Source organism: Pelecanus crispus, chromosome 3 (genome assembly GCF_030463565.1).
Source record: "Pelecanus crispus isolate bPelCri1 chromosome 3, bPelCri1.pri, whole genome shotgun sequence".
NCBI classification, from domain to species: domain Eukaryota; kingdom Metazoa; phylum Chordata; class Aves; order Pelecaniformes; family Pelecanidae; genus Pelecanus; species Pelecanus crispus.
In genome coordinates, this window is record NC_134645.1 from 78908925 (window position 1) to 79053103 (window position 144179).

At 40.5% G+C, this 144179-nt stretch overlaps 3 protein-coding genes across 3 annotated transcripts in view; 2 read left to right on the top strand and 1 right to left on the bottom strand.

Annotated features, from left to right (window-relative positions):
• Positions 1-14930: 14930 nt before the first annotated feature.
• LAMA4 (laminin subunit alpha 4) lies at positions 14931-117467 on the top strand. Its single transcript, XM_075707123.1, has 38 exons — positions 14931-15131; positions 36722-36823; positions 49024-49148; positions 53181-53261; positions 58360-58574; positions 62649-62744; positions 64070-64221; positions 64363-64473; positions 67915-68026; positions 71295-71462; positions 72239-72432; positions 74343-74459; positions 76457-76605; positions 78657-78798; positions 79882-79978; positions 80762-80881; positions 81918-82103; positions 87068-87207; positions 88435-88608; positions 89696-89838; positions 90173-90335; positions 92510-92643; positions 93791-93962; positions 95788-95919; positions 97018-97160; positions 100599-100734; positions 101883-102020; positions 103552-103685; positions 105005-105169; positions 105857-106010; positions 106737-106930; positions 108921-109110; positions 109976-110131; positions 110969-111128; positions 112157-112287; positions 114679-114772; positions 115755-115874; positions 117322-117467. The coding sequence occupies exons 1-38, from the start codon at positions 14931-14933 to the stop codon at positions 117465-117467; spliced, it is 5487 nt and encodes a 1828-aa protein (XP_075563238.1).
• Positions 117468-124490: 7023 nt separating this feature from the next.
• Positions 124491-137550, top strand: TUBE1 (tubulin epsilon 1). The gene is made up of 12 exons (XM_075708035.1): positions 124491-124515; positions 124595-124668; positions 125929-125981; positions 127768-127825; positions 128418-128533; positions 129554-129675; positions 130994-131181; positions 132001-132176; positions 132933-133073; positions 134599-134739; positions 135629-135803; positions 137392-137550. The coding sequence occupies exons 1-12, from the start codon at positions 124491-124493 to the stop codon at positions 137548-137550; spliced, it is 1428 nt and encodes a 475-aa protein (XP_075564150.1).
• A 1397-nt stretch (positions 137551-138947) lies between these two features.
• Positions 138948-144179, bottom strand: part of CCN6 (cellular communication network factor 6) — an 8346-nt gene continuing 3114 nt past the window's right edge. The window contains exons 2-5 of the mRNA XM_009486427.2: positions 143667-143943; positions 142998-143240; positions 139624-139817; positions 138948-139229 (exon numbers count right to left, since the gene is read on the bottom strand). Of these exons, the coding sequence (XP_009484702.2) occupies positions 138948-139229; positions 139624-139817; positions 142998-143240; positions 143667-143943 (996 nt within the window). The remainder of the gene's footprint in view (positions 139230-139623; positions 139818-142997; positions 143241-143666; positions 143944-144179) is intronic.

The following is a 144179-nucleotide window of genomic DNA, read 5'->3' on the forward strand; positions in this document are numbered from 1 at the left end:
CAGGTGGAGGGAGAGAAAGATGTAATCCCAGATCTCCATGATTCTGTGCATGGAGCCTACCGTATAAGAAAAACAGCTGCCAAACCCTAAGCCTTTTAAAACTGCAGTGTTATGTACTGGCACGGTCTCTGGAGCAGATTAATATAGGGTGGAGACCAACAATACATTCTGCTAAGTACAGCCAGTATTAAACACCGTCTTTCTCTTTTCTTTCTGTTTTTTTTTTTTTTTTTTAATAGAATCACATGTATGCTGAGGCTGAGTTGTGCTCTGGCTTTCAGCCTTGACTGCCAAACCTCTCGTAGCTTCCTCTTTTATTTCAAGTTATAGCTTTGACCTTTGGGAGATTTTCCCAGATTAAGTGTTGAGAAATATGACTCATATTCAAATTGACATAGTTATGCTGAAAAGGTTGTTTTCCCTCTGCCCAAACAATCAATGTTATGTCAGAATAATAGCCTGACCTTGACAATGTCCCATCTGAGAAAGGGATCAGCCACAATACCTGTGCTGTTGTGTTGTAAACTGCTTACACATCTTTGAATCTTTCAGTGATTTTTATGAACAAATAAATGTAAGAATACAGGAACACAGCTTCTGGGCCTTCTCACCTGTATTGTATTATACCCCAGCAAATCACCTGGTGATGTCTCTCACTGAAACAGACAATTGATTTATCAGGGAAAGAGTAACACTGGATGTTTCAAGGTGTCACAACTGCAGATATCCCACTACAGCATATGGTATCAAGGCACTACACTGAAAAATTAAGATTTATTAAACTAAATTTATTAATATTTATTAAGATTAATTAAATCCTTGTTAAAGCATTCCTTTCCTCCTAAACATTGTTTTCTTGTACTTTATATTGCAATGATAAATATATATGGATAGTCAATAGTTTCTGATTTGATTCTAGAGGTTTATGCCCTCTTTTTGTGTTTTAAATTCACATTGCGTTTCTGCATCTGTGAGCTCCCTTTTATACAAACAGATATATTTACATATTCAAACATGTGGCCACTGTAGATGCAGAGAGAGTAAATTCTGATTTTCTGCTTTCTGCTGTAAGAGAAAAATCTTTGTGGTCAAATCCTGGTTCAAGTAAATCAAAAAAATCCTATGCATTCCAGAGGGGTCAAGACTTCACCTTATCTGCTTTTTGGCAGAACTACACGATGACGTAAATGACCTGGTTAACAAATTGCAATCTTGTTACATTTTGAAATATTCTACTTACATTTTCTTACTGGCATGTGGATAACTCCTAGATCCATTAAGTCAGTTCAGTTACTTGTTTTGCATTTTATTTCATCAAGGTGTGTCCTAATGAGTCACAACAAATTCTGTATTTGGGAAATAGAAAAGCAAGTTACCCTAGTAAGGAAGCTGATGAATCCTGAATTATGTTAGCAAACTCCATTCAGAAGCTAGGGATCAGGTAAGATTTAGGATACACAACTCCTGAAGTATAGCTTTTTTCCTAGAGTATTCATTAAACTTGCACTAGCACTGGTGCTTGCTGATCTCTTAGCAATCAAGTTCAGGGAGCCAAACCGACTGAAAACAATTTGCTTTGTTTTGTAAGGTTAGTTTTCTTCCTCTTCAGCTCCCTGAACTGACTCACCACAGGATCAGAAAAATGCCAGTGCTAGCACATAGACTTAGATCAGTGTAAATTGTCAGGGAGTTGGAAAATAAGGCTTAAAAGCAGTTAGGTAGAAGAGTGAGAGCAGCACAGTAAGAGTCTGACTAAATTCACATTTGATGACTGCATTCAATGTTTCCTACTTATCACATTCATCATTTTGGACAGCACTACTGGAGTAAAACAGCATGAAATTGCCAATAGGCCTACGTAAATACGTAGTAGGTTTGTCCAGAAATTACTCATTAAAAGACCAGCCAGAGCAATTTCCCTTTCTTTTTAGCAGTTTTGGGGACTTTTACTATCCCATATAATTCTATAAATTAGGTACAGTTCTATACGTCATTCTTTAAGAGGTTCTAAAGAAGCTTATGGAAAGATTTTTTTTTTCTTTCATGACACCATTTTCCATTCCTGATGGCACCATTAAAACTACATGGCAAATTTGCAGTGAAACTTAAAAAGCTTGTTGGTTTGACTTTGCTTGCTTTTTTTTCTGCTGGCTAGAGTAATAACTTCAGGCTGTCACAACCAAACCCAGGATAGCCTAAATTTAGCATCAACAAACAGGTGGGCAACAAGGACGACGTTCCAGAGCTGAGATTCCACTGCTAACCCACAAGTCCAAAACCTGCAAAATCTAGCCTAAACATCTAGCCTAAAAATCTAGCCTAAAAAATTGGACAGTTCATATCAGATATGACAGTCCCAACTCCATGAGCTTAAAATCTTAAAATATTTAAACTCTGGTTTTGCTGCATCAGAGAAAGAGAGCTAAGGGAGCATCTTAGCACAGAATAATATCCTCAGATCAAAGCAGTCACATGCTGATATGTGAGGAGGTGAGAGGTCAGGTACCACTGGCATCACAAGAAGGCAAAAGAATCAGAAATTAAAGGATATCTTGTATGATGAACAACATTAAAATCATCTGCTCTAAGAGAGGAGTCAGGCTGGAGTGTGTCAGCCCTGGAATCTGGCAAACAAAAGATTTTTAGATACCTTGATTTGATCCACAGGAAAAACCTGTTCTGGCCCAGCAAGCACCAAGGACTCACAGTATGAGGCCCACAGCAGTTATTTTTTGTCTTTCTGAGAATGCAAACAAAAAGGGACATTTTATTTGTTTAATTTGATGGTCTGTATGAACAATCGAGCCTTTCATGCAAACCCAGGGTTCATCAGGCACTGTTTCCAAAGCAGTCCGGTGTGATGTTCACTTCTATGGATACAATAAGTGCAGTCACTGCAGCAGCCATGAATTCTCCCATCACACAAATAAAATTTAAGAGACCACTGTGTCATCTGATTCAAGCATTTGCACACCCCAATAGGGTCTGGAGCTAGGGAAAGAATATCACGATTGTCACAACAGAAAGCAATCTAAACCTCTACCTGTTCTCCTCAACTAAGGAAAACAAAGAATGGAAAATAGGAGCTGAAAGACAGGTTTTGCAGCTGCAAGTAAGAATAAAACCTAAATGGGAAGCGAAGAAAACTTTCTGGCAACTAGCAGTAATTTCTCAGCTATGGAAACTAGTGATAGTCACTAAAGAAAGTGGTTGGTTTTCTTGGAAACCACAATGGGAATGGTGTCAAAGTGTTAGTGGGTTTACTGTTGTATCCGTACCAGGAATTTTGACGGGGTGTATTTTTTAGCATTAGATTAGTGGTAAGCAAAAATATATAAAGTGCTTTGTATCCTGCAGCTTTGGGAGGAGTTATCAGAATTATACTGGCTACACAAGCCTCATTTGGACTTCCCATCAATTACCAGGGTAATGGGTGATGCAATGGAGACACAGTATGTGTGCTGGAATGATATAGCAGGCTCTGAGTCAGGAGGACTGGGATATGTCCACTGGCATTGTTTTTACAATAAATATAGGTCCTGAAAAGTCTGAGTATACCTCACTGTGTAGAATTAAATGACTGGTAAAGGGACTGGTTTGTTACTTACTTGCCTCTGTATGGGTGAGTCAACTGGTCCTGACTGCATCTACACTGCAGATGGTAGCTTAACTGGATTGCTCCATTCAGACAGCACACAGCAAAGAGCTCTGTGGGAACAGAAGGGGAGCACTGAAACTGGAGTCCACATGGCATCCATCCATGCTCATCATAGGTTACAAGGCTGTTATCCCAGCCAGCCAGGTAGCCTGCAGTTACAGATCCACGTGAATGAATCCGCTTATTAGGGTTGTTAAATGCTTTCAGCTCAGAAAGCAAGTCTTGCTACATCCTTCACCTTAATTATGAAGAGCAGTTTCTCAAAAAAAGTATCCAAGGAAACATTTCCAAAGGTATCTAAACAGTCCACTCTTTCTCCAAATGTCAAGTATCTAGCAGTGAGATCTTCCCAGGAGGCCTGAACTTCCAACGCACAATTGAGGAGGCATCACAGGGACAGTTTTCCCCCAAAGCAATAGCTTGTACCATCAACACAACCTTCAGCAATGTGCAGCAGATCTGCCTTTAAAACTCACATCATGTTTGTGATCATCCCTGTTGAAGTTAATAACTTTCTACTACTTAGAAAAAGCCACCAAGTAAAGCTTCTGGTTCTTGCTAAAGGCAGATGCTTTCCTGTTTCAGATAAAGTCTGCCTAAGATACCAGAGAAGAAACAGCTGCCTCTGGTCATCCACACAGCATGTGTACCTAAGGGTAGTTGCCTTGTAGCACTGATCTATTTGGAGTTTTACACAATGCCTGTCCACATGCATACACATTCAGATCTCCAATAGCTTAATAAAAGTGGACAAAGCAACATGGACTTCCTCACAGCTATGAAAGCAAGCGTCTAAAATTGAAGGGACTGGCTTAATCTGGAGCTGCCTGGCTGCATAGCTAACAGCGTGGCAATTAGGGAGCTACCAGGATTCATTTGTACGTGTGGGCAGGCAACTAAATCAGCCAATTTTCAACATGCATGCACACTGCCGTCTGTTGGCTCTGTCGTGGCTGGCTGCTGTCGTAGCAAAACACTTCATGCCAGCTGAAAGATGGTGGTGTCTCCTAAACTCTTTTTCATTCAGCTTTACCTGAAAACACGGCATGGTTGATGTGTGTTACCACACTAGGGAAAGTCACTGTGGACAGAGCACGACCCACACATTTGTAATGAAACTTTCTGTGGTGCAGAGTCCTCTCAAAGCAGCTGACATCCCAAAGCTGCTGTTCTTTTTCCTCAGATCTGGACAAATCTGGGTAGCACTTACGCAATTCATTAGCCATCAAGACTCGCTACAGAGTCGGTTAGCAGCTGAAATGGTGTAGCTGTTGCTGTCAGCGTTTCCTGGCAGTGGGACAGGGGCCAGCTGCTCAGCCAGCCCTGTTGCTAACAGACAAGCCGGGTTATCTGGTATTGTGCCTCCTGTCAAGGGGAATTGCTTTGTTATTCTATTGAATCCATCAGTTAGCCAGGGAGAAAATCACAAAAAAATACAAAAAAGGAAACAAAAAAATCTGAGAACCAGTGGTTACTGTATGTGAAAGTGACTTTTAAACACCTTTGCTGTTAAGACAGGACATGAAAATCCTGCAAAACTGTGTGAGAACTTATTTTTTCACCTTTTTACAGGTCTTAGTTTCATACAAATACTTTCAGCTTATTATGCAAATTAAAACTCTTTTTGATTGACGTGAAATCAACAGTACAGTTATGATCATTTGTGGTTGAGACTTAAATGTCAAGGATAAATGGGAAGTATAATAAACACAACAATTTTTTTTAAAAAAAAGTCTAATTAACTGTCTTAGTTCACTGCTTTTCTCATTTAGAGAGCTTCTATTATTCCGATGCCTTTGATTAAGCTCTTTCAGAAAAACCGAGAGAGCTCCAGCTGTCCATCATAATCGATGAGCTCAGCTAATTGCATCATACTAGCCAGTGCCCTTCATCAGATAGTCAAGACTTTCGTGAGCATTCGTTTAGTGCCTGCTGACTTGACATTAACAAATTAAGCTGTCAGGAATACAGGTGGCATAGTGCAATCAAAATTTATTCCTCTTCCTTGCTTACTGGGCCATTCAGGAGAAGTAATTTTAGTATCCAAAACCAATAAGCTAACACAGAGCAAATTCACAGCTCCCTCCACTTAAACAAATGCAAATCAGTACTAGAGAAACCAAGGATTTGAAAAATTCCCCATCAGATCATACAACAATAGGTATGGTACAAAAAATTTAGATTTATAAATATTCTGCATCTGCCTCACTGAACTGTCTATCTTACAGGGCAACATATCTCTCATCACAGTGGAGAAGCTTTTGACTGCATTTTAGGCTTGCTTTGCAAGACAGCTAAGGCTGTTTTCAAGCACTGCTGGCACAGAGCAATTTTAAAACTGGTGCAATGCTTAAAAAGGGAATGACTGAGCAGACAGAGCTGGCTGGTGCTGGGATGCCCTCTTAAGGGACATGCAGGGTTGGAAAAGATTGCTCTTGCAAGTCCAAATTGCTCTCTCTCTGCTACATCTAGCACAAGGGGCCATGTCAGGGTAAGTTCAGAGCTCAGTGGAGGCTACAAAACCCACCCAACTTGCTGGAAAACAAGCTGCACTGAGTGCTTTGCTGCCCTGGTTGGACTGCTAGTGTTTTCAGTGTTACTTCAGTGAGCTCTGTTAGATTACATTTTTGCTGTTAACTGTAGGTGACATACTCCTTTCTGGCCATCAGCACACCTTTGGAGTGCATAGGATAAACTTGAAGGGATCTGAGACAATTTCTTCTTAGTGCTGACTGCACAGAATCCAGGGGAAGCGTTTTGGCAGTGTGATGGACTATCTATTTCTGTGTGACTATATCCAAGGCTAAGTTAAGCACAGTTGGGTTTGAGAGCTGTTAGCCAGTTTTCCAAGGTCTGGGTTTGGGGGATCGGGGGCGTGGGTGTCAGTTTTGGAAAACTGTTTTATGGGGACTTCTAGAGGGGATGTAAAGTTCAGTGTGGATTTTTCTGCAACTCGTTTTCTTTAGCCAATGTTCCGTTATTATGATCGAACTGATGAGGAAGGGTGGGGAAGCTTCCCTGGAGAGAGGCTGGGGAGTTAAATAAAATAGAGATATGTAACTTGAATTAGACAAACAAGTTAGGAGAGAAAGGGAAATGTCTGAAGATTCCAGACGGAGAGGAAAGCGGTCAGCGTAGGTCAAAGCATAATGCAACAGGAAATGCTGCACTGTGTAGGAATGCAATAGCTAAACATGCCAGTTTATCAGGGTGTGAGTACCAAAAACAGACTGAGGATGAGTGATTAGAAATAAAGCAATCATGCTTTTTTTGCTTTAATCTACTTTGTTGTTGTTGTTGTTAGAGTAAAATCTTCCTGACTTGACCAGGAAGAGCAGTTAGTGCATTGTGCCCAGCGTTTCAGTGAAGGACCCAAGCTAAAGTCAAGGAGAGGAATCATTAGACTTAGGAGGGCAGCCTCACAAAGGAATTGTAGCTTTGAGGACTCTCTAATAAAGGAATTTTCAGAGGCAGTAAGGACACCAGCGAAATCATGAAGGATTAACAAATTTAAAAGTATCTTTCTGGAGATTTGGAGAAGATCTACAAGGAGAATAGCAAAAGGAAAAAAAATTAAGGAAATCTGAGTTTGGGACAGGCCTCCACTTTAAGAGAAGGATTTATCTGAACTGGATCATTATTCACCTATCATTAGCCTGAACATGGTTAAAATGTGCAAAACTATTTCTCTTTCCCTTGTGTAACCTTTTTCAGAAGTAAATAAGTACAAAATTCACAGTAGAAAATGTCTGCCATCCACATCCTAGACTTGCTGCATTATGCTGGAGTGCCCAGTGACGATTTCTGTCTTCACTAATACCCAGTGCAACTTTGCTAATTATAACAAGATATCGGTTTCCCTATAAGGTCAAAATATGTGTCTGTCTAACAATTAATCTCTACCCTATGAATCTGACTTTGAAGCCTATTCCTACTGATTTCAAAAGAAACTGTTGACACTTTGTTAGTCAGGGCCATCCATTCTCTTCTGTATTACGTGTTGCTGTTATCAGTAAGATCTATTAATAACCCCAATAAACACATACTTGCTATGCTACAATGCCATGTCTTTCTCCATCAGTGCATCTACTGTTATTAAGCATTGTCATCATCTATGAGCAAAATATAGTTGTCCTATTCCCTCTTAATCATACTCCCTCCAGACTCACACAAATCTACAAATATATTCAATAAAATTAGGGACATTTCCATTGTAGAATTTTTTTTTTTTTTTTAATTTCTCACTTAATATTTTATTTTGCTCTAGCAGAAGGTATCACTTTCCTGGCTATAACAGACTGAATTGATTTGTCTTGGCTTATTTTATCTTAAAAGATAAGCAGACATGCCCAGACTTACATGGTAGACCATCTGGAAATATCAGGTGCTGGATGTGCAAGCCAAAGTGTCGGAGCCAATCACTGGGTCACAAGAAACTGAATGATTGGAATATTACGTTGGTCCTCTTGCCACAGCTGAGATGGCATGAGAATCATAACAGGAAATTAAAAGATTCAACTGTTCATCTCTGCAAATGTCTCTTCATCCTCATCTCTCCAGCCCCACCTCCTCTAGTTCACTCTAATTCATTTTTTAAGACCACTGAGACTGCTATTTATGCAACACTAAGTGTGATGGTGGTGTTTGGTTTTTTTTTCTCATGCACCCTTCTACAATGGGAGTTGGACTAACACCTCTTACCCTCCTCTCAGTAATTTGCGTAGAGAAGCTCTCTCAGAAGCAGACAGAACCTTAGGATCCATAAGGAATGACATAGATAGTACCATTAATGGTAGTATAGCACCTCTATAGTTCAGGCCATTCAACAGGAATACTGATATATCAAGAGTACCAGGGGGTTCAGATGTGGGTGACAAAAATGCCCAGAAGTACTGAAAGACTTTCATGTTAAAAAGGTACGAAAATGTTACTGCTTATCCGTTACCATTGGGGAGAGGATACTGGATTGGGAAAACCACTATTCTAAATCTGACTGACTTTTAGCAGCCAGTGTAGGTTGGATTTTTCAAGTACATTATACAGTATTACATGATGCTGTGGTTCATTTCTAGTCTTATGAGGTCTATACAGTTCCCAAGGACAATTCTTTTAGCAGGACAGGCAGCTGTTTCCCTGTTGCACTCTGGAGGTGAAAACGTTGAGAAATCTTTCTCAGTAAATAAGCTTACCTTTAATACTGTAGTACTAAAGAATAATGGCATTTTCATCAGACTTGCAAGATTTTGGCATGCTTAATTGCAGACTTTTACAGAGGAAAAAATTAGGCAGTAACAAGTATCAAGGCAGAAAAGAAACATTACAAGGTTAGCTGAAAGCAGTTTGGAATCAGCCATCCCAGTGTTGCCAGTAACTAATAACACAAGGATGAGCGTTGTTGGTTTTAAAGCATTGTCATGTGGGAAATTCAGTAGATGATGCCCTTAACTAATACAGCAAAGAAGAACATGCTTGTGCTTCCTCACACCAGATCTACACCTTGAAGGCTTTGAAGGTCTGCTCTCCTTGAACCCTACAGCATAAATTCTGTCTTCTACCTGCAAATTTAGACTTTTCCTAGTATGACATAATCCAAAACACATGAAGTAAGTTAACAAAAGTGCCGTTTTTCTTCCATAACTGAGATTTTATTAGCATCTCTCTCTAGCACAAACTATGACAAGCAAATTATTGCTGTTGCCCCTCAATTGACATAGGTTTCTAGTGCAGATTGTAGATTGCTAATTCATTTGATGATACATAGATTACTGCCAATGTCTTCTAACCTTTACAAAGGTACTTTGAACCCTGGTTTCAAAACATTGTGCATTGCCAACATCAGTCATCTGTCATCATTTCCATTGGACCACCATGCAACATTATCAAATGTTTAACTGGTAACACTTGGCACTAGAGCTTGACAGACTGCTTGCAGATCTCCCACTGGGACCTGACAAACCACCAGTGGCCTACACACAACAGCTTGAGATTGGTTAATTTGGAATATGTTATTTGTAATAAGCCTTCCACTGGATTCTTCCTTTTGTCTTTCACTAATCCTACTGTCTATCACAGTGAATCAAAACCAAATGTTAAAGAGGGGGAAAAGAACTCGTAAAAAGAACAGAAGATGATACTGTGAAAACAGAAGGAGAAACTCCTGTTTCTGTACCCTGCCATATTGAAGAAGTCCCGTTCCAAATCTGAGACTGCTCATGTAATACACCCACATTGTCTCCACCAAGGATAAAGAAACTGGAAGTTCATCACAGCATAAATTTACACTGAGAGGCTCATGTTTTTGTATGCACCATTTTCATTTTTCTGAATTTCTACACAAATCTGCAGTTTTTGAAAAGAAGTACAATCTTTTAAAAGATTTAAAATTAAATGCAGGAAACAACTTTTGTAAGCAGTTGTTTTCCACTGATGCAAAGTATAGCAATATTTAAGGATATTAATATATATAATATTTTCTGCTCAAAACATTTTGGTTACAGTTTTTTCTGGTATGAGACTAATGTGTATTTCTGGAGCGATTTAGATCTTGTGAGCTGTGATGAACTGTGTCTTTCTTGATTTCTTGTATTTCATAAGAATAAATTACTTCTTGTTTAATAATGCTACCATTTGAAGTTATCTGTATTGCTTTCCCTATATAGATTAATAACCTGAGATTTTCCAGATTTTTAATGCCTTGGGCCAGTCTGAGATTTTTTAAAGGATCTAATTTTCCAAAGATGTTAAGCAGACATCTTCCTCCTTTTAAGACTTTGATCTTGAGAATAATTACAATCTTATCTCTCTCAAAGAGTTGTAAATGAGCATTGTGGACTCTTTTACAAGGGATATGAATGTCTTTATTCTGATTTTACATAAAAAGATGTGATGGGTAACAATGTTGTTTTCACTTGGTAAATTTTACCCCTTTGAACAATGGTATTTTCTGCTTTCTGTAAATGTGTCTTAGGATCTTTGCATTATTAATAACCTAATAACCTACTAGGTGGGATGCCTTCATCATACACTGAGGTTCATTCCATTACCTGCTACACATGTGCAATAAAAATCAGGCTTCACTTGAAGAACTTGTAATCTAAGCATCTATCATGATATTTCTAGCAGTATTTCTTGCTCTGGTAAAGCAGATTTGAAGAAGAAAGTCCCTCAATGGAATGCACAAGGGTGCAGATTGTCAGACTGCTGCACTGCGCAAGGTTCATGAGGCTCATAGTTGCTCTGGTTGAATATATCTCATTCAGCTCCTCATTCACAAGAGTTTCATATTCACCACTGCACAGGCAAAACTGTCTTGATTCAGGGCATTTCACATAATTTAATTTATTGGAAATAAATAAACGGAAATGTTTAATCACTCATTTAAATATTGAGAACAGAGCAAGAAAACAGATTATTAAATTAACACTGAGAGACATACCTTCCTTCCCTCTCCCCAGGCTCAACTTCTGTCCAGGACCTTCCTAGCCCCTTCCTAATCTATGCACTCAGGGGTGTCCCTGACCAGCATGGGTCACACACAGGCTGCACTCCCTCAGGGTGTCCCTGCCCTGTTGTGGTCACCCTCAGATGGGCACCCTATCCAGCAACAAGTGTGTCCTTCCAAGACTGTATCACCAACCATCTCCCCAGCAATGTCCCCTACAACATCTCCTCCATTTCCTTTCTCCAAATGCATCTCTTCACATTTCTCCTCATGAGTCCCCTTTTTTGCATCGTCATATCTGTCCTTTTGTGTGTCCTCACACCTCCTCACATCTCGCTTCCAGTATCTCCTGCCCCAGCAGCTACTGCTCTTTTTAGCATCTGTTTGAGTAGAGGAGCCATGTTTTGGGGCACTGCAGGCTGTTTCCACCTGTTGCTGAGCCAGCTGGACCAGCCCAGGGCGCCCTGCAGCTGCTGCCCTCCAAACCCTGCTATTTGTTTCCAATAAAACTGCTTAGTTAAGCCCAATTGTGCAAACACATAAACCCTGAACTCTTCAAAGCCATTATATGACTTATATACATGATTTCAGGAGCTTGACCTAAATTAAGTATGCATGAATACACTGTTCAACTTCCTTTCATCATCCTTGCAATAAAAAGACTTTTTAAAAAAATCAATTAAATTGTCAGGGTTTAATCATTTAATTGATTTACATCCTTGAATTAATTAATTTGTCAAAACTACGAATCACTCAACATGATGACTAGCACCTACCACTGGTCTCCAATACTTCTTACATACTGACACTCCTTGTGACATACTCCCAGCCCTAAATTGTACCCAAACCACATCACTAGGCAGATGAAAAGACACAAAGAAATCTTATACACTCTCCAAATTGCTTTTTTAAAATGAGCTCTTTTAAAAAGTTTTCTATTCTGAAATTTTATTTACTGAAATTCTCCCAAAATGTTCTGGAAGGAACCTTTTCCTTCATTGTTGCAATGCAATCCAGAAAAAAAAAAAAAAAGAAGGCACAATCAATTGTAGAAAAACAGTGCTACACCTTATTTTTGTTCCACTATAATTAGAAGTCTTGTTCTCCAGAGCCAAAACCATAACAGCTAATGAATTCCTAGGAAAACTAAAGCTCACAGAGCTAGAAAAAACCTCAAGAAGCCATTTAACACAGTCCTCCATGTTAAACAATTTCACTTCTCAGATTTATCCTTTGATAACTTTCTCCCTTTGACGGATATTGAATCAAGGATCTCCCAAATCTTCCTCTCACACCGACTGTCTTTAAAATCACACCTCATTTTCTGCCTTTACCTGTCAGCTTTCGTCTCGATATGTTCTTCCTGTGCTCAGATGTAGTCTCTGTTTTCACTTCCCATATGTTTCTTTCTCGAGCTTCAGGTTCAGAAAGAGCTCACCATTTGGCCAAATTTTCTTGTCTTTCCTGCCTTTCTGGTTCATGTCATTTCTTTACAGACCACCTACTTTCTTCAATTCCTTTTTCTACTGGGCAAGAGAACTTTCCTCCCAAGTCTGAATTTGTTGAAGACTAACTGCCAGAAATACATAGACTTAATTTTCCAGTTCTTCCCATCCAAAGGCTTACAAACTGTAAGTAACTGTTCCCCAAGTTATCTTTCTCTGTCATTTTCTCAACAGTTCCATCCTAATGCCTGGCAGCAGATGTAGAAGATTCTCTGGTGGCTGCTTTTTCCAAAAAAGTATCCAAAACACTGTCTCACACATATTCCAGTAATTTGCTGCACAGTTCACTGGTAGTTAAAAATCTCCACTGCCACCACAGGAGTGGTGATTCTGTTGCTTACTGTCAAGATGTTTTATTCTCTTTCTTGCCCCTGCTTTAGTGTTGTGTTTACACCTCAAGCTTGTCCCTATAGCAGGAAGCCTAATGGGAACCTCATGGGGTCCCTGCCTGGGTCTTCCCTGGTCTTCTGCTCCCTGAGCCTTCAGACCTACTCTGGGCCATTCCCAGGACTACCATTAGCAGAAAGGGATGGAAAAGTCCTGGCAATCCTCAGTAACGTCTCACCCTCAGGCTCCTGGGAAGCAGCATGCTTGCCACCATATCAGATCCAGATGACAGTAAGATGTTTCCATTGCTCACAGGACAGAATTACCTGCAACCGCCATTGCCATCTTTTATTTCCTCCTACAAACCTTGGTCCTGAACCTCACAGCCTTGGGTCACACAACCTTTTCTTCTCTGCTCTGATGTAATACTTTGTCCCACAAGCTTGAGTGGCCTTGCCTGCTTAGCTACACCATTTCTGAATCAAGCAGAGTTTCTTGGTGGTTAACTTCTTTATAGTCCCTATATGACATCTGTACAGCATTTATGGGCCCAAATCTGTGCCTATAGGCATGTGGAAGTTAACAGACAGCCAAAGCACTTTATTTTACCCTTAATTCTCTATTGACTTCTTCCTTGGTTCATAATACCTTCAATCAGATATAAAAGGGGGGAGGGAGAGAGAAAGAAGGAATCCACTTAGGGACATGGACTTAGCAGTGCTGGGTTAATGGTTGGACTTGATGATCTTAAAGGTCTTTTCCAATCTAAATGATTCTATGATTCTATGATTAATGAAGCCCAATAAGCCAATTTCTGTTGAGATTTAAGAATGAAGCCTGACAGGCCAATGGTGCTACAAACCCCTGCACACAGGACAGCTGAGGGATGGGGCGCTGACCCCTTGGCTGGAACGGTGCACGTCAGTATAATTACACCCTGTCTTTGTCCCAAAACCTTGCAAGGGTTACTGCGTTGTCTTTTTGAGATTGTAGTCATAAAATTAAGTCAGCTGTGGGCAATATATTCAGCTCGCTTTCATACACACACTGCAAGCCTTGTTACCAGGGCCTCACAAAGCATCTCTTGAAAAAGGAATACAAGATGCTCTTTGTAAATAAAAGTTCATGAGCCTGAGGAATGAAGTCATTTTCCAAAATCGCAGTGAACGATATTCTTTTTCACGAGCTGACGAGAAGGCGAGAGGTGGGCTTGAGGAAAAGGATCTGAATGAAGCATGTTAGAGAAACCACTTAGCCCTATTAGCCCATGGTACAGCCAGGCTGTCTCCCACCTCCTCCTCCTCCTCCCTCCCACAGCCTCCCCTCCCCCATGCCAAAAGGAAAGGTTGGTCTAGTGTTTTTTTTAATAAATTTGGCACCTTTCTGCCTTCCACTGAATATACTGGACATGTTAAAAAACAAACAGTCACAAGAGTCAATGCTTCACATGGAGCGGTTGGATTCAGTTGGGGGGGGTGGCGTGGAGGGAGGAAAGGGTGACCTCACTTTCTGAACGGCAAAGTTTGAGTGGGAGGGTCTCAACACGAAAGGTAAAAAAGGGAATGATGTGAACATGTGAAGGAAGCCAGAGCACCGAGCAGAGCGTCAGTCTGTATCCTGACAGGGGGAGATAAGGTGGCTGGGGAGCCAGCGGTGCTTTCCTGGAATACAATCTCTGTTTGACACTCTCTGCTTAAGCACTGCCCATCTGTATGTTATTGAGCTGGAGCCTCTGGGGAAAAAGAGGAGCCACAGGCACAGAGAGTGAACGAGGGAGGCAGCAAAAGCGTTTTTCTTCCCTTCTTTTCCTTTTTTTTTTTTCCCCCCTCTTTTAAATAAGGATCTGGTTAGACTGCCTTGAAGTGCCACATCTGGAAACTGAACGCTGAAAGAAAGTTAAAATAACTGAGGCACCACTAAGCCAAGGGGGGCTGATTGCAGAAGAGGGTAAACAATTACTGAGACGCTAGAAGACCACTGCTGGATGTAAGGGGAGGAAATGGCTTTGATCTCCGCCTGGCCCCTCGTTTCTCCTGTATTATTCTTTTTGAGATGCTTCTCCTCCAGCACAGCCTCGAGTGAGGGAGGCGTTTTTCAGTTTGACATTGAAGGTAGCTCAGCGGTCAGCACGCAAGAAGCCACTGTTATCAGAGGGCAACAGCAGGCAGTAGCTACTGGAAGTTGGGTGCCTTTTGCTGAGGTACAGTAACTCCCTTCTCTCTCTAGTGTCTGCGCTTTTCTGCTTTCATCTGTCTGTCTTGAAGCTCCCATCTGGTTAACGTTAGCTTAATCATTCGATCCTTAAAGCGATAGCAGAGATCTTTTGCGGGGGGTCTGAGACGTTGCATTTCGGGACTGCAGAGATACAGTTCAGACTTCAAAATGTACACATGCCCTGCCTGCTGTGAGCAGACAGCTGCTGTACTTTGCAGTGAGGCTGGCTTAGCACGTCTCTGACTTTCCTGCCAACATAACTAAACAGGCCTGTCCAAACAGAGCTATTTTACAAGGGTTAATTGTCACAACACTTTTCTGCTTGCCTTGTTGTAGTTCCTGGAATTGTAATTCACTTAAACTTCCAGAAAGAGTCTGTCTTTTGATGGCAAACACTGTACTGTAGAAGTCTGTGCTTTTGTCTCTTAATGCCATCCGCCTCCAAAATCTGAAGTTCTTTTTCACGGTACAGAGCGGGATAATAAATCAAACGCGTGTAGGAAACTGCCTGCAGAGAAAACACCTGCAGAGATTTTAAGACTTCCAAAAGGTATGAGGTTGGGATTAGTGACAAATGAAATTAGAGAGATCTGAGAGGCAATTTGATGATGAAAAATTTTCCTGCAACCGCTGTGTTTTGGGATTGGTTGATACTCCTCATTCTGGCAAGGTTGAGTCAGGAGTGGACTACTCAAAAATACAGCTTGAGAAACCAATAAATTACTCCCACATACACTGGGAGGGGGGTAAAGTAATGTCTCATGCGTGGGAGATGCAAAGTAGGAGGCAAACTGAGTTACATAAGGTCATGGGAAGGGAAAGAGTAGTTCTTCTAGCATAACATCCAAAAATGAGGTGTGTCTCTGTGACAATATCAAGATCACAATCTCCGATATCACACGGCTAATTTTCCCCCTACACTCCAATTGCCAGAACTAACAGCCATGGAAATAAGTGCACAAGCCGTTCAGACAGCCAGGGTTACCATGGGGCTGGGCAGAGCTTGTGCCCCCAGCTGCAGCGGCTCCAAGCAGCTGGGCAGCCTCAGGAAATGCCTGCCCACCCTGCAAGGGACTCGGCGTGAAACGTGACCTGTGTGAGAAAACTGGAGGCTAAACCCTGCTCAGCTCAGCATAGGGACTCTCGGGAGCCATCCCAGGCTTGGACGGGCTCCATGATGTGGGATGTACAGCTCTTCTCCTCTGGCCTGGGATCAGCCCTAGGAAGCTGCATTGCCACCTGTTGCTTACTAACATGGATAGTCCCTCAATGAAATACCTGATTTAAGAGCTGAATGGGTTTTGTAGTTGCTTTTCACAGGATAATGAGCATAAGTGATTATTAGCCTTTCTCGATATGATTGTGTAGTATGGTTTTCCCAAAGACACAGTTCACATTGCTTCACTTTAATATATTAGACTTTACCTTGGGAAAGTGCTGTGACATATATTGGACACTGCAGGGGAATGACACTTTAGTCTCATTCACCCATTTCAATTGTCCCTAAAGTTTCATTTGTATACTCCAATCTAATAGACTCACTAACTGGTATTTGTTCTGGCAGTTTACTTCAGCCCTCGCAATAGCAGCATTTAAACTCTGGATCCCATATTACGAATGAATGATGCTACCTACTATCATCATGCCAAGGCCCACGGATGCAGGATGTTATGGTTTCATGAGGAAGGAGGCAGGATTTCAGACCCCTTTGCTAGCTGCAGGTTCACCTTACTATTGCATTTCAGGGCCCACCTCCATGGCAATTTCCAAGGAAGCCCAGTAGGATGCTCTTTTGGGATAGGGCTGATGGCTCTGTAACAGTGAGAACCTGCTCACCCATTGATCCATGCATGTAGTTAGTAACAGGAGCTGGGAAAACAGCTCTAAGCCTGGAGGTTGATGTACGGGCCAGAGAGTGATGGGTCTAGTAGTCTCTCAGCTGAGGAAGGAACATTTCCTTTGGTCCTCAGAGAGCTTCCTCCTCCCACAGCCCTCCTCCCCTCCCTCAGCCCCGGGAACAGGGTTTATCCCAGCAGGTTTGAATTAGTCTCTGTCGAAGCCCGAGTTCTTAACCCACAGCTCATGGTGAACCACAGAGTAAACTCCTTTACACAGTGTGGTTTGATTCAGCTCCTTTGTCTAAATATTGACTCAGGCCTATAGCTCTCCCGAGCAGACAGAGGCTGTTAGTCACGTTGAATAGTGCCAAATTATACAAAGGGGGCAGATTTACAAGGCAGAGTAATACAGCCATGGATGGTGCTTCATGGTGGACTGTGGTGCCAGTCAACCATGACGTGAAACACACTGCTGTAAAGCCTGAGCACAGAGTGGGGCAGACAGAAATCACAGTGTTTCAGCGTGTGAGGAAGGTGTTGGTCAGCATTTGCCCCACATATGATTCTGCTCTACACATCTTCAGAAATTTGCAAGGTCTGAAACAGTGCTGGTGAGAGTTTCCAAGCTGTAACTGGTGGGATGCTCTTAAATCTTGGTAAGAGTTCGATATTATGAACCTATAGAAGAACAGGAGACACCAATTACTGTAAATACATATTAGTGAATATTTCTCAGTTTTCCACTCCTCTCCCTTTCCCATGTTTGGCAACCCTAAACTCAGAGAAACTGGGAGAAGTGGTTTAAAAATTCAGAATTAATGTTAATGTGGAGTGTTCTGTGTCTTGGATTTGAATGAAAGCCTCTTGATGGCAGAGGGAACTAACTACATTTCAATGCTATGCTAATATGCTGTACCCACTCAAAGAGCAGACCATGGGTTTGAACTGGACCTCAGCAGCATCTAGTAGCTTGGTGCCCTGGTTGTTAATCAATATGTGATCCAATACACTTAAATTAGGCACATAAACTGTGCCTAAACTTTTTCAATCCAAATCAGGCACTGTCTTCAAGTATAAACCCAAATTCCCCATACAGTAATGGAGATACCAGGTTTGTTAAACCTCTAATTCCTAGCTGTCTTCCCTGAAGACCCTCAAAGGAACCTCTTCCTCTGTAAGGACTTCGTTGGCTACTCACTTCAGGACAAATTTATTAATCAGCTAAAGGCTGGGGCACAAAACGAAGATGTTTAAATTAACTGGACTAGATTCCACCCAATGAAATGTCATGTTACCTGCATAACAAGCACCAGTAGTGACCATCATGGAATAATGTATCTAGCTCTCTGCTTCTGTTTCAAGAAGAATGCTTATAAATTGATGAAAATGATTCAGAAAAGTATCATGAGAAGTATTACAGCATTAGGAATTGGAAGATAGCTCAGAGACTCTACAATCCAATCTGCTTAGCTCAGAGGGAGGTTAAGGAATAACTTGGAACTTAATTTGTAAGCACATACTCAGGCAAAAAAAGAATTAATAGTAGGCTCACTAGTCTAACAAAAGGAGGTCACATCATATACAACAACTGGAAACTGAAGGTGACCCAGTTCAGACTACAGGTTAGTTACAAATGTTCATTTCAAAGGTAATTAAGCAGTGGAGACTTTATCTGCTTGTGCTGGATTGTCTATCAAGAGGCAGATCAATATGAAAAGCACTCTCAAGTAGTCAGCTGCTTGTGTGCTCTTTAGGATGATAAAGTTCCTTGGCTCACAAAGACCATAAGGGGACACCAGGGAGATGTTATGTGCCGAATCCTGATGTGTATGGGGAGACAGTGCGAAACAGAAAGAGAATGAGCACAAAGCACTGGATCCAGCTCATCGCAGCTGGCAGCATTAAGCCAGAGATTGATTTTTCCAAATAAGGATAGATTAAGATATTTTACAAGGAAGATTCATCAGAGTTTGAAGCACAGGATTTAAAAACAACAGCCAGATATCAAATGAAAGCAAACAAGCAAGCGGCAAACATCAGAAATCTTTGGTTTGGGGTTCCATGCGTTAGCTGGGACATGGCAGAAGGAAAGGAGGTGATGACACACTTCCAGTTTTGGTGAGGCACGGAGTCAAAACTTGAAAACCAGAAGTAACTTCTGAGAACAGTTATACCCACTGTCAAACACATGCCTTTAAAATAAGAGGCAGGTCATACATTACCTTTTGGGTCTGTAGCCTGGCACTGTCAACATTCGTGTTTGTAGATTCCACTGATTTTAATCATATAGATGTAGATTTTGTTCCCCAGTAGGAAGAAAGTTCCTTGCAAACAGCAGAAGAGTGCAGTCTAAGCTGAGCATGAACAATGGAACAAGACATCAAACACTAGAGAATATGGCAAATGATTCCCTGTGATTCACGTTGTGCAGTCACTGACTTTAATGCAGAATGAATGTAAGGTGATATCCAGAAGAAGATTCATTTAATTCTGATGTAAATGACTGATTAGTGGAAGAAAGGGAAGACAGACATTTTGTGGAGACATTTGCCAAGCAAGAAAAGAAGATTTCAAATGTCTTCTATGGAAAGAAGTGGTGAAGCAAATAGTGGGAAAAGAAACAAGCTAAAGCAGGAAGAAGACAAAGGAGAGGAAAAAAATTAGAGCAAGAATGAGATAATCAAAAGCCTTAAGGGTAAAGAAAAAAATGAAGTAGTTGGGACAGGGCAGGAAGCCAATTCCCAGAATGAAGGAAGGCATGATATTGTTGGACGGATAGAAGAGGAAAACTGTTTCCAGCATCAGTGGTTTTGGCTCAGGGGAAAGGCAGAGAGGCAAAAGAAGTCCTTTAAAGGAAACAATTATCATAGTCAAGGCAAAAATAGCCCTTTACTATAAGAGACCATAAGAGGCAGAAGTTATCTGATGGAGCTTGCATGTTAAAATGACATGTTTGACAATCATTTTTGCCCACCTGACTTCTACCAGCAGCTGCTGTTCTAAATTTTCAAAAGCAAGAAGCAGTATTTGAGGTGCTTTCTTTCTGGTTCTCTAAAGCAATAAGCAATAATTAGCACAGGACCTGTGACAAACTCACCTCTTTAAAATGGCTTACATAAAATATATAAAAGAGAGCAATCAAAAGTCCCAGCCACTTGTTAACCAAGACTCAAACTATCACCACCTCCACCCCTTCCCACATAAAGGTTGGAACAGAAAGTCTTGCAGACTGTTTAGAGAAACCACAATTTGATCCTTACTTGTGGCATTAATCTGTTGAAAACAAACTAGCACTAAAAGAAGCAGCAGAAGACCTAATCCTGAGGTGTGAGCCAAAAAGGATTTTAGCTTGACAGAAACCTTTATATTCTTTTAAGCTAATGGGAACTGCATCTACCTTTAAAAAAGCAGATATTTAAACACATTCATTTCACACCCTTGAGGTTATGTTAGGTTAACTCCCATAATGGGCAATTTGGATTTCTAGCTGCTGTTTTTTTCTGGTACAACAAGGTTATGTTCTGAGAAATGTCTATTAGTGGGGAGGAAGTTTTACTGCAGATGTTTGTGATTCCAGCTTAAGTTTCTCATCAAAGCTTTAATGAAAATCAGCTGCTTGGAATAGAGCCACCAGACCCCAAACTTTTTAAATCATAGGAAGCAGAAGCAAATGGAAGCACAGGACAGAGCAGTTGGATAGTGGGAAATGTTCTCCATTTCAAGAAGGTGCATAAAGCACCCACCAGAACAATGTAATTTAAACTCCACTGCAGCGAGTTCCCACCAAGTTTTGGGCAAGTACCAGCAAAGTGCCCCAAAGCTTATTCAGGGCTGTGAAAACCAATAAAAGGCATTTCATGCCCACTCTTATTCATGACATGGGAAGCAAGGAAGGAATTAAAAGCCCAGTTTTTCCAGGGGGCATGAGAAGCAGTAAAAGAATTGGTTTCTGAAGGAGAACTTGTCCTGATTTAAACTGATAACAATTACAGCTCCTGGTGTTCAAGAGCTGTGGAAAATAGGTCTAGTTTCTGAGTAATATATAACCAGCCACTGATAAATTACAATTTGCTTCTGGACTCAGATTTCAAACACCAAAATATGGAGACCCTTGTTTTTTATATTTTAATTGGTCCTTTTGAACATTTGGATCTGATCCCAGTTCATTTTCAGACACCACCATGAGCTGGGGATGTTTGGGTTATGCATCTTAATGCAAGATTCAACAATTGCTGTATACAAAGCTGTTAGAGCTCCACAGTTTTTGAAATCTAATTCTTTGCCATTAAATGATCTCAAAGAGATTTTCCTAACTATCAGTCAAGATACATACAATGTGTATTTGGCAATGCAAACAGAGATTGACTAAAATGCAGTAAATATGATCTGTCTTTGTCATTCCTGTTTAGCTGTACTGTTCAATTCTTTAGATGGTTATTTTCTTAAAATAAATACTTCAGAAATACTAGAAGTCTTTATTTTCTTTTAAGAGAAGCCAGCAAGAAACAGTGCTAAACCCCCAGCATTCAAGAGTTACTGAGATACCTAATACGAGCCAAAGAAAAATAAAGGGTTGTGAAAAATATTTTAGAAATTACTATTCCAAGTTCGCAAGACAGTAAGAAGAACTAAAATGTTATTTTTTAAGTTGTGACATATGGAAGCCAGGGAGCATAGGAAGAACTAGCACACTTGAATGTTAATTTGAAACTTAATTTAATAATTACTGAATAAAAAGACTCTACCTGCATGAACAACTTCCAATATGATCTGTAAAAATAGCCATATTAGCTAGAACTGTACAGCTCTGAACCATTGTTTGACATCGTCTTCCCAACAAAAAAGAATAAAAATTAACTCATTCAACCTTTCACCATTGGCGTCAGGTGGAAGAAAAAGCACACGCAACCTGCAACTAAACCAGATCATTTCTGGGCTGCTTTGCACCCTGTTACCACCCTACAATGCATCCTCTTACTGCTGTATGAAAGGCCTTCTGAGCAGCAAGAGATGAGCAGACTTCTTTTCTACCAAGGCTAATGTAAGGCCAATATATGTCCTAGGGCTTCCCACTGTGGTTTCCCACCTCTGAGCCTGGATAATAGCCCATGGAAAGCCACAGAGAGCCTGCCGTTCATGACTCCCTTACGCTGTGCTCCCCACTCCTGGCTCCAGGGACCCTTCCTCGAAAGCACTCTGTGGAAGAAAGCATTTGTCCAGAGAAAGACTGCTCCAGCATCCAAAAAAGAAAAAAAGAAAAAAAAAAAAAGAGCTGGCAGGGCAAAATGCGGCACAGCCATCCCTACCCCAGCTATTAAAATCCTGCATACTAAGATGCCCCAGAAAAGCTAACACAGCCTGGCCCGCTGAGGATTGGCAAGGCTTCCAGAGCACCAGTACCTGGCACAGATCCATCCAGGGGGGAGGTGGGCTGGTGTTGAAAGTCTAGACATGGTGTAAGAGGGGATTTGTGTGTCTTACTCAGCTTTTTGCAGGTTTGTGGTTCTGTGGGTCTCTACTTCCTGTCAATGGTGCGGATTGTCTGCAGAGGTGCAACAGTCTCTAAGGCACCAGCTAATTACTGTTAAGACAGCTGGAAACAGGGGGTTGGGCAAAGGATTTTTGTGAGGGATGAGGAAAGAGGGTTGGGTTGGGTTTTTTTTTCTCTTGACGCATCTATTCTTCCCACTTTTTGAGCCAACAAGAAACTAATTTCTTCATTATCAGACCATGCAAGTAATGAAACAAGCCATGGACCAAGAGGTGGTGAGACATTGGGACAGGTTGTCCCTTCTCCCAAGCCCTGGCCTTTCCTCTCTCCTTTCAGGGCACAGCCTCTGCCCACCTCCATGCTGGATCTAAGGCTTGTAGCACACATTTAACTATGCCTTGCTGTCTCCCTTCCTTCCCTCACATTTGCAAAGCACTGGCACCATCAAGGGGGAAACTGTTCTGTGAGAATAGCCCAGAAACATGGCACCTTCCATCAGCCATCCCCAGCAGCTGCCTGTTTTGTCCACAGTTAGGCCACCCTTGGGAGGGAGAGATGGATGAAATCTCTTTCTTTTGATCTTTCAAGTTCTGCACACTGTGGCTTGTGTTTCGTGCTAACAGGCTTTCAAATTGGTGCCTTGGCTATTGGTCAAGCAGACCACTATATGTCCCTACTGCGATTCCAACATTTCTAAGAGCTGCAAAATCAAACCAGGAAATACTAGAAATCTGGAGTGGGGGAAATTGCTGCAAAAGGGAAATCAAAGGAAGCTTCAGATTTACCCTCTCAGTTTTAACAGTGTCCCACGAGCACTGTCACACCTGCTTTAAAGGCCACTTTTCTTTTTAATCCCTTGAAAATTTTTGTCTCTATCTGGAAATCTCTCAGGGAGTGCTGTAGCTTGTCAACTGATTATGCCTCACTTATCTGGGGGGACTCAAGGGGAGAAAGTATGACTCAAACGTACTTTTCATGTGAGTGTTTTGTGGGGACTGGGTGGAGGGTGGTTAATGAGGAAACAACGCAGAATTTTTTATCCCTTTTCCTGTAAATTGTTCTCCTTGAATAAACTTGGCATTTTGTTTGAAAGAGGAAAATCAAATAGCTACCTTTCCAACTGCAGTTTTTCTGTTTCCAACAGTGAGCATCTGTAAGAGTAAGGTTTTTACTTGGTGGCTGTAGTAATAAGTACATTAGAGCAGAGGCTGGTATTAATCCCTAATCCTTAGCCAGCTTGCAGACAGCTAAAACATTTTAGCCCTCCCTCTTTTTGGAGGAGAATGCCTTTTAAGCAGAGGCTTTGTCTTTCCCACTGTATATGGAAAAAATGACTATGCACTTCTATGGAGAATGCCTAGCTGAGAAATGTTTATGTTGGATCCAACCCCACCTCTGTTGCTGAATGGCATTTTGTTTTCCACTCGCACCGGGGAAGGGGTAACAGTCTGGAAACATTTTCAACACAGGAATTTTTTTAAAAATTAAATACAATTACTTAGTCAAGGTAATAGGTAATGTTGTTGCTGTGCATAAAGCCATCTGGTTTTCAGCAGCCATTGCTTGGTTTTGCAGTAGTCACTGTTACTCTGTCGCTATTACAAGGAAGGCATGCACAAGCCCACTCAAGGAACAGGAATATGGAGTGACAGGGGAGCGGGTTCCTTGTCATTTTTCTCTGCTGCACATGCTTTGCTTTGCTTATCAGTTTGGAGATTACCCATGTGCAATTAGCTATATTCACTCGCTCTTCCCAACTGCTAGCTCTACTTTGCAACAGGGAGAAATACAGGTAACTTTTGTTCTGTATCTCCCCTGCCAGCAAGATTTTACCTAGAATTGGAGCAGCTAGTTTCAGTCTTGCTAGTTTTAGTTTTAGCAATCTCTAAGCTCTTTGTCTCAAACTTCGGGAAGAGGGTTCCCATCAGCACCATAATCTGTTCTTTATTATTATCAAAAATAAACTCCTGTTTTGGAAGCTGATGAGTTGATAACTCCTTAGGTGATACATAAATATTCCCAATTGTCAGGGATAAGTCAGCAAGTGAAGTCTTCAGATCAGGCTGTTATTAAGTTAGGGCCTTGTCCTGTCTCCCTTAAGGCAACCACAATTTTTTTCAGTAAATTCTGAGGACAGCTCAACCCTTCTGTATGTATAGATGATGGAGATCTTATAGTGTTAAGCTGTTGCTTAAGTCAGCAACAGTTGGACAAATGGACTAAATTAGGGCATCAGATATATTCTTTAGCAGCTGCTGACTGGCCAGACACTGCATGCGTGGCTCCCCACCAGCCATAGCCCTGTGCTCTCAGGTGGGGGCGTCACTGGGGATGCAGACAAAAAGGGACAATGCTGAGGTCCACGCAAAGGGGATGACAGAAAGGACACTAGTAACAGAACATAAGGTTTCATTTGTTTCATCACTCATTGAACAGTTCGTTTACTGAAAAAGATTACAGATTCAAAACCAGTGTCACGGCTTGCTTTATTTTTTCTTATGTTTGAAGATTCAAATTACTGAGCTTCACAAAAACACACCACTGCAGCTTTAATGAGCATTTTACTTACCTAGAAAACCCCATTATTATATTAATTTGCCCAGATCTATGGCAAATTCACCCAGTCAGGCTTTAATTTTAATTGAACCTATCTCATCTTGGAATTTAATTTAAAAAATAAGAATATGCAACAATATTGGGGGTTTTCACTGAATGACTATTTCAGCAAGAAAGAATTTGCTTTTACATTTGCAAGCTAAATAACAATACAAAGCTTGTTATTATGTGATTCACATAGTTGCTTTAGTTTGTAATTTCATTAAATGCAATTAGAACTGAGGTACCTGTCAAGGTGAGTGGATAAAAAAAGATTACCAGCATTGTACCCAAAATTCTTCACCAACTTCTGATTAATTTCTAAGTTACAACATCAGTGGAGCACTGGAAGCAATAAATATTTCACAGTTAACAACGTCAGAAATTTAAGAGAACAATACAGGAATTTAATGTACTACACCAGGGTACTTATTATAAAACTATGATGAATATTGATTTGGAGACTAAGCTAAAAAATCTGTTCCTCTCAGAAATGTTTACAAATTTCAAAAATAAATTTGAATTTGCAAACAACTAATTTTCATGAGGTTTCTGTCCTTGAAATGGTAAACACTGTAGAGTGGCTTTTTGCATTCAGACAGTTCTCTAACAGCTGTAGTGTCCTCTTAAATGGGTAATTAACTGCCTAGCTATGATGTCAGACACTGAATTAATTTCTACAGTAATAATAGTTAGAATGTGACCTTTCTAGTTCAGAAGAATTTGATACTGTAGACCAGAGGTAATGAAGGCTTACAGAAATTATAAATAGAGTTTGGAGGCCTAACAGGAAGCTAGTGAGCAAGTTTGTTTGTTTTTAATTCTCTAGGTTTGTGAGGCTTCAAAGCTCAGATAAATTTAGCAAAAATCAACGGAGAAGAAATAAAATTGCAGAGGAGATGTCTGCTTTTGTCTGCATGTTGTGGAGTACCTCACAGTGTAGAGCAGGACTTCTATCTCTTTTTATGATGACTTTGATGATAGAGCATGTTTGGCCAACCGGTCAGTTACTAACTTCTGAGCGCCTCATTCTGCAGAGAAAGGCAAAGATCCTCCTGAAATGTCACTTCATAGGGATTTATAGGTTCAACAACAAAGAGTCATTTGAATTTGCTATTACTCAAGGCCTGGGAATTTGAAATCCATTTATTTCAAATGATAACTTAAGCTGAAGTGAAGCATGACGGCTCTTAGAAAGGGCATCACCAGGGCATCTTATTTTAAAAATTATTTATAGTTTATCTCAGTGGATGGAAGAACTCACAGCAACTTCTTCCATAGCCAAGACGTGGTCTAGGAAGATGTATGTAGCAAATGAAGAGAAATTAACAGGGCAGGTTAAAAGGGGAAATTATCAGCAGAACTAATGTTATTTGTACCTTCAGTAAGAGCTCCAGCTCTCCATTTGTTTTTTCAAGAGGAAAATGTTTTAATTATTGTGTCTAACAAAAACAAATGCCCTGAAAGATATTTTAACAAAAACAACTTCTATATCAAATAATTTTTCCATATTCACGTTTCCTTCCTCTTATGAATTGAAGAGAACAGATTTTTCCTTAAATAACTTAAAAAGCTCTCCTACAAAGTTATTTTCAACTTTTCATGTGAAATTTTAACACCAAAATGTAATTCTTTTTCTTTCTCCCTACCCTCTTTGACTAGTCCTTTTCGTATATCTTGTATGCTTTGGCAGTAAATCCTCACAGGTCACATAAATTTGCCCTCAAATACCAGAGTGTGGTCTATCCCTTCGAAAGGATGGAGAAAAAAAATGGGAAAGACGGCACAATGCCAAGCAGTGCTATGTAAATACCCAAATGGATTTAAAGTATGGCTGTTTAGCTGGAAGCCAAAAAAGTTCTTTCAACACTGGATTAAAAAGACTGGAACTCTTGGGTCAAGCAACAGCTTTATATTCACTGCAGGCATCTGAAACAAACAAATCATGACTACCAGAAATTTCTGCCCGTGTGAAGATATTCATTATTCCTAGTGGTTCTGACTAGTTCTCTTAAAAGACATGAAGTTGTTGACTTCTGTCACTGCTGTGGATTACATTTAGTACATCTGGGACACTGTAATCTGGGATTACATTGAGTACACTGCTGGGGATTATATTGGGTACATCTGGACATGGTTCCAAGCAACCAGCTCTAGCTGACCCTGCCTGAGCAGGGGCGTTAGACCAGGTGACCTCCAGAGGTCCTTCCAATCTCAACCATTCTGTGATTCTGAGATTCTGTGATTCTGTGTGACTATGGTCATTATTCCATTTTACAGATAGAGAAACTGAGAGAAAAAGTAATGTTCATGGTCACACAAGAGATGAGCAGGTGAATGTCTTCTTGAGTCCCCATATCCTTATGAACGTAGTTAGGGACAGAGGAGCTCATGCACAGAAACCAGGTGATGAGTTTCTCATCTGTTCAGGGAGAATGAATATTTTTCCTTACGTTAATTTCAAACAACACAATGGAATTATTGCTATGAAGATGTTAGTAGACTGGAGGTGAAGGGTATGTCATGAAGTGCGTGAGTGACTAGAACCAGGTGCAGGGAAAGGCAAAGTGGAAAAAAGGAGTAGGAAGACAAATGGAAAGAAAGACAGGGAGGACACGAGCATGAGCAGAGAACAAGGCAGTAGCAGAAGGGCCGTGGGACCCAATGGGGGGCAGGTGGAGATCCACACCCCATAAGCGTAATGTTCACATGCTCCATTAATAGAAACAGCCCAAGAGAAATACAGAGGCCTCCCCCAAGAAGGACCAATGAATAACCATCTCATGTGGTTGGCATTTACTGTAAGAGTGTTTAAATGACATTCAAGCCTCGTTGCCAACAAGAGAGACATATAATATAGACACAACTAAAAGGTAACCTATAAATAAAAACTAGAGTGAATGTGTGCTATAAATATAAACTGAGGAGCCATGGATTTAATCAATGCCTCACTATATATAAACGGACCTATTGGAACATGCTGTCTGCAGCAAACCCCTCATTGCTACAAGTACTTACTACTCTTTTGAGGAAATTTTAACTACAAAAATCTCTGTACATATTATTCCTTCTCCTTTGGCAAAGTCAAATCCATCCAAATCTGGGGGACATGAGAGCTTGAATAAACTGATAAACAAATTATTTGCAACTATATAGTTATGATTGTAAAAAAGCAGTAGGTATATGAATGACTGTTAGGACAATACCAGAGCTGTCTTCAAATACTTGTTTATAAAGAGACCAAGGACAACTTCCAGAAATATTTTTCTCTCTCCTGCCTCAAAAAATCAGAACAAAACAAAGAAGAGAGAATTTAATTAGACAAATTTTACCCCAAGTCATACAATTCACATAGGATCCATCAGATCATTTCTTCACATGGCCTACCGTAGTTAGAGCAAATGTAGTTGTAGAGATGGATAATTTGGCAGGTTGGAGGAGTAACAAAAATCAAAGTGTTTAAATACAGCCATCTGTTATCTCAACCATTTCAGCTGTTAAGAGACAGACAGCACCCTCTCAAGCTTCTCCCATAGTAGGTATTATGGGGAAAAATGCAGAGATTTGCTCTGCATTTCTTGGTTACAGATTGCTGGCGATCTTGTGAACAGTCTAATGATCGTGTGTGGAACAGCTGAGGATGAAAACTGTGAGGAAGAGTAGCAACTCCAAATAATATTCAAAGCAGCAAATAATATTAAAAGCACTGTTTTAAGGCAGTTATCACTGCCTGTCCTACCCTTTTGGAAAAATGAATCAGGATTCTGATCATACAGAGGCATTTGGCAGCATCCGGTGCTGGGTTCAGTGATTTGTTATCTCCTAGGTACGAAGTGTAGCAAGACAGCCTTTTGTGGTTAGCTAAGCTAAATAGGAAAGGTAGACTACCTGCTGATGTACACTTCTCAGATATCTTACATGAGCTACTGTACCTGTAAAATACATACTTTTTCCTGGGGACAGACAAAACCAGCATAGTTCTAACCTTTATCAGTCATATTCATCCCAAGACTTACTTAACAGTGTTTCTCAGCTGTAGTCAATATTTGGTACAAAAGTGTTTCCAGCCAGAGCTGATGAGCTAGCACCAGTGAGTTCCTCACCCACAAAAGTGGAAAAGTCTGGGTGTGAAGTATACCAGAGCATCACACACCACCTGGATGGGAAGAGCATTGGCTGGATAAGACAAGAATTCATCCCCTGCCAGAAATAAGGCTTCATCTCCGTAACTTAAAGGCATGTCCATGCCATGTAGACCATTCAAACCAGAGCATTAGTTAATAAACACCCTATTAGTATGGTAAATGCAATCTCTGATGGGCCCAGTGCAGCTGCCTATGCATTCAGAAAAGAGGGAAATGCATGCAGGCTTTCCTATCTGCTGACTCCACATAGCAAGTGCAATTCATAGGTTTTCTACTGAACATGCGAGTCCACCCAATTCCCTGGGACCAAGGCAGCAACCAGCATGGCTGAGTCACCAGCAGGATCCTGCAGAGCAAATATAGCTATGTCCTTTCACCCCACTTAACCCTCATCATCACCTTTGAGACCCCCTGGAGTCACAATATACTCCTAAATACTACACATGCTGAATCCTTGAGCCAAAATGTCACCTCCAGCAGTTAAGCACCTTTTCTGTAGTCAGTAAAGTGCATGGTGGCTGTGTAAGGGAGCAACGACCCCAGGGCTCCTGAATGCACTGCTCAGCAGAAGCATGTGCCAGCACCGAGCTGCAGTTGCACACAGTGCGTACTGTAGATCTGCTGGATTTTGTGTTTTGGCAACAAATGGAGAGGGGTTTCTCCTGTAGGTCACCAAAGGCAGGAAGGTCAGGACAGTGGGGTGCAGTGTTATTGCCACTCTTTTTGTTTGCATAAAGTTTCCCAGCAGACTGAAGAACTACTGCTGTGGTTTGGGCTTCCTACACACGCAGCCCCGCCACCCAGCTGTGGAGGCTGCTGGCCAGGATGCCCCCGCACTAGCATGGCCACAGCTGTGTTAGCACAGCACTGGACCTGGGGCATGGAGGTCCTCTGGGGTTCAAGCCCGGGACTGTTTTCATGGCTGACATAGACATGTCAGGTGGTACCTGCTGAATGCTGAAAATTTGGCGTGCTTTCTGTTAGCACTTGGCTGCGGACTGAGTATTTCTGAACATGAAGACGTTATTGTAGGTGAGAAAGACCAGGAATCTATTCAGAAAAGAGACCTACCTATTCTAAGGAGACCAGAGAAATTGGAATAGCATCAGACATACAGTAGAGGACTGCTTTCTCAGACTTGTTTCTGTAATGTTCTTATTTCTAATAAATAATTCCATAAATTAAAGTACTGGGAGATATTCAAGCAGGAAAACTTCTTTATTTTTAGGAAGGGCAGTAGGCTATTTATTTCAAGTTGGCCTAAGCAAACAATCTTCAAAAAGGCCTCAGAACTATGGCTGCCAATTCCAAATACTGCTCATAGGAAAAATAAACAAAAGCAAGCATGTTTGGGTTGGGTTTGGAAACGTCCCAAGAGGGGACAAAGACAAACTGCCCCCCAGAGGGCAGTTTGTTTTCATGGCAATGCCATGCACTTCCAGCAGACTGGTCTCTCTTAGATCCATGGATTTTAAAATGGGTGGAGGATATTTAGAATATTCATTCACCCCTGTATAGCAAAAGATGGAAAGTTTCAGGGAGATAGTATTATGTTGAGTCCTAAACTTCTGTTTGGCTAAACCATTCCTTCCAGAAAAACATTGAACCTTGATGGGAAACCATCAAGAAGCAAAGAATCCATTGATCCACTCAATTTGTCTGATTGTTTTCATCAATGCATTAAAAGCTTGGGCTTTATTTACTCATGTGTCCTACTTTGACAGGTATCTTTGGCTGATATGATGCCTGTTATATCAGACAGAGGAGCATCATTTTTCTATTTTCTTTTCCCTGGGCTCTGAGGCAAAGCTTGATAATGTTCAAGTAGAGTTTGTTTTCTTTTCTTCTTTTCTTTCACTCCATAAACAACAGTGAGGACTTTTGAGGGTTCCATAGTTCTGAAACTGTTGATCAAGCGATGTCAAGTGATAAATATTATTATGTAAATAATTCACAATATGTGTCACAATTATCTATAGGTGGTTCTATTGAGAGATAGCCTATCACACCAGACTTCACAGTTCTCAGACTAGGACACTCTTAAGTATATGTGTTCTGACAATATTTTTACCACCTTTACAGAACAGGTCAGACTGCAGAAAAATGGAAACTCAAATGCACAAAAATCTTTTCAGAATTAAACTATATGTCCAATGAAATCTGTATGTCCACCATCAAGATAAAGCACGTGAACAAGCTGTGGTATGTCCACTTAGCCATAGGTAACTATCTATGTATGTTCTTGACCATCATCAGACAACAGATAATGAGAATTAATTTAATTCTCTTCCACTGAAGGCTAAAAGAGCAAGATCAGGAACAGTTACTATGACCTGGGTAGCATATCATAAAATATGCTACAGTTGTTTGTCTATCCTCTTGGCATATGAAGAAGTAATGTGTGGGGCCTGCCAGAAACTAAAAAACTGTGCGCTTTTGCCTCTTGGCATCACAAATCACCCTTCTACACAATATACAGGTGTTTATGACACAGGGTAGAATGTTTTTGTATTTTTGTAGGTAGGTTTGGGATATTAGGTTAATTAAGTTAATTTTCATTTCGTCACAAGCCCATGAGTTTATAGGATTCAATTGTGTCCAGGCTGCACTCACTTTTACTATCCTGAATAGACCTTTGAAGAGAGAGTCTACTAAGTAATACCATCATGTTTGATCTTTGCCCTCATTCTGAACAACCATGCAGCCCACTAAGGATCCTTCTCAGACCTGGAAGGAAGCACACCTTTTGAGTCTGTCTCTAGCAGCAAAAAGCGTAACACTGCTGGCCAGCTACAACCAAGTCTCAGCTGACACTAAACTTAGTAGTGATTTGGTAGCCGATGTGCCATGACTGCTACTTTGAGTGCTGTTCTTCAGCTTCAGTTCCCCAAGTGCACCAGCTGTCTCCTCTTTTTCAATGGTCCTGGAGGCAAGCACATCTTTTCTTCTGGGTTTTTTTTGGATCAAATGTACTGAGATTCCTGGCTCAAGACTGGTAGGCATGAGTATAATGAATATAACAAAAGCTGAAACGTCTTAATGTAGACCATTTAACCCTGAATCACATCACTTCATGTACCCCAGCACTCAAGAGAAAACTCTGGAAATAACAAACACTGGTGTGGATCCAAAGGAGCCTTTTATTGTGGAAGAAAGAGACAATTTGTGCTTTTACCTATTCACAGGAAAGTCACAAGTTCCAGTGTTAGTACACTGTAATGTGTAGTAAAGAAAGTGGTAGTAAAGAAACATGCCATGTTTTCTTACAATTAGATGAGAGAGTCAATGGCTACATCTGAATTACCAAATAAAGCAGTGTGGGGATCTCTTAGTCAAGTAGCATAACAGCCCATGTCCACATGCTGAAGCTCGCTGCATGTTTGCCCAGAAAAGAACAGTCCCATACAGACTGCCTTGTGGGAACACGTCCTAACAGATGCCATGCTCTGACCTGTGCCTGGACATTGTTGGGAAAATCACAATCTGTCAAAGAGCAAAATCAAGGCAGAAAACGAACCCTCAGTCAGTATGGATGATCATAAGCCAGTGCCTGAAACCATGCCTTGCCCTTCTTTGGTTGGCTGATGCAATTGTAACCACAGAGAACACTCTCTCCATGTTACCAGCACAGCATTCTTCTTTTGGGAAAAGCAAGCCAGAAGAGGCGGGGTCACAGCAAACATACCTACCCCGGCACAGCTGCACCACAACTGCTAGCTGGCAGCAGGGAAGGAACAGGGACCTGATTCTGCCCTCAGTTATACAGGCACAGATCAGGAGCAGCTGCAATGAAATCGGTGGAGCTGCTTGAATATAACATGGGAGTAAACTCATACCCTGTATATGTGGATTGTCTTCTATCTTCAGTACCATCTTGCACCCATACCAGCAGAAGGGCCTGAAGAAACAGAATATGAATACAGGCTCTGCAGCGCTTTCACAGCACTGCAGCTGGTTCTTGTTTTTAAGAAACATAATCATTAAATCCAGATGCAAGGGGGAAAAATAAATGCACCATGGGTGTAAAAGGTTTTCAAGAGCTCACCAAGATCCACATTACATTGGACTTTTCAGCTGGAACTTGAACAAACATTGTCCCTTGGGCAAAAAAAATCTAATAATTGTGAAGACATAATTGCTAATGCAGACCTAGCATTTTTGGCCTACTAATTGTCTTCACCATTCAGAAACAGACAGTGGACAGAAATGTTCCTCACTCAATTGCCTATGTAACGATTTTTCAAGGAGGGTACTTCCATTTTGTGCCAGACCTGTTTGTGCTTTGTGTGCAATTATTTTGTGCTCCCAGAACATTCGGCCATTTGAATCCCTCAATTAGCTCAACACTCTGACACTTCTTTTTATAAACATGATGTTGGCTCACGCCCTGGAAGAACTAACCAATCACTCCATTATCACTAGTAGGGCAAGGAGCAACAAAAATATATCAGAATAATTGAGAATGCCTGAGAAAACTTCTGAAACCAAAAGAAACAATCTGGATCCCATTTTCCCCTCATTCCCACTTCCCTCATAGCATTGATTGTCAATGCCTCATTTCTGGTTTAAATTGATGCAACCCATCATTTAAAATATGGTATTAAAACACTGAGCATCAGCACCTTCCAAGTTTTTGTGATGAATTGAATAATGCGGGGAAAAAATGTTGCCAAAAAATACCCAGGTGACTTAGGACCCTGCATCTGATTTTCCAGAGGGACTGTGACAGCGAGAATAGCAAAGGCACCCAAAACTGAGGCAGATATCTTGAGGATCTGAGAAGTGTGTCTGCTCAGAATAGGGGGTAGACTGGCTCCCAGTGGACTTCAGCAAAGACTGTGCAACCCTGCCCGTACAGCTGGAACAAGTGACGTTGCACTGAACTGCACCTAAGTCATTACTGCTGGGTGAGTGGACTAGATGAAAGCTCACTCATGGCTGCAATGCAGGCATACCCATAGTTGAAGTATAAAGGAGATCATCTTTATGGCTGACTGAAGGATTTGCACAGGCACCTTTACACACAGGCATACATTTCTGCTGTCCATATTCACCATTGTAAACAAAAAATTATTCTGCTTAGACCTGAAAAACCAAGAAAGCTTTTGGGCAGACACTAATGGACCAGCTAGGACCACCCACCAGTTGAGGGGCATCAGAGAATATAACATGCCTTAGATCTGTATGGGTGGAGAGAAATACTGCCAAGACAGACACTGGGATAAGAATCTGTTTTCAGTTTAGAAACTAACTGTGTCCCTTCCACAGTGTGTGGCGTAATCATTCAGCTGAAATCCTTAGTCTGGTGGGAGCCAGTCCTACAGCTCTGTGTTAAGACTAAAGAACTGAAAGAAGCAAGGAGTACAAATAGACAGTATTTCTGTTGTCCCAAAGTGGCTATGGTATGAAGGCTTTTCCTCCTAGGAGCTACTATCTAAGAAAGTGTTTCCAAAGCAAACCAGATAAAACATTGTGTATAAGAATGGTAAAGGCAGCTGAGTTTGCCATTTATGTTCATCTCAGCTTCTCAGTGCTCTCTGGAATAAGATTGGATTAATGATTCATTTGTAAACCTCACTTTTAAAGCTTGTTGTTAGTCATCTTGTAAGATAAATTATTTTCTAAACAAGCAGCTTATCTGGCTGGATAGAAGTATCTACTGGCCCTTGAGAATGGAAGCTAGCATGCAGATGAATCTTGGGATTGCTGGCTTTTGCTACCCAGTGCTCCACAGCTGTATCTACAGCACTGTGCAGACGTACAGGTTCAGGTCCCAGAAACAATACGGCCATAGCACTGTGCCAGGGTTAATCAGCCACAGCCACCAGCAGGATTAGTTAGCAATACTACTCACAGGCTAGTTTTTGCAGCTAGTGGAGGTATCACTGCACAGTGCTGCCTTCAATACTGTAGACCTGCCGTTCACATCATAGCTTACAGTGGGCATGAGAAGCAATGGTCAGGCCAGTGCAGAAAAGAAACCATCCTTTTATTTCAGGGCAACCATGGAAAATGAGGAAGAGGGAGATACAAAGCAAATCTAATCCTAATTAGGTCAGTGCAATATAATAAGAAGCCTCATACCTCATACAAATGCAAGCTATGTAAGATCATACCCTTCTGATTTGCTTAAACCTCTCACTTTTCCCACTTTTTGCAAGAGTAAGTGACCTCAGGAGCCACAGAATACACAAAGTGCTGTAGAGACGGCCACAAAAAATATTCCAGGAGAGCCTCAGGCTCTGACAGCCACCTGAGGGACAGCGTTTGTAAATGCTAGCAGAAACAGGGTGTGGTAAATAATTTCTGGAGATCCAAATGGCATGCTAGGGCCTTCACATCAGCTCTGCAACAACATTGCAAGAGTTAGGCAAGGGTAAGAGATTAGGGATCACAAAAGTCATAAGTCTGCATGGATCTAACATAATAATAGGTGTAACACAGGGAGACTGCACAGGGTGAGCAGGTGCTGCCTGAGTAGCAGAGGTTGCTCCTGAGGTCAACCTGTGCGTGTCTCACCAGCATTGCATAATGAGTTAGGATTTCCTCAGTGGAGAACAAGAATTTACACTGAAGATATCAAATGAAAGCTATCCTCTTTCATTTTCTTTCTATTTTCCGGTCTTAGAGGGGCATCTTAATAGTTTTGTTTGTGTTTCTGATTCCTTATATTATTGCTCTAATTAGTATTTAAAAGAAGGTGATTTAGATATTTACAATCTTCTGTTTAATTCTGGTAAGCTTTGGTAAGTTATGAAAAGTACTAAATTACATACACCAGGCACAGCCACACATTTAAGAAATAGCAAGAGGATTTTACCTTTCATGTAACCTGCCCCCATTTATTTATTATGTCACATGAAGAATGATTGAAGAACTGTTGTATCTCCCAGGGACTGATTACTTCCTGGAATGACGACAGGTTATCGCTGGCACATCTCACCAGCCTCACAGCCAGCCAGCCAGCCCTGTTTTGGTAGCCTCTCACAGCAGCCAGCCAGCTTTCATTTGGAAGGGCACTGATCTTTGTAGATACGTTTCTGTCTCCTCTAGGCTCATCATCCAAAGCTCGTCAAGGCTTTGATGTAAAGTAAACTTTCTAAAGCTTTTCTTTTTCAAGTAAAAGCTATTCCTTTCCTATAAATACACCTTCTTTACTGAATAAGGATCATCATTTCTAGTTAACTCATCCTCTAGTACAAAATGCAGTAAGAATCTGCCAGCTCCTCACCCGCAGGCAGGCAGCCACTGCTGGCCAGGGGCAGGACACAGGCAGGAATGCTGGCAGTTTAAATACTGTAAGGCAAAAGAGCAAGCACCAGGGCAGGGAGTGAAGGAACAGACTCGAGCTCAGCAACGTGTGTGTGGTCTGCTGTGATGGGGTTGTGCAGTGTGCTCTGGGGAGACCTGACAGTTGTAATTCTTGTTTTCCCCTGTCTCTTGGCCAAACCTAACTCTCCGAATACATATGCGTAGGAAATGTTTTATTTTTATTTTTTCATTGCAGGGATGCCAAGAAGGATTTTACCGTACCAGCTCAGGAAAATGCTCTCCTTGCAACTGTAATGGTAATGCAAACAGATGCCTTGATGGATCTGGAATCTGTGTGGTAAGGAATTCCTGACTTTGCTGGTCCCTCGCTGAATAACAGTACCTTTTTTTTTTTTTTTAATGATAACATGAACCCTTTCACCTTCTTGCACTCTTGCATGCGGCTTCACATGAAGGCAACATTTCCCAGGCAAACCCAAGAAACCATGATCTGACTCTTTGATTAACACCAATGCTCAATTTCAATAAGCTGCAAAAGCAGCATCTGTACCACAGGAGCTTTTTGCTGAAGGGCAATCATAAGTAGGGCTAAGATCAATACATTGATAAGATTATCCTGGCCAAATTTTGTTCTCACTTACTTAAATTATCTCCAAAGATTCAAAATACTTCATGTGTGCAGTATTTGTGAGTCAGTATGCTGGGGAAAATTTTTAGTCCATCCTAAATATGGAAAGAGTTTTCTATACCCCTAGAGAAAAAATGTATAAATTCAACCATGATTCATTCTCCCCTTTACGAATACAGTGCTATATATCATATAAACAATTTACAATGGTGAGTGACCCTGTGAATGTATATACATGTGTTATCCATAGTAATTCTGCTGCATGGCAGCCTCCTGCTGTGAAGGAACAACATGAGGAGGTTGAAATAATACACGAAGGGAGGAGCATGTTGAACTCCGAGGTAGTATTACAATTTCCCATATGTTCGGTCTCACTCAGTATCAACTCATACAGAAAGCTGTGAGTTAGTATTAGTGGTTGATCACTTGTAGCTCCAGAGAAAAAATCAGTTTAGTAGAACTTACCCCAATTACTAGTGGGCAATCAGAGCAGTAATACACCAAAAACAAAGGATGGAAGTTAATAGTGTAATGTATCTAAACCACATAGCAAGAGCTATGCACTAGCGTACTCTTTACAGGCTTGTAAAGCAGGAGTAGAGCCCAGAGCTCCTTGCTCTGCCATGTGTTACTTTTAACAAGTCATAAACCTTTGCCCTCAGTTTGTCTCTTCATAAAATGACCTGATAATGTTCACATACTTTGCATCGTTGCAGCCTCTATCAAGTTTTCAGTTATACAAATACATAGAGCCATGCTCCGTGGCATATTTCCTACCATTTTTATTCCCATGGGAGGAAGACAGTGTAGCTGACAGTTATTATGGCTTGGCCACTATAGTATGCTTAGGATTGGCTGGTTTCTGTAGAACACATATTGGCTTAGTGTTTTAATATTAAATTTTTAAAAGCTGTTTTACTCTGCCAGGCATTCCCAGCTATTCTCTTTCACATGCATATGGCTTTTGCTCATGGGATGATTGTCCCCTTAGTGTCACGTGCCAGTGATGACAAGAGGAAACTTCTGATGGAAGACTTGAGAACAAGAGAGGGCAATGTCTGCTTCTGATGACTCTGGTGACCAGAGAGTTTCTGGAGTAGAATATATGAGGTAGGGAAGTGATTAGATCATCAGTTTACAAACACAACAGAAGACTTGTTTCCTGTCTGGTACAAAAATAAGGCCAATGTCAAGGGTTGGGGAAAAAAAACCAAACAAAAAGTTACTGTATCAGCAGGAAATAATCCAAAAGTGTATGTGTATTCGTGACTGGCATTTCTCTGGGACACTAAACTCTCAAAACCGATCAGGCAGTAAAGAACAAAACTAAGAGCTAAACTCCAGTTTACAGCTTGAGTTCAAATAAACTATTTGATGGCTTATCTGAATGATTTAATAAGCCATTAAGCTTAGGCCATTTACTTCTGAATAAAGAGGAACAGTAAAAGGCTGAAGTGAAACAAGAGTGAAAGGGGAAAGGAAAGAGCATGGTGCAAGGAAAGAGCAGAACGAAAAGGGGGTTGGACATTTGATAGCATAAAACAGAACCAGAGATGCCTACGGGGGCTGCAATAACAGGACTTTCCTGAGGATTTGGAAAGTTCCAGGGAAGATTGGAAGACTGATGAAATTGATAAACTGCAAAACGTGACAGAGAAAGCCTGGGAGAAGAAAAGCTTAGAGAAAGAGAGATGTAACTTGAATTACAGCAGGAAGAAGCATGTTAGATGAATGAATGCAAGTAGTTTGGGAGAAGGAGACTTGGTGGTTGATAATGTGATTTGTATGAGAATCAGTAGCCTTCCCTAACGACCATTCTGGAGAAGCACAGGAATAGATCTGGCCAAAGCCTGCTGGGGGCTGAGGCTGGGGCAGAAAGGACTAGGTACCTATATCGCTGGGAGGTTCTGTGAAGAGGTAGGACCACATGGTATTGAGAGCTCACTATTTTCTCCATCCTCAAATTTTTAGTCAAATTACTCCAATAATTCTTGCAGTGGTAACCACCACACCTGATAGTAAGATGTAAGACTTTCTGCATTGAGCTAGTTTTTAATAGGCTGCTAAAAAAAAAAAAAAAGAGAGATTCTGTATTTATCCCATATTATTATAATTGTCATCCTCCGTTTATATTAGTATAAACCTGCTATATTCCTGCTTCTGAGACACAACAGTGTTCTAAAATTTTGTCACTTATGGACTCTCCACTGGCACCACACGTTACCCTAACCATGAGTCATAGATATTATTGAATGTCTTTAGCAGAAGATCTTTAGAAGAACTGATGTTCCCCAAAGTTAAAAGTTTCTTTGTTTATTCACACAATGGAATGATTTAAACATGAAAAAAAAATCATTTTTTAAAGTTAACTCTGCTAACAATGATGGAAGACAACATGAAAGTAATAACAACACTGTGATCGGTTGGTAGATAATTATTTTTTGTAGTTTAAGTAATAACTAAGCTATAAGAGCTGAATAAATGAACAAGGCAGTATGAAAATGAAAAAGTACTCTACTTCAAAAGGGATGAAATATAAGGGCCAGACTCCATACAATGCCCTAAGACCATCATATTATGCAAATCCTCCAAATCAATTTGGCGAATGTAGTTCCCACAGCATGCAAATTAATGAAATTTTCATTGGCCTCTGCCCTGAATTTCAAATCAAATAAAATTAAACCCCTATTAATGATGCCTTAGGGTAAAGTACTCACATCTTTAATTTCTGCTGACATAAGCATCTATCTTAGGGTTCTGTTTCAAAACTTCTCTCAGCTTATTCATAGAGTGTAAATCGAATCCATGAGTCTTTAAAAGCTTACTGAATGACAAAATCAATGAATCAACAATCCATTAGATAACCAGACAGAAGAAATTATTGCAGACAGAGCCTTTCTTGCATAGATGTCCACATAAAACTAGCACAGAAATCAATCACATTGTCCTGTGATTAAAACTGAAGAGCCACTCAGCCCATTTTTTTACTATAGAAGATCACCCAAGTGTTAGAAGAAGAGCAGCCAGGACAGTGTAATCTCCATTTATGATATAATATAATATGGATGTCAAATAATGCTTCATTTCAAAGACATTATCTGGTGACACATGTAAGGCTAGTAGCAGAAGAAACACCAAATATTTGTACTGATTTTAGACTTTGGACTTTTAATGTAACCTTCTCAATCCTAGCTAAGAGAAGAAGAGGAAGTCACTTGTAGTACCCTCTAGCTTTTTATTTTGGAAACCTGCATATATGTGATGTTAACTGGGTGAAACTGTAACAGCTGCAAGTGGCAGTCTGCAGACAGTGATGTGCATTTCTCTTGCATAAAGCCCAAGAAATCAGGTTTTGCTGCTCATAAGATATGAAGAGATGAAGAGAATGTTTTGCCTCCTTCACTGTCCCCAGACCTTACCCCACCAGCAACCCAAAGCTGAGCTATATCTTTAGAGTGCCTCCATTGAAGGTTCAACATTTGAAAATTCAGACACAGGAGTGAGCTTCAAATGACTTCACAGCTGAGCAGAACATCACAGTGGCCATGATGGTCAACTCCAAAATGAGTGGCATATGGAGGTGAAACAGCTTGTCTAAAGTGGTGAGATCTCATACCATATGCAAGTAGCATAATGGGCAGGGCTCTACCATACTAAAAAATTTGATTGCATACACAAGGGAAGGAAGTCGCTTGAGGTGACTGCAATGTACTATGGCGATGACTCCAGAAGAACACAGTAAAATGGATTGGAAGGTTGAAAGGATTTAAAAATCACAAAGCTGGGTATCTAGACAAAATTTTTGTTGGACTGAGTTATCAGTGTCCTTTCTGAGGTTTCTACTATTAATGGAGGTTAGATCTTCATAAATGCATGAAAATGCATAGAGCAGAGAAACAAGTCTGGAGAGAGCACTATAGCAGAAGGTAAAGGGTAAATTTGTTGGTGTCTACCTAAAAATCTCTAAAAGTGCTTTGTTATCATCTCAATCCCATACATTTGATCAGTATGTATATAAGGCATCCAAAGATTACTCAAAAATAAATAAATAAATAAATAAATAAATATTACTTTTTTGGAACAAGAGGTACCAAAAGATCATAACAATGGAAAGAATAAATTCACTGGTATCCTTTCCAGCCTTTTATGGATTTTTTCACAATAGAACATATTGTCACGTAAGTGATTTGTGTTTAAGCGTTTGGGTTTGCAGCTGAGTGGAAAGGTTGGAACAGACTTGGCAGTTCTGCCCGAGAGGATAATATGTTCCACATGATTGCCAAGGCAGGTCTGGAGAATCGCCAGTGGATCTACAACCATCCATCAAGCACGAGGAAAAAGCAGCAGGGAGCTAGGAAAACTCTCCAGCTTATTAGGTACTTCTGGCTTCACAAAGAGCCTTGTAGCTTACAGCTCACTGTTTCTTTCTGTAAAGATGGACTACATCTATAGTGACCTTGGTGATACATGTTTGGAAAGCCAACCAGAACTACAACAATCTGGTGCTGAAATGCAGCCCTTCTCTTCTCCAGAGTGTTTTGTATGCAGTAGTTGTCAAAAGCACTAGTGTTAGTGCCTCAGATGTAGATATTTCCCTCCCTTTTAGCTATGTTTTAACTAGTAGTTGTTGTCCTAGCTGTTCTACTATCAAAAACTTGCAACAGTGACCCAACATGCACCCACTTTGTTTCCATTCCCTGTGCAGCCTCTTGTACAAGAGGCACTTAGGAAGTCAGGGCAAAACTGCGAGGAAAGGCTGCTGTTGCTGCCACACCTGCTCAGCCACATTTCCCACAGTAAGGTAAGACAAGTGATGAACTGAGAAAGTAGAGGGCCAGGTGGCTTTGGCAAGACATCATCTCCCACTTCACTCATTAATACAGGACAAGTTCTACAAACCACAACTTTGACATAGAGGGGGTATGTTGACTCAAACTGGATCAGGAACTGAATTTTATTGCTATTCTCATTATTTTAGTTTGACAGTTGTCTTTACTAAAAGTTGCACAATACTTAGTGGGGTTTTTTAGTGCCTCATCTCCTTCATCCATAAGAAATTCTGAAAACTAATATTGCATCTCATCCATAGTGGCTGGAGAGAGAACGCTTGAAATCATAAACTTCAAAGAAAATAAAAGTTAAAACATTGAAATCTCCTGGCTTTCAAGTCATTATGCTGAAGAACTTTTTTTACTACTATTATATGGGGACAGCAGTAAGTTATGGCATACTGACATGGGCAATGTTATGCACGTCTGTAACCTCAGATATGAGGGCATGTCCCAGATTTGAGGAAGTCTAAATCTACATCCCGATATTATACCTCAGACCAATCTCTACTGGTCCAGCAATAAATACAGACAGACTGCACAGCAATGTAAACTGCTTGCATCTCTTTACCTGTATAATTTATTTATTCTTGTGCAATCTTTCTGCATTAAAAATTGTTACAAGACTATCTCTCAGAAGAACAAGAAACAAGGAGTGTGTGGGGGGGAACCAGTTCCTGCTATGTTGTAAGAAAGACTGGTTTCAGTTGCAAAGTAGTATTCAGAATTCCTAACAAGGGTCTGAGGACAATTCCAGATTTCACAGACAATATTTCAGACCCTAGGATTTTTTTTCTTTTGTTTTTTTGTTGTACTAACTTCACTAGAAGCAGGGTTCGGTATTAATTTTTTTGCCCTGGAGAATTCCCATACCATCCAGCATTAGGTGCCTAGCACAGGTGCTCTGCACCACTCTGTGACATGTCGTGTCTTTCTCCTTTAACTCCAGAGGGTAGACAGAAAACCGGTCTGCTATCTTAGTTTCCTAAGGAGGAGGTCCAGCCGGCCTAAATCGCACTAAGCATTAGCCATCTAATTAAGTAATCTCCCTAAAATAACTGCCTAAATGGCACATTTAATGAAGCTGGTGCCTTTGAAGACCAATAGAAGGAGCTCTTCTCTCTTAAGTTCAGGTTCCTGAATTAAGGTGGGGCAGATTCCCACCTCTTAGATTTTCAGTTATATTCATTTACAGAAAAATATGTTTGGTTTTTTTGCTGGCAAACATGTCCTAGTACCATTGCCTGAAGCAAATCAACAAACTTTTCATTGTTATTTGTGCACACACATATTTACTGAGCAGAACTGCATCACACAAACTGCTCTATGGTCTCAGAGCAGCAGGTCCAGCTTTGCTTTCCAAGCAGATGAGTGCAGGATGTCCATGCTGACAACCATTCCCAAGTATCCCCCCACAGCACCTTTTCATGTACTGTTCATGTGTGTAAAGTATAGATAGCTACAGTAAGAGCCAGGTAGAAATGCTCACCCTGATTGATGGTACTGAGTGAGAGCAGAGTAGTAGGACCAGCTAAGGCTAACATAGGAGAGTACACTCCAGCCACCCTGTCATCTGATAAGCTGCTGCTAGTGTACCTATGGACGAATGATTATATGCTGTATCCTCATATAGAAGCTTTTAGAAGCCAGGCTGCTATTACATTGGATTACTTCCTCTGAAGCTGAAGTGTCCATGAAGAAGGGACACCTCTGCCCTGACTTTTGCTTTATGAAAATATAGGTTGCATTAACGTGGGCATGTGGAAATAATTGAGCTTAGAATTTTCATTTAGTGTAATTTAAAACACAGTTTACCAAAAGTAGACCATTATAACACCCAGTTGCAATACTTTTAACTGCATAGTTGTATCTGTTTTCATGACCTTTCCCATGTCTCACTGTTCTGTAGAAAGACAGGCAGCAATTTTCCGATAGCTTCAGTGTTTGACGTCCTAACATACATATCACTGCATATTTTCTAGAGATTTTTACTTCAGTCTTCCTTGTTTTGCAAAGAAAACCAAAACAAAAACTATATACTGAGTTTCTTCATTTGAAAAAGTAGACAGCAATATCAGTAAACATATTCCTACAATTTTGTGAGTACATTTGAATGAACCACTGAGACAGGGAAGGCCAACGCATAGTCCGATTCATAACATCAACCATAAATGATGCCTTTCATTCTAAAGCATGTATGAATACCAGGACCAAGAGTCGCCATTGCAACTCTTACAGCAAAGCACTTCTTTAAAATCCAGTTTCACAAAAATCACAATAAGTGGAATTCCATTTTTTTCCTTATCATCATTTCTCTGTCAAAAGTGTTCCTTTTAGAAGCAAAACACTTTTCTCAAACTAACAAGCCAGTGCCACCCAGTGCTGAGAATCACCCATGAGCTGCAGGGAGGGTGTCCTCCCTGCCTTCAGAGGTGTCTCACCGGCTTCTTGCAGTCAGCAGTTTTGTTGGAGATGCAAGCTAATGGAATATAAAATATAAGGACCCTTTTTTAATCACTGTAAAAATATGATTCTAAATACCCACAGGCGTTCCGAGTTGTTAAATAAGATAAAGCCGCTTTTACATAATCACTAACCAGAGAAAAACTACAGAAGTGCCTCAAGCACTCAGCTAACAGGGTCTTTGGGGTAAAAGGTCCTTTTAGCACTTCCCTTTGGTTTAGAAGATGAAAAACACTGCAGATTTAAGGAGCAACATCAGCTCCCGTGCTGCCCTGCTCTGTTCATCACAATAGTGTCTGAGCTTTGGAAACCAATAACGGATTTATTCTGATAATACCCGCGTGTTGTTTGGAGAACTGAGGACAAAAGAGGTGAAGTGAATTGCTCAGAGCAAAAATGAAGAGCATGATGAAGGCTACAGCTTAATGAAACCAACCCACCCAAGGCCTCCACCAGTGCTTCAGATACAGGATTGCTCTTTCTCTTCGAGCGCTCAGTGCCCACACTCTCTTCTCTATCTTGTGGTACATTAGAATCACCTTCTCATTGAATAATGACAAATGCAAACTATTTTTAAAACTGTATTAGCCTTCCACTGCCTTCTGGCTCACACTGTGTGCCTCATGGTTAGTGCACTCTCGCAAGGGAGGAGTGCGAGATCAGGACATCTCCTGCCTGCCACTCTGCCCTCATTTGCTCTCATCTTCTCCACTCTCACCAAGTCTCTTTCCTCCTCCTCTTCCTCGTAGTCAAGCTTTCTGCATTTTAGAGCTTTTTAGTTACAACAATCTCCTGGTTTTCTGTATGCTAAATACTCCCCTCTTTACAGCAAATATTACTACGAAAAACTGCCTTTAGCTCTACAACCATTGTTGTTTAATCTATTTAAAGATCCATGGAAAAAGAAATTGACTTTTTTCCTTTCCTTACCATATTCTACCTGCTGTAGAGTTCTTTGACCAAATCACAGCTTTGTAGAAATAAATAATTGCTGTGCAATAGGTTCTGTATGACTATAAAAAATGCAGCAACATAAGCAAAGTCTTCTAGAATCAAAAAGGATCTGAACTAAATTAATGAGTCCTAACTGGGGGCTTTAATGGGGTTCAAATGAAGAATATTGGCTAAAAAAAACATCAGACACTCACAAGGGTGAGTGTCCTTTACTGAAATTACACTTTTCAGCACAGATTGATGATATCTGGACACAGACTTAGGAAAAAAAAAAAAAACAAACCCAAAACATCAGTTTTGCCAGGAGAACATTTGGCCACTGAATCAAAGTTACAATACTCTGATACAAAACTCATTTAGCAATGCCTATGCAAGTGAAACTTGACTATTCATTTTCATTAAACATCTTCCCTAATCACATTCCTCTCTTCTCATACTCTTTTCTTCAAAGAACACACCATGGTTGGAGTAGAAAGTGAGTTTCAAATCTGTAGGGACTGTCTCAAATGAAAAATTGGTAAGCCAAGCTCACCCACCCCCAGGCTGGTGCTGCTGAAGAAGCTCAGACCTCAGAGAGGCCAAGGTGCCCCTTGCCCCGTGCTGGGGAGCTCACTCCCACTGCGAGCACTCCTGAAATCCCGCACCCAGCTTCCCTGTTATTCCAGGGACTGCCAGCTGCTGACAGCACAGTGACTTCTGTGATGGGATCAAGTGACTACTGGAGAATAAACCAGGGCACCACAGCCATTTGCTAGCACCTGAGCCAACTCTGAATGTAGCACAAGAGGTCCCCTGCAGGGCTCAGCTGAAGGTCTCTGCAGCCCATATTGGGTTTCCAGCAGCGGCAATAGGAGATGATGTTTGGGGAGGGCACCTAGCCTGGCCCGCTTCTGAAGTCTCCGCTTCGTACTCCAGCAGCATCCATCTCCTGAATCCTATTTGAATCCATTTATGAATCTGTGGCCCATTAATCTCTCTAGGAAACCCCTTTTTGCCCCTGAAAATATTGTTGCCTCCTGGCAGTAGGTTACAGAAGTTTCTTACCTTCTGTGTAGAGAAGTACCTTTTCAAGTCAGTGCCCCTCAGTTCTTGTATTGCAGGATTTGGGTGAACTATTGTCCTGCATTCAGCTTATTTACCAACTGTGATTTTCCATAACCCAAACACACCCTCCTGTCAGCCTTTCTCCCCCAGCTGAGCAGCCCTAGCATTTTTGGTCTCTGTTTCTAAGACACTGGTGAATACTGAACTAAACTTGTCTCACTGCCGAGGCCTAGGTGATCCAAATAGTGACTCTTCCCCGCTCTGAAAAGTGACTTACATCCTACTCGTTGCTTCCTAGCCTTTATCAGCTTTCAGTTTGTAAATCAAACTTTCTTCAAGTCCCCTGACAACGTAGTGGGCTTTTTTGAAAGTCCAAATATGTTACATCCTCTGGTTGCCCTTCATACACTTGCTTATTTGCACCATTATACAGCAGGTTAGTGAAGCAGGAGTTCCTGATTCGGATGATACTTAGCCATGTGCTCAGAGATATTCTTCCTTATTACAGATACTGTCATTTTACCACGGATGGAAATCATATCCATCAGTCTGCAGTTTCCATGATGTCATGGTTTAACCCCAGTCAGCAACTGAGCACCACACTCGGCTCACTCAGTCCCCCCGTCCCCAGTGGGATGGGGGAGCAAATTGGAAGAATAAAAGTGAGAAAACTCATGGGCTGAGATAAAGACAGTCTAATAGGTAAAGCAAAAGCCACGCACACAAGCAAAGCAAAACAAGGAATTCATTCACTCCTTCCCATCGGCAGGCAGGTGTTCAGCCATCTCCAAGAAAGCAGGACTCCATCACACGTAACGGTTACTTGGGAAGACAAAAGGCCGTAACTCCAAATGTCCCCCTCTTCCTTCTTCTTCCCCCAGCTTTATATGCTCAGTATGACGTTATATGATGTGGAATATCCCTTTGGTCAGTTGGGGTCAGCTGTCCCAGCTGTGTCCCCTCCCAACTTCTTGTGCACCCCCAACCTGCTCACTGGTGGGATGTTGTGAGAAGCAGAAAAGGCCTTGACTCTGTGTAAGCACTGCTCAGCAATAACTAAAACATCCCTAAATTATCAACACTCCAGCACAAATCCAAAACGTAGCCCCACACTAGGAACTATGAAGAAAATTAAATCTACCCCAGCCAAAACCAGCGCACACATGATACACTGTTTGTACGTCAGAAGAAGAAAGAATCAAGCACACTAACCTAAAACCACAGCAAATATGCACTGACAGAGTAGCTCTCCACATATTTCTGCCATGGAGCTGACTCCTTGCTGCCTCAAACCTTGCATAGCTGTTTGCATCTGTACTGTATCGGTACAAAGTGGTGTAATTGGACAGTTCTGATTCAGGGATGTTGCAAAATTAATTGCACACTTGCAAGAAAGGAAAGCACTTCTGCATCCTTCCTACTCTTTTAAAGTAATTCATGGAGACAGTTAGATTTCGGAGGGTTGTGGGTTTTGGATGGCACCTTCTAGGTATTTTGCTGAAGTGGAAAGGGGGACAGGAGACTGCAGGAGTCCTGCAGCATGCAGGAGCACTGTTCATGCACTCTGCACCAGTCACCCAGCTCCCTGCCATGTGCCTAGGGGAAATCCCACATAACCGGTGTCATCTGTGTCCATTTGTAAACCAAAAGATAAAACAATGCTTACTTAAGATTGCAGGACTTACAAATTCTATTTAGAATTATTTGCAGCAAACCTTGACATTTTTTTGTGATTGAATATATTATGAGAGGCATAATTTTGTACCTAGCATCATGAAATATTTTGGAACAAACATTCTGTATGAGTTACCACAGCTTGATTTACTTCCATGGAGCCCCAACAATATCATCTGGTGGTCAATTTGCCTCTGCATGAGGAAGCATATTTCCTCACAAACATCAAACCATGGAGACGAAACTTGCTTATAAAGTGAGTGACATTTTGCACAGTTGCTCTGTATTTTATAGAAGGCCACTTATAGAAGACTCCTGCTTCTTCCCTCCATTAAGTGGACTTCCTTTAAGGCTGAGAACAAGGTGTAGTGACAACACATCCCTTCATGCTGTAACACTTTTCTTCTCAGGAGAAAAACATCAGAGCCACTGGTGTATTAGCCACCATTTGCAGGCAGATTTCCCTGATGCTCTTTTCCAGTCATCAAGTGCAAGAAGCAGCCTCACTGAAACCTGTATCTAGACTGAAATCTGTCAATAGGATTTAGCAGCAGATATTTTTCATTTTGTTTTGGTGTCAGTAAAGGAGATTTTTTTCCTACTGGAACATGCAACTCAAAACAGGGCTGCTGGCTACACCTGAGTACCCCTGACACCTCTGACGACAGGCAGTGCTGCTTCTGTTCCAGCACCTGGCAGGCACATACGTCTGTTTTGTCCTGTACCACACCTTGCCAGCACTTGCTGGCTGGCCAGTGTAATCATTTATAGCATTTTTATTTGTAGCAATGCTAGCTGGTTTGGCTTCATCTGTCAATGCCTTGAAGGGTTGGGGTCTGGCATCAGCCCCTATGCTGCTTGGCCGGATCTTCCGCTAAATGATTTCTTTCTGAATTAGGCAGCACCTCTGTTTAACTTTCACCACTCTCTCTCTTTCCACTGAAGGACTGCCAGAGAAACACAACAGGACAGCACTGTGAGCAATGTCCGGACGGCTTCATTGGTGATGTTGTTAGAGGAGTGCCCACGTTCTGCCAGCCCTGCCCCTGCCCCCTGCCAGCACTTGCCAAGTATGTAAAGAGTCTCTGCTTCTCTTTGATTTGGGCTGGCTTTGGCCTTTTCCAAGGTGGGGTCAGCATCTCTTCCTGCATGCAGGAGACAAAGGCTGCTGCTCTTGCCAACCAAGGGAAAATACAAGGACTTCCAGCTGCTCACATTTATAACCACAGGAAACAGCATTTCATTTAGAAGGTGTAAAATATCCTGAAGTGCTCATATCCATTCTTACCAAGAGGGAGGAAAAAATATTTGAGCAAACTCAAGTTCTCCCTCCTTTATGTAGGAGACATTATTCAGCTGTCTGGTTACTTCTAAGAATCCCTCAAAGACAAATTCCCTAGGAAGGTGATATCCGGGATGTATGTGGCTGAGACAGACAGAAAGATCAATTCATGACCTCTGGATGGTAAAACTGTCCATGAAAAAGCATAGCCAGGCACACTCCTGAGCAAACTGGCTAGGTCTAGTTAGTACAGGAACAGTTAAAAGGAAAGAGCTGGAGGACCCTGTGACAGGTACAGTGCCCTTCAGCCGATGCCCAGCTACCTTTGGCAGCTGAAGCCTGACAGAAAACCAAGACCAAGACAAAGAGCTCCAGCCATTAGCTACTTTGTGCCTTCAGAAGAAACAAATAACTACAAACCATGACCAGCTATTAGAAACCTTTAGTGGTACATCAGTAATGCAGGTGAAAGAAATTATCAGCTTGAGGTCCTCTGGCTTGAGGTCCGTGCTCTGAGAGAAGCATCTATGCAAATCCCACTATAGTGCACACAGGAGATGCTAGTAAATACTTGCCAATGTGTTAAAGCTATTTTTTAGTGAGATACCTACTCCCCTTGTGCTGTTTCCCATTTTGCTTTCAGCAGGGCTGCTCAGCAAAGGGGAATTTCCTCCCTGTATTTGTTTGCAGTTGCTATAGGATTACTCATGCAGCCTCAAGGTGGGATGAGCCACATTTTGCTCAGCTGCTCAGTGGGACAGGCTCAAAATGGCAGTGGAGCAAAATCGCTCCTGCCAAACTCCCTCAGATCTCCTCTTGGCTTTTGCAGCGAGCTGCAGACATGTGCGGAGAGCCATGGGGTGGAGAGCAGCTATTGTTGAAAAACTGCAGCTTTGCCTGGATTAGAGAGAAAACCCTCCAGAGGCAGAGAAAGAACCTGGCTTTGCTCACATTTCAAAAGGCTTAGGAGTGAGTGAGCTCACAGACAAAGCAGACCACTTCCTCCAGTTTTAGTAGTAGCTGTAATGCCAGAAATAGTAGAAATACAACAGTCGGAAGCAGTGCTTTTTCCTTAGCAAAGGAAAGTGATTTTTTTTTTAACCTGTTGGGCACAGAGCAGCCACTTTGGTGTAAGGAACAGCTTGCTCAACCACAACCTGGACTGCACATGCTTGAGGCACTACTGCATGATGTGACCCAGTCTCTACCGAGCACAGCCATTCAAGCAGATGTCTAGACTGTCCTCCCTACGGTGCGATTTGGCAGAGCATGGCCGGGCCTGCATTCACCGAGTCCTGCAGCCCACCGGGCTCTGCAGCAGTGCCCCGCAATTGCAGGGAGCCAGACAGCCCACCAGCCCAGCAGGGCTTGGTGCAGTGGGACCAGCAGGTACCTGAGCTACAGGCTGACTCTGCCAGTGCTGTGGCAGATGGGCGCAGAGGCCAAGGAGCATTCCCTGCTTCAACATGCTCCTTAGCCCTTCTGCTAGGGACATATGCCTCTCCTATTCCAGACCACTAGAGAGAAAGAAGCCTTGAACCCAAAAGGACAGCAGCGTGAGATTGGGAAAGGAGAACAAAAGTTGCAAGGAGCCTGAATGCAGATGCTTCAACATTAGCAGCATATAGGAGTTAGACTTGATGATCCTCATGGGCCCCTTCCATCTCAGGATATTCTATGTTCTATGATATGTCACCCCTTTAAAATTACCTCAGTAAAAATCCACTTCAATTTTTCAGGGTTTTCCCTCGGAAAAGTCCTGAAGGCTATTCCTGAAAGTTAAAGGAATATCTGATCCCTGTTTGCTTCATACCCCTATTTAAATAACACGCAGAAATTGCCTGTTCAGCTTCTTGCATGAGAGAGATCTGACCACAGCAATAGCCTTCAGCTGGGGCTGGAACAGGCAAATAATAATGATTGAGCAACATTCAGCCTTGCATAAGCAAATTCAAAGAATAAACGTTCTTCCTCTTTTTTTTTTTTATTTTTCCACCATTAATCCTACTCCATTTATATTAAGGCAAAACAGTAACTACCAGAAAGCAGAGAAGCATTAAATGCCTTAAATAAAGAACATCCAAAGGATGATGTTTGGTACTCTGTTTTACTTTGGAAATAGCCAGTGAATTCATAATAGACGAAGTGACCAAATCTGCAAACTGACAGACTCAGATATGTATTTTTTTCTTGGAATTCATCTGTGTGTCTCTAGATTATTCTGGCCAGACTGTCTTCATATCTGCTATCCTGGGAACTTTTGGAATAACTTTTGGACATTACACATGAAGTCTAATGTCATCTCTTTGGAATAAAAAAGAGGGAGTTTGCTTCACAGCCCAGATGTTACTTCTTTTCAAACCTGAGGGAATTTTACGAATTTTTTTCCCCCTAAAAGATCACAAAAAATATAAAACCTCAGGAAGGCTTCGGTCTTATTTCATAACTTAAATCCACAATGTGGTTTTTTTCAACTACATGAAGGAATTAGCCTCTGTAAAAGAAGAGGAAGGCTGCCAAACTGTTATGACTTTCTCAATATGTTCTCAAAAAAGCTTTACTGAAGTTAATTTGTGAATTCCGTGAGAAGAATCTCAGTTTATGTTCTCTCTGATTATATGAAATGTTTTGAGACAGCACAGATCCAGACACAGATTTATTTGATCCTGGTTGTCCCACCAGCTGAGAAATGTTGGTGGGAACCAAAATTATGCAGGAATTCTTGTCACCTTTCAACGCTGTTCATTCCTGGAACAAGCAGTGCGTGAATCGTGCTCTTTCCCATTGCTCCGAGTCTTTTGTCCTTCTGTGCGAAAGGGATGCAATCTGGCCAGAGCTGCCCAGCACTGTACAACTCGCGACCTGCGTTTCAGCAACCATGGGCCTGCAGCTGGCAATTGGTGCCACTCACTACTCTGGTCGCACTCCAGTGCTGGCAGGCATTTACTCACACATATTGCAAACTAACTGGAAACATCTTTAGGACTGTATGTCTTTTTTTCTGCAAATGTTTTTAAGCCATGTCCATCACTGTGTTTGAAGCATATACAATTTGTACTTTCCACATCTGGCTGCTGCTGTTCCTTGGGTCTCATATTTAGTTAGGCATTTGTTAAATCCTGAAAACATAAGAAAGCAAAGGAATCCATGATTTAGAATGATCTCAGTGAAAATTACAGCGCAAGCCATTACTGCAATCAGTATCACTACTTGGCATGTTGGTCTCAGAAGAGGCCCCAGACTCCTTCCAGCTTACTCAGAGAGACAGTAGAGCAGCCTTGGTCACTGTAAATAAGGATAGCATCACTGAATTCAGTTTTCACCACTCGCTACTTCCAGACTGGATTTGAGGAAAACTGCAGGATTTGCATAGGAAACTGCTGCACCCATTCCAGAGACTACATTCCTGAAGTGCTTACTGTGGTGTCTTTCATAAGCAATATTTCACCCCTTAGAATAAAAGACAGGAGCAATTAGGTTCACATGGCATACACATTTATCCTAAGTCCTTTATCTAAAATGTGTGTATCAAAACCTGCAGGTGTGTCTGATCTACACGGCAAGACAGGAAATTATATGTATCTGCATTTACATAGCTCCATAGTGCTATACACTAATCAGTGCTTTCTCCACTAATTAAAAAGACTAAACAAGGGGTATAATGTGAATGACATACAGAACTTAAGAATGCCTATTCAGCAACGAGTAACCAAGAGCCAGACCTCACACTGACAGCAAATGTCCACAGTGCAGTTAAGAAATACTCCCAGGTGTTTGCCATTGCCTGCTATTCTAACTGTTCATTGTAATGAAATTCCAGCTTTGCAGTCTCCTGTTACAGAAAAGGTGGAAGTGTACGCTGTGTCTGTAAGGAAAACTATGCAGGACCCAACTGTGAAAGGTAAGAAACTAATGGGATGACTTACTGGTCAACAATACTGATGTCCAGAAGTCTTCAAGGGAATCTTCCCACACTGGGGAGAAATCTTGTGCATGTGTTTTCACCAGGTTGAATCATGTCTGTTAAAGGATCTCATTCAGTTCTAAAAAACATAAGAACTTGCTGTGGGTAAGACAGGGTAAGACAGACTTTTACATGTGATGTATTTTGATCAAGTTCTTGCACTTTGCCTACCTTCATGTGGTGATCTTGCTAAAAGGAATACAATTTAAAAATCAAACTAAAAAATACAAGTCAGAACCAGCAGCTGAAGTGAAAAATAACCACCACATAGATGCCTCTTGCAATTCACCACTCTAAAACATACGGCAGGCTTCTACCAAATGAATTTTTCAAAAACAAAGGAGAAAATGCATTATCTAGTCAAATTCTTAATGAGCAGATGCAGCTTTTTTTAGTCAAATTTTAAATGTACTTCACAGACATAATTCAATAAAGTCAAGCAAACAACCATAGGCTAGTGCTGCCTTTCAACTTTCCCTTATGCCCATAAACAATTCCCAGTAAATATCTTCTAAATAACAAAGCACACAAATAAATGGAGCTATACAACAGAAATATAACTTACCCTCCTACATCATAAAGGGCCATCTTACTCGCTATGAACAGACATGGATGATGTTTCAATGAATGTCAGAGGCCTGATGATAATTCAGAAATTCTCCTTGAAGAGCCAATAAATTAAAACAGCTCTAAGACAAAGACTGAGGGGTATAGGATGGCTCAGACACTGGCTTTCTGAACACCTCATTTTGTTTTTCCTTAAAGCCCCTGAAGTATTTAAGACTTCAGTCCACTGTCATTAATGGGCAAGTCTTGAATTCAAATGATACTTAACATAACTATCACAGAAGGGAGAAAGGGGATGCTTAAGATGCAAGGAGAAATCAATATGAAAAAGGTAAGATGAAAACAAGAGTGAAGGCTTTTGCCCTTACAGATGATGCAGAAACATCAGCATATTACCTATTACCTCTGCATCGTTAACATGGTGACAGCAATAGTGAAAGTCCTTTAGACAGATGGCACAAAAATAAAAAACCCACCCTTGTTTCCAGGCCTATGGCTGTATTCTTTTGTTCTTCCAAAATGTCAGATTTACACACAAAGGATAATGCAGATAATTAAAAGGTCAGTGAGGCTTCTTAATGGTTATTAAAATGTCAACCTAGACTACAAGCAAATCAAATCCTATGAAATGAGTAGCAGATGCATAGTAACAGTAGAAAATAGCATCAGCTTTGTTTTCTAATAGCCACTACCCAGCTTGCCACAGTGCATCTGTCTCAGGGAAGGCAAAGCTGCATAGATGGGTTAGAAAACGCCACAGAAATAAATCAGCCTGTCCCAGTCACCGTGTTAAGCCCTTGACTAACTGCTGGGGCAAGCGGCAAGCAGTGGCAAACAGGACTTTCCTTCTGGTAGGTTCCTGGTCCTACTCCTATTTGTGTCAGAAACAACGAAAAGCATTTTGAGACTACTGAGAAATGCATTGTTCGCCTCTGTCCACTTGCTAAAGACCGAGTCCCTGCCTCGCATACGCCGCTGCTGGGCACTGCCACCTGCCCCTGCTCCCACTGACAGCTATCGTGCCGTCAGCACGCTGGCAGGAGGGCTGGGGGATCCTGAGCGAGAAGGGGCATTGCCCCCGTCCCTCCCTACAGCCCAAATAGCAGCTCGTGCCCCCAGGAGGAGGAGGGCTCCGTCCTGCTCACCGCCCTCCCTCCCAGTTCTCCGCGGTGGTCGGTGGCAGGCACCACGGAGCTGCAGGACACCCCTCCACTGGCGGGGCGTGGGGCCTCCAGAGCGGCACAGCGGCAGGCAATCTGCTCCCTTTCCTCTGGCATTCCCGTAGGAGGCCTTCTGGTGCTGCTCCAGGGGCTTGGCACAAACCTATCCAGTTTATGGTTGCCAGCAAATGGTGTTGCGAAATCACAGAGGCCTTTGCTAGGAACTGGGAAAAACAGCTTCCCAATTTGAAATTTAGGAATGAATCATTTTGCTCCTGGACTCCAGCAATAAGGCATTAAGGTGGTAGCAGATGAAATCCAGTTTTTATACTTTTGTTAAATCATACTTTAATGTCCAAAGCGAATAGAGGAAAAAGGTTCTTTTGGCATTGCCAGGGAAGAGGAAGTTAGTTTCTTACTTACCAATAATTACAGGAAGCAAACATGGCTTTAAAACAAAACAAAGATAACTTAGCAGCTTTCTTATGGGAGAGGAAATATTCTTTGCTAGCAACAAAGAGCCACTTATTGATACAGTGGAGGAAAAGACACGTACCACAGGCCTCTACTTTTTCAGACCGCAAAGTGCAGAGACGGAGTAATATGTTTTCGTCCAGCAGCCTCTGCTCTTCCCACATGCTACCGATTCAAAAAAGGCCAAGTGCAGTCCAGCCCTATGAGATGCACTGAGTGGCAAAGGGAAGGCAAAAGTGAAGGTGGAATATTTATTTTCAGCTCTAAAAGTTTCTATTTGTTTTAGACAGCTACTCCAGATAAGGAGATAGAGCTCATAAAAGTGAGTCAGATGGTCATAAAAAGCAGCACTTACAAAATACATCTGTGAGGATGTGAGGAACTGTCCACTACGTTTCTGACAAATGAACTGAATAGTATATTTCAGAAAAGAAAAAAAAAATATCAGCTTGTCCTGATGAAAGGGCAGATGTTGTGGGCCTGATGGGAACAGTATGCAGTCTTCGGTAGATGCTGGCTGAAAGCCAGAGCTGGATAGTGGAAAGAAAAACACTGGTCTGGCCCCAGCCCTGCTCCGTCGTTTCTGTGATTTGGTGGCCACATTAGACAGACAACCATTCGGAAAATACCTAACTACAGAAAATTTAAAAGAAATTCTGTAAGATTTTGAGAGTTCAGAATAAAGGAAATTATTTATAAAAAAAAAAAAAATAGAGGAGGGCAGTTCTTGTTCAAACTTCATAAACATACCGAAATTTTGAAATTTGGGAAAATGCTACAACCTTACTACAAATATTAGAAAATTATAGCAAGACTTTTGGCATGACTAAATAGTAGCATTACCCATCACTGTCCGTTCTAGCTCCCATGGGAAGAGGGAGTGACTCCACCAAAGTCAGCTAAATCACACTCATGATCCGTGTCACATTCACAGTTCTTCGACGGGTGCACAGAACTCCAGGTCACAATTTTATTCGTTACATCTGGGTCACCCAAGTGATAAGATCTGCACCAAAGATTCTGGCAGTGCTGCAAAGAGACAGAGTCTTTGCCATTGGCAAAAGCAGTATTTGAGGCAGCCAAGTGGTTTATATTAAGATGCTTAAACTTTTATGTGTTCTTACTGTGGGGGTTCAGGACTGGAAAATGAACAAAGCAGCGCTGAGAAAATTACTTTCTTTATTAAAAAAATCAGCAAATGTAGGAACAGATCAAAACTGGAAGCTCTTATCAGATCTCTCACATTTTGATCGTTCAGACATAGCAGAACCTGGATTTGACTATGTTCAGATTTTAGGAGACAACAGACCTCGGCTCAGGTACCCAGCCAGAAACCTGGGAAAATTAAACTAAACTTCCTGAGAGCTCACCCTCCCTGCCCACCAACAGCAGAACAAACAGCATCTTAAAACAGGATGTTAGGGATGGGAGAAAACACGAGGACAACAGGGTGACAAAATAGGATGAAATACAAATAACTACTCTTTACCTAAATCACTGCAACAACTATTCAGTCCTCAGATTTCTTCAGTAAGCAATTGCAATACCAGCTAGTTATCCCCCTCCCTGCAGTAATTCTTCATTCCCAGTTTGGGGATACAAGTCCCTGATCTATGTGCCCCAGGCTGCTGGGTCACAGACCCTCCTGCTACCCTGCAGTGACACCATGAATGGCGTGGGCTGCTCCCTCTCCTTCCAGCTGGCCCCTCCAGTCCATAAGCAGCTGCTCTGTGCTGCTCCAGCCACCAGCTCCTGCTGGATTTTCTCCTGCGAGCTGCTCCATGCCCACTCCAGTGCCAGCTCTGTTCGCCTCGCTGGTTGTTTTGCAAAGGTTCCTCCAGCTTGTAGGATTAAGCACACTCCCTGATATCAGCAGAAACTCCTTTAACTGAAACCCTCTCCTTTCTTTCCAAATGATGACGCCAAATCTATTATCTCTTGTCATAGCCTAGGGTTACTGGTCACACAGGAACGTTAGGTATCGCATGCTTGTCTAGCCTTTCAAAAACCAGTACAGTTTCAACATCTCTTTCATTTTAAGATGTAGCAAGTTTTCCACAGAAATGCTTCTCAAATGTGACGCGACACGACAAGCAATTTGGGCCCATTTCAGGCCTCCCCTGGAGTGCTTGTTACCCACGTCCCTCTCACCCTCTGCAAACCAACAGAGGAATCCTCCCCTCCTGGGCTGGTGGCTGCTCTCAGCCTTTTGCCTTTGGCCGGCAGGCTATCGCCAAACACATCTGAAAAATGGAGCTGGTTCAGCGCCTGTTTTGTTTTGCAAAAATCAGACACTGTCCCCATGCCTCACCACAGAAGTATTTATATAAACCTTTACTGGTCAGTATTTTGTTGTATGCATTATAATGAAAATAAGGTCTGAACTTCCTCTGAGTTTCAGCATCATGAAATGCAGTCTCTTACCCCAGTTTCCTATATAACACAATATAGTTGGTGAGATCCAAAGCTGAAAGAGACCAAAATAAACACTAGGGCTGCCTCTCTGCCAAGGTCATTCTGTCATAGATTTTAAAACAATGGGGAACAAATCATTTTGCTGCTAAAGACACACACACAAAAAAATAACAGACTGGTGTGATTGAGATACCAGGAGTGTTCAAGAAGGGAAAAATATATAACTGTACAGGTTGAGATTAGAGCACAAAACAGCCTCTGCAGGAATACAGCTCCTAATTTGCCTTCTGTCCTCTAGTAGCTACAGACCATCACCAATTCATGGTGGCACAAATAAGGTCAGAGAAAAAACGGTACCACAGATGGCAATGTCATTGCTTGTCATTGCTTGTCATTGCTGGGCTTGCTCTTCCTTTCAGGTGTGCTCCCGGTTACTATGGGAACCCTTTGCTAATTGGAAGCACTTGTAAAAAATGTGACTGCAGCGGCAACTCAGACCCAAACCTGATTTTTGAAGACTGTGATGAAGTGACCGGCCAGTGCCGCAACTGCCTGCGCAACACCACCGGGTTCAAGTGTGAACGATGCGCTCCGGGTTACTATGGTGATGCCAGATTCGCTAAAAACTGTACAGGTATTGTCTATAGTTTAGTAGAGCAGAGAAAGATGCAGCACAGCATGGTCTATTGATGACCTCCCAGAGATGCCTGAATCAGTCATCAGACACCTGTGGCCCTGGGAGGCAGGGGGTGCTCCTGGCTGTCTACCTGGCGGAATAATTTAGACGCCTATTTGGCTGAATCATCGCAGGCACTAGCCATCTTTCCATTGCCCATGAGGAAGTCTCAAACCCCAGACCCCAACATCTCAGACACCTGGGCAGGATGAATGCAGGCCCTGTTGTGTCCTGCATCTTGTTTTAAATAAGGGTCTCTAAGCTTTCCTTGGGCAGAGGCTTCACCTTTGATTTGGTCACATCACACGCTGCCCAGCATGACCACTCAGACTGATGGCACTTAAAGACTTGAAAGTAGTTTTGATGGCAACAGCATCATCCCGCCTGTCCTGACCCAATCCCTGCTCATTTTCTGCTAGTTTTCATACTGATAATGTATTCTGCATTTCCCATGTGTCTGTGTAATCTTGCTGGTTACTGTATTTCCACACCGGGGATTACTGTACTTCCAGGGTCTGGTAAAGCACTACCCAGAGGATCTTACCAAAACATGCCTACACAGAGGGGTCACAGAGGTTTATGTCCTCTAATTATTCTTCTAATTTACATAGAGTCAGATCCAAAGAGGACTTTGGGCTCATGCCCTTTGTCCTTGCTTTGGCTCTGGAAGGAGAGAGTACATCCTCTTTCAAAGCACCAAGGAATAGCCACAGCAAAAGACAAAACACAGTGGCTCAGAGCAAGGACCTTGGGGCTCCTTCCCAACCCCTTTGCCAGGGTCCTTCCCTCAAGAACCAGAATGCAAATGGGGTAGATGGATCGCTCCTAGCTCTTAGCTGACTTGAAGGTAAAACACAGCCAAACCATACACCCAACCTGGACCTTTTAAGTGCTTCTGGGTCTCCAGGTACAGGTCTACAGGTCTCAGGACCTTAGCAATGTCTAAGGATCAACCTACGTCCTTCTTGCAACTCACTGTACACTTGGACTTGCTTTTTACTAGCTTACTGTAAAGTGCTAAGGTGTGTTTTAAGACCTGCAGGATGGAGGTTGTGAGGATGCTCTGTAGTCAAGTGCCCTTTGTGCTGCTGTCTTCATTTGTAGACCACGTATAATGCCACTAGTGGTCCCTTCTGGTTTTATGTTCTGGTGACAGCTAGAAGTTGAATGTCCATCTCCAGGATGTAATTCACATCACTAAGACGTGCTTAAATTCCATTTACGCTGAATGGGGAGAGATGGTGCCCACACACAGTAATCCCAAAAGCCAGTCCCAGGTACCCAAATCAGTCAAAAAGACAGAGGCTGTAGGGAACAGCGTGCCTCAACACTCACCTCCTGCCTGGATTTGGGCACCCAAGACATGCCTGAAATTCAACAACTCCACAATTTTGAGGTCATAAAAGCAAATCTTGTTTATGCTCTTCACTGCCTAATTCAGTTCACCAGATATGATTTAATTGCAGTTCTTCCATAAAGAATGACAGGATCTGGTTTGTGGGCCCTGAATGCCGTGAGGCAGGAGAAACACATCCAGCACTTTAAGTCAGCAAACCGCAGCAATCATGCCCTGGCCATGTGCAAAAGCAGAGCTTCAAACAGCTAAGAGTAGCTTTGCCAGAAGTCTGAGGGTTATAGGGCATTCCAAGTGTCTAAGTAGATTATGCAAGACATAATTTTGGAAGGCATCTCTGAACGCAGAGTTTCTAAACTGTAGTTAAGTCACGCTTTCATCACCTCAGTATAGGTTTGGTTTGCACCCTTAAGGAGTTCCAGGACTTAGAGACAGAATGCCTTGGTATTATTTATGTTTCTGAGGTACAGTTTAAGTGGGATTTCATGGTGCACAGGACTTCTCTATACAGCTTTTTTATGCAGACTATAAATCAGCTTGGTAATTCTCTTCATTAGCAGATTTTCTTGTAGTGTTTGATCTTTGCTAAAAATAAAAAGTGCCTTGGCACTTGAGTATGTTATGAGAGGTACAGCATTTCTCTATTTAGGAGTTAATTTAATCTTGTAGTTGACTCTAGCAAATCCTGATTTTGAAGTATTATGTTTCAGACAATTACATGCTTCTCATTTCATCTTCATTTCTGCTAAACACCACAACATGCCGTACTTGACAGTACTGCATAGATTGCCTCCGCCAATCAATACATCCATGATATCCAAACTATCCAGGTAGTTTACAAGGCAAGCTTATACTTTGTTTGGCATTTTGGAGCAATTAGGAACTCTTATTTAGAAAAATATAGATTCTGAAATAAGACGAATACCTACTTTAAAATACAAAAATACATGACAGAAACTAGTGTAAGAAACAAGAGTCTGCATACATGGTTTCCACACAGCACCTCAAAGGGTATATACAACAAAAAAATGCAAGACCACTAAATGAGCAAACAGCTTTACCCAGCTAAGATCACCTTTTTTTCTTTTGGAAAAAGACAAACTCTGTGTAGATGTAGATAGTAGTTTTCAGCTTCTTTTCAATAAATTTTTTAACCATGAGTCCTTCAGACACGCTTTAAAGCATTCCACAAATGTCCCTCAGAAATAAAGGCAATTTTTGAAGATTTCTCCACCAGTAAGCCACAGTAGCATTGAAAGTCTTAATTCCCTACTAAAAATGTGGTACCTCCTAAACAAGTAGATGAAAAATTGTCAGGACTGCTTTTGAAATTAATTTACAATAAGCATTTGTATAGCAAATTAAGAGTTATCCCTTTAAATAAGAAGACACCATTTGTTTTTCTTGAGCACCAATGTCATCCAAATTTTCATCTTGTAACTGAAATCTTGCCACCTATTTTGGGGATAGCCTAGATCCTGTGATATTGGTAAAGAGAAATCTCTGCTTTCAACTGAGACTTTTCTTTTGCTTCTTAACAAAAGAAATAACAAATTAAAAAATTGCGGATTCAAGAGCTGGGAGACACCCAGTTTATACAGATTGTGCTGAGGTCAAAATATCAATTGCCCCACAAAATTCATAACCAAATTCTGTTCTCACAATGGTACAAAAACTGAGTAGTTCCACTAACACTGGTTCAGTTACACAGAATTATTCCAATGTTAGCGCATCATGCTGACTTTGAAGCTGTATTACACATTTTCCCCAATAATTCCTCAAATGTACAATGTGGAATGTAAATACAAGGGTAATTCACAGAGAACAATGAATGGGCTGCAATAAAATGGCAGTAAACAATTTTGTTATATGAGATTCTGCTGGAACCATGAATCACAAGAGCAAAATGAATTCCAGATAAGTCGTTGCTGTTCTTATGTTCTGCTTGAGTTTTTGTTATTCTATCAATGTGTTCCAAGAATGTTTTAATCTTTAAAATAATATATTTTAAATGGCCAATTAAACCTTGAAAGAGACACTTTAGATTAAATATTATACTTTTTAAAAAGCCACTTGTGCTGGCAGTAAATATGTAGCTTACTCAAGTTTAAAAAAATGTAAAGCCTCATTTATTCTTCATTGCAAGTGGTAGGAGATATTTACTTTTTGATATGCTTAGGCTGATGATGGAATTGGAGTCCACTATCAATCCCTGATAGCTGGAAAGCTTATTTTGTGGCAGCCTGACACAGCGTTGATAAATTCTACAGGTCTGTGGAGAGATTTGTAACTCTGAATTAACTTTAGTTGTACTGCTTTCCTTAGCCCATCTCCTCAGCATCACCCTCTCTAGACAGTGATGCACAATGGCCCAGCTGGGCAACTCTGGCCTCACTGCCTCTGCTTGTGACCAGCTGGGAAGCCTTGAACAAGTCACTTCAGCACAGACTTTCTGGTTCTGTTTCCTGTCTCACATTTTGTCTGGTCCAATTCAACCGCAGTGCAAAGAACACCTTTTTCTACATACTGAAGGAAAAATCAGTCCAAGAAGCCCTTGATTTCGGTTTGACTATCCATGCACAATCCTACATACAATCATTTCACTGGTCTTGGGAGGACAAAGGCGAGTTGTACATTTTGAAGATTCTTCTTTCAAAAATCCTTTCTTTTTCCCCCAGAATGTAACTGTGGAGGGAGAATGTGTGACAGCCAGACTGGAGAATGCCTCGCAGACAGTCCTGAAGTTTCTACTGGCACAGACTGCCCAACCATCAGTAAGAGGATTATCATGAGAACACCAAAAATTAATATTGCTCTTGTGTTTAGATGCTTACAAATACTAACTTAAGAGCTTGGTTCTCCAGTGGGCTCAGCACTTTGACCTTGGTCCCACAGGGCACTTAAACATGTAAATATGCATGATGCCTTGCTGATGGAGTATTTAAACATGTTCTCACTTGCTTGACTGAGTAGATGCATATGTCCAACTCTGTGATGCAAACTGAATGTTTAGGTATAAACTGCAGAGCAGTAGGGAAGTATCACCAAGCCACTTCTCTAGACTTTGAGATACCGTGTCTGCAAAATAGTATTCTGGCCCTGAAAACTGCCATCACAACTTTATCTGTGATGTCTTGCATGTCATTTCTGGTTTTCTAGTTGTACACCTAATATAAATTGTTGCTGTTGACAATTTGACATACATCCATCAGGCAGATGCTTTTCCGCTATCACCTCCCCTATTCTAACTATAGGAAGCCTGGGGAGTTTCCAGAAGTACTATGTTGTAACTGCTGGTAACCACTGATATTTTTTAAATGGTAGCATAATTATGTCTGTGGTATAACACAGACCATGTAGCACACATGGGTTCCTAAACTGACTCCCAAGATGAGGGGTTGTGTGCCTGCAAGTGCAACCAGAAGGAAAACATCTGGGAGCTGCTGCCATCAAGAATACAGACTATACAATACCAAGCAAAATTTTCTGTCGGAATCTGTGTTTCATGTTCACCTAAGTCTCTTGCATTTAGTGGTGGCACCAATGTCATTAAAAACAAGGTGGTATTGCAAGCATTCAGCAAGGACAGGGATATAGTTCTGCAAAAGCGTATTCCAAATATGTTGCAACTGTATTTCTAGAAGTTGCCTTCCTAATCAAATAGGCAGCCAAGAGCCCATCTGCTGGACATCCTTACTTCTTATACCACCAAATTTTAAATACAGAGTTTGGGGTTCTCACAGAATGAAATTGGTTTTTTGACTCCTGCCTGTTGTTCTTCAGGCCACAAATATGCAGACCCTCTAGGGAATAACCAGGAAATGCCTCCTCTCTCTCTCCCTACTGATTACAGTGCCGCTGCAGCAGCCTCTCGGAGTAGTCCCATCTGGTGCTGCTCAGCTGGAAGCATCATGACTGTACTGTGGGACCTTGGAAGTGGTTGGAGGAAAGTTGAAAGAAAAATGGGTGTCCATCAGGATCCATTAATGACAGAGAGGGAACGCCCTGGGGCAAGAGCACTATAGAGTGAATTTAAGATATCTGCTGTTCACTGACACAAACGCTAAAGAAAAATGACACTCTTTTATTTCCTTATCAGGCTGCGATAAATGTATTTGGGATTTGACAGATGACATCCGATTAGCAGTTCTGGCTATCGATGAAAGCAAATCAACTTTACTGAGCATTTCTACAGGTGTTGCAGCTCAAAAGCGCTTGAATGACCTGAACCTCACTGCCACCCATCTCCAGGTACAAACATTGATGACATTTCATTTTTTAATGCCATTCTAATCTATTAATTTCTGTTCCATTCCTGTAGATTTTAATCCCTGCCCTCACTAGAGAAATAATTTGTTTTCAGATGCACTGACTTTTTTCCCACACACACAGGAGGCGATGTCCAAAAAAAAGAACCATGCTGTGATTTGGAGCATCCAGGTCGATGATGCTGCAGATGAAATGAATGATCTCCTGAGAGAGGCAGCAACACTTGATGAACAGGTTTGTTTATAGCCCCCTGCCAGAGCTCTGAGGGTTTGCACTTTGTCATATTCACATGCTGGCGTAAGAGGTTAGTATAGAAAAGTTCCAGTTGGAAGGGACCTACAATGATCATCTAGTCCAACTGCCTGACCACTTCAGGGCTGACCAAAAGTTAAAGCATGTTATTAAGGGCATTGTCTAAATGCCTCTTAAACACTGACAGACATGGGGCATCAACCACTTCTCTAGGAAGCCTGTTCTAGTGTTTGACCACCTCTCGATAAAGAAACATTTCCCAACATCTAGCCTGAATCTCTACGTTCACCAAACAAGAGTGGGAGTGCCTTGAAAGATGGTTGGGAGAACTTTCTACTTTACTTTAGCTCTGAATTAAAAGCATAAATGACCTATCAAGTCTTCTTCCCAGAAAAGGAAGGATGTAGGGCCATAGTCTGTGGAATGTGGTTGGAGGTTTGTCACCAATCACACAAAGCCTCCCCTCAGGATCTGAGTTCCCACATACCCCCCGACACATTTGATCTGAGATAGACACACTGCCTTTCTATTTCATATTTTGATTTCTAATTAAGCAAAGTAACCAACACTAAACTAATTCAGATTGACTTTGGGGGTATTTGTACTATATCTATTTTACATGTATACTCTCATAAAATTAAATTAGCCCTGCTTAGACACTTCAAAATATGTTAGAAAACTGCCAGTTTAAAAGGCTTTTCAGGTACCCACTAAGATGGAAGCCTGATCAGGACTGAAGATATGTTTTAACACAATTGTAATCATAAATGCTGCATCCACATTCAATTGCCAGGCTATAAAATTAAGGTTATCTGCTCTCAGCTCACATAACACTTTCATTGCACCCTAGAAGAATACTGGTATATATATGTTAAGAGAAAAAAAGGGGTTCAAAATTGCTTCTCCTCTATTTAAAGAGATATTATTAAATATCTTTATGTTGCTAAGATAGATATATATATTAGTGAGATACATCACTGTTATTCCCAGAGATAATCACAGCTATAGTATGACTACAGTATATTTCATGCTTATTGCAAAATGCTAGGCTTTATACTCACTTACCAATTCCTTCAGAAGATAAATTAAATTTATACCTTTAGACTAAAATGCAGGTATAGGAGCAAGTAGGAGAAAAAACACAAAGGCAAAGGAAAAAGGACTGTATAGAGAGATGGAAAAGAAAATTTGAGTTTGGGTGTTTTTAATCAGCACTTACTTAGCAGAAAGGGCACTGCAGAATTACATCGACTATGCCTGTGTTCAAAAGAGAGGTTTGATTAAATTAGTTCACACCCCACCAGCTGTACCTGTGAAAATCTGGCAGTGCTCACAGCTCAGTGACCTTCTATGTAGTTTGTAGGCAGGATGATTAAGGCATTAGGTTTTCTAGGAATTTAGTGAATTTGGATAATAACATTTTTGTCATCTTCAGTACTACGTGGGGATTTCTTAGCTCATTCCGCAGTTTGAATGTCCCTGAATGAATGAATTCAGTGTTCCCTCTGGTCTTTTCTCCCTGGTTATTTCTAATGCTTGTTCTACATGAATACTTGTGACTGCTTGTAAAGGCAGGGAAATAATGTGGAAGGAAGCAGAAAGAAGACCACAGTAATAACTCAGAATATATTGAACTTTTTGCTCTTTCAAGGCACTTTTATGGAAAACAGGTGCTAGGGCCTTGAGTGGGTTTTGCAGAGATGTGCTGCATATTCCATTCAGAGCATTTCACGTGCATGTCCCCGTGTCTGAGGGGTTGCTGCAGATTCTGATCTATACCACAAAGGCAGGATGAATGCACCAACTGTAGGCAAGTCCTCCTGCTAAATGAGAAGAGTAAACGTGACCTGTAACACCCTGAGTCTGCTTGGGATGAGCTTCGAGTAAAACACCATATCACTCAATCCTGAATGTTTGGCAGAGACTTGGGCGAGCCAAATGCCTTTCCTTCCTAGGCTCTTAGCAAATTTCAGGATGAGCCTCTGTGCATCAGTGGGAATTTGAGGGTCTCTAAAAGCACCCCCTCACTCATGCTGCTGTGTTTCCCATCAATCTTATGGCAATCAGCAAACCTGTCTCAGCAATTCCTTAGGTGTTCAATTGTTAAAGAAAAACCTGGTGAGGAATGAGTATTATGTAAAGGCAGGAGTGTGTAAAAACAGCAACAAGTTTCTTAAAATAAGCATGAAGTGGCAATGCTGAGCAACGGAGCATCCACAAGAAACCCTGATAGCAATAAAGTAATACGAATAAAAAACATAGTGCTTGCCCTTCAAAGACTAAAAAAACAAGTAAACAGCAACAAAATTAAAACCTTTCTATAAACCCTTACAGTAGTTTTGCCCAGGTGCCCATCCACTTGGGTGGTGCAGGCTGCCCTGGCCCTGCCTTCCGGCACCACTTGGTGCCTCTGCAAACCCCGAGTAAAAACCGTGTTTATGGGTCACAGCCACTGCTAGCGCTGAACCTGCAGCCAAAGCACAGCTGAGCCCTGCAGGGCTGGAGGACACAGCAGGGTACTCTGTGGTTCTTGCAGGATTAAGCGAGTATGAAGTGAGCACACCAACAACCGAATATCTTCTGACTTATGAGGTGTCAGGGCACCCCAAACCCAGAAACTAATTTTGCAGTGGGAATTTTTGCTGCTGCAGCCCCAACAGGAACGTGAGTCAAACACCTTAACACTGGCAAGCATGTGGTGTGGACTTATATGTGCACACACACATACATATACACACACATGGTCCAGGAAACGTCAATGGCACAGCAGTTTTTCTTCTCCTTCCTGGGAAATACCAGTGAAAATCAAATCTAAGGACTCCCAAAGTCAGTGACCTTCTAGGAAAGATGATAACTATGACATGGTAACTCTTTGTTTCCTTTACACATAAAGGAACACAATGCAGAGTACAGCCTCCAACTAATACAGTATAGGATGGTGGCTATGCTCTTCAGAATATTTTGAATCCTCATGCTTTTTCTTAATTTTAACAAGTTGCAGAGCTGGGAACCTCACTTGAGGGAGACACTGATCTAAAAATGGTTGTGAGTTTGGCACCCTGTTCTTCAGTCTATATGCTTACTCAGGAAATGCCATACCCAGCAAAATGAGCTAGCCCCGCTGAATGCCTAGGAGACTCAGCAGATGGGAGTTTTACAACTGTACATAATTTATGGCAATTTGATAGCAGAAAATGATGGATAAATATGGGACAGATTTTAATCTCTCAGTCTGCAATTCTGAAAATACTGACAAGACAGCCCTTCACTTCAAACACCTCTGTAAATACCACTTTATATGATAAATGGACTCTCACATGCTCATCAGAAGAAAGCAAAATGTGTGTTTACACTGCTCATCCTCACACATGCATACGGATCTGAAAAGAAATCTAATGTCTAGCTCATATGGTTTATTCATAGGGAAATGAAGGATCCAGCAAAGGCCTACTGGTACAGAAGGAAACCATGGAGACCAACAACCGTGCTACTCAGCTTGTGCAGCAGCTCAGTAATATGAGGGATAACATTCAAGGTAAATAGATTTCTTTCTGGTTCAGCTCAATGTCAAGCATGTATTAATGAAACCTCCAGCAAAAAAATGTCATAGCACCTGGGCACTCTCACAAAGCAACCCACACATAAGGCTTTTGCAGCCTGCAGCCTATTTTCAGAAAAGCTGTCGCTCTTAAAAGACAGCTGACACCACGGGCTGACTTGGTCTGACACCCAAACAAGAGCTTCTCTTTCTTTTTTCTCTCTTTGACAGAGAAAAATAATAATAAATAGGTTTACATGAAATACATCAAGCTAATTCAGCTTGTAAACTTTGTTTGTTTGAATAGCTGCTCAAGGTATTTATATATACCTGGGGTAAAAAAAAGTATCAGATCGGGGCTGGATCAAGCCACAAACACAAGCATAGGATGAGAAGTGAGAGTGCTCCATGTCTTACTTATCAGCAAATTCATGCAAGTGCACTTTTCCCATCCTGCTGATAAGTAATGGAGGCTATATGAATAGCTAGACAGATTTTTTTAAAAATTATGCTTTCCCTTTTGAACCCATGGCAGTCAGTTAGGTCTGACTAACCCTGGTGATCCCACTGGCGAGTATTACTTTAAATCCAGGTTTTGCTTTTTAGCAAACTGTTGCTAAGTAGGATTGCGCTGGTTCATACAACTTCATGTAGATGCTTCAAAGAGGAAAAGGACACTGAAGAGTAAATAATTCAGTGAACTTACTGCTTCCCTAAGCTCAGTGTGGGCGGTGGTGGTGATTTTCTCCTCAAGCTGTTTATTGCTTCATCTGACCAGAATTTCAAATTGAGTTTGGGTCCAGACACATCTACAGAGCTGTTGTCATCTTGTTCTTTTTATTCTGAAATAGAGAAGAAGAATTGGAAAACTGCATTTTCATTGTCTTTTTTTTTTTTTTCCACACAGCAAGCAGGGCCTTTAGTAAAAGTGAAAGGAGAATTTTAAACCTTGTGGCTAGTGCAGACCATCAGAAATGGTTATAGTGATGCTGATTCACAGTAGGAAAGGTAAATATGATGACGATGATCTCCCAAAATTAGGAAAAGAGTGAAACCAAGAACTTTTTACGTTAAAATGTTGGGACAAACTGTAACCTATTGTCTCAGCGTCCTGCTCATCTGTCCATATGATGTGAGGGGATGCAGACAAAACTTACGAAGTTCATCTTTGAGCAACATGTTAGAGCACTAAAAGCATCTCCAGAACTAGCATAAATTTCAAAATGTAACTTCTCTTCTGACTGTAAATATATGTATTTTACACCTTCCCAGATGAAGATTTTTTTTATTTAGAGCCTGTTAAACCTCCTGCATCTTCAAGAATTTTTACTGTACTACATATCAAAGGATAAATAACAACAGTGAACACCTTCCCAAGCACAACTGCTCTTAAAAAAAAGTTTCCCAGTCAAAGATGATCATCTTCATCTGGAATATCTATGACATATCATTATCATGCTGATATATAAAACTGAGATTAAACCAATTGCAGCCTCTTCTTCTGTACCTACAAAAAGCAATAAAACCCCAAGTGAACATACTCAGAAGCATCTCTGTCCCCTGTACAGCTGCATCATGACAGCCTCCATCCTGCCATAGAGCACACTGATTTTTCCCAGCCCTTGGCAAAACCAACAGCATAAGAAAGCTGTATATGGCACTGGAATAGAAAGGCTGACTGACAGTTGAGGTTAAACAGCCCTTTTTCAATCAATAGAAATGCTTTATTAACAGATCTGAGCAGTTCTGCCTTAGAGCAATTACTGCAAGCTCTGTGGCAAGTTGTGTAAGGAAGAGCAGTTACATATCAGCTGTTATCCTTGCTTATCCTTAATTCCATGGGTGCTTCAACCATTACTTTATTTCAACAAACATAGTTAACATATGCCATCACACAGAAAAGGCAGGCCGAGACCGTGCTCATAGGATGTTACATTAGTACTACCTTCTTATAGCTGTGATGCTAGATCACCTTTGACTGTCTGGCCATCTGTCACATCTTATTTCTACAATTATTGAGCAAAAGGGTCAGCATAAGCCTCATTGCATGTCACCAACAATTACTGGCTGACCTCTGGGGATAGTCCTTCTGCATTATTAATTGATCTGGGGCAGGAAAGGAACCACAGAAGGCAGAAATGTATCTAGTTTGGCACACAAATAGTACAGTCAGGTTGAGCTATCATAGAAGAAGCCACACCCATGGCTGTGAATAAAAAAAGAGTGCTTGTTCACCCAGAAGGCAGTTGGAGACAAGTTGGTGAAAATTATTTCCACCATGCTCAAAACTATTCTTCTACAGGGGCAAGCCACTCTCTACTGAAGGGAAGGTGTATGTGTGCACACATGCATACGCATCTGCCAGCAAGAGAAGGAAAAAGAAATCCATAGAGGTGGTGATCAGTTACTGCTCCACAGGGGACTTCAAAGCTTCACTAATGAGCTGACAAGCCAGCCAGAAACTGTATACAAAGACACTCTGCCAAAGAATCTGTTGTGCCACAATTATACATCTATTTTTTATAAAAATCTTACAGATGCATAGTGCTGGCTTTGCCAGCTCTGGTTATCCACAACAGTAGTGACGAATGCAAGCCAAAGCTACTCACATTGTAGGGCATAAAAGAGGAGGTGGTATTCGAGGCCAGGGAGTGAGAAGTGGGTAGACTGTGTAATGCCTACACTGGGAATGGGTAAACTCAGTTTCAGCTGCAGGGATCCAACAGTGTTTTTTGAACTGAGACCAAAACCTTGAAATAGTATCTATCTCCAAACCAGCTAGGCAGTATCAGGCCAGAAGCCATATATTACCTCTTTAGGGTGCCTCAGACTCCTTCAGATGGAAAAAAGGTTCCTTCAGCCTCCTTAACATTGTTGTTATTTAATAAACATGACATTTTTGCAGCAGCACTTAAAAACCATGATCCTGGACGAAAGCGCCAGCCTGCTACATGCCACAGAACTCAGAATAAAATGATGATCCCAGTCTGTAAGAACTGCCAAGCCAAATAATTCACACAACCCATGCCTGCTTAATCTCATCCTCTTCTGATGAGACCCCCACATATGCCTGAAAGTGTGATACATTTACAGGTTTAATTTTAAGACTGGATTAAACATAATAATTATCTACTACAGAGTTGAGAAATAATTAAAACTTTCTTTTGCCATTAGCATGATCTGGATTCACAAAAGTAAAAGTACTCCACAGTATTTACTTCTCTGTAGCCATGCTGGATTGACCATCTGTTCCTTTTTCCCACAGAGATCAGCAGCAAGATGAAATACTATGCAATTCAACAAGAGCTGAGCCCTGAAGAAATTGCCCAGAAGCTGAGTGGGGCTGAGGAGATGCTGAAGGAGATCAAACGCCGTAAGCCTTTCACTAATCAGAGGCAACTTGCGGATGAGGAGGAAAACGCAGCGGAGGAATGTGAGTTTTAAATCTGGTTTCCATTCACCCGCATCTTGATGCGCAGCTGGCACGGGCCAGGCAGCTCTGGATGTACTGCTGAGCCCCTGGGAGGACCAGCAGGCGCTTGGCAAGCACCGACTGGTGTGCTGAAGATGCTGCTTCTTCCAAATGCCTGCCCCAAGTCTCTGCTGGCGCTTGCTGCCCCCGTGGCAGAATGGGCAGAAAAAGATATGTGTGTGTCTGTGTGTCTGTGCGTGCCTGTGAGCTGCAGCACCTCAGCGATAGCTGCTTAGGAAGGTTCGTGACAGGGCTGGAATTGCTCGTGTGAACATCTTCTTTCCCCCCCCCCCCCGCCAGCTCTGCCATGGGGACAGTAAACTCCAGCAGAGAGAGAAAAACTGCTGTATGGGAAAGAGTGGCAGCCTAATTCTCACAGCTTGGTGAACATGAGCCAGAGCCCCAGGACAATGAGGACTGTCTTCTCCAGAACAGCTTGGTTAGCTCTGCCAGTGAAGAGCAAATGAAGAGCATGGAAAGCCAAACCTAGTTTCTTTTAGGAAAAGCTACTTGAGAGGGGGATTAATGGGAATAAAATGAGATACTAAAATGAGAGGCATCTTTCCTTTTCAGAAGAAGAGGGAAAATTAAAATCTAAGTATATGATCTCTCAAGTGAGCTTTTAACAAATGTGTTTTACCATCCCCTGAGTAACAGCAACAGAGATTGCTGCATAGGTAAGTTTTGTCAGAAATCCAAGCTTTGGATTAATCAGTGGCCTCTGATTTTTCTCCCAGTGCTACAGCAAGTTGAAGAGTTTCACGAGAGATACAATGACACCAGATCTCTAGTATCTGATGTGCTGGAGCAGCTCAGTGAACAGGATGTGAAGCTGTCAGACCTGGAAGAAGCATTAGACCAGGCACTTGACTATGTTATACAAACAGAGGATATAAATAAGGAAAACACAGCCAATCTTCAAAAGCGTGAGGTACGATGCAGTACATTTATCATAACTGTTGTCTGTGAACACTCCATCTCTGCCGGTGCTTAAAATAGTAGATTGCAAACAGTTTAGATTCAGGAATCACCACACCAAAAAATAATTTCTTGGACCACTCAGTGAGATGAGTTTGACTCTGTAGTTCTAAGAAACAAGTTGTGGAAGTGCAAGGTGCTGTTATTTATTATGGAGTGACAATAAATGACAAGTTTTGGCATGCAGTGTTTCAGCAGGCCATGGAAGAAAGGGATACTAATGCCTAAACTAGGAAGACGTATTACAGCAAAACCCAAGAAGCTTAAAATTCCATGTAGCGTGGCTGCTATAAATATTGTGGTAGGACTGTTTCACCTATTACGTACTGATTTATAATGTGGAAGGACTTCATGCTCACAAAAGTAATTATATTCTTTTAAAACGATTATTTATAAAGACTTTGCACTGCATTCATGCCTTGGGCTGTGAGTGCATTCATACTGTCTCGTCCAAACTTTCTCACTGATCCTCTTTAAAAAAATGCATCCCCATTTTTTCAGGAAGAGCAGACAATTGTCCTTGCATCTTCAAGCACAAATCCATTCTCTAACTGCTCCACAACAGATACCTTGAAACTGGGTTTCCTACTTGCTGGGTGAACAGCCTAGCTATAAGGCTACAGCAGTTTTCCCTTATGCTCTGTTGAAATGAATAGTTTCAGTATTTTGAACACAGTAATCACTCCAGAGAAGAGCCCAGAGGAGACCTGTCCCCTACAGCACAGAAGGGAGGCATGTTTGCCTGTAAGTGGTGGTATTAGGTTGAAATCCCATCTGGCTGATGAGGAAATTGAATTTTCAGGTCTCTTATCCCAGAAAAGTACCCAATCCATCAGCCATACAAAAAGACTACTTTTTCTCCTCCCAGCAGTTTTGTGACTCTTTGTCTGTTTTCTTTAGTTTCCTTTAAGGGATGCAAAACCAGAACGTCCCACCTAAAAGTTTTCATCTTTTTTTCAGCAAGGAAGAAAATGACAAAGAGAACAATTTGGGATCATTTGAACTGAACTGTTTTCATGTCAATGGCTGAAATTGTTTGGATTCCGCAGGAGAGGGGTTTAGGGAGCAATTTTGTGATTTGAAGAATGATCTTTCAAATTCAGGCCAATCTCTGGGTTTCATAGCATCAGTGGCTGAGTTTTGAGCTCTTGAAATTTGCAGTGCTAGAAGTTCATGCTGATGTGGAAGGTCTAATAATTCAATAGAGAAATCAGGCATGCTGTTCTCGTGAATTTTTCTACAAGCAGCTTGGGATCCTTATGTACAAAGCCTCTTCTGTTGTTCCATTGTTTCATAATTAGAGTGCCAAGCTGCAGCTCATCTCACATTTATGAAGCAAAGCCTGAAGTGCATAGTCTCAATTGTTCACTGTTTTTAACCAGTTGGATCTTCATTATTCCTCACAATGAAGGCAGATGCTGTACAAAAGAGATTGTTCGCATTAGCTTTACTATTGACAAGGAAAAGAGATCTCTGTACTGTTGATTTAAAAAACCTCCAGAAAAGAACTAGCCTCCAGACCACTATGAAAAATCCATGTTCAATTTGTCTCTGCTGGCAGTGCACTGAATAATGTTTCATTCCAATAATTGCTCATGCTGTAATATAAAATGAAATTAATAAATTTTAAAAACCCCAAGATTTCTTTCACAAAGACAAGAAAATGCAAAGAGTCACATTATAATATGCAGCTATTAGAGATATCTGGAAAAACTTAGACTTCAAATTTGTCTAAAATCTATTTAGTTCATCACTTCATCTTTTGAATTAACTTTAATAAATTTAACAAAAATGGTTAACACTGTATTTTACCAATGCACAGATGGTTTTGGATGTGATTTAATTTTATTTTATTTTTTGTAGAAACAACATGAGAAAATAAAAGAGCAAATAGATGAAGTAAATGGCATCCTCCTAAATGCCACAACTATTTTGGTAGGACCACAAAAGGTCAACTCTGAGTTAAGTGAGGTAATAAAGGTAGGTGCCTCAGTGACTTGTTTAAATGATATGTCCTGGTTTTTTTTTAATTTTTAAGGCCTGCATTTAGACCACTAAATAAAAACCTCTCCTTTTTTATACTGTTTCAATGAAATACTGATGAATATTCCCCCCAAAAAAGTATAAATCTTCCTGGGTGACAAGCTCTGTAATTACATTTTACTGCCTTGGAAAAATAATTGTATTATAAGGACACCTTACTGTAGACAGAGCTGAATGAAGGTTTTTATGGTAGAGTTCTCAACCAGTTCATTACAAGCAGCTGCCAAAAGATGCTCTGATAAAAGACTGCACTATATGCTAAATTCCTTTCCTCTTGCCTGCAAATGAGCATAGGAGAAGGCTAAAGATCCCAGATATCAGTCTTAAAACCAGCCACTGTCCGAGTGTAAAATATATATAAACAGATTGTCTTATAGAAATCCTGTTCAGGAACTGTAGACTACCATTCAGTGTTTTGAATGAGACAAAGTGGTGTAGGAAATTTTTAGAAATTTTAGATTTTTGGACTTTATATGAAAAAATGAAGAAAATAAAACTGGGATTTTGCCAACTAAAATATTTACCAAAGCTGCTAAGACAAATGAAAATTCTCCACAAACAGTCATTTTGGTCATAATTCCCCACTTCCTTTTTTAACAAAAAGGCAAATATCAAAAGTCATTAATCTTTCTTTGAAAAAATAATCTGAGAAAACAGAAAGAAGACAGCTTGCTTTATAACCATCCCTGGGTGATCAAACAGTATGATTTTTTTTTCCTCCTGTGTTTTGCACAACACAAATTGCTGCAGTTTATCATTTTGGGTTCCCCACTCCTGTGGATAAGTTTGCACATAGGGGATGTTCGCGCTGCTGGGAAGGAAGTAGTATGCAACATCGTACATCTTCCACCCTCATCAGTAATAAGTATTTTCACGCTTCACTCATTCATCCTTTTTCTCTCCCTCCATTTCATCCTTTTTTCATGTATTTTGAGGCCACATTTATAATTCTCAAACATATCAGCAAGCTTGTGTATTGGAGAGGAGCTGAATGCAGGCCCATTTGGTCTTCCCCACAAGTATTTCTCATAAGGAAAAAGTATGGCTAAGGCAAAGGGATACTACTTCTCCTTGCCTATACATACATATCAGCAGTATTTAGGTGGACTGATTTACAAATTAGACTAACCCAAGATGTCTTAGCACGAGGGATGTCTCTGTGCACGGAGACAAAAAGGGGCCAGGACCCATTTTCCACAATGTGGCACACCTCACAGCCATACAGCTAAACTCGCTGCTCCTCTCCAGCAATTGCCAAATTGTCCCCGGGACACAGGCACTGCCCCGTGCTATTCCCCAAGGAGGCAGGTTTGGGACAGTGGCAGCTGGCCAGGGCCCAAACAGTGCCAGGGCCCATGCAGTAACAGGATGATGCATAAGCCCACCCACCCCAGCATTATTTAGTTTACTTGTATAGATATCATTTAGAAGTCCCCAAAACTAATTTCTAGCCTGCAGTCTTCACAGAGAAGAGGTAAAAAAAAAAAAAAAAAAAAGAATTACAGGTTCCACCTCCCAATTTAAGAACAACGAGGGGATTTTTGCAAAGATCTGGTTTAATTACTTCACCTATTAGCACTTCACTCTGAAAGACTTGTCATTGGCACCATTCTGGAGCAAACATAAAGCATAGTATGATATTTCTCAACTGTCTTTCTTTGGTCTTTTACACATATGTCTCTAATATCTTTTCAAGGGATTCCTGGAATTTTGATTGATTTTTATCTTCCTGCACTTGTCTTGCCATACTGATATTCATGGGACAGACTCTTTGATCTTTCCTATTTTTATCTGTTAAAAATATAACATCAAACAAATATAACATAAAACAACATTATCATAATATAAAAGGTAAAATAAAACATAATAATCAAAATAAAGACTTGATTTTTTACAGTTTTCATCTTCTTTCCTTCCTTCCATATTTTGTTCAGAATGCATCAGGGTTCTACGCAGAAATAGATGGAGCAAAAAAGGAATTGCAAGAAAAACTAGCCAATCTGTCTCTGTTTGATGATGATTTGGTAGAAAAGGCTATGCATCATGCACACAACCTAAGAAGACTTGCTGATGAGCTGGACCGGTAAAATTTAACTTCAGCAGACTCTGTTCCTACAAGTGCTACTGATTGAACAGCTGAATAAACTAAAAGGCAGGCAGAAACACAGTTATATTAGATATGCTGCCTGTAAATAGGCACTAAACAAATCACTGTTAAGTCATGTATGGAAGGACTTGTCAAGCTCCAGAGGGAACAGCTGAAGTTGAGCTAAGCAAAATCTATCAATCTTTTCAAAGTATAAACAAACATATATCTTGCGTGATATTCTCCCTTTTCTAATTTGGCATGTTCTCCTCTTCCCATAGCAAGAGACTAGGGAAGGTAGATTACTGAAAAGTAAAATAATACAGGCAGATTAAATGGGGTTTGCAGAAACAGCTCATGTCAGTAAGTTCATTCACATTAAAAAATGTTTAGCATTATGGGCCAAAAAATGAGCTTTGGGATAATTTTTGTTGAAGAACTGGTGTACAGATGGAGCAGTTCAGCTACTCAGTAGGTTGCGTCCCAGTGAAACAGGACCACTGTAACACCAAAACCTTACTGTAAGTCTTCCTAGTTTGCTGGAAGATACTATATGCATCAACTTTCCCCCAATTTACTAAAAAGCCACTTTTAGAAAGATTTGAAATATGACTTTATTTGCAATTGGGACTACCCATGGAAAAATCACTGCCACAAATGAATTCTTAAATAAAATGCTTCACCAAATTCTACCTTAAGTAACAACATGGACATACGCTTTTGGAAGATAAACTTAAAACTGCTCTTCAAGTATATTATCTAAATACCAGTTGTTTCTTAGTATTAGTATGCCCTAGATAGGAGATTAAAACAGAGAAAAAAATAACAGATGGTTTTCTTTTATACAACTGTATAAAGCTGACATCTGAAACTCTGTTCTATAATGCCACACAAACTACAGACAGCCTAAAAAACAAACAGTATGTTCAGTCTGAGATCAGCTAGCTGGGGGCAGCAGAATCACTTGAAAGAAAATACCCCATATGGCTAGCCTTCATCCCTTACCAAAATAATTTAAAAACAGCTACCAAGTCCAACACATTAGGAATTTAATAGAAAGCAAACAGAAATAATTAAGAAATATCCAGATGGAAATGTGCTGACTCTTTTATTTGTGGAGAAGATTGTCCTGCAGTGAAACTTTAATCCTTTAAAAAATTTAACCTGTCTTCAAATAATTTTGGGGTTTATGGGTTTGCTTTATAAGCCTGTTAGGCTTTTATTTGGTAGAGTCTCTTCTTTTGTCTTGGGAGAATATAGCAGAAAATTCTTGCGACAACACTGAATCTGGAAACTTAATAAGCCCTCAGTGTGCAAACTCTTTGAAGTGAATACACACATGTGTGCATATGTATTTAGAGTGTATATCTAACATATTCTCTGAATTCTGTTTCTCACAAAAATATAAAAAAATAGTATTTATTCAAAGTTGCTAACAGCTGAAGGTTGAGTCCTAAACCAACTGCTGTTTGGAATCTCCCCTGAAGACCAGTTATCGCCTAATATGCAAAACAAGCTCTACCATACCAGCAAAGCTATCTTCTATTTTTGAAATCTAACTTTTTGCAAAGTTTGATGATCATGGACAGTTCTTCAACTGATCCACCCCCTTTTCCCACCTACTTTTGGAAAGTATAAACAGCCCAGCGATACAGCTATCCTGATCACTGGCACACACAGGTCTCTTCATTCATGGCCAGGAGTTATCCCTAAAGAAGGACAACTGATAGATGTTATTTTGTTAATCTATGGAATATCTAATGTAGACTGAAAAAAGATAAAAGCTCAGTAGTCACTTGTTGCTGCTCACATAGACATTAAGAGCAAAATTACCAGAGTTAAACCCCTGGGAAGTACCTTCTATCCACATCGTTTTTACCTGCTTCAGACTGACATAAATGGTCATATACAATCAAGAGAATACAACTTAGGCCAAGTATATTTATGTGCATGATTATGTAGTCAGAATTCACAGAATGTTAAGAAAATCAATCCATTTGAAACTACTTTGATTCGGTTTCTTCCTCCTTCTACTGTCTTTTTAACAGGAATTTGTATGGTGTTGATACAAATGGGTTGGTACAAAGGGCAATAAATGCTTCAAATGTGTATGAAAACATTGCCAGTTATATTGAAGAAGCTAACAAAGCTGCATTGCTGGCACTGAACACAACAAACCGCGTCAATGATGTAAGTAATTTTCACAATATTGGCTTTTACTTTGCAATGCTTCAGGGACTTTGGACACCTAAATATAAAGAAGAAACAAGATTTAGCTTAACTGTCAGCATTGAAATTCTCACTGCACATTTTGCTTCGCCTATTATTTCCTGAATTAAATCCTAGGTGGTTAATTATTCTGCCAGCCTAAAGTCCCCTGCTATTCGAAAAGATGCAACAGGTTCTTCTGTCCCTAAGTACGGGGTGATGCTGCTCTGTGTTGTCACTCAAATTGAGGCATTTCTGTGAAAGTCCAGACAACTCCCTGGCCCTGTCAGAACCTGGACTGGCATTTAGCACTCAAGTCCTCCCACTCCACACAGCACCATGTGGCAGAAAACGTGGTCAAGACATCTAACAGAAGCATCACTGTTTCTCACAGAAAGTCAAGTTAAACTGGGGCAAATAGCCCACTCACACACTCAGCGCAGGGATGAAGATGCTAATTTTGTCTCTGGCCTTGCTGTTCTAAAATATTCTATACATATTTTTGTATGTACATAGTTTCCAACCTATATATATGCTATTTAACAGCAATTTGTTAGTGGCCTAGCAAGAGGATTTGGTTAGACTACAGGGGACTGAACCCCCAGGGAGCTGTGGGATTTCAAGTCCAGCCCTCTGCTTCCAGCACGCTCCTGGGGACTGCAAGGCAGCTCCCTCGCAGTGCAAGCGTTCATCACCCGTCTGAGATGACGGTAGAAATGAACAGTCACAGTGCTTAACTAACACGTACCATGAGTATCACATTGACCATACTGGAGTTCATAAATTAAGAGAACTTCTGTGCTTCCTGCATCTTTGTTATTCAGTGTTGTTGTCTGGAAAAGCATACGTTTCTCTAAACCTCAGCTGCAATCTACAGAAAATTTTGCTTTTCGGACTTTTTTTTCTCGTCCAGCTGCCAATCTTAAATGTTAACAAAGTAAATGAAACTGCAATGACTTTCTAGCTACATTTATATGAAGTAATATGTTGTCCACAATTAAACACAATAAAGAGGAACATTTGGTAAGCATTACTCTGACTTTCTTTTTTGGAACATACTTGTAGGCTGCAGTTGGAATTGATACTCAGATCATTTACCATAAAGGTAAAAGTGAAGAACTTCTCAACCAAGCCACGGAGCTACAACAGACAGCAGATGACAGTAAATATACATTCTTTCTACTTTCCCAGTCAGTTTATAAGCATGCATGTTAAAATACATTTCAAAAGCACAGCACTAAGGCAGAACTACTGCTGTAACAGAATAGTGTATTGATCAAAGTTACCACACAAAGTACCTGAGATGGCCACAGGCACAGTTTGAGTAGTTCATGTGTTGTCATCCTGCCAGATGCTGAAAGTTTATTTCATTTACAAAAGGACCATTTCAGACACAACCACTGTTTAAATATGTGATCCTGCAAACAGTTGTTCACAGGTAAATATACTCAATCAAGTAGTTCAACTGAAATTAATTCACAACAGTTTAAGTGTTCAGAAAGCTGGATTTCACCAGTGAAGGCTAATAATCAGTGTTAAAGGATTTCGGCCTTTTTTCACTGAAAATGAAAGAAAGCTCTAAGATTACAGAAATGACCTCTACAATTTTTCAGAACCTTTTGAATTCCTTAAAACTTCTCCTGTATACTTGTTGCAGCTATTCTCAGCACTTCTGGTAAAGCAAAGAGAGATAGTACTGACTGAGATAGAGGTCTCCAGATTTTTCCTAAGAAGCCCTGTGGCAAGCAAATAATGGCTGGGAGCTACAAGGCTGCTTTTTCCTTTAGGTTATGTGAAGTTCAGAGTGTTAGCATGCCCTATATGTCTATATAGAGGCTATAGTATACTGCCTATGGTGTATTAAATGCTTAATAACATACCTCCACAGGATAAAATTTACCCTTTTAAATGCCATTCAACTATACCTCCTATTTTCTCCTCACAGGTAACGATTTAACTGTTGCAGACACCAGCCGGCATGTAAATGGCACTCTTGCCAGAATGAATGCTCTGCGAAGCCAACTGATGAGAGCCATCACAAAAATGCAATCAGCAGAGCCAGGTTGTAAGAGGAACTTCATCTTTATGATGCTTTATTTTCACACATCTAAGAGCATATTTTGTCTTTGCATATGGCCTATGAAGTTGGTATTAAGTTTTCAGTCCCAGAGAGGCCTAAAGGAATTTGACTGAAACTACAAGACCTAGGACAGCAAACATCCACTTTAACACATTCATAATGAAATTATCTGTTTTGCCACCTGAAACTATTATCATTCTTCTTGATCCTCCTTACTACAATTGTCCACACCCACATTACTCTTGATCTTTTCAGGGCTTGGAGAATCTACAAGTCTGTGGATTTATGGTATTGATAGTCAGTATCTAATTCACATACACATCACACCTGGCAAGTGGAGTATTTGGGAGGCAATTATTGGCAGTCTTGATTGACAAAATCTCACCTTAGTTTTTCAGAAAAGAGACATCATAGAGCATCTAGCAAGTATATCTGAAGGTGTTCAAAGTTGACATGGTCCAGATTTCTTCATTAACTTCAATTAAAAATGGCTGGGTTTCACTGCCAAGACATTATCATACGCAAAATGCCACAGGTTTTACAAATACAGTAGTTGGTAACTCAAAAAAAACCAAAAACCCCAAAATGCCAGGTATGAAAAAACAAAACCACTTCAGTGTCTTGGGTTTCTCTCCCTCAAAAATAACTTTCATAAAAATACTCAACAAATGCATGCATTTTCTTTTAAAAACTTGATGAAACCCAATGGTTTCTTTCATCTCTGTTCCAATATGTATGGCTATATAACAGCCATCAAAATCCAAGAACATTGAAAATTTCTAGCAATCTAGAATGAAAATGAGAATTTGTTAAATTGCAAGAATTAATGTAACTGTAGACCAACCACAGGAATTTTTGAATATTCCCTGTGGAAATAAAGAGAAAACCAGCCAAGCAAGGTTGGGTCCCCATGCTGCAGAAGGTAAAATCCCCTTAGCCTCACCACTTTCTAAGTACTGGTTATAGCTCACTTGAATCTTTGAAAGAGTTCATTACTTCTCATCCCCTATTTATTTTGTAGTGGAGGCCAGAAAGCGTTTGGAGCAAGCTAAACAGAAGACTGCAGAGGCCATGAGTGCTACCATGACAGTAACGCAGGCTACGACCCCCATGGATGAGAATGTGAAGTTGTGGTCTCAGAACCTGCAAGACTTCCAGCACAATTCAGCGGCATACGACAGTGCTATGCATTCAGCTGGAGATGCAGGTACCATGACCTGAATTTTGCCATTCCTTAGCATTAAAAGGTCAGGGAATCATCGCAACATCATGTTGTATGAATCGTTTACATTGCATATTCATTGCCTATAACTTTCTAGCATTTTACCTCCATGAAAAAAAAATCAAAAATTAGCAGTTGTCTAGAGACTTGACTGTACTTTAAATCTTTTGGATACTTGGGCATTTCCAAAAATTACGTTAACACTTAAGGGCTGAAGTCTTACTGGCTTTTAAGTCATTTTATCAGGGTACCAAGGTCACACTGAACAATAGACAGCTTTTTATAATACTCCTCGCTATTATGATTGGCGGCTCAGTTATTATTTCTTTAACATTGGGAGGCATTTGAAAACAGGGGCCTTTTGTCCTCAGTAGTACAAACATGGAGGAGAAATGGTCCCTGACTTGATGAGCTTATAGTGTAAACAAAGTGGGGAACAAGTATTAGGGAGGAAATATAATATTTAAGCAGGGTAATTGCTGGAAAAGCTTGTAAACATGACATTAATTCCACTTTTATTATCAGGGGGAGGAGGAAGAGTAGAGTAAAAATTGGAAGATTTGTGATGAAAAACTTAAGGTAAATAAAAAGACAAAAGAAAAACTAAGGAAGGCTACAAAATTGAAATGAAGATGATAGGAAAGAGTGGAAAAAGAGGCAGGAAGAGTGAAGCTGAAATGAAGTGACTGGTAAAAGAAGGAAAAGAATAATTAGGAAATAAAAGAATCAACCTAGAAGTGAAAATATTCAGAATAAAAAATTGCTGACAAGCACCACTATTGCTTGATGTATTCCTGGCTCTGCTCAGGAGCCTCATTAATCCCAAGTTATTCATGGCTAGGGAAGCTGGAAATCCAGAACAAGAAATTTCCTGCACACATTTGATTATATGTACCATCTCCTGCAGCACTGTTCAGTGATGTCTTGCCTCCTGAAAGTGCCTCAGAGAAGGTCCATAACTCTATTGACTCTACCTCCAGAAAGTCTGAATCTCAGATCTACTGCCCTAAATCCCTTCTCCTTCTGTCAGGAGCTCTGCAACTTGAATGTCATTTTACTGCAAATGGTGTTATGAGTACCAAACATTGCTTCTAGTGCCCCAAAGCCACGCTCTTCCCTCTAGACTAGGGAAACCCAAGGTTCATGTTATTTCCAGAATTCAGTAATGGATAAGACTCTCACACTAATATTTTTGGTTAAGTGAGTGCTCTCAAGAACTAATATTAAAGTGGTTCCCTCCACAAAAAAAAAAAAAAAAAAAAATTAAAAAAAAAAATCAGCACTATTCAATATCCCAGCTTCTGGCTCCAGAGCTGGAGGTAACTCGCATTTCTCTGAGCTTTTCATCCAAAGGAAACACTGAGCCACTCCCTCTGGGAATGGGAAGCTCGCTCTAGCTTATGGAGCTAGAGCTCCATAAGGGTGTAGTTAATATAACAGTAGCTGTATCACGCTGCTGTAAAATGTTTTTGATCACCACAGAGCTCAGTTTAGGCTGTGGGCTACAGGCTCCAACTCCCATTTAAGATAATGTAAATGTGGATATGATTGGCATCCAGGGAGGGAATGGTATGAGGAAAAACATCTAAGAGAAACAGTCTGCTGTAGCTTACACATGAAGGTTATTATTTTCACTCACCTTTACACTTGATTTACATTTAACATTTACCAGTGCCAGCTTAGTGGATAGAGCAGCAACACAAACTGCATTTGGCTCTTCATGCTGAAAATGTCAGCAGACATTCAGGACTTTAAAAATCTGCTCATACTAGCTGTTATACTGGAATAAATATTTCCAGTAGCATTTCAGAGGCTCCATAAGAGTGGATAGACCTAAGATGGGCCAGCTCTCCTAGTCGGTTTTGTTCCCAAAAAGGCACGAGTTGTAAAGAACAGCTCAGCTCCTATGTGATGTGCCTGGCAAAAATGTCTCCTCTGTGATAGTGGGTTTGCAGGTAGGGAGTCACCTTGCAAATATTGTTATCATATCAGAGTGCCTGGAGGGCCTGCTGACCACAAGCTAACTGTTTGAGAGATGCTAATACACAAACTACAGCAATGTCTGGCCTACTCCATTTGTGGAGGCAGCTTTTCCATGGCATTTTTGGTTTGTAAGCATTTTTTTGTTGTTGTTTTAAGGTACAATGATTTCTTTGCCAGAGAGATCAGGTGGAAATAGCTGAGAAGACAGATCAGTCTTCTGATCTGTAAAGGATCAAAGGAGGCTGGCACGGGTAGTGCTCTGGTCAGGTGTGACTGTGATTCACAGCCTGGGAAGACAGCTGTAGATGTGCCAGGGCTCGGTGGAGTGCTCTCACATCCGCTGTGTATGTTGCCAGGAGAGGCTGATCTGGCAGGAGGAATGTCCATCAAAGTCCAAAAGAAAGACACAAAAAGTTTTCAGACAGGTGCCTGAAATACCAAAACACCTGATCGTCATGCCAATAACACTACCATGGCAGCTGAAGCCTCTAAGCTGGCATGTCTGGATTGCTTTTGAAAAAAGCTTGCACTTGATTTTTGGATGGGTGAGAGCATGTCTTGGCCGTGCAGTTTGTCTGAGAATACTCCCTGTGAAGCCATTGTGCAGGGAACTGGCAGGCTTCAGCAGAGAGGATGAAGGACAGTTTGGGAAGGTAAACACAAAAGGAGAAAGTGTTTGGAATGTTATAGTCAAGGTATTTCTTCCTTGACAGTTTCCCTTGTGTTCTTTTTTGCATTTTAGCGCTGGGTAAGACTAGTTTTCCTTTTTCACCCTCACCTTCATCCCAAAGACTAAAATAAAAAATCAATATTCTTCTGTGTTGAAGAATGCCATTATAAAGGACAAGAGGAAGAGATTTATGGTGAGATTTTATAATAGTACTAGTAGTAATAGATGTTAGGTTTGTGTTTTCACATTACAGTTGTGTTTCTAGTTTAATACCCTAAATTTCAAACAGATGAAAAACTGGTTTTTCAAGATATCAGATCAGACACAATTCTAATTCAGTTGCTGATTACTAAAAAAAAGGTGGTTGAAATTTGCTAAATCACTTCCTGAGTTTGCAATTTTTTTTTACTTTAAGAATAATGCGAGCTTTTTTCCAATGACATGGAACATTCATTTCAAAAGGCAGAGAAAACTTTCTGTAAGTTGATTATTATACTACTCATTCTTTAAGTAGAAATTTTAATGCATTCTGGAATTAATGTGTTACCCAGAATTCGTTGTAGTTCTCTGAGGATTTGCTAAAATAATGGCACTTTAATGGACAGTAAACTTTACACAGAATATCTCATTACTGACCCCCAGCACATAAGGCCTTTCAAGACTTAATGGGAATAACTGGAGAGTCTAAAGGTATACATGGCCCACTCCTACACTGGACTTGGAAAGTAAAACACAAGTGAAAAGAGCCAAGCAGAGAGAGGGGAGGACTGTGGCAAATACAGCTTTTCACTCTGTCCAAAGAGAAGCAGGACTTGTAGGACTCTGCGGGACCTTCTCATACTCTGGGTTGCTCTGAGTGAGGCTGAGAGCTGCTTCAGTCTTTAGTCCATACAGAACTGGAAGCACAGAAAAGTGATTGGAGGCTATTCTTCCTTCCTTCCTTCCTTCCTTCCTTCCTTCCTTCCTTCCTTCCTTCCTTCCTTCCCTTCTATACAGTCTCAGCACATCTGAGGATTAGCTCCTCCACCTGTCTCTCCACTATCTTCTCAGACAAGAGTAAAAATATGAGGGGAAGAACACAAGAGCAGGTGGATGCAAGTTGACAACCCCTAAAATATAACTGCAAACCCTACAAATCTGGTCTTAGCCTTTAATGTGAATCCATGTCATTAAAAATGATCTGTGAACACTGGATCTTTCTTATATGCGTGTAGCTTGTGGCTAAAATCACATTTCATTACACTCAGCTAGTTGTACCTACATCTAATTAAAGATGAAAAATTATGTGATGTGTAAATACCCTTCAAAGGGCAGCATGTCATTGGAATCTGATGTGATGAAATTGAATTATAATTAGGGGTAGTTACTTTTCTTTCTCGGTAATTTTTCTCTCTGCTTATCTTTCTGGGAAAGGACTTCTCTCCCTTTGAACACAACAAAGCACCCGCATTTCCCTTTGATAACAACCCTACTTGCACATGTACCAGAAGACACAGCAGCGAAAGACCGAAGCTCCGGGACTCTGACTCATGACCCCTGGCAGATGTAGGCAGGAAAGCTGAAGAGGTTACCACTCACAAGGGCTGGGGCAGGTAGTAAGCACAGTCTAGGTGCACCTGTATCATCAGCTAAGGCTTTCTACCTTACCTTGTACAGTACAGGCCTGTTACTACAGTCTGAAAGCAGCAGTGTTTCTGTTAGCGGAGTGGGCTGTGAACCAGACGCAGACACAACACCTGTGCAGCCATTGCTGCTATCTGGGTGATAACCTTTGGGAGAGATGCACAACTGAGAGCTGAGAGAAACAACCTATTCCCCTCCCCAAAAATTCATTTAAAGAGCTCATGAACCATAGCTCCTAGATGCAGTTCCCAGGTCAGCCACAGATACCCAGTGAGATGCTGAACAAATAATCATTCTGCTCCAGGTGCCATATCTGTAAAATGGGATTTAGCATTTATCTGCCTTGAAGGAAGATGAAAAGGTTAAAATTATTAACATATGCAAAGCCCCTTGAGGAAAGTATTGCGGAGGTACACCACGGTAGTACCTATGAGTCCCATGAAAAAGTAGTCTCCTTTGTGCAAACTTCTTTCCAAAAACTTTTGCAATACTAGATGCTGATAAATCACTACCCTTTCAGAAATCACTGCCTCTCACGCACCAGTTAGGACTTGTTCTTAAAGCAGAAGAAGATAGGTGAGTTAACCTAAGAGGGTAAGGAGGAATTTTTCTGGTGCAAAACCAGTGTTACAAAGAGGAAAAAAAAAAGCTGTCACTTCTTTTCTAACTGCAGTGAAGAAACTTACAGAAGTCTTCCCTCAACTCCTGGACAAACTGCGCAGAGTAGAACAGAAGGCACCAGCAAACAATGTTTCTTCCAGCATTCAGCGGATCAGAGAGTTAATTGCTCAAACCAGGAGTGTAGCAAGCAAGGTAAAACTTCTGCATGGGATGTTTGGTTACTAGTGCTAATAATCAAATGCATCTTACTAGGAGCTCCATTTTCTTGGGCTACATCAGAAGCCCAAACCTTGACATTATCTCCTCCCAACAACTGGATAAACAAAGTACCATGGAAGTCATTAAAATATTTAGAGGTGCTATTTGCAAGCAATTAGCATTACCATGGTATTCATGGTAGACTACTGCTAATGCAGTAGCAACTTTAATTAAGTAATTGGCACAGTGTTAAAGATGGCCACAATAACAAAACCATTTAAAGATAAAACTAATAGGTCATTACTCAGCTGGCAACATTAGTTACAAGCAGTAGTAATTACGGCAATTTAATGCAAACTTTTCTGAGATGACAGTATTTCTTTTTTTCTTTGGAATTAATTTTCTGCAGGGTAGAAGAATCTTTGGCTCATACATATTTAATAGAGAAAATTACTTTCATTATCATACATAAATTATGAGGGATTTTTCTGTAACAAGAACGCTGAGGTCAAAAATTAAAACAGTATATTTGAATTCATTCAGAGAAATAAAAAAATTCAGTGCATTATTGTATGTTCACAATGCCAGCATATGCTGTCCACATACATTACTTCAAAAAGCAAAAGCAAAATTCAGTTAGTATGTGTGCAGTGCTTGACTGTTCTTTAAATGTATTTTGCCATTCAGGCATATTTTGCTTAAACTTGAAAACATTATTTCAGTTATGTTGAAGGCATTTTGAACTAAAATGAACATGTTTTAAAATTTTATTAGCACCTCATATATATTACTGTAACTTCAGTAATATAACAGGATTACTCATGAACAGAAAATTGGTCATGCTACTCCCAAAGCAAAGAAATAAATTATGGGTAGAAGTTTTATAGCTATGTAAGAATTTCATTATGTGCCATACATAATGATGTAGCCCTGATTCAACTAAGCACACATCTGTGTCCCACTGAAATTTAATTCACTTTATGAATATGCTTAAGCACAGTTAATTAGGAGCTTTGATTAATATTAAAATTAATTCTCTTCATCTTCTTTACTGTGTCTTCCAGAAGTGATTGTTATCAACATACAAAGTGTCATGGCACATACATAGGTGCCAACTCTTGTAGTAAGCGAGGCTGCTAGCTAAGTATTCTTGCACATTTACCGCAAGTGACGTCCCCAGGCAGTAATAATGTGTCTCACTTAGCATGCTTGCAACTGCAGGTCCAAGTTTCTATGATGTTTGGAGGCCAATCGGCTGTTGAAGTCAATCCAAAGATCAACGTGGAAGAACTGAAATCTTTCACTTCCATGAGCTTGTATATAAAGCTTCAGAAAGACAACCCGCAACTGGCAGCATCTCCAGACAGATTTATTTTGTACCTTGGAAACAAAAATGTAAGAAAATAACCCAGTTAATTTTTATATATATTAAAAAAAGAAAATTGAAATAGGTTTGACGTTTATTTGCCCTTGGTTTTTCCTCTCACTATTTCTCCATGTTTCAAAATAAGAGGTGTCTTCTATCTGACTGTCATCAATTTTGTGACAAGCAAAGAGCAGGGGTTCCTGAGACCCCTGTCATTAAATCTTCTCACCCCAAAGAATGAAGGGCTCTATCTAAGAAGCAAATTAGACTGCCTATGCAGTGTGCTGCTGTGATTGTCACTTCTGTGAGCCATGCTTGCCATCTCCATTGCTGGTACTGAGCTACTCTGAAGCAGTTAATGTCACCTGCCTGGTTTTTGTGGGCCACGTTTCTATCAGGTTTATGCTGCTGACAGTGCCAATTCCAAATCTCTGAAGTCAGAGGCCCACAAGATAAGCAGGTTTATTTGCCTGTGACTTGCTGCTGTTGTACACTCTGTACATCACTACTTTGAAACACCTAGAAAGGACATATACTCTCACCATCTGTAAGTGTTGTGAAATAATTGTTCTTTAAATTGTGGTTTCTAAAAGAAGAAAAATCACACCTCACAAGCCAGGTATAATCCTGGTAAGCTGTTAGTTGAGAAGAGTAAAGAGGCAGGCTTTTCTTTTTAAGCTTTTCTAAAAAGAATGTCTACTGAATATAAATCAAGCGAAACCCCTCTTGGCAGAATATTTAATTGCAGCATAATACCTAGGCTTTAGACAAATGTTTCTTCCTATTTCCTACATATGACACTGCACACTAAATACTGATGAACAGCTTCCCATTAAACATTAACAATTTACAGCCAGAAGACACCTCATGACCTTGTATTTACCTCAGTCAAAATGGATATTAGGTAAAATATCAGAGACTTTTTTCTGTGCAGTGCTATCTGATGAAGGAAAATAATTAGAGAATGAAGCATTTGTTTGTTATATTTAAAGTTTATTTAATTTAATTAATTTAAAATTGTCATTTAGTTTATCATAGCCCATCCTTTACTAATGTTTTGCATATAAATTTGTCTCAATGTTGTAGCTCTGACATCCTTCTCCATTGGTGTTTTAGGCAAAAAATTACATTGGTCTTGCAATTAAAAATGACAACCTTGTATACATTTATAATTTGGGGGACCAAGATGTGGAGATACCTCTGGATGCCAAGCCAGTCAGCACCTGGCCTTCTTACTTCAGCATCATCAAAATTGAGAGGTAAAGCGACAATGTACACTTCCTCAAAATCAAACAGTTAATAGAAAAAAAAAATCAAACAGAAAAGGCTGGGTCAGAACTGCTCATCAGGAGTCTTCAGTGCCTGGTTCTACTCCTGCTGAAATAAATGGAAATTCTCTTTGCTTTTAGAAAGCCAGGACCTAAGGGGCCACAGGGGGGAAGAGAAAGTGTCTGTAGTTTCCCCTTTCTTTCCCCCCAGGGTACTGGTCTTCCAGTGAGGAAATATAAACCCTTCCTGGAGTTGGAGGCTTGCTTGTTGTTTTTTAAGTCTAGCCAACACAAAACTCTCTTCTCTTACAATTCCCTTCTACAGGATTGGAAGACACGGCAAAATGTTTTTAACTGTGCCTAGTCTTAGCAGCACAGCTGAAGAGAAGTTCATCAAAAAGGGAGAGGTTCTTGGTCCTGGCTCTCTCCTGAATTTGGAACCTGAAAATACTGTTTTCTACGTTGGCGGAGTGCCTCCAGACTTCAAGGTTGGTCAGATAAATACTCTATATTCAGACTTAAATAATGTAAACCTATCTTGATGGGCTTTCATTTAAGCACATGAATGGTTATAAATAAAATGTCCTTATTTAATTATTTATCAGCCTGTGACTCCATATTCTAGCCATGGAGAAAACTACTGCTTTCTCTACCATATCATCTTGTACAGTAAGACAATCAGATTCCTCTTAGCTGTTGTTAAAGTTTTCTGAAATGTTACAATAAGAACAAAGCTCACTGGCTATTAAGTAGTACATATAAATTAAGGCCTATTATCCCAGCTTAACAAAGTTTGCAAGCTACCAGTTTTTTCCAGTGCTAATGAGTTCAATGCTTACAATTTCTCTTTTACAACCGTCACAAAAATGAAAAGTAATGTATTCTTAATATTATGACAGTGTGGCAAATTAGTAATACAGTGATTTGTTTGAATTTAAATGATCATTGGTTCAAATCCAGCCTTACAACAGCATGAAGACCCGCCTGTGCAAAACACATCCAAGAACCTGCATGAGAGTTGCCTCAGTATAGTTCCTAGTGAACAGCACCCATCTCATCACAGTCACCATGAATTAGCACCTCACTTACCTGCTTCTCTGAACATACCAAGTCCTCTTTTCAGATTTAGAAATTGTTACGAATTATCTTGGCTATGAAAATTACATGGCTGAATGAAACCATACGTAGAAAGACTTTAAAGAATGCTAAATTCTTCAAGTTAACTGTAGTAGGCGCTAAAAACATCCAACTACTGTTCCACAAGCAGCCCTCCTAACAATATAAAACCAAAGATTATCTCAATACACTTACATATTCCTGAGCATTTGCTTTGCTGTGACTACAAGATATATGCTATGGTTTGAATTGTAGATTACTGACCCCCAGGTGCAAATTGCCTGGGAACAGGACTGAGGACTGAATAAGCGCACGCACGCACGCACGCACGCACACACACACACACACACAAACAAACAAACAAACAAACAAAAAAAGTAATCCAGCAAATGAACCCTTCAGGTCTGTTCCAGAGCAGGGCAGAGGAAAAGAAAAAGAGAAAAGTGAATGAAAATGGAAGGGGAATGGGAAGAAAAGGATTCATGAAATTATTTGATAAACATGTGAGTCTCTTCTCCCTTAGGAATGGACACTTCCCATTTTCATTTATTAACATACAGTCTTATTTGCTTGAAGCTTTTGCTTTTGCTTCCCTATTATATATTTTGTAAATATGAAATGTACCACTTAACCATTAGAAGTCTCACACTTAACATAATTTAACAGAACAGTAGAAGAAACAAAGGGAAAAAAGGAAATATTCTAATTTATGAAATGTATCTGTGCTGCAGATAAGAATCTCATTTTCTCTTACAGCTACACATATTCTGCATTGCTGTATTACCATTATTATTATATCGTAAGTCAAATGGAAATAATGAGAAGCCAAAGAAAAGTTACTGGCAGTGATCAGACTCTGAAGTACAAGAGGTGTTATTAATAATCACACCTGTTCCACAAGGCAGAGTATTTTAATACTAAAAGAATGATTCACTAGCTCTGTCAGCTTTATTCTTTTGTATTTTTCCCCTCACCAATGTGTCTATTTAAATTCCATTTGCAGTGATCTTTGTCAAAAGAAGGAGTTTCTATATCCTGCTAACTGTTTAAAATAATACCTACTGAAGATTAGCCACTGGTACAGACTGAATCCAAGTCTCCTGGGTTTAAAGTGTGCTCTCATTTCTCTTTCTTTCATCACAGTATGAAGTTGTTTTCTGGCAGTGAAGGATGTCTATACATTAGACATGAAATATCTATCGAGAGATTCAAATACATTGAGCAGGATCTGTGATTAGTCAAATCCTAACCCTTCTAGCCTTTCCCAAGTGTGCTCCCTTCAAAACTACAAAATATTTTTTTGTTTGCAGTTGCCTTACCTGGTATGTTGTTCTCACCGTGAGAACATTTATGTGCTCCATTTTAATTTACAGCACAATGACCATATCATAAGGACAGAAAAGACTATTCCGAGGTAACATCACCCCATTTGTTCCAAAATACGAAGAGCACAGAGACAAAACTGACCCCAGGCACAAATGCTTTCGTGATACCCAAATACAGAGTGTGACCTTTCTCCTTTTACTTTGCCTTGCCCTCTGCACAGCTCCCTCCTAGCTTAAACCTCCCTGGCTTCATCGGCTGCCTGGAACTGGCTACCCTGAACGATGATGTCATCAGCCTATACAACTTCAAGCACGTCTATAACATCGACACCACCACATCGCCACCTTGTGCCAGGTAGGGGACAGTCCCGCTGCTCGGGTGTGTAGAGAGCGCCAGTCCTGGTGGTTCGTTCCCGTTTCAGAATACAAATGTAAAGGTGATATTGAGTTATCCAGAAGGAACTTGGCCGCTTTTAACTCCTCGTTGCATCGGCAAGTTAAACTTACGTATTTGCTGTGTCTCCATGAACTCTCACAACCTTGCTCATGCCTTCAAAAGGGAAACGGAGTGTGTCCGCCCTGCCATTTTTGCGAGGGCATGGTCCAGGCTCCCTCCTTTCCCGTGCTGCTTGCCTAGGACAGGACTGCTCCTGACTGGAATCCTGTCGCTGCAAGCCATACAGCCACAGCCACTTAGCTCCAGTGGGCCTGGTAAACTCCAGCACGCTCCCACCCCCAGCTAACACAGCCCATACAGAAGGCATCTTTCTGCCATATACTCTTAAACCCACAAGAGAAATTCCTCAGATAAGCTATTCACAAACTGGGAAATGCAGCCCCTAAAGTAGAAGTGAATATCAACCGCAGCGTTTGTTTAGCACAGGCATAGCAGGCTTTTTGTCCATGCAACACGCAGCAACAGCAGAATCTCTCTATACAAAGAACGGAAGAGAAATTTGCAGCTCTCACTGAGAAAAAACGCAGGAGGTGTTGGGACAGGGCAACTGATTGCTTCCCACACCATTCCCACAGGGAGCGCAAGCTGCTGCTTCTCCAGGACAGTGCATGTGGGCCACTCCTGGGCTCCCCAGCAGAGCCCATGCTCAGTTACAGGCCTCAGAGAATTCAAATGGGTTTCTGCATAAACTGGGCAAGCTCTTAATAGAAAGGGATGTGTAACCTTACAATGAGGAGGTGTGGTGGGTCTGCCACTTTACAATGATGAGCAAAGAATTTTCCTCTCCTCTACATACAACATAGGATAAAAGTACAATCTAGTGATAAAGGAATTAGATACACCTTCAAAGCTGCACATTATTTTTCAGAAAAATTTCCGAGAAAGAATTTAAAAGAAAAAAGTCACCAGTCTCACCGCTGCCAGGAAGAAGCAGCAGTTCAGAACAATTATTTCAAGAAAGTATTTTAATTGTAAATGCCTTTAAATGTCCCCAAATTAAAATGGGGATATGCCAAATATTGCTTCCCTGCTTGTTTTTTCATAGAAATAAGTTGGCTTTCACTCAGAGCCGGGCTGTGAGCTATTTCTTTGATGGCTCTGGCTATGCCTTGGCAAGAAACATTGAGAGAAGGGGAAGATTCAGCCAAGTGACTCGGTTTGACATAGAAGTTCGAACACCTACAGACAACGGATTGATCCTGCTGATGATTAATGGGGTGAGTACCAAATCCTGCTGGTACCTTTTGTCCATGAGTACCACAAGTTCCGCAGTACTTAAAATATCATGGAAAATCTAAAATGCTTATGTCCTTACATTTAACTTCTGGAGGAAATATTTTGTGTTCATCCGGTGCATGTACACATTAGGAGAGAACTGGAACGTGCTCTGCAAGGGCCCCAGGAAACCAAGGCCCTGAGTTGGACTCTGCTCTCATCAAGAGACAGTCAGGACTTCAGAGTGGTCACACTCCTGTGATGACACTTTGAGAGAGACTCCAGTTAAGCCCAGTAGTTGCACCTTTATTTACATGTGAACGGACAATCAAAGCGATCGGAAATTTCTGTGAAGTAACTCCCATAAAGCAGCCACTTGTGGTAGCTGCCGCTTTATAACTGTGTCTCAGGGTGTACTAGAGTTAAATATTTATATAAGTTACTGAAAACAGAAAGTAGCCCAAATAAAAAAGCTTGATCCAAATATCACCAGCTTTTCAGAAGTTTGAGGGTGATGCAAACTCTGTAAGAGTTTGAAGATACTAGACTCCACATGCAAATAGCTATGCCACCACTAACCTTCGCTTTTTGGAGGTTTTGGACTAAGCAACTGTTGTCAAAAAATTTAACAGCCTCTATTGTGGATCAGTCATTTTTCTTCCAAGCAAAAGTGCCCAGAGGTTTGTCGGAGATGTAGGCACTTTGTGTGTTAAGGTGGAAACAGCAATCAAGTTGCATGTTAGCTGTGGAAGACCATGCCTACTCACAGGCACTTCAGAAAGACAGTGTAAGCCAGCCCATAATTCAGTTCTGCAAAGACAGCTCATAAATATTCTGAACATAATCCCTGTTTCATTTTCAAATTTAAGCTGCTCAAGACAAACCCAAGCTGCAGTTTCATTTAAAAGCACTAGATTAGAACCTCCTTTCACTACTTTAAGTAATGACTTCTGAGGGTGGACTCATTTGTGTCAGAGACAGCAGTTCTTGGCCTGCAGTTGTTTTCTGGGAATTATTGTTCCCCTGTTTCCATTAGGCATGGGAACAACAGCGTGAACACTAGGAGAGAAGATGAACATTAGCATTAAAAGCATTAACCCAGATGCACAGTTGCTGTAAACTGTCCTTTCTGCTTCTTTATGTTCAGATTTGGAACCAATTCTATGGTACAGATCTTTGTTTCAAGCACTCCCTAAAGACTTTCTAAAGTACAGCTCCTGTTTATAAAGTTTGGGTCACCCAGCCACAGAACAGAAGCCAAACCATGAAGCAGGAATAGTCAGGAAATCCAGAAATCAAATGCACAGTAAATACACTCTACCTATTGCTCAGCATTCAGCAAATACATCAGTGCTGATCAGGGATGTGGAAAGATATAATCCTGAGCTGTTACAGGCATCGTGACAGAAGCTGCTAATGCAGATACAGCCATTCTAGCACAACATTGCTTTTACCATATATATTATCTTTCATTTGGGGCATGTGGTATTACTTCAACAGTAAATAGATGTGTTTGCATTAGGAATACTTGCTGGTAAAGAATATTAACATTACTGTGCTACCAAACACTGTTCCTACAGGGAAACAGTTCACCAGGTCTTCAAGTAAGTGCTGTTTTTCAAACAATAATGTGTGCATGTGTATATATACACATACATTATATATATTAAAATAATCCAGAAACTGTGTTATAGTTTTGCAAATAAAAAGACCTTTTCCCAGCATGCTTTTCACAATGTCAGACACTCTCATAACGTTGTTTATTGATTTTTTCAAATTGCTGCCACAACCATAGTGCTTTTCTGACTGCTGTTTTGTTTTACACAGAGTATGTTCTTCAGTCTAGAGATGCACAATGGTTTCTTGTACCTTCGCTATGACTTTGGCTTCAGCACTGGCCCTGTGCTGCTAGAGGACTCCATGAAGAAGGCTCAGATTAATGACGCTAAATTTCATGAGGTAGAGATGCGGTTACAATCACAGCCATTTGACCAACTATCCCAGCAATTCCAAAGCAGCAATAATTTGCTCCAACACCAATGAGAGGAGCAAAGGGATGAGGGGCCAAGTGGTGATACGGTAGAGCGGGTGGAAGAGTAGAGCACACGCCTGCCTTGCTTGTGAAAGAGCACATGCAAGTCTCATCACTACTGAGTGGTGCAAGGGAAGGCTCTCCCTGCCTCCTGGTAAATCAGTGCTTATGGAGAGATCCTGCATATTACTAGCTGAGGACAGGACAGTTCACATGGGAGAAAAAGTGTTATTAATTCAAAATGAAATTATATCCAGGACAACTATGTCCTTCAAATATACAACTCTCCTCAGCTATAAACAGGTCATTATGTTAACTTGACCTCCTTAGTTGTTATGCATTGTATTACAAGAAATATTGCATTTCCCATTTCATTTGAAGGGAGAATTAATTTGGGAGGACTAATTTTGTAGCAGTCTTTTATATATGCATAGTATTTTAGAGACTTTGGCAGATCTAAAATATCTACCCCTGTTTGGTTTAAGAGAATTTGCTTTAAGCCAGTGTAACTGTGACAGTGACAGTAGCAAATCCCCCTTAGTGGCTTGCTTCTGCTGCCATTTACTTAACATAAATTTAAAGTGTGATTCCTGATCCACAACTATAGCTACAGTTCTGTTCAACCTGTTTAAGCAGAGCACAATTAAGTCTTTTATGCTTTGACAATGAAATAAGTTTTTTAAGAAGTATGCCCTAACTTCTTGGATAAATCAATAAAGTACTCTGAAGTTAATGGAGCTTATCTGTTTGCTGCAGTGTAGAATTTGACATGGGGTACTTTCATGTGGATTTATTCATAAGTGAAATATCCTGGGGTTTCAGTCATCAGAGAAATTGTGACATCAAAATAAGCTCACTGCTAGTAATTATTGTCAGCCTCTCCCAATTTACAAACAACTTTTTTGATTAATGGGAGGAACTTTTCAAACAAAAAGATATAAAGATGCAATCAATTTTGCAAAACCACCATGACAGCTTACAAAATATGACATTTGGGACACTTCTAAACACGTTTTTCTTTTCAGATTTCTATTATATATCACAATTCTAAGAAGATGATCTTGGTAGTAGACAGGCGACATATAAAAAGTGTGGACAATGAAAGAACAGCAATGCCATTCACAGACATCTACATTGGAGGAGCGCCTGCTGAGATCTTGCACTCCAGGTTGGTTTACAACTGGGATTCAATCATTATCTTGAAGTAATCACCACATTTAAGTTATGTTGTATGACCTGTGCTGCAGGGCTTACAATAAAACATTTTTCCCAGCCTCAACACCTTATGAAAAACAACCCCTTAGACACTCTTCTAAGTGTCTCTCAGAGCTCTGAAGTGCCAAGGATTAGGCTTGATGCCGCACAGGTAAATTCTGCTGAAACTGGTCTAGTTTTAGTAAGGGTAACAGAAACTGTTGTCGTCTTAAAACAAAAAGGCATTTCCAAAGAACATACGAATATATCGAATGGCTATTCCTCCTTGCTCTGCAAAAAGTGATCTTTGTAAAATAGCAATGCACTAGCTGAAGGATCAAAACCCTCTACCAACTACATTTTCAAATCTAAAGATTATATTTTTCCTGCTATCCACTTGAGTTCTGATCCATCTCAGTCTCTTTCTAGACCCAAGTCAGCTGGCTCTGTGTGGGCGTGGGAAGAAAAGAAAAAGTCTCATTTTCCCATCATACCATTTGACAGAAGCCAAGTTTAATCTCAGTAGACTGTACAACTCTCATTTCCTGCAGTGGGAATCTGCCGGACCAGGGTCATGCTCTGGGAGAGCAGACTGGCTGCTTGAAGAAGGGTTTGCTCTTCTGACAGGCAATATTCATTCCTGGGGTCAGACAGCAAGGCCAGCATTTTCAGAAGGGCTCCAGCTGCTGTTTTAAGTGTCAAAACTGCTAACAGAAATACCACCTCTCTTTAAAATACCTTCTATGTAAAAAAATAAAAAGGGGGAAGATAGCAAATGTTGCACAATAGTTTCTAGGAATTAGTGGTAAATCTCCTGAAACCTTATTTTATTATCAGGAGAGCCTGTTGAATTGATAAATAATGTCTGAGATATCAAACACAGATTAAGCTTCTAAGATAGGGACAAACTGCATGTAAAGGAAAATGATGCCTTTCAATTCCATGTAATTATTTGAACATGCAAACAAAATGGTGGGCAAAGGAGAAACAGATTATATAATTTATCTGGCCTTTCAAATAGTTCTTTACAGAGGTTTGACATAAGGGGCTATTAAGAAAACTAGTAGGGTGGAAGGGGGAAAGGCTGCAGTGGATTAGAAAGCAGTGGGGAAAGAGAAAATAGGACATAGAGTAACTCTTCAATTTTCACAGTATAAAAAGTCTACAGCACATGCCCAAAGGATCTCTTTTAGGGCTGGTATTAAATACATTAATGATCTAGAAACAAAGCACAAAAGGATGGTGAAAATTACTTTGGCTAATCAAGCCTAGAGAACACTGAAAAAACCCAGAAGGACATAGAAATCTAGGCAATTGAGCAACTCAATGGCAGATGAAACTCGTTCACAAACGTAGGATAGAAGATAAATGATATGAATTACGCCCACAGTTTGCTGAGTGAATTGTGGTTATGCTGCAAAACAAAACACCTGGAAGGTAGTGTCAAAGCAGGAAAAACAGCATCTCAATGAACAAGTCAGATCAGGAAAAAAATCATAGACATTGTAAAAATATGACCAATTATAATATTGAAAAATGTATATTGAAATGATTTAAGCAGAGCTAGACCTTTGCCTTGGATATTGTACCCAGCTTTGGTTCTCATGACAAGAGTAGGCAGCAAAAAGTATGGTCCAAATGTGGCAACATCTTTCCATTTTCATCAGCAGCATAAGTTATTATTACCATTATATCTACTGATGATCTACTGCTATCTATCTACTACTAGTAGTATCTAGTACGGATATTTATGGTTCCTTTTTCTGGGATGATTTACATTTGGCTGACACTGGGGGGCAGCAGCAGGGGTGAAAATGAGCTGTAGTCTTAGAGGAGGAGTTTAACATTCATTCAAAACCGTCTATTTTCCTTCGTTTCAACAAACAGCACTTTACTCTGTCAGTTGCCTTCTTTCCCAAATAAATGAATCTGGAAGTACCATTATATGTTTTTTTTTCTCCCAACTCAGTCACTGCATAAAGCAGAAAGCTAAGGGAAGGCAGGAGCACTGGGCACTGGGAACTGTTAAGAAACAAAGTCAGAAGCCTTTCTTTAGGTTAAAACCTATCTTCTATAGTTCCTGTTGCTCCTAAAAAATATTGTCAAGTTAATCGCATTTAACGGAAAGGCATATTTATAGCACTCAGCCAGTCACATGGTCAGTCACAGTAGAGATTAAGTTGGTTGACTAATATCCCACACTGATCCAAATCCCAATGAGCATGGCAGGAACCTTCCTGTTGATTTTACCTCACTGCTGATTTTGCTGAGAAGCAGATTAAGTCCGTACAGTGCTCCTCCTCTCACCCTTATTTCAGACGTGTACATCTGCAGTACTTCACCTGATGGTCCACTTTTGCCAATCTAGAAAAATAAGCATTTTCAGAGCCTGATTCATTTGTCATGTTTCCAATGTCTACCTTACAATGAGATTACTCATAGACAACTAACGCAGAAGCAGATGTCAACACTGTCAGTATCATCTCATGTGAGGTGAGAAGAATCTCACAGCTAAGGTCCATCCTGTAGAAAGCACAAAGACCTTTTACGGTTAGCCAGGTCAAAACTGCAGCTTTCACATTAACGCTTTCAGCGTATTTGTTCTCTAGTTATCTCCTGGACTGGTACCCATGACCCATGTCATTTCCTTGCCCTATCACAGACCCTCTGTGATTTTAGGCAAATTTCTTCTTCTTCATGCAGCATGAATATTGTGAGGATAAATTCAATTATATTTGCCCTGTGCCGTACTGGTGTGGTATCTTGGTGAGAGATGTAGTTAAAAAACTTAGAGCATTGAGCGGGAGCAGTTGGGATACACTTCTGTGCTATCCACCTCAAATCTGTTATAAAAAACATCCTGGAAGCCCACTTGCTGCTCTCATTTACAACTATGTAAACCCACTGATCTGCAATCAGAATTTACTGTTACTTCCCTGACCTCTGTTACTATTATTTGTTAAGAAACAGAGATCCATTTGCTTCCCAAGACAAGAATGGAGCTTGCTAGTAACAGCAAGACAGGAAAACTAAAACAGAACTTCTCTAAAATGATAAAAAATGGAGATAGATATCCATTGATTTTCACTGTAAGTGGGTAGAAATCCATTGAAAAATAAGATTTTTCATTTCAGCAGCAATTTTTGTCTTTTTAAAGTTACTCTATATGGATCTCCTCTCTGAACTCTCATGTATTTCCCCCCATAATATTTATTACCTCTGAAGCATCTTGACTTTTCAAAACACATAACGTGGTTTAGTTGTTTTACATAAAGGATGCAAGAATTGGGCACTAGTGAGGCAAATGATTGAGGCTCTTCCAAGTTTTTTAGAACACCTTGGCAATAAAAGAGTCTGTTCAGAAAGGCAAGGGCTATCTAACTGCAGCTTGTTTGACACTGTTTTCCGGCAGCATTAGTTCACATCTGGCAGGAAGTATTGGCTTCAAAGGCTGCATGAAGGGTTTCCAGTTCCAAAAGAAGGATTTCAACTTGTTAGAAGAACCAGGAACCCTGGGAATCAGCTATGGGTGCCCAGAGGATTCACTGGTAAGCATAACATCATTTGCAAGGTAACAACAAAATTTTGGCAATGGATACAGCTGTGAGCTTGAGTTTTACTCCAAACAATGGAAAGAAAGTCTTGAACCAAGGAAATGACAATGCACTCATTGACTGGCGGGGGTGGTGTGTGCATGGGGTGGGGGGTGTTAAGGCTGCTGACATACTGCCCAATTTTCACCCTGATTTACAGCACAAGTTGTTTTACTTGATATTCTTATCATATGTGAGATTGCAGTGTGAAAGCTGCATCTGAAATAAATTGTGTGCTGTATTCTGAAAGGAAATATTCCAACATAATTTGTTTTTCTTAAAGAAACAAGAAGAATTGTCCTCAGATGCATCCTAATACAGATGTATGAAATGAAGAAGACAGCAAGATATTCACCCTTCAAATGAGTTCTCCCCTTAAGTCAGGCCAGCTCTTCCGCTGTGATAGACAAACCAACTGCACCAGCATTAACACTGAGAAAATGCCATTTTGTTTCTAATCCCTTCCATTATTCATCATTTGTTCATTATAATGCAAGACTGGTAAATCTAAAGAGTGTTTGTGGTCTTTATACTACGGCCACGTCTATCCAAAGCCATGCTGCAAACCTGTGAAGATGAAGCTGCCCACCACTTACAGAACTCATCAAACAGTCTCACCCTCTGTCAAGAAGGAAGCTAGCCGCAATTTGTCCTACCTCAGACCTAGTTTTCCTTCTCAGACTCAGAGGGTGATAAACCGCCATGGCCAGCCCCCCACATAACCACTCGGTGCAGCACGCAAACTAATATATCACATGTTGGGATGGTGACTCAGCGCCACAGAGCTCTGACAGGAGCTTGAGCCCCCTCTGCTTCTAGTCTTCATGCTCACTAACATCAGCAGACTTAGGATGAGGCAAAGAATCCCGGGAAACTGAGAACAATTTGGCTTACACCATCTAAATGGCTACACTTCCTTAAGATTTTCACAGTATGTGAGGGATAACCTATATAGATTATGTTAAGACACGCAGGAAAAATGGAAGTTTTTATAGAACTGAACTGGCTAGATCTTAAAAGAAAAGAAACAGCCTCATTCTTTTTATGATTTGGATGTTTTCTTGTTTCAGTTTACTTGTAATTTTGGTTTATTTAATACACAGATGTCCCGCAAAGCATATTTCAATGGAGAGAGCTTCATTGCATCAAGCCAAAAAGTGTCCCTCTTTAGTGAATTTGAAGGAGGCTTTAATTTCCGGACATTGCAGCCCAACGGGCTGCTGTTCTACTATTCTGAAGGAGTGAGTATATATTTCTTTACAGTTTGCTTTATTTTATCCTTGGATTGTTTCCCAGGAGAATACTCAGAGAATAATACAATTTCTCACTTCATCTTTTCATAATAGAGAAAGCAGTCCGCACTATAGAAACATTCATTGATGACCTCATTTTCAGTTTGATCTACAGATGAAAACCAGCAATGCTTAGACATTATTCTGATGTTGAGAAGAGGATTTGATCATATGCCTAGAATTAGCATGCATCCATTTGTGCTCAGTAAAGTCCTTAGGGCAGAAATGCACAGTAGATCTGGCTGTGCTCAGCAGCACTGCAATCCCTATTTGGACCTGTAGATGCTACCAAAGTACAAATAATATTAAGGCCCTGACATTTTCCATCCAGAGACCATCCCCTAGAAACAAAGACAAAGTTTGTTTGAATTAGTGGATGGTATTTTGAGCATTGCTGAGTTGACAAAAATATGTCAGAAAGCTGCCTATATTCCCAGATGGTGCTTAGACCTCCATGAGTGACTGGGAAAAGCTGCACTTGGAGAATTGCTTCTTGCAGCTATGGGAAGCCAGGCTGCTCTAAATGCCCCCTCAGAGGTGTGACATGGGCAGAAATATGGACTTGCACTCCCAAAACGTGGGAGCCAGAGCAATTCCAAGATCCTGCAGGCTCAGACTGACATCCGCAGCAAGCATGAGCTCAGATGACGGAACATTTGCAACCACCCCCAAATGTCTGTTCTGCCATACTTGCAGAAGATCAGCAGTGCAGCAGGGAAGGCTGTATGACACCAATAACCACTCCTGAACTTTTACTTTTTATAGCCTGGGGTATTACCTTGGATTGAAATCAGTAACCTTGTCAGTTATCCACATTGTTTGCATAAATGAGGCCTTACAAACACCACTTCTGATTTTAATTCAGAAGCTCTAATCCTATGAGGTGCCAAGTGTCCCACTTAACAAATGGAGGTTCAGCTATTTAGCACTTGACAAAATGAGACAGGATGATTCCTACGAGTGCACAGCGGCACTGCTTGCTCTAATGGAACAGACAATATTCCTGCTATGTGCCATGGTGATACCGTATGCCTGACCTACACAGCAGATCGTATCTCTGAGATAATTTTGAGTGATTGAATGGGTCTAATCAGAGGGAATTAGGAAAAGAAAAAAAAATGTATCGGTCTTAGGACAGCAGGAATCTTGCAGTAACAGCTACTCTATAGACTACGAGGGGTACCAGAAACATAAATGAAATGTAAACATCATACATCCATGCTAGATGGAAGGACCTCATGTGACAGATAAATGAGACATAATCAGCAGCAGAATTCCGAGAATTCCAACTTAAAAAACAGCGAGAGTATCAATTCTAATGAGATCATCTCCTGTTTTGCTTCTCATTATACCTTTCTGCAAATAAAGCACAGATGGGGAAAACAGCAGGAAGGAAAATAAATACAACAGGAAAATGCACGGAACTGTTAATTTTTCTGTGTTACACTTGCTTATGAAGATGTTTTTGTCTGTATTTCAGTCAGATGTATTATCCATCTCTATGGACAGAGGTGCTGTGGTTTTAAATGCAAGTGGAACCAAAATTCAATCACCAGACCGAAATTACAATGATGGAAAAACCCATTTTGTCATTACTTCTGTCACACCAGAAAGGTAAAGCTGTCCAGCACCTTTTATTCCCTAGCTTTAGAATATAAATATTTCTTGTAAAGCACGTTATCATTTAATACTCACTTTCAAAGTGATCTTTAAGTGGATTTTTTTAAGTGATATTTTTACCTGATCAATTCAGTTAAAAAAATACAAAGCCAAAAATCTGTGTGATTGAAAACTGGCCAGCTTGGCCTAAGCATGAGATGCTGGGAATTTTTAACAAAACTAAAATAATAGTTTTTCTAAAAGCTTAGTCCTTTTTTGTCCTCAGGTATGAAAGCAGTTTAATGTAATTTAAGACTATCATGAGATTCATTTTAAAGCAGGATTGATCGTTCTGACTTGTTAAAGCAACCCCAAATTGACCCTGAAGTAATTGAGGCATCTTCACAAAAAGCATTCATTTGGGATATATACAGTGGAACATGGTCAAAATATTTTTACCACTGACAGGCACAAACATAAGACTAAATACAGCAGCAGGGAACAAGTCTCTCCATGTGCTTCTTAAAAACCTTGAAAGCATTGTTTTATTGGTATGTTTTACCTTTGTTTCCTATGTCTAAAATTTTCTTAGAAGGTCAAATAATCAAAGCATCTTTCTTCAAGAATCTTGCCTATGCAGATACAGCCAGGTCATTCTCAGTTTTCTAACAGAAATGGCAGTTTGTACCTATGACTTCTGACACCCAAGAAACAGTTTGAAAAGCTGAACGTGCAAAAAGGTACCTTGGAATAGCACTGGGGACTGCCATGTTTCCCTGAGTGTGCTGAATTCTGAACTTGCCAAACCAAATCAATGTCTGCTGCTTTAGTTATACTCAGTTTCTTATTAAAGCAATATAATCCTTCCTGACTTCTGCAGCAATTAATGTGTTGCAAAATGAGACTAGGTAAAAAACACTGTAGAAGCTCAAACATCAATGTACTGTAATGAAGGAGAAGGAAAAAGGGATAGGGGCATAAAGAAGGATTAGCACGTGCCTAGTTCCTATTTTACCCAAATGGTGGCTCCATCCATTTATTATCAATCCCTTAGTTCATCTATCTTCACTGAGTGGACTGTATTTTTTTGGACTTCACAATTAACACCAGGATATTATGAAATCCATGGGCCTCTGGACTCAACTTCGCCAGTGGGTTAACTGTACTGCTCCTTGTTGCACACCTGGAAGCGAGGTCTTCTCACGACTTCGAGCACTACCATTCAGTGATGTATACACACCATGCAGCATTTTGGGTGCATGTAATATGCTGTCTAACCACTGGCATTGACGTTTCCAAAACTAGCCTACAAAATGGATGCTTTGCCTTTGCAGATATGAGCTGACTGTTGATGACAAGAAACAAAGCAAGAAGAACCCAGCAAAGGACAGAGCAGGGAAAAGCCCAGACAGCGTAAAGAAGTTTTATTTTGGCGGCTCTCCTCTCAGAACGCAGCAAGCCAACTTCACTGGCTGCATAAGCAACGCTTACTTCACTAGGTGCGCAGCATCCTCCCAAACATGTTACCAGGCAGTCGCTGCCTGACAGCTCAGATTGTGGCTTGAGAGAACTGATTTATTGTCACAATAAAAATCCCTCTCTCATTTTGTGAGGCTAGACAGTATGTGTGAATAAGTTTCTTACCTTATTTGCCACGGAATCTGTTGGCACAGACCTGCTAGGTTAAGATATTAAAGTGGGAATAACTTGATGTAAATCAGCTTTCAGTACTGCAGCTGCTAATGTTGCTGGTGCAATGTACAATATGCATAGCTGTAATTTACATTTATATTATGTAGCTTTCAGCTCTGCCTTTGAAACAAAATGATACTAAGGCATCTCACAGAAGCTGGGGAAGTTAGGAGCTTGGTCATGTAAAAATGGCATGAATTTGTTGATCTTAATCACTTTATGAAATGTTCTTATATAGAAGATTTTAAAGTGAATTTGATGCTGCAGATTGAGACTGTTTATGCAAGCATGGAAACAACAGGCAGAGTGGTGTAGGCTGCCTGCATTACCCAAATGCAGACCGATAAATCTGTACTTTTATCCATGATCCCACAATGAAAAAAAGCCCATCCAAACATAATTTAAACTAGAAATGTGGAATTCTGTGATTTTTATGAAGACAATTCCAATACTTGGAATAAAGCTGTTCTTGTTGTCCCTTCTTTGAAACACAGGTTGGATCGAGAGGTTGAAGTTGAAGATTTCCAGCAGTACTCTGAGAAAGTTCAGACTTCTTTGTATGGATGCCCTGTTGAATCCCCTCCTATTGCTCTTCTCCATAAGAAAGGAAAAAACTCATCAAAAGCCAAAGGAAACCGTAATAAAAAGGTTTGCTACAAATTGCCCCAGTACCACCCTACAGTTTTCCAAAGTTGATACGTACTGTGTCATGATTGGGAATTCTCCAAATCATGGATCCAAAACATACCACATGAAGCATATTTCAGATACATGAAGGAAAGGATCCTATTCTTTTACATATTCCATCACTGCAAATGACTGACCTAACCTGATCTATCTGGCCTACACTTGCATCATTCTCTTTTACTAGAACTATAAAACAAAATTTATGACATCTTCAAAAAAGTACTGCAGAAACAATCCTCTTGATTTCTTCTATATCCTAAAGGCAATAAGCTTGTTTCTGTTCTCAGGTACTTCTGCATGGCTCTTTCTACTGGGTACAATTAGCATGCATTAATATAAATGTGAAAATCCCTCTTCCAGCACACAGAACTTTTAGTCCAGGCATGTCCTCTTATGCTTATAGTACAGCTGGTATCATCAAAAGCACAGAGGAAAAGATTCGATTAGGAAAACTGCAAAAGAATTGAATTGTAATTATGTTAACTATACAAGTATTCTCTTTATCCCTTCTTCTGCCCTAAATCAGCATCTTTAGTAGATCTGTTCAGAGAAAATTTGACTTGGAACCATTCCTGGTATTTTTGTAAGGAAAAAATATATTACTAGCTTAGATATAAATGATACTTTTATTTTTATTGTGTCCAACCTTAGTTAAAATTTCTGGTTAATGGTTCTCTTTCTATGAAGGTGGGAAGAGATAAAGACAAGATTTCACAGCCTTCAACTGGCCTCAAAAAATTGTATCAAGAAGCAAATATGAAAAGAGACCCTCAGTGCCAATTGCCCATGAATCCCAAGGCAACCGAACATGCATATCAGTTTGGAGGAACAGCAAACAGCCGGCAAGAATTTGATCACATACCAAAGGATTTCAGTGAAAGGTAAAGGGACCTTAGAAATAAAAATTAAATACACTAGGGAGGAGACAGATATATTAAAAGGTGTTTCAGTTGAGTAAGAGCAATAAATAGAATGTGTTTCCAGTTACATCCCTTTTGTGGAGTCTTCATCTGCATTGTATATTAACAAAATGTGTTTCTTTGCCTAATTGTAGGATGTTAGTTCTATACAAGCAATGCACCATCAGGCTCTTTATGTAAGAAACAGTGGCATTAGAGCAGAGGTGGAAAAGAACACGATAGTTCACCAAGAAATGAAGCTGTTCTGTGTTGAGTGGACCTTGGCAGCTGTTTAATGGTTAGGAATCTACACAGTGCAGTAGGACATAAAGCTATGAAAACCATGTCCAATTCAAGCCATAATGGAAATACAAGTAATTAATAATGAATCCAGATATTGTGGACATTTAATTCTCAGGCTCCCACAGAATATGCCATATGGTATGTTATGACCAACAAAGGATTTTGGTTTAATACTTTCCATGAAAGACTATAAATTCAACAACACAGCACTTCCTGGAAGCATACCAGACCACTAACTCAGAAGAGTGCTATTTCCTGACTTAAATGAAAAAAGCATTACATTCATTTTAATTCAATACTGTTTTACTCAGGGCAGTCCTGATGGTGCCCATATGAAGAAGAAAAACCCAAACTCTAATATGTCTCTTCATCCCTACAAGATATATTTGTTTTACAACTGTTATTACAGCTTCACCATTGTAATGTGCATTTTAAAAAAACAATGACTTGTGATGTTTTATAACAACCGATATTGGCAAGGGCCTAAGTGTGCGTGGAATGTACACACACACAATGAGGAACGTATAGATCCTTCAGGCAATACGAAGAATGGAAGCTAGGCTTGTCACCTGACATGAGAAACAGGACTAATCAGTTCTGGCACTGTACGACAGCTTTGCTATTTTTTAGACCCAAAGTAGTAACACTAATCACTCAAGAAATCTTCACTGTTGACAGTGTCAAACCAAGTCGGTACAACTTGCCATGTTGTCTTGGACTTCACAAGGAACTACAAGGAGGGAGAAGTTTAGCAGTGAGTCTGGAATAACACTGAAGATTTGTGAACTGTCAGGCCCCCATGCCATCACAGTTAAAAAGTCCCCCAACATTGCTGTTCAACAGGAATGGAAATGTAGTGTATACACATTTGCGCATCCAAAGAAGGGCAACGAAGCTGGTGAAGGGTCTGGAGCACAGGTCTTATGAGGAGCGGCTGAGGGAACTGGGGTTGTTTAGCCTGGAGAAAAGGAGGCTGAGGGGAGACCTTATCGCTCTCTACAACTATCTGAAGGGAGGTTGTAGCGAGGCTGGTGTCAGTCTCTTCTCCCAAGGAACAAGCAATAGGACAGGAGGAAATGGCCTCAAGTTGTACCAGGGGAGGTTTAGATTGGGTATTAGGAAAAATTTCTTCACCGAAAGGGTTGTCAAGCATTGCAACAGGCTGCCCAGGGAAGTGGTTGAGTCACCTTCCCTGGAGGTATTTAAAAGACATGTAGATGTGGTGCTTAGGGACATGGTTTGGTGGACTCGGCAGCACCAGGTTAAAGGTTGGACTTGATGATCTTAAGAGCCTTTTCCAACCTAAACAATTCTGTGATTGTAAGATGTCCCTGCTCACTGCAGGGGGGGTGGACTGGATGACCTTTAAAGGTCCCTTCCAACCCAAACTATTCTATGATTCTATACTATCAGTTATTGGTGGTCTGTATTGATTTTATTCACTCCAGAGATTTTAATTTTTGCAAGCAAGTTCCTTGCAAGGCAGCTTCTTCTCCAACTTTGATTTCTACTCCAAAAACCAGTATGGAATGTTTCTCAGAAGCACCACTTCCATAAGGACACATATATTCCTTTGGATGAGAGGAAAATCTCAGTCTTTCTCTACCTGCAGTTTGATTTAAGTCAATTATATCTGCTCTAATTTTAATATTCTGTTTTTATGTGCCAGAGCTCAGTTCTCTATCAGTCTGAAAACTCACTCATCTCATGGAATGATTTTCTACGTCTCAGATCAAAAAGAGACCAACTTCATGGCCCTTTTCGTTGCTCATGGCCGACTCATTTTTATGTTTAATGCTGGTCATCAGAAGATAAGGATTAAGAGCCAAGAGAAATACAATGACGGCCTTTGGCACAATGTAAGTAAAAGAAAGCAATCATTATGATGGCACATGCTATCAAGGCTGCAGTAAAGATGCTGCTGATGTGACAGCTCAGGGAGTTTTCATTCATGTGTTTGTAACCACACCTCTATGTTGAGAAACTTCTGCCAATATTTTTAAATCTTTGATGCGGCATTTTATCAAGTCATTAACTAGGGATACAAAAGTGAATCAGCTATAAAAATCCAGCAATTCCCAACACTAACAGCTGAACAGAAGTGACAGAAACAAGCAGAACAGTGAGGCAATTAAGAGTGAAGTTAGCTAGGAAAGGAAGAACTAGGATAATTCTGTTCAGCAAATTTCTTTGAAGTGCCTAAGCAAGGAGCACAGCTGTCTTAGGGTCCCTCTGTAGTCTATGAAAATAAAAATACAATTTTCGGAGTCAAGACGAATTTCCCTCTGTAGGTACCTCTCTCTCCTCACTGACTACAGAGGAAATCTACTCTTACTAAGCTCCTAACTTGGGCACTTAAGTGTTTAAAGCAGGCTGGATGAACCCAGTCCATAAAACTGGCAAAGACTGTGAAAATGCTAACAGCGATAGCACTGTAGCAATGAATCATATATGCGAATATAAGATGGGCAGATCTCAGTAGACCTTGTGACATCTTGACTACCTCTGCCTTGTACGCTAAAATGTAAGAAAGACAGCAGTTTTACTATCTAGCCTTTATGCAAATGTGAAAAAAGAGGGTTGTCCAGCAAAGATCAATAAAACAGTCTTGCAGAGTATCACTCACAAGCTCTTCTTCTCAAACTTCTTATCTTCTTCCACTGCACAGGAGTGTTCCCTCAACAGATGAAAGTAATCTTCCAAATTTTTTTCCTCCCTTTCTAGGTGATATTTATTAGAGGCAAAAATATTGGTCGACTGATAATTGATGGTCTCCGAGTACTGGAAGAACCTTTCGGCGGTAATGCTAATACCTGGCAAGTCACTGAACCACTCTATATTGGGGGTGTAGCTCCAGGAAAAGCTGTAAAAAATATCCAGGTAAAGCAGACACCCATTACATCATCCCATACCTCTATACAGCTAATACAAAAGCTGACTGTAGGTATGAGTTCAGGCAAAAACATATTATGATCTGAATCCTGAGCATGCCAAGGAGCACGCAGCTCAGCTCAAGAGGATAGCAAAGCTCCCACAGGGCTGCGCTGGAAGTAGCTGGGCTAGACTTCCACAGACTTGCAGCAGCAACTGGAAAGCCAGTGGTCTCTGAGGAACAGAGAAATCCTAGTGACATCCGAACTTATCTGAGACAGGTAAAGTTAGGTGAGATCAGTTCCACCCTAAGGTCTGAGACACAGATGAGTTTCAGAGATACTTTAGTGTTGTCTTAGTATGCCTGTTTTAAGACAGTACCTAGAAGTCAGGGTTCTGCTCTACATCTTGGATACTGAAGTATAGGGAAAGGAGTGTTAAACCAAAAATGAACATAACCAAGTCTCCTTCAAGGTAATCTTTAGTGTTATGTGCCTGACAAGATAGATACACTACTCAGAAAAAGTAGACCCCTGTCTTGCCTTGAGGGTATGAGGAATCTATAACACTGCCTTGCTCTAGTTGCACTTTGTTCCTTACAGTTCAGTAAGGATTGTTTGAGAAACAAGACAAGCTGGAGTTACCTTCAAGTCATCAGAGAGATAGAAGAGGCTACGAAAAGCATCTGTCCTGCTTCTCTTCTCTGGAAACTGTTTTTTAATTCAAAACTGATGCACCAGACAATCACAGCCTTACAGCTCATAAACAAGTACAAATAGAGACAGAAGAGTTTATTTCCTTCCACGAGCAGTTTATCTACTAATCATGCTTTTTTTTCCCCCTCAGATTAACTCTGTCTACAGTTTTAGTGGCTGTCTCAGCAATTTACACCTCAATGGAAGATCAATTACTTCAGCTTCGCAGACGTTTAGTGTAACGCCTTGCTTTGAAGGCCCATCAGAAGCAGGAACATACTTTTCATCAGAAGGAGGATATGTCGTCCTTGGTAATGCACTACTAAACAAATGTATCCCATAATAAGACTGTAGTATTCACTATGCTTCAGAATGGCATATTTCACTAAAGGGTGTGGTAATTTCTGAGGCTATGAGTTGTAAGGATTATTAGATACAGATAATTATTATGGTAAGCAGCTGATGTTGACAGGTCACAATGTCACCATGAAACTTAACAAGTTGTTACATAAATACATCTGTATGCATTTCAAATAATTAGAATAATTTCACAAAGGAACAGACTATAATATGGTAAAATTTATCGCAGACATATAGAAGTCCACATGGCTAAGACCAAATATACCAGCAAGTGGTCATCCCTTAGTTTTTTAATTAATAAAACAACATGTAATTCAAAAATCCTAAGGAAAGGCTTTCTGCATGTCTTGATAATGAACAGAATGACAGAACACATCTTTTCTGTCATTTAGGCCTGCTGTGTTCCAGGAAGTGTTTTATGAAGGGTTTTTGGTCACATAGGCTCTGATCTGAACAGAAAAGGGAACTGCACAACCCTATTCATTGGCAACACCAAGAAGAATTAGACAGTGTTTCTAATTTGCTCCCTGGCCTGCAACCAGATTGAAAAAGGGGGTTTCTTCTACTGAATCATCAAAGCTCAAGTGAATTCCCACTCACTGTATAAAGACTGCTGAATGTCTAGCAAATTCCACAAGAAGAAACTGCCAAAAAATACAGATAATTTACTTTCTGCTGACCATTTCATTGCTAAGAAATATTTTTAAACAAAATACGTTTTTTTAAAATAATGAGAAAAATAAGAAACCTTTACTAGTACTTCAAGCAAACATAATCAAAACAAAAGTTGAAATGGGTCATTAACGACACACCGTGCCATCTCTTCAAGTACGTGCACTGGCACATGTTCCAACAGTTTCAAAGACAGAACAAATAAGTTCCACCCTGGGGCTTTGAACTTCCCTTTTGACTTTGAGTAGATGTACAATTTCATCACTAACTCAGTACAAAAAGAATGTTATTCTTTTTCCCCTCACAGACGAATCCTTCAGTTTAGGCCTGAAATTTGAAGTTGTTTTTGAAATACGTCCCCGAAGCAGCTCAGGAATTCTACTGCACGGTCACAGCGTGAATGGAGAGTACTTGAATATGCACATGAGAAATGGACAGGTAAAATGAAGGTCACATTTCCTCCACTGCTTTAACTGGTTCCTCTCCTACCTACTTGGGCTCTGCTATATGCAGCTTTTGTCTTACAAATTTGCCATTAATTGATTCTTATTTCTCTTTTAAATATATTAACTGCTTAGATTAGGCAACCCAGATATTTCTTTTAAAATACAAAAAACAACACCTAAGACAAAATCAGATCACTTTACTGATACCAACTATAAATATTTAATGAGCAGTTGAAAAGAAGCACTGACTCTGGTGCTGCTCTTTCATCCACACATTAAAAATGTATAACAGTTACAAGTAAGGTAACTGTTCATGAATTTTTATTTCTTGTTTGTTAAAAGAGAAATCTGAGTTGCGCTCAGTCTCTTCTTGCTTTAATATATATGTCTGTGATGGGAAGAGTGAGGGAAAGGGAAAGTTCTGATTGTCTGTTGATCTGGTTTCTAGAGCCTCTGGATTTTTGTAACACTGTCAATTGAACACGAGAGGTTTGAAATGAACTTCCCAGATAGTTGTTGCTGTTGCTATTTTTTTTTATTATGTTCATTGCTAAAATCTGGGTCCCATCATGCTACGCATTGCACACATAAAGTAATAAGTTGCAGTCTAAGTGGACAAAACAAGCAAAGGTTTAGAACAGGGGGAAAAAAAATTTCCTTTTTGCAGAAAAGAAACTCAGGGCACAGTCAAGAGACTAAGCAGTGTGAATATTCTTTAACCACTGCAATGCACTACCCAGTATCTAACTGTCAACCAAAGTGGAAGAGTATTTAAGTGAGGCTGGCTGTACCTCAGTTAGAAATGCAACACCTGAGGAAACATGCTGTCACCTCTCTTACAAGAATAGGAACCTACAGTAGACTGACTGAGTGGACAGTTTAACATGGTGATTCGTCCTGTCCTAAGGCAGATGTCTAATACAGGTGACTAAATCAGCTGTCACACAGAGAATCTATTTTTCTGTATTGACTACAGAGAGAACAGGTGCTTCAGTTAGGCACCTAACTTTTGACAGCCGATTAGGTAAGATAACACTTATTCTTACAGCTGTAGCCAGTCCTTGGTGAATTAACAAAGAACTTCTTAAAGCACATTGCATCTGTATACAGCTGGTCCAGTCTAGTACTTCCTATGTAAAGATCTGATGGAAGGTTTGCATGTCCAGAAACTTGTCTGGTTTTCCAAAAAGATATTGCCTCACTTACTGCTTCAAACCTCACTTCCTGTATAACGCATATGCAATTCATAAACAAAACTCACCCTGGAAAAGCAGCTCTTCCCTGCTGGTCACTACAACAGGTATGCCAGTTACCTTCTTAGTAAGCATCTGTGTTTTTTACCATTAGCTATCTGCTCTCTTTGAATGCATTACCAAAGGCCTGTTTTGTGAAAACAGTTTTGCTGGACAAATAAGAACAATCAGCACCCTTAATTCATCTTTTAAATGTATACATCTTTCTTTATCAGTACAGCTTGTCTGTTAAGGAGCCACTTTCTCTCGTGATTCTGTATTTGCTTTAATCGCTCCTACATCTTTTGTCTAAGGGTGGATAAAAGAGAATATGAGAATCATTTCATTTTTGTTTGTTGGTGCCCTTATGGAAAAAAGTTTTAAAATTTCTTACTTACAACTATATTGAAACAGAGATCCTCTAAAATTAAATATAAGTTGTTTCCTTGCAACATTTTCAATCAACAAGGTGTCAGCATTATCAGGGACAACTTAGACATTTGAAAAGCCTGAGTGGCTGCACTTAGTGTTTGGAGTTCTCCAGCAACCACCACTGGGCATCTTGTGCCCCACAATATGGACTCAACACTGCTCTGCCGCTGCTGTAACATTTCCACATAACTAAAGCAGAGGTGCAAAATTCAGAATTAGGTTCACTTTCTAGCACTACCAGAGATTTGCTGGTAAGCTTGAACAAGTAACTTAAAAATCATTCTTAGAGTTCCTTATCTATTCCTTTCTCACATCTTGTCTGTTTGTTTATACTTGGGTTTTTCATGACTGTTTTCCTTATTAAGTGGCCAGCAAGATGCCAAAACATCATCTAATGCCCCTAAACACTAATTTACCACACAGGAAATTACAGAGTAGCCGTACTAGAAAATTCAAGTGAAATTGGCTGTTATTTTTTACTCTTTTTTTGAACTCTTCCTTGAGTTCAAATCAGAAATATTGCAGAACTATTGAATCTAAAAAAATACCTAAATCTGCAAATTAGAAAGGGCCTTTACTTTAAAGAATTTCATGAAATCATGTTTTCTTTCACTTAGATACTAGACTTGTTTTGAGTGGGGAATACAGCATTATTACAACAGAAGGAAAAAAGAGAACAGGAGTGGGTTTACAGTAACGACTACGTTATTTTCCTCCAGGTTACTGTGAAACTGAATAATGGAGTCAGGGATTTTTCAACTTCAGTGACACTGAAACAGAGTCTCTGCGATGGCAGGTGGCACCGAATTGCAGGTCAGTAACACATGATCATCCCCTAAGTAAGGTGACAGAGCCCAGTTCTCCCTCCTGAGATATCAGTCTCCATGGGCTAGTGTGCTGGCAATGGGGTCATATTTTCAGTTCTTCCTTTTCACCTGTCAAGACACAAGTTTGCGTGACAGACACAGTCGTATTCGTCCCTCAGATATAGGAACTGTAGAGCCTCCTGGGAGGACAAGCAAAAGTTCCTGCAAAGAACAAGCAAAGATGGAAGCTCCTTGTTCAAAGAACACAAGACAGCCTAGCTGAAATGCTGGCAACCTTTCCTCGTCTACCAGATTATATTCTTCTTTCCCAATTAGAGGTTAAATAAGTTGGTAGAATGTAGTAGGCATAAGTATATGCTGCCCTTAAAGGTCATAGAACAGAACAGATCTGGGGAGCCCCTGCCTCACACAGAGACATGTCTACAGTCAGGATTTTGCCTCTGTGCCAGACAGCTGTCCTTCTTTCCTGGGTTTGAAAGTCAAAAAGTACTTCTAAATCTCAGGTACTTTGAACTCCCTTACCTTCCTGTTTATATGCTTACATGGGATGTCTCCCACTGTCACATCCAGAAGAGAACTGAGTGCACACCCTTTCCCTACACATTCTGGTTTCCTTCTGAGGGAAACCCAGGCACACAAGCAAGGAGGTAACCTCACTGCATTCTAGTACATCCCCTATTGGCAATGACTTGGCACACAGTTTTTCTAAGCCACATGCCATTGTATGCTCATACCCTGCCGCCTAGACACAGCTGCCAGCAATCAAGAGCCCAACTCAAAAGCACTCTTGCTCCCACACTGTATCTTCCATTGGCCCTGCTCTATGCCAGAATGTGCCCACATGGTGCCACTGATGGCTCACATCCAACCTAGCAAACACTAAATCAAACAGATAACTCCTGTCTGTCACAGAAAACTCACATGCTACTTCCTACAATCTTCTTGATCCCTGTTCCTTCTCCTTTCAGTTATTAGAGATGCTAATGTGGTGCAGCTGGATGTAGACTCGGAAGTCAATCATGTGGTAGGGCCACTAAATCCAAAGGCAATTGACCACAGGGAGCCAGTGTTTATTGGAGGTGTACCAGGTAAGTTTTTGGCAGCTTCGTGGTATGTTCTCAAATTTCAATGCGGTTTCCAGAGAAAGCATATAGACTTAGTTTTCATTTCAAAAAAGAACAAAACATATCCCATATGAACAACATGGTAGAATTCAAAGGCTCAAGAGCTGATCAGAAATGTTCTGCCTCAAGTTCTTGAAGAAAAAAGTGGTGCTCCATTGAAATTAAATCACTCACAGTTGCTGGAGGGTCAGGTATGGACTCAGTAGAGAAGTCAGCTAGCTAGAAAAAAAACTTTTTTTCCACTTTACTTTCCAGTATGGCCTTACTGGTTTTTTAAGAAGTGATTGATTTATTTATGGGATTGGAAACTCACTGTAACTGGAGTCTCAAGGTTTTGTTGCTGGTAGGCTTCTTTCCTCTTCTTCAAGCAATGGCATCTTTGAACACAAGACAAAACATGAAGATTCTTTTTCTGACTAGTGATTTCTATTGCACAGATGTCTGCTAATGTGAATTTGTGACTCACAGACCATCTGTGTAGTGTGGGCCAAGATTACTACATTTACTTCCCTTATTCAACAGACAGAGCTACTCTGTTGGGGTTCATATCCAAACTGTAATCAACACTACGTGATTCAATTTTTAAGTCATCTCCTGTACATTTCTCATTGAAAACATGCAGCATTATTTCTCTGTGCCTTGCATGTCAATCATGAACAGCTCTAACTACAAAATTTATTATATTGCTTACCTTGGATTAGTGGCTTGAGTGCGTGATGTTCTCATCCATCCCACACTACCAGGAGGAAAAATGAGCCTAAAGGGAAATATAAAATCTATGTGCAAATGCCTGTTCACTCTTTAAATCCAAACTGGAATTTTATTAGGACAGAACTCTTCCCAGAGAGGTAATATAAAGTGGTAATTGCAAATGCTGTTCTGCTTTATAATGGAGCCTTCTATTTTTACATTAATTATAGAACACTAAAGCAATGCCATACATCAGCTCTAAAATGCTATTATCACCCTGGCACACAAAAATCTTACAATGAACTTCACAACAACCAACAAGATGTAATACTAACTAATACCATGTAAATATAGTAAACTAAATGCAAACTAACAAATCAGACACAGATGACAATACGTGTAATGTTAAAAGAAATTACAAACACACACCCTGAAATTCATCTACTCTGTTACATAATAGAAAAGGCAGTTGTCAAAAAATGCGAGATTGGGCCTCTATTGACTATGTAGTATCAAGAGTTTTACATAAATGTAGATAACTCCCCATACCTACTGTAATGGCCTCTAGGACACTGGCAATAGGCCAGACATTTTAAAAGACCGACAGAAGATTCAGCACAGCTGCAGATAGTAGCAAATTGAAAAAACTCTGCCACCAAACTGATTACTTTGGTCACCATGAGCTCTAATTTTTTTTTTTTTTTTAATCTCCTTCTTCCAGAGTCTCTGCTAACATCTAGCCTGACTACACGCAACTCCTTCGTTGGCTGCATTCGTAACTTCATGATTGATGAAAAACAAGTGAGTTTTAGTAAAGCAGCTTTGGTTAGTGGTGCTGTAAGTATCAACACATGTCCAGCAGCCTGATAGTGCACTGCATCAATCCTGTAAAGTTCCCTAGACCACAGAAAGAAAAACAGAACAAAAAACCCATGTTCATCGACAGAAGAATGAAAATATCAAGGATCCATCTACAGAAAGCAGTATGTTTAAGGGTCACTTCTAATGTTCATGTGCAAACACAAATCACTGAAGCATAAAGGGCTGTTGCTTCTGCACTTCTCTTACTATACCACAAGAGTGAGCTTTACTATTTCTTATAGTGCATGTGTGGCCAGTCTGTTAAATGAAAATGTGAGATTATAAAATAAATGAAAATTATATTAAATATGTTACTTTCAAGATAGATCCTCTACATCATTTCATTCCATACCTTAGGTCACCCTTAGTTTTGCAGGAAAAGATCTGCTAATGCACATAAAAGAATAAAGCTAGATAATAGACTTATATCGCAAATAACTGTGTTCAAAGATTTTTGTTTTTTGTAATTTTCCATTCAACTCATTTATATATTCCTCAATTAAAATGGGAGGCAGAGAGCCTTACATACCAATTATGTAAGCTTACAAACCATGAAAACCTAAAATTTTTGTTCCACTTCTAGATTTCATGGATATGTTCTGGCACAATGTGAAGATAGGATGTGTATCTTTTAAGACAGACACTTGATATAACTAATCACTTTACCTAAACTAGGTAATTTTAGAGCAATACTTGTCTTATGTAGAAAGGGAGAAAAGAGAGAAAATTCAAAATTTCAATTTTTTTCTCTAAATTTTTAAATGCACTTACATACAGACACAACACTAAATCCATAATCTGATTGTGATCTCATTTGCACTAATATAACACAAGTAAACACAAAGCATAGAAAGCAGAATCATAGTCACAGTTTTGGGCAAACCCCTTATCACATAAAATCATCGCTTCCTTGTGAGACTGCTGCAGGACTTCAGTTTACAGCAGTAATCCTTAAACTAGGAACATGTTCCTGTGGAATGTATCCCGGAAGACATGCTGCTGCAGAGGAACTGGGGTGAAATAGGAAGATGTAAACAGAGGGCAAAGGGCTGCAAATCTGAGCTGTGTTAAAACCACAGAAGGTAGATGGGAGTTAATAATAGGCTTTAGCTCACAGTAGGCTTGAATATCAAACACACAAGTCGCTTGCAAAATTTAGTCTCTTCAGTGATAAGCTACAAGGCATCAACACCATTTAGGTTTCTCTTCTTTAAAGAATAAACTACCGTCAACAGAAAGTTTTATGATTGCTGGGTGAATTATTGTTGGAACCAACTCAAAATATGACCAGCTGCAAAGCAGGAAAGGGCAACACCCTCCAGACTGAAAATTAATAGGAGCTCATCTGGAAAACACACAAGTGACAACTGGAATCCAAAGATGTTGAATCTATGGACAGCTGGAGGAACCACCAGAATAAGATACCTGTGTCAGCACTAATCAGTAGCTTCCCTACTACTCTCTCAGTAGGAAAAGGGTTTTGACAGATTGAAGTGGTCTTGGCTCACTCTGGCTAAAGAACTGCAAGCTGTGGACAGGCTGGCACAGGGACTCTCTGGCAGCTGGGACCCCATTACTGCCTCCCCACTTGTCTCTAGAGTCCAGCGTTGGGTGGTGAGTGGGCGAGAGAAGATAGCATGGCTCCAGCAGCCACTGCCTCTCCTTCCGCCAGCCCTGTCAGCTCTGGTCATGCTTTTAGCCCCACGCCTGTTCTAACTGCCTTCTCCCGGATACATCTCCCATTCTGTTCACTGCAACTCTCAGGCAATATGCTCCCAGGACTGATTCCCTTCCCAACCACATAGGGAGGCCCCCCCACTTCTGCGAGTGGTATATAGCCCCTTCTTTTCATAACTCCATAGCCCACTGTTCATAGTGCAGAAGCAATAGTAAGACTACCCCTCTGCAGTCTCCCTGAATCAGGCACATCATGGGTCCCCAAATCCAGCTGCCTTCAAATGCCATCTTTGCCTCAGATACCAAAACCAGTATGTCTGCTCAACTCTTTTGTGTTCCCAGCTACTACTCAGACTCTGCAGAGAAAACACTTAGAGCTTTTGGTTTGGGATTTTTTTTATTATTGGGGGTGAGGGGGAATGTCCTCAGATCAGTGAGCTGGGTTCCCAGTGGGTACCAGAGACCATGCTTGGTGTCAGGGCTGTGCAGCTGGAAGCAGAGGTAAAAAAAGGAAGTCTCTCCCCTTCCCGTGGCAGCGAGTTGTTAGATTGGCTCAATCAATCTCATGATGCCACAGCCTGAGCTAAACTTCCTCAGGCCCTGGACTCCAGGACCCCATTGCTGGAGAGAAAAGAACAGCGGATTCCCTACTCAGATAGGTTCGTTATAAGGATTATTGAAATTCCTTTCAAGGTTGTGTGCAGCTGCTAAGCAGAGATAGCCAGGAATAGCATATGCTTGTGCCCCCTAAGAGCATCACAGTTTAGTGAATGCTGGTAATAAGTGGAACATTGTACATTAACTGGTACACACATATTCAGAACATTTTTCCATCTTCCACCTATTTCAAACTAAAGCATATTTTCTCATATCCCCATCTAAGCTCTGTGAATAAACAATACTTTTCTTAGACATATTTGCTGCAATGAGATTTGGTTTTGTTCAGTGGATTTGCATTTAAGAATGACTTTTCTGATTAATCAGTCCTTTGCATACTTTATATATGGAAAACTAAAAATAGAGTAAAATAGTAAGTGAATAAAAAACACATTAAAATTCATAAACTGCTACCATTCGATTTACTTCTCTTTACTATATCACCAGCTAATCAAACACAGCAGTATTTGTGGAGGATCTTCCTCAATTTTCCTTTCTAGGCCTCAGAGATGCAGGTTTTCCCTCTGCAGAGCAGAGGTTTCCGAAGAAAAATACTATAAACCAGAGGGTACTCGCAGACTTGGGAGAAAGCAGAGAATAATGCAAATTTCCCTTCCCTCAACTTCCATATGTACCTTGAAATTACCATTCCATATGCACCTGAGAAAGTCTGTATGTGATGCATTACATTACACACACCTCCGCATTCATTTCAAAGCTCCTGGTGTTTAAGAGAAGGCAACTGCCTAAGCAGAAATATTCCCAGAATTCAATTCATCTTCTGTATCTACCTTAAAACTTACAGCTCCAAAGTACCAAACCCCTTCATCCACAAAGATTTGGGGAAAAAAAGTCCAAGTTCTGAGATACATTGTCAGATTGTCCATTTGCATTTTCAATATGAATGTAACTATCTCAATTCTGCAGAAAGCCTACAAAAAGAAAAATGAGCACTGACCCTAAGGAGATTATACCTTTCTCTGTCACCATCAAGGTTTTAATAAGCGTTGTTATAGCCATTGTCTAAATCAGGGCTATAATTACACCGTTATTATATCATAGAATATTCTGAAATTTGACATTTGCGTGGCTATATAAGAAAAAATCCAATTTCAAGTTGAAATATTCAACAAACTGCTTCAAAATAGAGTATTTAATTAGGATCTCTGGCCCCTCTATCTCTTATTTCTGTAGAGAACTCCCATAGTTAAAGGTTCTTATCAACCTTTCCTTCTTCTCAAGGATCAAGAGTATGGACAATACCTTGAAAAGGAAAATGAAAGATGAAGGCTTACAGCTTTGACATTAACTCCTCAAAAGCCAGCCATTCTAAGTAAAAAAAAAAAAAAAAAAACCCAAACCAAACCAAAAGAACCCCACCTTCATATGTGAACTAAGCCCTAATATATTAGTTCAAATTCCAGTGTATTCTCCCTACAGCAGCATGGCAGCATGTGGCCTAAATAGTCAAATGACTCCCATTAAAAAGATGCTGAAAGCATAGCACATATATTTAAGTTGTGATGTACATTTGGCTCTTGTTGTGGTTGGGATTTAAGGGTTATTCACAGATTCACAGTGGTCCACGTCAACTTATTTCCTCTCAACAACACAGTAAGTTATTCCTACAATTCAATTATTCAATTCTTGTTCCAAAGCTGTGGAACGCTATTACTGTTTAACATTAACAAAAAAAAGTTACTTAGAAAATAAGGGTAAGAAACACACGTTAGCATAAGACTGTTGATTAAATGATTAACATAGACACAAAGTCTCCGAGGGGACCTGGCATGGTTTAACCCCAGTTGGCAACTAAGCACCACACAGCCGCTCGCTCACCCACACCCCGGTGGGATGGGAAAGAGAATCGTGGAAAAAAAAAAGTAAAACCTGTGGGTTGAGATAAAGGCAGTTTAATAGGACAGCAGAGGAAGAGAAGATAATAATAATAATGATAAAAGAATACACAAACCAAGTGATGGACAATGCAATTGCTCACCACCCACTGACTGATGCCCAGCCCGTCCCCAAGCAGTGACTGCTGCCCCCTGGCCAACTCCCCCCAGTTTATATACTGAGCATGACATTATATGGTATGGAATAGCCCTTTGGTCAGTTTGGATCAACTATCTTGGCTGTGCCCCCTCCCAGCTTCTTGTGCACCTGGCAGAGCATAGGAAGCTGAAAAGTCCTTGACTAGTGTAAGCGCTACTTAGCAACAACTAAAACATCAGTGTGTTATGGACATTATTCTCATGCTAAATCCAAAACACAGCACTATGCCAGCTACTGGGAAGGAAATTAACTCTATCTCAGCTGAAACCAGGACAGGACCTGACTAGATTCATGCATTTATACTGTGGTAGATGAAGTAAAACTTCATCTACAATGAAACAGAAAGTCAGTGTGTGATTATTTCTTTCACATAGTTGAGCTGTCTGTTTCATTAAACCTCTGAGCACATGCATCAAGCCAAACTGGTTATTACACATCCTCTTCCTGCCCTTGGACCTCCTTTGGAGCTAAAAAATATTCCCACATGAATATGAATCTCAATTGCATCTTTGATTCACGGTGTTTCCAAGCTCAGTGAGAATAATCACTTATCATTTGCCATCACAGACCTCTTAATAGCATATTGGAAGCCAAAGCACAGGGTTTCTTGCTGCAATCTCATGTTCAATGGAGCGAATCCCATTAAGCTGAATCTTGATGGGATGTAGAACACAAAAACTACAGCTAACTGAAAGAACAAGTAGAAAGTGTAGCTAACTACCCAAGAAGAAAGCAAGCCAGATACAGTAATATTAAGAGATTTCTGTAGACTTTAAATTAAGCTTTAGAATGCTTACAAGCAATGTAGTACTGCTTTTAGCCTAAGTAAGGCCAAAGGAAATCTTTAAGGACATGGCGGTAGGCAAGAAGTATAGAAATAGTTTCACATCTAGCAGCTAGAACAGACCACAGCCTACAGATTCGGACCAGTTCAGGTAGCCACAGGGAACAAAATTAAGCTATAGGTTACATCTAGTCTGTCCAGAGAGAGATGAGAAAGTCCAGCTGCTCTCCTGATTAATATTCATGTAGTTTTACACTGGTGATTAGTTTATAAAAGAAGTGTTTGAGGCAGTATACTCTATTCATGCTAAACTTTCCACCTGCCTGTAACACCGAAGCCATCGGTCCTTTGCAACGTCAAATGTGAAACTTGAGTAAGCTTGGGCCACTCATTACTTTTTCTGAAGAACAATACGGATTTCCAGTAGATTGATTCTTCTCTTTCAATTAACTTTTAAAAAATTAGTCTTGATATGCATTTCTTATATATAATGCATTACTATTATTGTATGTGCTGCCATACACAGTTAATCTTTCCAGGAAAGTTTTTTCAAATAGTCATTTAGTATCACTTTATTCTCCTGGGGACTCATAATTGATCTCTACAGGATCCAGGAGTCAGCACCATGGTTTCTCCAGAGCACATAAAGGATTAACATACACTGAACTTTGGATTTCTATTAAGAATTTCATTTAGCAAATTTTGTTTGCACACCGGCACTAGAAATATTTGGAAAAGGCGTATTTTGTTGGATAGTTTGAACTGGGTTGCATGGAAGTAGTTTTGTCCTCCCACAGGAAGCAGAAATGCCACCTGTGTCACAAGAGAGCTTTCTGCAAGCAACTGGTTTGTGCATCACACGTTCTCCACGTCATGTTGCAGCGCAGCTATGCTGTGGACCCGTCTTACCATGCTGAGACAATAGCATCTCTACATTTCTTGTCTCACATCTTTAGAGTCCCAAGGTTGCTATGTTCAATACAGGGGCAAAAGCACCTCCTAATTGCACTGTGGGCAATTACTTGCACAAGAAATATGAACCCGAGCTTAAAGAAAAACATAATTTGCAAGCCTGACGGGAGGGTACATCATTACAGCATTTCCACATGACCATTTTTCCACTTAATTTTTAATTTGTATTTTCATACCATTTGGCACATTTCACACCATCGCTCTGAATAATGTATTTAGGGCAAACAAAACATATCACATATTTTTAGCCATAAGAGGTAACGATCTGTTTCGTATGGAAGTATTTCTGCTCTCCCATAGAAAGACTTCATTTTAAGTCTTTGCCGTTATCTCCTGCATTCGGGCTTTAGCAGAGACCCTGTAGACTCTGACAGGTTCACCCTCAAGGCTACACCGAGTTTCTGAGCACCTCACCAAGCCCCCTATTCCCGTACCGCCAAACAGGCGAGCAGACACCTCGCTGCTCCCTCAGCTGCTCTCAGCTGCACGCTTATTCTGACACCAAACTTTGAATCTCATACAAGCAGTCGCGGCCATCAGGATCAACACCCAAACGCCGCTCCCTCGGACTGGCGGCCCTAGAGACCGGCCCGCCTCAGGCGGACCCACGCACCCGCCACGCTGCCCGCCAGGCACAGACACACACACACACACCCCCCGCGCACAATGGAATGTTCCACTCGCGACGGGTAGGCGGCGAGCGCCCGCAGCCAAACCAACGGATGGGACGTTCCACCGCGGGAGGAAGGCGGGGGGGGAGAGGAGGCCGCACCGTTGGAAGAGCCCGCCCGCCGCGACTTGCCCCCGCTCCGCCGCGGCCGGTGAGGGGGCGCGGCTTCCGGGCGCCGAGTTCGAAAGAGGAGGGAGGCGGCGGCTGCGCCGCCATGACCCAGTCGGTGGTGGTGCAGGGTAAGGGGTCGCGGCGCCCAGAGCCTTCCCCGCCGCCCCTTCCTTTCCCGTCCCTGACCCGTGTCTCTCCCCTTTGCAGTGGGCCAGTGCGGGAACCAGGTGGGCTGCCGTTTCTGGGACCTGGCGCTGCGGGAGCACGCCGCCGTCAACAAGGTAACGGCGCCGCTTCCCGCCTCGCCTCCGGCCGCCGCTGGCCTGAGGGGAGCGGCCCGGCGGCTTCCGCGCTCGCCGTGGGGAGGCCGCGGTGGCCCTCGCCTCCTTCCGTGCGCTTTCCTGTGGCTGCAAAGCACTGCATGTATTTGATTACATGAGGGCCGCTTCGTTACAAACAAAACTATCCGCAGGTTTTTATGCTGTTGAAGCTGCTGATCCCTAACTCAGATCACCTTTCTCAATCCTTTCCACCTTGAAAAGCCCAGGATGTCTCCCTGCAGGCAGATGTTACCCAGTTGGAGGCACTTGGTGAACAGGGAGGGTTCTTCAATGCAGGTTCTTTGCCACTGGCAGAAAAGCAAAAAGGCAGCCCGCCAAAGCCCGCCTTTCTTTTCCATGCTAGCACATGCCGTGCAGTGACTTACTGTATGCTTGCGCTGACCAAAATAGCAGTGTAAAGAGGGCATAGGGTTGTGCTGAGTACCCCGAACAAAAAAGCACTGTTCTTGCCATGACTGTAAAGATACTACTTCCTGTTAAGCACCCCATGTTAACAGGCAATGATGAGCAGTCCTCAATGCCTTCTGCTGAAGCAGCTGTAAAAACATAATGGATGAAGTTCATATGCATACGGAGAGTCTCTGGGGTTTAGTGTTGTAGGGAACAGTGGCTTCCAAATTCTGCTTCATCAGGTCTGTAGGAGTATGGTAAGCAGTCTGTAAAATAATCAACTATTTAAACTTGCCAGGTCTCTTTAGCTTTATGGTGGTACCCCAAAGTAATTTCCATGCCACCCCTCAGCAGGGAGTTTAGGAGTCGCTGGTACAGTGTGATGTGCTTTCCTTTCCCCAGAACTTCATGGATGTTAGTATCATGGGCATGGATACAGCTGAGTGCTGTATCAGTGATGAACTGAGTCAGCTAAACAGCAGCTATTCAATTTAATAATTGCATTGGGATCTTCAGTAAAATCCTAAATCTTTAGAAATGAAGAGTAGTTGTTTCACCTTGTGCTGAAAAATTAATTTCCTAGTTACATCCTCCTGTCAGTTTTTAATATCAAGTTGATGCTTCAATGGAATGTTCTTTTTAGTGCTGACTAGAGCTGGCTGGATTCAACATAAGACATTCACTCTGTTTTGAGCGGGGAGGTTTGACAGGTGACCTTCAGCGGTGCCTTCCAACTTAAATTGTTCTATGAAAAAGCACTGAGAATTTCTGATGTTACACATCATCTTATGTCATCTTGTTTCCTTTCAGAAAGGAATTTATGATGAAGCGTTAAGCAGTTTCTTTAGGAACGTAGACACAAGGTAAGTCTTCCTTATCAAGCAGGTCTTGAGTTTAACACAGTAGATCAACAATTCTAGTATCTCCTCTTAACCTAAGTTACAGTTTTCTTTGTTTCAGGTCATATTTAGTTTGTGCTAGAAACAGATTTTGCTTTTTTGTGTTCTCCTCAAAACATTATGTTTTCATTTTAACTATACATACTTCAGTAGTTAAAGGTGTTGAAAGTGTTTGGGCTTGTTTTCCTTTCCTTCTGTCCCAAAAATGGACAGTCAGGATCTGATAGCTTTTGCCATTGCAAATCGTGATCAGGTTGCAAGCTCTCTGAATACCAGCTCAGCAGCATTTATTGAAGAGTTGTAAGAGTTATGGTATGCAAGGTAGTCAGAAAAGGTTGTGTCAGTTTTTAAATCCCTTTTATCTGACTAGGTTGTTACACGAAGAGTGGTGGCTATGATTTTATTTTAAAGTTATCCAATTCATACCTTAAGAGCATTCAGTCATCTCTTATCTATCCAGTTACAAAAATCCTTGCGGTTTGCAAGAATAAAACAGTTGTCCACTTGGATATTGCTGATGCATTTTAATTAATTAAAAAGCATTTGATCAGCCTCTGTTGCCTTCCATCATATGCCTTGTGGGCATTTCGTAGAATATCTTTTTTTTTTTTAACCAAGAAAATTTGGTTGTAAACAATGTCTGTGTTTATGTGCCAGATGAAACCACCAAATTTATAATTGACAGGTTGGCTGTAATAGAAAGGTCTTATTTCTCTGTAAAGAGGAAGGGCTTATCTCACTGAACAGTGTAGAAGTTTCAGGGAAGATTCCCCTACCTGTGAAACAGAAGAATGATTATTCAAATCTTGTCTTTTCCAGGAGCCGTTCATTTTCCTATTGAAACAATTCCCACTTTTAACTGCAGCCTTGAACCATAGATTAGTTAGGGAGAGTCGTTTCAAACTCTGTTGCTCAGGCTGTCAGGTTTTGGCCTTTTGTTATTGTTGTGGGGTTTGTTTTAGTTATATTAGAAAGAACTAGTTCACCTCTGAGGTCATTTTAGACATAAAACCCTATGTCATAAAAGTGACAAACTTCAGTCTTCTATGCTATGCCATACATGCCACTTCTCAAAATAATTAATCCAGGGGAGTTGTCCTGTCAGAAGCAGCTATGAACAATACTCCAGCAGAACCAGACAGACTTTTTTCCATTGTGGTGATTATTAAACTGTAATTTTGGAAATGTGCTTATGCCTATGTATGGTTTTATATGCAGAAATGCATGTATTAAGCCTAGTGGATTCTAGGGAACGTGGGGATTTTTTTTTCAGCAATTCAGTGAAAGTAATTGAAAGTATGGGCCAGCATGAAAGACCACAAAGACAACGGTAAGAGAAAGAAGTGTTGATTTGGGGGATTCTTTTTCTAGTGGTGCTATTTGGTACACTGTGTTCCATTATATGGTGCAGACATACCAGGTACTGGATAAAAGATACTCCTTTCAAGTTTTGGCAATGCTTGTAGAATTACCACAGAGCAGAGTCTGTATCTGAGAGTAAACTTTCAGTGCTTATCTTTTCAGCTTCCTGAAGTACTGCTTAGGACACTTCTGATTGAGATCGTGTCCTGTAATTGCATTACTTCAGGGAATCATGAGGTCTTTCGTAGCAGCATGTTCAGGGTGTTTCAGTTTTGTTTACATTGTAATAGTCCTCTGAACACGAAAGATTAAGGAGGGAATTTTATTCTAATATGTATTGCCTTATTTTCTATTACGATTCTGAACTTGGATTTTTTTTTTTCCCCAGAAGTGGTGATGATGGTCCTGATATTTACAAAGGAAAAATCTGCTCTTTAAAAGCACGAGTAAGGCAATCTATAAAGGTCATTCTTTTTACATTGCATATTTACGTCCAACTGTGTAGGAATTTTTATAAGGTCCTTATAATTGCGTATATTTTTAAATACTACTTTGAATAGTAAAATGTCTAATAGCAACTTTTATGGTTCAGTGGAGGAATGCAGTTTGCTGCCAGTCTTGTTGAGTAATTTAAATTATAATTTTAATAAAATGATTGCAGATATTACCAACAAAGTTTTTATATGAATTTTCTAAGGAGTGGGTTTCTTTGAGCCACTTTAAGTGATTAAGAAGCAAGAAAACTTGAAACATAAAAATGCTTTAATTTCTTTACTCCTAAGTATTGGGGCAAAATATTGTAAAATTTTTTAAAAATTGCATTATCTGAAACACTGTCTTATTGAACAACTTCTAGCAAATCAGCCAAGGTGAATCGAGTCGGTCTCCTAGTTAACAACTAAAAAAAAAAAAAGTTTCTCTGGAGCACAGTAGAAACAACATACCTTTACATTGTAAATAATTCTGTATTTCTCTGTGTGATTATTTCGAAAAGTGGTTTGCTTACTAACTGAATTCTAATTCTTTCCTTTCTCAAAGGCACTGTTGATTGACATGGAGGAGGGTGTGGTAAATGAAATTCTGCAGGGACCATTGAGGGATCTGTTTGATGGCAAGCAGCTTATCACAGATGTTTCTGGTTCAGGAAACAACTGGTGAGAACCTCTTCAGAAAGAATTTCTTAGCAACTAATTAGATGGCATTTGAAAAGGGAAATGATAACAGTAGCTTTCTGGTTCGTTCTACTGCACCTGGGGAGCTGCAGCATATTAGCAGTAAACTTTGGAGTCACTGTTGCCTGGAGGAGGGCTTTGAAAAGCCTTTTACAGAAGGATAATTCTGCTGATATATCATTTTGTCTATTTTTTCTTCCTCTTTTTTGATTTTCTTTTTCAAAAGAGCATGCTTTTTATTTTTGTTTCTTTGGTATTCAGCTGCTTCCATTACTCAGTTGAAGCCATAATCTAGTTTGAGACTGCAACTAGTGTGGAAATGAGATATATGAACAAATGCCCTTCTGATTTCTAAGCACCACAGAGTCTGGCTTTGTGCATATAAACTACATTACCTAAAAGAGAAATTCAGAAAAAGATTCATTAACATAATGAATTCCAAATTTTCATCGAGACCTTAGTGTGCCTCTAATAATATTCAGTGCACTACAGACTGGAAAGCAAATAATCAGCAAACATACCGAAAGAGAGTGCAATACAGGGAATAAAACATCCTGTAACTTCTCCATCTAGCAGGTAAGTGTGTTGAAAATGAGCTGTTTGGGAGTTTTTTATTACTGGTAGCAACTGACTCGCATAGTACTCAAATGAAGATCAGTACACATATTACATAGGGATATCCTTATTGGTAAGGAATGTATAACTTTCATTTCATAATTATAATTTGATCATCCAGTGTGGGAGTTTATTTCCTTATCGGTACAAAACAATAGTGCACACTCCAAAGCTGTGAACTCAGTGCTGCTTGCATCCTCAAAATTAAAACCCTCTCCTGACTTCTATATTCACATGATGTAGTCACAGCTTAGCAGCTTTCACAAATTAGGGGTTGCACCCAGCTCTGGGCTCTGAACTGTAAAATGTCAAATAGGAGGAGTTAAAATAAAAAAAATGAAAGATTGATTGTTGGGGTTTTTTTTAAAGTACTTTTCATATCTTCAGGGCTGTAGGTCATAAGCTATATGGCTGTCAGTACCGGGAGAGCATTGTGGAAAAGCTGAGGAAAACCGCAGAACATTGTGACTGTCTGCAGTGTTTTTTTATAATTCATTCTATGGGAGGTGGTAAGTAATTTTTTTTATGGTTAGTATGATTGCACCAGCCACAGGTGAAAAAGAAAAACCTGGATCTTGAAAAGAACATCAATGTAATAATCTGCATCATTAAGAATGCAGAATAAAAACTATAACACAGTCCAATTAAGTGGACATGTAGTTATTTATTATTTGTTTTGTTAGAGCACTGAGGAGCCCTAATCATGAACTAAGGTAAACGCTACCCAGAACAAAAATACAGCTAAAATTTTAAATACAAGGCAGTGGGTGGATCAAGACAGGTACCAAATACTGGGAAACACTGAGGTATTACTGATCAGAAGGGACAGTGGCCTCTGAACACTGGCATCATTGTTGTCATCAAGTTATTTTTGATCGTGGGGAAAGAGTTTTTCGAAAGGCTTTGAAGGAGACTTCTAATGTTTCTTAACTTTAGAAAAACTTTTTCTGTTTTCCTTCCATATAATTCTCTTGAATCCCGTGTAGCTACTTTGTTAATAAATCAGAAAGGAAAATCCCTTGCAGTGACAATTTTGTCATTACTGTATTGCCACTAAGCCTTCCTCCCCCAGAAATGGGGGGCGAGCATGTATTACAACTGGTTATGAAGTGAAAAAAGACACAGAAAATAGCTGTAAATATGAAGCAAGAGTTTTGTCAAGGGCCTTTTTTCTGGCCGTTTGCTCAATTTGAGAGACCCTGCAGATACTGTTTCTGTTATTGCAGAAAATTGCTGTCCTGTTCATAGATGAAATTGCTGCTGAGAATGTTAGCTGTCCAAGACAGAAAAAACACAATTAATTTCTCCAATCTGAACTCAGTGCTATGTGCTTAGTGCTAATGAGGAAATAAGTGTGTGTGCTGCGGGAAAGGGGATATTCTGTTTTGACTGGAGAATGAGAAAAATTTATAAAACCCCAGAAGGAAAGTAAATAATAGTTTGGGGCAGTTCAGTGTTTTTAAACAAGTGTTTTATTTCAAAATTCAAGTGAAAGATTTTAAAATAAGAAATAAAAATACTAGGTCAGAAAAATGTTGGTTATCTAATAGGAGTTTTTGGTTTTTCAGAAATTTTTGAGATTGTATACTTCATCCTGTCTGGTATACTATAGGAAATACTTTTATCACTTAATTATTTTCCTGTCTGGGAAAAACCTTCCTGCCTTAATTTACATCTGAGTAGCTTCCACTGTCAGCCAAATGCTTCAGAAAGTGTTCATTAATATATATAGTTAAAAAGTTATATGTTTCCAACATATGAGACTTAAGGCTTATGATAACATGGGAACCTTTCATCTTCTGTCATTCTGTCTTCATTCATAATTAGGGACAGGATCTGGTCTTGGAACTTTTGTACTAAATTTGCTTGAGGATGAATTCCCAGAAGTATATAGATTTGTTACTTCAGTTTATCCTTCTGGTGAAGATGATGTTATTACTTCTCCATATAACAGTGTTCTGGCTATGAAGGAGCTTAATGAACATGCAGACTGTGTGCTACCAATAGAGAATGAAGTAAGAAATAATACTCTATTTCTGTCAGCTTCTTTTTTTATTACACTGCACATAGGAAGTGTTTCTTCCTTCCATGTATTGATTTGAGTGCCAAGCCTTCAAAAGCATAATTTCATTTTTTTTAAATAATAATTGAACTCCTAAGTCACTTGCAGGCTTTTGAAATTAATACAGGTATCACTAAAAAGTTGTTCTGCACCTTCAAAGTAGTCCACAGTGAATTTTTTCATGTCTGTTTCAAGGTAAACAGTGAAAAGCTTCTATTTACTGAGGCTAAGAGACTTATATTCTTTTGGTAATCAATTTGTGTGTAGTATTAGTGAAGTCCTGCAAGGGAAATGACTAACCACTCCAAATTCCAACAGACTTGGCTTTACTGATTAGTGATACGGGCATCACAGGCACAACTGACCACACAAACCGCTAGACTCATTTAAATCAACCTTTGATGACTCTCTTGCTGTTTGCTTATGAAAAAAGCAAGAGAAAGTGAAAATATATTTTTGCTTTCACATGAATTATGAGAATTTAAAATGTAAATTTAGAAGATGAGAATTTTGAATAGTTGAATACAATACAAACTTCTGAGTCAAGCTGTGTACGTGTTTGTGACATGTCAAGAACAGACTTTTAGAAACACTTCAGTCAATTGAAATTGGTCAAAAGTTGGATTTGCATGGATCAAAGCTATAATCTTTGAACTACCAGTACCATGTCCTTGCTTTTATTTAAAATTAATTGCAATGAACAATTGAGGTACTGAATTTGAAAGCTCTGTACTCAAGACTTCTTATATGCTTTTTTTTTCCTCTCTCAAAGTCTCTGTTTGATATAGTTAATAAAATTCATCAGATGATCAATTCTGGGAAGCTAGGATCAACTGTGAAGCAAAACAGCATGGTAACATCAAGTGCAGGCAGTGCAAAAACTGTACAAGAGAAGCCATTTGATGCAATGAATAATATTGTAGCCAACTTGCTGCTGAACCTGACAAGGTAAAGCTACAGGTTATTCCTCTGTAAAAGTAGTATTGCTAGAGGCAAATATGCAGACCAGCATCAACTCAAAGGATATTAATTGTTTTCCATTTGATATGAGTCTCCTCTTTTTAAGAATTAGCTACTAAATGTTAAAATATTTGGGAGTGTTCAGATTCCAGTGCTGGTGTTGCCCTAGCCATGATAGTCTTAGAACTGAAGTAAGAAAAGGTTTATAGGCAGAAGGATATTGTCTTCCATTAATGCTTAATAGAGCCCAGGGAGGTTTGCCTTTCTAGACCAATTGTATTATTTTATAAATACCATCAGACCATTGTTGCTCCTAAACTGTCTACTGCTGTAGGAAACTCCTGGTGAAATATAATTCTGGAGTATTGGCCTGCTTTTTTTTTAAACGGCTTGTCAGGAATGCTAAGTCATGCATGTTTTATTATAGCCTGTTTGTTAAAACTGGTATTCAGCAGCTATGTCCACATACTGAAAAACAGTGCTAAAGACTACAATTGGGAAATTTGAGGACTCATTCTTGATTATTAATTGTTCTATAATGAGAAGTGTAAGGAAATAAGGTACAGCACTGTTGCTGCCAAATGTGAAAACTTAGTAATTATACATGAATGGTTTCTTGAATGCTGTGTTGTTTTGCTGTTTTATTGTAGGGAACAATTGAAAAATAGATTTAATGAATGTTTACCTTAGAAAAGTAATGTACTTAGTTTATAACAGTTTTATAACAATTTGTTAATTTTTCAGCTCTGCTAGGTTTGAAGGTTCCCTTAACATGGATCTTAATGAAATCAGCATGAATTTGGTTCCATTTCCTCGCCTTCATTACTTGGTTTCAAGCTTGACTCCTCTGTATACATTGGCTGATGTTAATGTACCTTCTAGAAGGTAAGAAAAAATTATTATAGAAGCTTTGTATTTGAAGCTTAATTTCTGATTCTTCCATAGTTTTAATTTAAAAAATTCTATTCCATAGCAAAATAAGGGTAGAACTTCTAAAAGTTTTAAGTCTGCCATATTTACAAATTCATCCTGCTGATTTTGAGAACATCCTTTGTCCCTTTCCTCTGTAATGTTTGAAACAGTAAACTTGAAATGTATTTTTGTTATCTCTGCTGGGAAATGTTTCTTTTGGAAAAATACATTGTTTAGATGATAGATAGATCCCACACCACAAGTTCTTTTGAGTAACAGTTTGCAGTTGACTCACAAAATACTGTAAAGACAAACAAGGAATTAAACTAGACTCCTTGGGAAGTAATGGCATCTTACTTCAGTCTGGAGATACAGTGAGCCTATTTAACAGCTTATTGTAACAATAACCTGATGCTTGTAAAATTTTGTGAGATTATTTATCCCATTGGCGTGGCAGAAAAATAACCAGTTAGATTTCACTGGTTTTAGTGAGGTAAATTCAGTCAGCAAAAGGTCCAAATAGTGATAGAGGCAGCTAAGGGTAAGTGATGGAAGTATGCGACGTGGAGAAGAGGGCAGGACCACCACTTTCTGTGATAGCAAGCTGTGACAATCAGTTGGATCTCTTGAAACCATACCCTGAGGAGACAGTACAGGTAGCAGGCTGGGGAGATGCTCAATCATGTTTCAGAATGAGGTGGGAACAGTAGTATTTTTGTCTCCTTTATTTAGTTATTTTTTTAACAGATTGTGGCAGAGGTGATTTTAAAAAAAGAAACAGAGATAATAAATGCAGAGAGTTTGGAACAAATGTAAAGAATAGCTTAGATGTTGTGGGTCCATAGAGACCTCTTCAACACACCATCTTTGATACCCCACAGTACAGTGAAACTTGCTTAAGGAGGTGAAGAGAGAAAGAATATGACCTGCTGTGCATCTTTTAAAGCAGTCAGACATGATAAAATTCCAATAAGTATAGTCTGTCTTTTCCTAAATCATTAAATCAAAATTAATACAGTTACATCATTCAGTGATCTTTTCAAATAGTGAAGTCTAACAGACAGATAATCAGTTCTGTAAGGGTCAGCAGCACTTCGGTGCTGCTTGTCAGATCCTTCACAAGCAGTGACATTGTCTGCTCAAATTGTCAAAACCCAAAAGTATTTTAAATCCTTTTACATATTTTAATACTTTGTAACCATTGACCTTAATAAAGGTCTCTTAGACTGTCCACTTCTCTGACTTCAGACTCAACAGTGGGTTGTAACATGAGGGAGAAGAGAGGGAAAAATGGATCTGGTCTGTTTTTAAAAACTTCTAACGCCAGCATATCTACATAAAAAGGTTTGAATCTTTTTCCTGTCATTCATGGTCCCAAGTTAAATGTACCTTTATTTCCAGAATTTTATAAACTTCTAAATTCTGAAGGTGAGCATTCTGAAGAACTTCTGTAGCCTGGTTTAATAAGAGTAGATAACTCTGCTTTCTTTCCACCTAGGTTGGATCAGATGTTTTCAGATGCTTTTAGTAGAGATCATCAACTAATTCAAGCAGATCCCAAGCATAGCCTCTACCTTGCCTGTGCACTTCTTGTTCGAGGAAATGTGCAGGTTTCAGACCTTCGCAGAAATATTGAAAGGTTTGGAATTCCACACCAAGTAGTCATGGTATTTGTTATTGGAACTGTTGTCAGTTGTCCAGAGCACTCTCACTTTTCATCTGAAGAATTTCAATACCAAATCAGTTTACTCAGAAATACTTTTCTTAATTTCAGAAGGGAATAAAATTATTTACTTAATGAGTTAGAATGAGTCACAGCATTCTTGGATTTCCAAATAAAGGAAGCTGACTAGATGTCCCTGTGCTGCGCCTCCCATTCTCAAAAATGCAAAAGAAAGCAAAGCCCAACCTTCCAGAGGTCTTCTGCCGGTAAAGGATGTTGCAGGAATAGGTTCTGTAGCAGAAGTTTGTTTTTTCTGAACAGGAGCCCCCTCTCTTTCACGGCTACTCTCATGTAGGTAGGGAATCATCCTTATTTTAATAACTCTATTATTAGCACTGTTTTCTACCTTTTACACTATTGATCTACATAGTTACAACAGGAAAGACTGGCAAGCTTCATATACAGGATGGATTTTGCAGACAGGCATGTGGGGAAAATTTCTGAGAATCAAAAGCATTTTACTTCTAAACTATAGGTAGACTGATTGTTCCTGCACAGTATTAATCTGCCCCTCTCCTAAATCCGAGTGCTTGCAGTCTTTTATAGAAATAGATGCTTGTAACTTTACTTTGCAAACCCTGATTGATACATTAAATTAACAAAACAAAATTGGTGTTTGCAGTTGAAATTTAAAATAGACACACTTATGGTCTGAAGTCTAAAAAGTCTTATTCAAAATGCTAGTTATAACTGTCTTGCTTAGTCCTGAAAGCTTTAATGTTAACCTTTTCAGACTGTTAGCTAAGGAAATTTAGGCTTTGTGTTCTTTACTTTCCCTAGGTAACTGTAAATTTTTGTATCACAGGTTGAAGCCTTCCCTGCACTTTGTCTCCTGGAATCAAGAGGGCTGGAAAACTGGTTTGTGTTCGGTACCTCCTGTGGGCCATTCCCATTCCCTTCTGGCTTTAGCAAACAACACCTGTGTAAAACCAACTTTTATTGAACTCAAAGACAGATTTATGAAGCTCTACAAGAAAAAGGTACAATTCTGTCATCATTATAACATCCGTAGCCACTAATCATTAGCATCTTGCAATATTGGGAAACAAGCCTTAGTATCACAAAGGGACTACTTAAAAGTAACAGCCCAAGATTTTTAGCTGTGTTTACCTATCAAGGAATCATTCCAACAGCTGCTTCTTAAAAAGGGTAAACCCCTTATTAACCTGTACCTGCCAGGCAATATACTTACTTGCTTCAGCAGTGAGGCAGTAGCTGACAGATCTGCCTACCAGTTTGTGGTGGGTTGACCTTGGCTGGCTGCCAGGTGCCCACCAAGCCGTTCTCTCACTCCCCTTTCTTAGCGGGACAGGGGGAGAAAGTACGATGAAAAGCTCGTGGGTCAAGATAAGGAGAGAGATCACACTCACCAGTTACTGTCACAGGCAAAACAGACTTGACTTGGGAAATATTAATTTAATTTATTTCCAATTAATAACCAAGTAGGATAGCAAGAAATAAAACCAAAACTAAAACCACCTTCACCCCCCCACCACCACCCCCCTTCTTCCCAGGCTCAATTTCACTCCTGACTCTTCTACCTCCTCCACGCCCCAAGCAGTGCAGGGGGATGGGGAACAGGGTTGCAATCAGTCTGTAACACTTCATCTCTGTCGCTCCTTCCTCTCATGCTGTTCCCGTGCTCCAGCGTGGGGTCCCACCCACAGGATACAGTCCTTCACGAACTGCTCCAACGTGGGTCATTCCCACAGGCTGCACTTCAAGAACTGCTCCAGCAGCATGGGTCCCCCATGGGGACACAGATCCTGCCAGAAGACCTGTTCCTGCACAGGCTTCTCTCCACAGGCTGCAGCTCCTGCCAGGAGCCTCTTCCTGCGTGGGCTCTTCATGTGCCACAGCTTCCTTCAGAGCACATCCACATGCTGCGGCGTGGGGTCCTCCACGGGCTGCAGTGTGGATATCTGCTCCACTGTTTTCTTCCATGGACTGCAGGACAGCCTGTGTCACTATGGTCTTCTCCACAGGCTGCAGGGGAATCTCTGCTCCAGTGTCTAGAGCACCTCCTCCCCCTCCTTCTTCACTGATCTTGCCATCTGTAGGGCTGTTTCTCTCACATTTTTCTCACTCCTCTCTCTCACAGCTGTTGCACAGCATTTTATACCCCTTCTTAAATATGTTGTCACAGAGGCACTGCCAGCGTCGGTGATGGGCTCAGCTTTGGCCAGTGGCAGCTCCATCTTGGAGCCAGCTGGAACTGCCTCTGTCCGACACAGGGGCAGCTCCCAGTGTCTTTTCACAAAAGCCACCCCTGCAGCTCTCCCTACACCCCCTGCTACCAAAACCTTGCCATGTAAACCCAATACACAGTTTGGTCAGGTGTACCCAAGAAGACAGACTATGAAAAGATGGATGTGTAAGAAATCAGTAATACCAACTCTGATTCTGTAGGGGATTGTTACTAAAGTTGCCAAGTATTTAAGCAAGTCTTTAAATCTACTTTCTACAGTGCTTGCACTCCCCTCTTTCGTGCAGGCAAAATGATTCTTGTTGAGCCAAATGAATTAAGTGCCAAGAAAAAGGGTAATACTGAATGTTTTATTCTCATAGGCTCACCTTCACCATTATCTGCATGTAGATGGGATGGAGCAAAGCTGTTTTTCTGAAGCCGTATCATCTTTGTCTGACCTAATAGACGAGTACGATGAACTGGATGCCACAAAAGGTGGGCTTAGAACAGATCCGTCAAGACTGAAGATAGCTGTTTAAAGAAGGAAGAACTTTTTTTTTTTTTTAAAAAAATTCCACCCAAGCATACAACCACTTCAGTTAACTAGAATGAATTGCAGCATGCCTAGCTCTTGTCATTCCAAAGTGAGACTGGGACAACGGCTTCTTCAGCTCTCTGAGAGGTATCATATTAAGTGACAGGCCCAGCCTGTAAGAAAGATTTGAAGGGACCCAATTATGGCAGATACCAGTAAGAGCAGTCTTCCTAACTGTAGAGTAAATTGACATACCATATGCTGTAAAGAGAAGAAGGAGAGGTTGTAGCAGCCAAAAATGTAGTTCTTTTCTCAGACTTTCAGCTTACGATAAACTAAAGGCAGGCCTTGCTTCAAAGAAGGATCACCATTGCTAGATTTGTTTTTTAACAAGCAACTATGAAAAGAAGAAAAGCCTGCATAGTCTTTTCAAAGATGAAAGCAAGTCTCTAATGAAACCGGTTTCTTAAACTTTGCAGGATAGTAGTCACTCAGAATGCTCTCAGCTATGTTCATAGTGTTAGTATTTTTGCTTCCGTGTTGTACTTAGCTGTATTAGAGCATTCTGGGTTGGTATCAAAATTGGCAGTATCAGAACATTCAACAAAATACACTTTGTTTCAAGTATTATACTTGGAGTATTAATTAACATTATTTTAATGACTCGTATTCATGAAAGCTGAGTTGCACTTGATAATGAGATGATGCAATATACCTCTGAGTGAAACTTGCACTTACAATTAAGTTATAATGACTGTTTTGTAGAACAAAGTTTATATGCTTGAAAGAATGCAAGTAAAATAGATGTTTTAATATTTATAATTACCAGGGTAAGTAGATTTTTTATATTACAGTAAGAACTTCTGCAAAATACAATGTACAGCTATTTCCAGTTGCTTGCCAGCCTTAGCTGTCTTAGAATGGCAAGACTAGTGAACTGTTACAGATCAGAATGGATCAATACAATGATTTCTTAAAGCTTGAAGCTCTTCTAGCAGAGTGGGTGTATAAGTAAGCACAATTTTCAATGTATAAGTCCAGAATAAAATGTTGTGATAACATTTGTTGAGAGCGTTTTTTCAAGAAAGGATTCTAAAAATAGTCAACTCATTACCGTCGGGTACAAAGCTGTCTTGCTGTGCCTTTTTAATTACCAAAAGTTCTCGTTTTGACAATACTAGTGTTACATACCTCCTTCTCAACAATGTATTTCCACATATAAAAAAAATTACATTTAAAAAGATGCCCTCTTACTTGCATTTTCCAGGTGCTATTTAAAAAATGAATATTTACATATGTAATTTCACTGTAAACACCATTGTGGCAGCAGGTTACACGAACTCTTTAGGATGTGAATGTGCAGTTGCACTCACAGTATGTTACAGTCAGCGGTGTAACTTGTCATAAAACTTTGAGTTCGGAAAATATATCTCCTGGGGCACTGCAAATCCTCTGACATACGCATGATGTTATCCACATCATCTTCCACTTAAAGAAGCCTTCATTGGGGCACTCAAACTGTACAGTGATCATTCTGGACTTGTTAGGTATGCAGCACCTCTTGTCCAAGCACACCCCACAGAAAGTTAGTTTGTAGCTTTGTGTAGTTGTGCATCCGGAAAAAACTAGTTTTTCTGCTGTAGGAAGCTGGAATGTCGGTTGACATGTTTTTCCTTTTGGAATCTTTAATATAAAAACAAAGAAAAGCCTGAATTTCTACATATGGAAAAGAGAACATGTAAGAAAAAAAATTACATTTTCATAGAAATATCTTGCAAATTACTCCTTCTAAAAGCTGTCTTATTTTTATCAGTCAACACACAAAATATTTTGAGTGACTCTGCCAGCGGGCCAGCACTAGCAGCACTTTTATCTCATGACACTGTGTTGTTTTGTTTGAAATTACACATCTGTAGTTTACTATTTAAACCTGAAGGTAGAAAAAAGAGAAGAGTTATTTTATGACCCTGAAAAAAGGAAAAAGTCATTTTATATTAGTGTTTGCTAATACATCAATTTTCCCATTACTTCCACTATTTCCATTTTCTATTAGGAATCATTTTATATGAGAGAGTACCTTTATTGTCTTCAGTATATTGGTCAGACAAGGCTGGATGAAGCATAATCTCTTTTCTTTTTTCATTTCACACTTTCTGTTTTCATTGGTCACTCTGCTGGATATGCCTATGCCGCAGGTCCTGGAACAGGGTGTCCAGGGAGTTGCCTGTACTAGGCACTTTTTCTTCAAAACTAGCGGTAAGCTTCTGTAAGCTAAGACAGCAATATATTGTTTATGCAGCAGAACAGCCCCAAAATGATTAATGGAAAATAAAAGGATAAGCATTTTATCTCTGTTGATGAAGGTGCTTCTGTAAGTAAATCTAAAAATGAGGCATAAACAAAGTTACACAAAAGTCTCAGGGCTGAGCTGCCGTTAAAATTTACTGACACTGGATACTGAGAGCCTAGCAAGGGCTATGATGTTGCACATGTTGTATGACCCTCCAGTTTAATGGGATGAAAATGTTAGCTGATCATTGTGGTTTAACCCGGCAGGCAGCTAAGCATCACACAGCCATTCGCTCACTTCCCCCGCCCCCAGTGGGATGGGGGAGAAGTAAAATTTGTGAGTTGAGATAAAGACAGCTTAATAGGACAGAAAAGGAAGAGAAAAGAATAATAACAATAAAAGAATATACAAAATAAGTGATGCACAATGCAATTGCTCACATAGAATCATAGAATCGTCTAGGTTGGAAAAGACCTTTAAGATCATCCAGTCCAACCATTAACCTACACTACCAAGCCCACCTAAACCAATCAAGGGCAGACTAGACTAAACCATATCCCGAAGTGCCACATCTACCCGTTTTTTGAACACTAAGCTGAGCAGCAGCCCCCCAGCCAGCTTTCCCCTAGTTTATATACTGAGCATGATGTCATTTGGTATGGAATATCTGGTCCAAATTGACCCAAACCTTTGGCCAGTCTGGGTCAGCTGTCCTGGCTGTGCTGCCCCCCCACCCCGTCCTGCCCCGCTTCTTGTGCATCTCCAGCCTTCTCGGTCAGTAGAGCATGAGAAGCTGAAAAGTCCTTGACTGGTTAGCAACAACTAAAACATCAGTATGTTATCAAAGTTATACTAGATCCAAAACACAGCACTGTGTCTGGAAGAAAATTAACTATCCCAGCCAAAACCATGACAGTGAAGAGAGTTATTTGTGGAATTTTTATGAAATGTCCAGAATGGAAGAAACATTGAAAATTATTTAAGACCAAGCATAGCTTAAAAAAGGGTGCTGAAAACATTCATATCGGTTTCTTTGTAGATATTGTGAAAGCTTTAGGGGTTTTTTTGAGGAGTAAAATTCTCCGGTCACTTCTAGATACCACCAAAAAGCCTATCTTCTGATAGATTAGGGCTGGATTAGGTGGAGTACACTTAAGAAACAAAATTGCAGTGCAAAAGTTCATGGTGAAATTCTGCAAAAATTATGTGGAATCTGGGCATTTAGGTAAGAGCACCGGCAGAATTGCAAAGATACCTGGAAAGTCGACAAGCAATTTAAAGATCTCATTGCAGCAAGCAGATTAAAAGCCTGTCACAGATCCGCAATGAATAAAGGGAAGTTAAATGGTTGGTTGTAGTGGTATGTTTTTAAAGTATGTCCCAGGTACATCTCTATGTATCTAAATTAGGTAAATAGAATTGATAAGGAAAGACAGAAAACAAAGCAAGCTCAGTGAAACAAAACTTAGCACTTGTTATCCACACTAACAGAAAAAAGACTGTTCAAAATAGATGTTGGCCCATTGAGGCATTCATGGAATTTGTGCACAAGCTGACATGATACCTTACTTCTGCTGCACTGGGAAAAGGAAGGAGGAAGACCTCGCTTTGAAACAAAAATTTCACAGTGCTTGTCTTCAGAGGGTTTGTGTCACCTGAAGAATAGCATCCTTCAGCAGGTACAGCCACCACAGGGACAGGCTGTTGGGTCCCAGAACGAAGTCAAATAGGAAGTGTGCTTTGCACTCTGGGTATCTTTTCTCAAGGTTGTGTTGTGCAGTTGATTGAAATTTCTGAATAAATGCTGTGAGGTGCAGCGTTGCAGCCTACTCATGGAAGCAGTTACTGGAGGTTGGACTTCAGCTTTGCGATCCATAGATGTGCTACAAAGTAAGTGGCTTTATGGTGTTCTCCAGGTGTCTGAAATACCCACAAAGCCAATTAATATATTTCATGGGATCAAATGGTTTGGTTGCCATTGTTTTCAATGTGTTACGTTCTCTCTTTGATCAGATTAGCATCTGAAGTCAGTTGCCTTTCTGAGTGTGTTTTTATACACAGCATTAAGTATATTTCTGTAAAAAGGCTTTGATGCTAATTACAGGTAATGTATCATCATTTCGAAGTAAAGATGAGCTGCTTTTTTTAATTTTTCCTGACTTGCATAACCACTGCTAACATGTTAGAAGTTGTCCAAACTGAACTTAAGATTTTGTATTTATCTGCAGATTGACCTATGTGCGTCTACCTATTTACTCAGCAGTCTTCTATGAAAGTTTTCTGATAAGCTTTGCGATCCTTGTAGTTTTATTTTATTGATCCATGCTGATGATTCAGGCCATAATTTCCCCATAATTCAAGCTGCTACCAAATAAATGGCTCAGGTTTCTGGTACCCACATTAGTTGTAACAAAGACAAGTTTCACCATGGAAGCTTGCACATGCACAGCAAAGGAGACAGCACAAGCGCAGGCAGCTGTGGCCAGGGAAGGGCGAGGATAGCGGCTCCTGGCAATGGTGCTTCCTTAAAGTGGAAAAGAGAACTACTGTGTTAGCAGCAGAGCAAGAATGATGTTAAAGGGAATATCAGCTGACCCTGGCAGAACTGCCTGGGTGACTGTTGTATGATTTTGATCAGAGTGAATAGAGAAGAACTGGGGGGAGGGTTGTCCTTGCAGTGACCTGAAATTTTGCAAATTGATTAAACCCGCAAGGCAGTCTATAATTTTCTGCTTTCTATTGAAAGAAGAGGGCTGCAACGTGTTAATATATGTATGTGAAAACCAAGGCTCTCTGCCACCACAAAGCCAGAGAAAGTGAGACAGCTCCCAGGCTGCGAAATGGCTGTCCACCAGCAACCCTAATTGGTCTGATCTGATGAGTAGTAAACCTCTACAGAAAGACGCGTTGAAGGTAGCTTTGGCCAATTCCCTGGTGACAGAAGCCAAAAGGTTTTTTGCTTTTCATATTCATCAGGTTTAGAGAAAAGAGTCTGTGACCTAAGAGTAAGAGGGGTAATTGGGACAGACCAGTCACCCTGGCAATGGCCTTGAGCAAAACCAGAAATTGCCAGTGTGCCGCCTGCCTGGCTGCTGGAGCCAGTGGCACTAAATGCAGCAAGGGTCATGTACAGAAAAGTTTACCAGTGTAGCCAGGCACACCTGACATCAGTCTGTAGTTTGTTGCTTGAAGCTGCTTGTGCTGTCTGCGCCCACAGCTGGATTGGCCAGGCTTCTTTCTGCCCGTGACCCTGGTGCAGGGACTTGCTGCTAGTTTTGGTGCGAATACAGGTGTACACCCAATTGCACCACTGACACACAGGCACTTATAAAGTGGGTTAGGCTGGAAAGTCTGCCCGTTAAGATAATAAACTCCATTGAGCTCACATCCTACAGCTACCAGATCTGCAAAGAGTAAACAAGGGTTACTAACACAGGAGGAGCACGTGGTTCCTGCTTAGAGATTGCTAAAATGTGATTATTATTTACTGCACCCACAGCTTCGAGTTCTTCCCAGCCCAAGCACGTATTTTTTTAATTCATGCCCAGTGATAACTACAGCCACCTAACGTTAAATCAGTCATCCGCGTGTCTGCAAATAACAGGCATGTGCACAATGAACTGCTTTCACTAATGCATAACGCAGGTAAGTTTAAAGCCAGTCCCAGCCCTACTCTCAGATTCTCTGACTGAGCAGAGGACTAAATTAGGATAAATTGCCTAGCACAGAGCTGTGCAGCACCAGCAAGCCGAGTTTTCCTCCAAAACCATTCACCTGCGTGGTCCCCCCCCTCCTGGCGTTCAAGAAGGGAACACGAAAGAACAACTTACATGCACACACGCCTGTTTCATACCTAGGCTCATCTTCCGAGTAGTCGCAGTAGAGGCCTTTGTGGGGATCGCAGACGTCTGCTTCATTGCAGGTCTCTCCTGACTGCTTGGCACAGACCCTACAGCAGCCACAGCCGTCCTTCACCAAGCTTACCCCGGGGGTGCAGCTTGGCACAGGCGGGCATCTGCATGGCCAGTGGCAAAGCTCCTTGCGCTGGTGGGCTTCACCGGTTTCTGAAGGATTTTCTCCAGGCTTCACTGGTGGGCTGTGGAAAAACTTACAGTGGGATATTTTGAGAGCCGAATGCATTATGCATAGCTGGGATAGCATAAAATAAAGTCGGGATGGAAAAAACTGTGAAGTTGCATAAAAAGACGCTCGACATTTCTCATCTCGCAGGATCCAAAAAGTGAGAGGCTGTGAGGTTTAGGCAGAAGACAGAGGACTAATTTCATCAGTCACCGTCATGCACTGACGTGTCATTCCATCAGTGAGCCTGGCCTACTGCTTGT

Excerpts from the sequence above, each read along its gene's own strand:
- LAMA4 (XM_075707123.1), top strand. The coding sequence starts at position 14,931 with ATGGCTTTGATCTCCGCCTGGCCCCTCGTTTCTCCTGTATTATTCTTT. Across the intron at positions 95,920-97,017 it reads ATGACGCTAAATTTCATGAG|ATTTCTATTATATATCACAA; the intron begins GTAGAGATGCGG and ends TTTTCTTTTCAG. Across the intron at positions 114,773-115,754 it reads CAGGTGGCACCGAATTGCAG|TTATTAGAGATGCTAATGTG; the intron begins GTCAGTAACACA and ends TTCTCCTTTCAG.
- TUBE1 (XM_075708035.1), top strand. The coding sequence starts at position 124,491 with ATGACCCAGTCGGTGGTGGTGCAGG. Across the intron at positions 131,182-132,000 it reads TGCTACCAATAGAGAATGAA|TCTCTGTTTGATATAGTTAA; the intron begins GTAAGAAATAAT and ends CCTCTCTCAAAG. Across the intron at positions 135,804-137,391 it reads TGAAGCTCTACAAGAAAAAG|GCTCACCTTCACCATTATCT; the intron begins GTACAATTCTGT and ends TTATTCTCATAG.